The 143030-nt window shown below is 33.7% G+C and overlaps 12 protein-coding genes across 33 annotated transcripts; 7 read left to right on the top strand and 5 right to left on the bottom strand.

Annotated features, from left to right (window-relative positions):
- Positions 1–14779: 14779 nt before the first annotated feature.
- Positions 14780–16100, bottom strand: LOC112288777 (large ribosomal subunit protein eL34). Its single transcript, XM_024533326.3, has 4 exons — positions 15981–16100; positions 15680–15759; positions 15288–15397; positions 14780–14925 (listed from the first exon to the last, which is right to left on the bottom strand). The coding sequence occupies exons 1-4, from the start codon at positions 16057–16059 to the stop codon at positions 14826–14828; spliced, it is 369 nt and encodes a 122-aa protein (XP_024389094.1). The 5' UTR covers positions 16060–16100; the 3' UTR covers positions 14780–14825.
- Positions 16101–48079: 31979 nt separating this feature from the next.
- On the bottom strand, positions 48080–51728 carry LOC112288691 (uncharacterized protein At4g37920). 4 transcript variants are annotated; one of them, XM_090254038.1, is made up of 6 exons: positions 51446–51728; positions 49907–50246; positions 49617–49785; positions 49140–49384; positions 48644–48831; positions 48080–48428 (listed from the first exon to the last, which is right to left on the bottom strand). In XM_090254038.1, exons 1-6 carry the CDS (start codon positions 51538–51540, stop codon positions 48269–48271), a joined length of 1197 nt encoding a protein of 398 aa, XP_090110164.1. In that variant the 5' UTR covers positions 51541–51728; the 3' UTR covers positions 48080–48268. The 4 variants fall into 4 exon arrangements, with proteins under 4 accessions (XP_090110164.1, XP_090110163.1, XP_024388931.2 ...); XM_090254037.1 differs by having other exon boundaries at positions 48080–48459; positions 49907–50230; XM_024533163.3 differs by having other exon boundaries at positions 49907–50230.
- Positions 51729–52335: 607 nt separating this feature from the next.
- LOC112288775 (vacuolar-sorting receptor 3) lies at positions 52336–58326 on the top strand. Of its 2 annotated transcripts, XM_090254035.1 has the most exons (14): positions 52336–52781; positions 52929–53278; positions 54230–54654; positions 54834–55101; positions 55273–55361; positions 55564–55633; positions 55872–56026; positions 56211–56292; positions 56487–56569; positions 56889–56961; positions 57170–57298; positions 57553–57662; positions 57774–57874; positions 57982–58326. In XM_090254035.1, exons 2-13 carry the CDS (start codon positions 52975–52977, stop codon positions 57867–57869), a joined length of 1884 nt encoding a protein of 627 aa, XP_090110161.1. In that variant the 5' UTR covers positions 52336–52781; positions 52929–52974; the 3' UTR covers positions 57870–57874; positions 57982–58326. The 2 variants fall into 2 exon arrangements, with proteins under 2 accessions (XP_090110161.1, XP_024389091.1); XM_024533323.3 differs by having other exon boundaries at positions 52532–53278.
- A 4572-nt stretch (positions 58327–62898) lies between these two features.
- LOC112288776 (uncharacterized) lies at positions 62899–65227 on the bottom strand. 3 transcript variants are annotated; one of them, XM_090254040.1, is made up of 5 exons: positions 64985–65227; positions 64726–64843; positions 64267–64468; positions 63935–63989; positions 62899–63645 (listed from the first exon to the last, which is right to left on the bottom strand). In XM_090254040.1, the coding sequence occupies exons 2-5, from the start codon at positions 64831–64833 to the stop codon at positions 63489–63491; spliced, it is 522 nt and encodes a 173-aa protein (XP_090110166.1). In that variant the 5' UTR covers positions 64834–64843; positions 64985–65227; the 3' UTR covers positions 62899–63488. The 3 variants fall into 3 exon arrangements, with proteins under 3 accessions (XP_090110166.1, XP_090110167.1, XP_024389093.1); XM_090254041.1 differs by having other exon boundaries at positions 65107–65227; XM_024533325.3 differs by having other exon boundaries at positions 65118–65227.
- Positions 65228–67088: 1861 nt separating this feature from the next.
- LOC112288415 (phosphatidate phosphatase PAH1) lies at positions 67089–73677 on the bottom strand. 8 transcript variants are annotated; one of them, XM_090254034.1, is made up of 13 exons: positions 72849–73629; positions 72486–72736; positions 72202–72251; positions 70356–71753; positions 69959–70032; positions 69539–69623; positions 69237–69323; positions 68993–69065; positions 68790–68833; positions 68518–68646; positions 68024–68122; positions 67748–67818; positions 67089–67581 (listed from the first exon to the last, which is right to left on the bottom strand). In XM_090254034.1, the coding sequence occupies exons 3-13, from the start codon at positions 72235–72237 to the stop codon at positions 67554–67556; spliced, it is 2124 nt and encodes a 707-aa protein (XP_090110160.1). In that variant the 5' UTR covers positions 72238–72251; positions 72486–72736; positions 72849–73629; the 3' UTR covers positions 67089–67553. The 8 variants fall into 8 exon arrangements, with proteins under 8 accessions (XP_090110160.1, XP_024388318.1, XP_024388319.1 ...); XM_024532550.2 differs by lacking the exon at positions 72202–72251 and adding an exon at positions 72172–72201 and having other exon boundaries at positions 72849–73270; XM_024532551.3 differs by lacking the exon at positions 72202–72251 and having other exon boundaries at positions 72849–73677.
- Positions 73678–73886: 209 nt separating this feature from the next.
- LOC112288417 (phosphopantothenate--cysteine ligase 1) lies at positions 73887–78029 on the top strand. 8 transcript variants are annotated; one of them, XM_024532558.3, is made up of 10 exons: positions 73887–74043; positions 74757–74992; positions 75280–75406; positions 75713–75757; positions 76060–76145; positions 76416–76468; positions 76659–76718; positions 76929–77030; positions 77222–77341; positions 77618–78029. In XM_024532558.3, exons 2-10 carry the CDS (start codon positions 74875–74877, stop codon positions 77864–77866), a joined length of 960 nt encoding a protein of 319 aa, XP_024388326.1. In that variant the 5' UTR covers positions 73887–74043; positions 74757–74874; the 3' UTR covers positions 77867–78029. The 8 variants fall into 8 exon arrangements, with proteins under 8 accessions (XP_024388326.1, XP_024388334.1, XP_024388335.1 ...); XM_024532566.3 differs by having other exon boundaries at positions 73978–74083; XM_024532567.3 differs by having other exon boundaries at positions 74032–74144; positions 74757–75120.
- Positions 78030–81455: 3426 nt separating this feature from the next.
- LOC112288360 (chalcone synthase) lies at positions 81456–83260 on the top strand. Its single transcript, XM_024532475.3, has one exon. It carries the CDS (start codon positions 81808–81810, stop codon positions 83014–83016), a length of 1209 nt encoding a protein of 402 aa, XP_024388243.1. The 5' UTR covers positions 81456–81807; the 3' UTR covers positions 83017–83260.
- A 31097-nt stretch (positions 83261–114357) lies between these two features.
- On the top strand, positions 114358–117249 carry LOC112288939 (proteasome subunit beta type-5-B). The gene is made up of 7 exons (XM_024533704.3): positions 114358–114578; positions 115175–115304; positions 115579–115685; positions 115968–116102; positions 116465–116568; positions 116737–116837; positions 116956–117249. Exons 1-7 carry the CDS (start codon positions 114471–114473, stop codon positions 117078–117080), a joined length of 810 nt encoding a protein of 269 aa, XP_024389472.1. The 5' UTR covers positions 114358–114470; the 3' UTR covers positions 117081–117249.
- Positions 117250–118249: 1000 nt separating this feature from the next.
- LOC112288938 (uncharacterized) lies at positions 118250–121139 on the top strand. The gene is made up of 6 exons (XM_024533702.3): positions 118250–119069; positions 119248–119390; positions 119530–119668; positions 119808–119967; positions 120077–120259; positions 120351–121139. The coding sequence occupies exons 1-6, from the start codon at positions 118814–118816 to the stop codon at positions 120427–120429; spliced, it is 960 nt and encodes a 319-aa protein (XP_024389470.1). The 5' UTR covers positions 118250–118813; the 3' UTR covers positions 120430–121139.
- A 4578-nt stretch (positions 121140–125717) lies between these two features.
- Positions 125718–128838, top strand: LOC112288176 (cinnamoyl-CoA reductase 1). The gene is made up of 6 exons (XM_024532083.3): positions 125718–126320; positions 126730–126887; positions 127067–127252; positions 127392–127542; positions 127875–128064; positions 128229–128838. Exons 1-6 carry the CDS (start codon positions 126149–126151, stop codon positions 128317–128319), a joined length of 948 nt encoding a protein of 315 aa, XP_024387851.1. The 5' UTR covers positions 125718–126148; the 3' UTR covers positions 128320–128838.
- A 1232-nt stretch (positions 128839–130070) lies between these two features.
- LOC112288306 (large ribosomal subunit protein eL34) lies at positions 130071–131783 on the bottom strand. Its single transcript, XM_024532374.3, has 4 exons — positions 131622–131783; positions 131359–131438; positions 130649–130758; positions 130071–130291 (listed from the first exon to the last, which is right to left on the bottom strand). Exons 1-4 carry the CDS (start codon positions 131698–131700, stop codon positions 130192–130194), a joined length of 369 nt encoding a protein of 122 aa, XP_024388142.1. The 5' UTR covers positions 131701–131783; the 3' UTR covers positions 130071–130191.
- A 1526-nt stretch (positions 131784–133309) lies between these two features.
- Positions 133310–139655, top strand: LOC112288130 (pentatricopeptide repeat-containing protein At1g76280). Of its 2 annotated transcripts, none has more exons than XM_090254033.1 (14): positions 133310–133458; positions 134225–134448; positions 134746–134930; positions 135221–135285; positions 135496–135678; positions 135864–136173; positions 136341–136477; positions 136602–136697; positions 137035–137223; positions 137386–137613; positions 137760–137906; positions 138113–138301; positions 138458–138577; positions 138852–139655. In XM_090254033.1, exons 5-14 carry the CDS (start codon positions 135553–135555, stop codon positions 139260–139262), a joined length of 1953 nt encoding a protein of 650 aa, XP_090110159.1. In that variant the 5' UTR covers positions 133310–133458; positions 134225–134448; positions 134746–134930; positions 135221–135285; positions 135496–135552; the 3' UTR covers positions 139263–139655. The 2 variants fall into 2 exon arrangements, with proteins under 2 accessions (XP_090110159.1, XP_024387748.1); XM_024531980.3 differs by having other exon boundaries at positions 133319–133458; positions 135221–135328.
- The last annotated feature ends 3375 nt before the right edge of the window (positions 139656–143030 follow it).

The following is a 143030-nucleotide window of genomic DNA, read 5'->3' as shown; positions in this document are numbered from 1 at the left end:
TCGTTATCCATTATTCTTGATATCAGGTCTTGTAGAGCAACTTGGGCATACAAGGATCTTTACAAAGATTGATCTAAGGAGAACTTACAATCTCATGCAAATCAAAAAAAGAGATGAATGGAAGACAACTTTTCGTAACAAGTATGGCCATTTTGAATATAATGTCATGCCTTTCGGTCTTACTAATGCTCCGCGGGTCTTTCAACACATGATGAATGACATCTTTTGAGAGCACCTTGACGATTTTGTTGTCATCTATCAAGATGATATTTTGATATTTTCCAAGAACGTAGAAGAGCATGAGAAACATATTCGTCTGGTCCTTAAAAAACTCTGCGAGCAAGGACTTTATACCAAGTTGGAGAAGTGCTTGTTTAACCAAACTGAGATGGAATTATTGAAATTCATTGCAACTACGAAAGATTTGAAAATGGATCCTAAGAAGGTGGAAGCAATCATATCATGGAAAGTTCTAAAGACGATTAGAGATTTACAATGCTTTCTTGGCTTTGCTAACTTTTATGAGATCTTCATCAAGAATTATTTTCGATTTGCTGCTCTGTTCATTCGGTTGACATGTAAAGACAAGCTCAAATGGAGATCTCTAGCGAAAAAAGTATTTCAAGATCTTAAGACAGTATTTATTATGGCTCCAATCTTGGCACATCCGGACTTTGCAGAGGCCTTCTATTTGGAGACTAATGCTTCAGATTTGCTATAGGGGCTGTACTTTTGTAGATAGGTACAGATAAGAAACTTCATCCGATTACATTCTACTCTCAAAAGTTTTCTGTTGTCGAGATCAATTATGAGATCCACGATAATGAACTTCCTACGATAGTAGATTCTTTTCAAGAATGGTGTCATTTTTTCAAAGGAACTACGCATCCGGTGTCCGTATATACAGATCACAAGGATTTAGAATACTTCATGTCGACTTGAATTTTGATCCGTCATCAAGCTCGATAGAATATGTTGCTATCTAGATTTGACTTTGTTATTACTTATCGACTTGGGAAGCAACAAAGACTATCCAATGTATTATCAAGGAAATTTTATCTAGCGCCAAAGGCTAAAGAAGGAACGTTTGATCAACAGTGTGTAATATTGTTGAAGTTAGAATAATTTAGGCTTTGCTCTATTATAATGCCAATTGATGTTGACTTCCTCAACTACATACGTATTGCGACTATTGGAGATTTTGTAGTCCTCGATATCACGTAACTTGTCAATAATGACAAGTTCAAGGTGGAAGGAGTTCTTTCATACTTTGAGGAGTGATTGTATATTTCAAAGGGACTTGTACGATTTCAAGTTCTCCAATCTCGACATGACTTTCCAATTGCGAGATATTTTGGATTCAATAAGACCTTGGAACTTATTTCTCGAGATTTTTGGTGGATCCAGATGTAGAAGGATGTCAAGGATTTTTTACTCTCTTGTGACATTTGTTCAAGATTCAAGACCCATCGGCATCATCCTTATGGTCTTCTTCAGCCATTACCTATTCCACGTTGGCCATGGTCTTCTGTTTCCATGGACTTCATTATGGACCTGCCACCATTAAATTCATTTGACGACATCTCTATTGTGGTAGATCGGCTTACAAAGATGGCACACTTTGTCTCTTGTAAGAAAACATTGTCAAACAAAGACATAACAAGACTCTTCATTGATAGTGTATATTCATATCATGGTTTATCAGATGATATCATGTCGGATCAAAGAACCCAATTCGTATCAAAATTATGGAGATCTCTTTTTGAGATATTGAAGGTAGATGTCAAGCTTTCTTCAGCTTTTCTTCCTCAAACTGATGGCCAAATGGAACGGATGAATCAAACTTTGGAGCAGTATTTACGATGCAGCATCAACTATCAACAAGATGATTAGACTACATATCTATCGTTAGCTGAGTTTGCATATAACAACACCCTTCATGCATCGACTCAACAAACACCATTCTTTTCCAACTATGGATATCATCCAAAGCTTGATTTGTTGAGTCCGTCAAGTAATAACAATCCGGCAGCTGAAGGATTTGTAGAACAACTATCGAAGCTTCAAACTACATTGAAGCTTCAATTGTAAACCGCCCAAGAAGCTTACAACGCATCTGTAGACAAATTTCGAAATCAGACACCTACTTTCAAAATTGGAGATAAAGTATGGCTGCTTGGATAGAATATCAAAACCAAGCAGTCATGTCATAAGTTGGACTACCGGAGATTGGGACCATTTGTCATCCAGAAGCAAATCAATCTAGTGGCATACCGTCTGGGATTACTGGTTGCTATAAAGATACACCCAGTCTTTCATGTTTCTTTTTAGGAACCTTATTGAGAGTCGACTTTTCCTAAAAGAGTGCAATGTCCACTATCTAGTATTGAAATTGAGAACCATGAGGAATACGAGGTGGAAAAGATATTAGATTTGCAACGTAAGTAGGAAAAATTAGAATACCTAGTGCATTGGAGTGGCTATGATATTAATGAGCGCACATGGGAACCAACAAAAAATCTTATCAATGCATCGCAAAAGATACAGGAGGTTTATTGACGCTATCCTCAGAAACCTAAGCTCTTTCAATGAAAGTTTTTCATTGAAATTCCTTCTCCATGAAGTCTCTTAATCCTCGGCCTTACAAAGAAGGAGGAGAAGGAACCTCTAAAAGACATAGTTAGAGACTATAAATCTGTAACCTGAGCCCATTCTTCCATGTTTAGTGCTTATATTTTTTGGTCTGATATGGATAGCCAAGAGATAGATACCATACCAGTCATATCCACTCAACCGAGTATCTCACGAAGATGACCTAAAGTTGAAGAACTGCTTGTACCATGAAGACGACGGAGGATACCTAGTAATAGGTCGCTAGTGATTGTGTTTGAGGTAGAACCTGCCTATGGTGATTTTTCCGAAGGAGTGTTTGTAGGGCATTATCACAATGAAGATATGGAAGTTCATGTCTGATTGGAAATCGAAGGTGTAGGGCATTACCGTTGATTACAAGGACCAATGAACTACTTGCTATGCAAACAACAATTGGAGTATATTGTAGATACTATGTGACAAATTTTCAATTTCTTATATTGGTACTGACTTGCAATAGGAGTGTTTCTCGAAGACCTTGAAGCTATAGAGGGGGTGATATCAACGACATACATTAAGAAGTTGTAGAAGATTCTAAAAGGTTCTAGAGAAGCTTTGTAGTTTGTTGAAGCTACTTGAGAAGTTTTCAAGCTCAAGGAAGCTGCTTGAGAAGCTTCTTAATTCATAGTAACTGCTTGAGAAGCTTCCTAGCTTGTAGTATATATAGGAGCCGAGACTGAGGGGATCCTCAGTCTCGACAACACACCTCTTGGAGCTCTAGCTCACCTCTCTAGTGTTATTTTTGTACTCATCTAATTAATCTAATTCTTGTCAATTCTTCTTGAGCTTCTTGTTTAGATTTCAAGTTAGTATTCTAAATTCATGATATTTACATTAAAAAGTGAATATTATCCTCACAATATACTATTAAATATTAACAAGATAATTAGATCTTATATTTATTTTTCATAGAATTTGCTTATAATAATATTCTTCATACTTGGATTCAACAAACACCATTTTATTTCAATTATGGTTATCATTCAAAACTTGATTTATTAGATATATCAAAGGATGAAAGTTCAAAAGCTAAAGTTCTTACAAAATAATTGTCATAGCTCTAAACAACTTTGAAGCTTTATTTACAATCACCTGAAGATTCTTACAAAGTATCTTTAGAAAAATTTAGAATTGGAGATAAAGTATGGCTTTTATGACAAAATATCAAAATTATCCTTGCAATAAGTTGGATTATCAACAATTAGAGCCATTTTGTATTCAAAAGTAAATCAATCCAATGGCTTATCAGTTGAAATTACCTACATCTATTAAAGTACATCTAAACTTTTATATATATATTTTTAGAAGTTTATTCAAAACCAATTATTTCAAAAAGTTTATAACCATCATTGCTTTACATTGAAATAGATAATCATAAAAAAATATGATGTGGAAAAGATCCTTGATTCTCAAAAAAGAAGAAGCAAGTTGGAGTATTTTATTCAGTGGCACAACTACAATATCAATGAACATATATAGAAACTAGCAAAAAATATAGTTAATGCATTAGAAAAGGTACATGAGTTTCATTGATGCTATCTTCAAAAACCTAAACTTATTTTAGAATGACTTTTCTAAGAAGCTATTATTAGAATGTTATATATAACAAAAAAAGAAAAAAAAATTTACTCCTTGTAGAACTTGGAGTTAAAAGGAGAGATGATATTATAGACATTCAAAAAAAAGATTATAAAAATATTTTTAGAGTATTATATTGAATTTTATAAGATTTTGATAGATTTTTAGAAGATTCTAAAAGGTCCTTAAAATATTTTGGCAAGTTTTAGAAAGTTCTAAGATGATTAAAGAAGTTGCTTGAGAAGCTTCTTAGAATTGTTTCATCTTCAAGGAATATGAGAACGTCTTGAGTAGCTTCCTAAGGTTGCTTCATCTTAAAACAATATGGAAATTTTTTGAGAAGCTTCTTACTACCTAATATATATTAGAGTTGAGGTTGAGGATATCCTCAATCTCAACAATACATCTCTTTGAGCTTTAGTTCACTTCTCTTGGTATTGTTAGGGACATAGTCCTTAGACCTTTCTAGATTTAAGTTTCTAGAACCTTCTAGAAAGAAGTCTATAGAAACTTCCAGAAGATTTCTTGAATATTTTCTTAGAATATTCTCCAAAGATCCCTTAAAGATTCTTTTAAGATTCCCTAAAGATTCCCTTAGAAGACTCTAGAAGATTCTTAGAATATTCTAGTAGATTCTAGGAAGTTACTTGAGAAGCTTCCTAGCTCTTGGGTAGTTGCTCGAGAAGCTTCATAGTTCTTGGGAAGCTTCTTGATGCGCTTCCTTAGAACCATAGGCCAGTAGTATATATAGGAGTCGAGGCTGAAGAGTTCTTCAGTCTCGACAATACATCTCTTGGAGTTCTAGCTCACCTTTCTAGTGTTGTTCTTGTACTCATCTGTTTAATCTAGTTCTGCCACTTCTTCTTGAACTTCTTGTTTAGATTTCTTGTTTGTATTTTTGGTCCGTGACAGTTTGTCGAGACTACCTTTATCTTAATATCAAAGCTGAATCCTTCTTGTTTGAGAGCGGATTACCCCTCTTCTTGAAGGTATTCTAGCGCTTTAGGGGTTGCGAATTACCTTCCTCTAAACTGATATTTTCTCAATCACAATATAAGAGCTTAGTTCTTTGAGGCAGAGAGTGGACTACCCCTTTCCTTGGAGATACTTGAGCGTTCTAAGGGTTGCGGATTACCCTCTCTTGGACTGATATTAATTCCTTCTTTTTGTTTAGCATAGCTAGTAAAAAAGACTGTTAACATCGATTTCAGAGCTTTGCCTTCTTGATAGAGTGTGGATTACCCCTCTTCTCGAAAGCATTGAGGCATTTTTAGAGGTTGCGGATTACCCTCCTTTAAAACTGAAATCGTTTAGTATTTTTTTTCTTTTCTCCGAGTAGGTTTTAGTGACAGGTAGTGCTACAATTTTCTCCAAGATACTTAGTAATTTCTTCTTCTCTCAAAATTTTAATCCATCTATTCTCTAAATATGGAAGTAGACCAGGTCATAGACAGTGCATCTCCACAAGTAGACAATAGAGTGGCAACTCTTGCAGATCTTCAAGCTCTTATGAATAGTGTACGAAAGGAGATTACATTTCTTCGCAATCCAAGTAAAGAACCTCAAATTGATCTAGTGACCGAAGAAGCTAGACGCGAAATTCATAGCCTACAACAAGAGATTATTCGACTGAGAGAAGCAAGACATGTGTCACATACGACCCCTATGGATACTTCAAGGATTAGTACGAAAGAACCAAAAGCGAGTATACCAGACAAGTTTGACGGAACAAGAGCCAACTTCCGAGGTTTTGTGCAACAAGTACGGCTTTACCTACGCCTATACCCTTCTCGTTATCCGAATGGATTTACCCAGGTTGCTTTCATAGATACTCTTCTATCAGGAAATGCTCGCTCTTGGTTTGCTCCACTATTGGAGAAGGATTCTCCAATATTGTATGACCTAGAGGCTTTCATAGAGAGACTTACTGTTGCGTTTGGAGATAGCGATCGAGAAAGAGTGGCTGAAAGAAAGATACAAAATCTGCGACAAGGATCACGTTCTGCTGCAATCTATGCTGCAGAATTTCAACAGCTTACATGTGATCTTGATTGGAATGATAAGGCGTTCATGACACGATTTCAATATGGACTAAGAGATGATGTCAAGAACTTATTGATCACCATGCCTAAGGCGGATACTTTAGAAGAACTTATATCTCAGGCAATTATTTGTGACAACCGCCTCTTTGAATTACGACAAGAAAGACGATCAGGCTGGAGAAATGATGGAGCATTTGCTACATTTTCAAAAGGTCTAGAGAATCACTCCACAGATCCTGAACCCATGCAAATTGATGCGGTACGTTTCAAACCCCTCACAGCTGAGGAAAGGAAGCGACGGTTTGAACAAAACTTGTGTTTATATTGCGGAGAAGCGGGCCATAAAGCTGTAGATTGTTGGAAGAAACAGAAGCCTCAAACAACAAGACTCAGGAGTACAAGCATGCAGGAAAACAAGGACGCCCAGCCACAATAGGGACCGTGTGGCTGGACATCTCAACATCCAAAATTAATCAAGGTCCCTTTCTCTCAGCTCAACCTTCAGATTGTTTTATGGTACCTTTACATCTGGGTATTCAAGAACTACAAGTCGATGCTTTATTAGACTCGGGTGCATCTGCTTGCTTTATAGATGAAGAGTTTGCCAAGCTTCACAATATTTCTCTTGTAAAGAAACTTAAGCCTGTCCATGTAGAAGTCATAGACGGACGACCATTGTCTTCGGGCAATGTTATCCATGAAACTAAACCATTGAAGGTACGTCTTGAAAACCATGAGAGTAATATTGTGTTTAATGTTATCAAGACTCCTTCATGTCCTATCATTTTGGGACTATCTTCGCTTGATAGATATAATCCATTGATAGATTGGAAGTTGCGGAAAGTGACATTTCCAACAAACTCCTTGAAGGTGGAATCTGCCAAGACAATGTCTAGAAACAAATCCTTGTTTATAGGTGCAAGGGCTTTCATGAAGGAAGCCAAGCAAAATACACCTCTTGTCATCTTCGCAACTCCGACTCGATAAGATGCAACTCCGACTTTGGTTATTCCAAAGCAGTATGAAGAATTCAAAGATGTCTTTGAAAAGAAGAATGCTGATATGCTGCCAGAGCATCGACCCTATGATTGTGCCATTGAATTGCAAGAAGGAGCACAACCACCTTTTGGACCAATCTACAATTTGTCGCAGACGGAGTTGACTGAGTTGCGGAAGTACATTGACGAGAATCTAGCCAAGAACTTCATTCGTCATTCTAAGTCGCCAGCTGGGGCACCAATCTTATTTGTGAAGAAGAAAGATGGCTCACTACGGATGTGCGTGGACTATCGAGGTCTCAACAAGGTGACAAAAAAGAATCGCTATCCACTGCCTTTGATCTCTGGTCTTCTAGAACAACTTGGGCGTGCAAGGATCTTTACAAAGATTGACCTAAGGGGAGCTTACAACCTTGTGCGAATCAAGGAAGGAGATGAATGGAAGACAGCTTTCCGAACAAGGTATGGCCATTTTGAATACAATGTCATGCCATTTGGTCTTACTAATGCTCCAGCGGTCTTTCAACACATGATGAATGACATCTTTCGAGAGCATCTAGACGATTTTGTTGTCATCTATCTAGATGATATTTTGATATTTTCTAAGAACGAGGAAGAACATGAGAAGCACATTCGTCTGGTACTCAAAAAACTACGGGAGCGAGGACTCTATGCCAAATTGGAGAAGTGCTTATTTCACCAAACTGAAATAGAGTTTTTGGGATTCATCGCGACTACGGAAGGATTGAAGATGGATCCAAAGAAGGTGGAAGCAATCATGTCTTGGGAAGTTCCAAAGACGGTTAGGGACATACAATGTTTTCTCGGATTTGCTAACTACTATCAGATCTTCATCAAGAATTATTCTCAAGTTGCTGCCTCCCTCACTCGGTTAACGTGTAAGGACAAGCTCGAATGGAGACCTATCCCAAAAAAAGCATTTCAAGATTTGAAGATGGTATTTATTACAGCTCCAATCTTGGTACATCTGGACTTTACAAAGGCCTTTTATTTGGAGACAGATGCTTCGGATTTTGCTTTGGGAGCTATACTTTCACAGATGGGCGTAGATGAGAAGCTCCATCCAGTTGCATTCTATTCTCGAAAATTCTCTGCTGCTGAGATCAACTATGAGATCCACGATAAGGAACTCCTTGCTATAGTAGATTCTTTCCAAGAGTGGCGCCACTTTCTCAAAGGAACTGCACATCCAGTGACCGTATATACGGATCACAAGAATTTGGAGTATTTTATGTCGGCTCGGGTTTTGAATCGGCGTCAAGCTCGGTGGAGTATGTCGCTATCCAGGTTCGACTTTGTTATTACTTATCGGCCTGGGAAGCAACAAGGGTTGTCCGATGCATTATCAAGGAGATCATATCTCGCGCCAAAGACTGGAGATGCAGCATTTGATCAACAGTGCACGACATTGTTGAAGCCAGAGAAATTTCGGCTCAACCCAGCTATTGTATCAATTGATGCTGACTTCCTCGACCAGGTACGGGCCGCAACCATTGAAGATTCTCTAGCCCTTGATATCAAGCAACATGCTAGTGATGATAAATTCAAGATGGAAGGAGATCTGGTATATTTCGAAGAGCGGTTGTATATCCCAAAAGGGCCAACACGACTCCGAGTTCTTCAATCTCGTCATGACTTTCCAGCTGCGGGACATTTTGGATTCAATAAGATCTTGGAACTTATTTCCCGCGATTTCTGGTGGCCTCAAATGTGGAAGGATGTGAAAGATTTTGTTGTATCTTGTGACATTTGTTCAAGAACCAAAAACCCTCGACATCGACCTTATGGACTTCTACAGCCATTGCCTATTCCGCGCCGACCATGGTCTTCGGTTTCCATGGACTTTATTACGGATCTACCACCATCGAATTCATTTGACAGCATTTTTGTTGTCGTAGACCGGCTTACAAAGATGGCACATTTTGTCCTTTGCAAGAAGACATCGTCAAGCAAAGACAGAGCAAGACTCTTTCTTGATAATGTGTATCGATATCATAGTCTACCAGATGATATCGTATCAGATCGAGGAACCCAGTTTGTGTCAAAGTTTTGGAAATCTCTTTTTGAAATATTGAAGGTGAATATCAAGCTTTCTTCGGCATTTCATCCTCAAACGGACGACCAAACAGAACGGGTGAATCAAGTTTTAGAGCAATATTTACGTTGTACCATCAACTATCAACAAGATGATTGGATCGAATATCTACCGCTAGTCGAGTTCGCATATAACAACACCCTTCATGCGTCAACTCAACAAACGCCATTCTTTACCAATTATGGATACCATCCGAAGCTTGACTTATGGAGTTCGTCAACGATTAACAATTTGGCAGCTGAAGGATTGGTGAAGGAGCTTTCGCAGCTTCAAACTACATTGAAGCTTCAATTGCAAACTGCCCAAGAATCTTACAAGGCGTCCGCGGATAAATTTCGGAATCAGGCACCTAAATTCACGATTGGAGACAAAGTTTGGCTGCTTCGACGAAATATTAAGACCAAGCGGCCATGTGACAAATTGGACTATCAGAGATTGGGACCATTTGTTATCCAGAAGCAGATCAATCCTGTAGCGTATCGTCTGGAGTTACCAACTACTATGAAGGTACATCCTATCTTTCATGTTTCTTTGTTGGAGCCTTATCGAGAATCGTCTTTTCCTGGAAGAGTACAATGTCCACCACCTAGCATAGAAATAGAGAACCACGAAGAATACGAGGTAGAAAAGGTCCTGGATTCACGGCAAAGACGGGGTAAATTAGAATACTTTGTGCATTGGAGCGGTTACGATATTAATGAACGAACATGGGAGCCGGCTGAAAATCTCGCGAATGCGCTGCAAAAGGTACAGGAGTTTCATCGACGATATTCTGAGAAACCCAAGCCGGTTCGACGATAGCTTCTTACTGAAGCTTGCTCATCCAGAAAACAGAAAAGAGGAGAGAGCACCACCAAAATCCATAGTTGATGTAGTCATTCTCTCCAAGATAGCGTAGAACTTTGTTAATAGCCCAAGTTTATTCTTATTGTTTTAGCCTTTGAATATGGATAGCCAAGATACTACACTTGTCATGTCATCTCAAGCAACTAGCTCACGAAGACGACCGCGAGATGAAGAACCGCCTGCACCACGACGACGTCGAAGGATTCCGAGCAACAGATCGCTGGTGATTGTATTTGAGGTCGAGCTTGCCTACAATGGTCAGCCAGAAAGAGTGTTTGCAGGACAATTTCACAATGAAGATACGGAGGTTCATACTTGGTCGGAAGTTGAAGGCGTGGGCCACTACCGTTGGCTTCAAGGACCATTGAATCACTTGCCTCGTGAACAACAATTGGAGTTCATAGCAGAGGTTATGCGACAGATCTTCATTTTCTTCCGTTGGTATTGACTGACGATAACATTGCTTCTCGGAGACCTCGAAGCTAAAGAAGGAGGTGATGTTGGGGACATAGTCCTTAGACCTTTCTAGATACAAGTTTCTAGAACCTTCTAGAAAGAAGTCTATAGAAACTTCCAGAAGATTTCTTGAATATTCTCTTAGAATATTCTCCAAAGATCCCCTAAAGATTCTTTTAAGATTCCCTAAGAAGACTCTAGAAGATTCTTAGAATATTCTAGTAGATTCTAGGAAGTTACTTGAGAAGCTTCCTAGCTCTTGGGTAGTTGCTCGAGAAGCTTCATAGTTCTTGGGAAGCTTCTTGATGCGCTTCCTTAGAACCATAGGCCAGTAGTATATATAAGAGTCGAGGCTGAAGAGTTCTTCGGTCTCGATAACACATCTCTTGGAGTTCTAGCTCACCTTTCTGGTGTTGTTCTTGTACTCATCTGTTTAATCTAGTTCTGCCACTTCTTCTTGAACTTCTTGTTTAGATTTCTTGTTTGTATTTTTGGTCCGTGACACGTATTGATCTTGTATTCTTTAGATTTAATCAAGTTGTCGTTAACTTTCTTATTGAAACTCTTCTATTCAACTTCTTGTTTAGTCTCTTATATAGTATATTTATGATACTTATGTATAAGAAAGAGCATAATAGATTTTGTCATACTTTTACATTTTAATTCCTAATTTTGATATTATTTTGATTGTATTATTAGCCAATGCACACATTAGCAAGATTTTGGTTTCTTTATTATAGATCTAAGATGCTTCTTGGATAATATTCAAGATTATTTTAATAATGACTTTATTAAGAATAAATATTATCAATGAACTCACTATAATTTTTAAACAAAATAAAAGATTTATAGGAAAAAATTGCCTTCACAACAACACTAATAATGCACTAGTTTATTATAAATAATATGTATTTAAGGCAACTAAGAATTTATTAGGTCTACCATTAGTATTGAAGTTTCTAAATTTTCTTCAATATATACCTTGGTTCTAAAAGTAATATCTTATATTATTTACAATCTCACTTAGACCATTGGTTAGAGCTTGATAAATAAGTAAAGTTAATACTAACATGTTTTCAATTGAAAAAAATAATAAATAGATAAACAAATAAGACACTTTATTCAACTATCTCTCTATTATGTAGCATTTGCTATAGATCTATCATTAGTTGGCCATGAGTCCATGACTCCATTCAATACTCAACTTATATATTATGCACATACATCAAGATGACAAAATTTATTCAATATTTTGAATTAAAAATTCATAATATTTTTATTTTTTTATTATAAAATTAATATTTGTAAATTACCAATATAAAAATTCTATTGTAAATATATGAATTCTAATTTTATTATTATTATCTACTTTTATTTTTTTATAAATATTTGATATTATAAGGATTTAATACTTTTAAAATTTCTACAATAATAGAACATTCTTAAAAAATCAATATTATAAAATTATAATAATAAAAATAATAATCATAAATTTTATAAAATTAGATACGGTTCTATGAAGTTTAGAACCATATACAAACTTTATGAAAATAATTTTAAATTATCTAATAAAACTTAACTATCTCAGTAGAAACATCATAATTTTAAATAATGAACATGAAGATTTAGGTTTTTAGAATAAAAAGAAGGTCTTATCATTATGATGAATAATACTTTTATGCTTTTGACATTTTGATTTTCAAAGGAAACCTTTTTTCTTTTAAATAGTAATAAAATAGTAATTAAAAATCCGACTTTCACTTCCATTATGAAAAAAATCTAAATTACATAGACCAATCTACCCAAATAAAACAAATTTTATTTGATCCAATATTTAAAATGAGTTTCAAATTGTTAACTGACCATCCTACAAATATAAAATTACATTTTGGATTAATCATATTAGTATAAACAATTAAATTGAACAATTGAGGTGTACTTGTGAATGTTTACATCCTTTATAAATTATGTTAATACTCTGTTTAAAGTCCAATGTTGTATTTGTTTCAAGGATGCTTTCATTTTTTAACATATTTGGGATGCAATGAAAAATTAAAGATTTACAACTCTTAGGATCTATAAATGCTTAGTGAAGAATTTTTTTAATTAAATTCAGTAATAATAAGCAGTTAACATGATTACAGTTGATGTTATACAATCAAAGTTCTATGAGTGTTTTCTGTTTTTTTAATGATATATATATATATATATATATATATATAGATAACAGTTTAAATTTTAGTATTTATTATCATATATATATATATATATATATATATATATAATTCTTAAGTAAAAAATGTAAAAATAAATTTATATTTCATAAAATATTGGATTATGGATATCTTTTAATATGATTGATTTCTTCAAAATTATACAAGTTTTTGTGAAATCTCTCGATGATTATTGAATTGACTTAGTTTTAATATATTCATGTGGGCATCTTGATTTTCATATGTACATATAAACTTATATTTTCATAAATATTCCATTTTTTTATCAAGTTGCTTTTTGAAATTATAGTATCTCTTTATTTATTGGTAATCTAAAGTTGTAGTTATTACATCTATCCAACATATACTTACAAATATGTCTATCCACCCTTGATGAAGAATATAGTAATCATGATGAATGTGATTGGTTTTTATTGGTTGCAGTTCCAATTGTAGAAAAATGAATGTAGATTTCATTTATTTTGTTTTGTTTTATTTTTTTCATGATGGTTTAGATGGGTGGGTTGATTTAGTAAAAACTTGGGTCTATTTAACATTTCCCTTTAAAAAATATATAAGTAACAAGCTAAGTGATAATTGAGTTCTAAATAAATTTGATTAGAAAGTAGAAGTATTTACCATAAATAAACTATAATATCAAAATATCATAGAAAATATTGCAAAATTTTTATATATGATTAGTTAAAGTTTTTAATTTTTTTTTAATGATTTTTTCAAATATTTCAAAATATTGTGCCATAATCATTGTTAAACATTTCAAAAAAATATCAAAAAATATCAACCTATCATACATCATTTAATACTTATTCAATTAAGAAATTAACTAAAATTAATGGTTATTTAAAAAAATATAGAAAATAGATACACATAATCAAATTCTAATGGAAATTATAGTAATTATGTCTATGATTAGATATTTTTATAGGTAATTTTCCTAATTATCTTTTATTCCAAGTGACTAAAAACTTGAACTACAAGTACATTTGTGCAAGTGTAATTATTTAAGTATTTATATTTGTTTTTATGTCTTGATATTTTTTGCAATTTATATGTAAAAATCAATTTGTGCCTTGATCAATTTTATTCTTGTAATTCAAATACATCTTCATGAGTTTTAGCACTTTTCATAATCAACAAATTATCTATTTGTTAGAATAAAAAACATAAAAACTTATTGTGTTCTATAACTTTCTATTTGTTTTCATACTCTACAACAATAGAAAGAATTGAAATTGAGATAACTTTAAAAATTCTTTTACAAGTATTAGTGATAAAACAATAGTACTAAAAAAATATATATATATATTTGAATGTGGTGTTCGTAAATTAGTAATAAAACAATAGTACTAAAATATATATATATACATATATATATATATATATATATTTGAATGTGGTTTTCGAAAATTAGTGATAAAACAATAGTACTAAAAAATATATATATATTTGAATGTGGTTTTCGAAAATCCAAATTGTGCATACCGACACATAAAAAAAATAGTTGCATTTCCCTGCCTTCCTTACAAAATACATTTAAAATTTTCTTCGTACCGTGAAGAATGCTCCATTTTTCTCATCACCACTGAGAAAAGGGACACAGACCCATAGGACTATTGGACTGTGAAATGGTGAAACACTATCTCATGCAATATTATAAAACCAATGAAAGTGAGAAGAAGGTCGGGGAGAACAAAAAGTGATATCTCAAAGTTTTAAGGCATACTAATGAATGCTGCACCACTATTACAAATTTATGCTGCTGCAAATCTACCATCCAAGAAAATACACAGAAGGGGAATCTACATTCAGATTTAAGACAACAATCGTGTGCAGAATTGGACTCCACAAACTCAGAAGTCTAAGGAATTGAATAATTCTCATTAATGTATAACACAATTACAGCCTAAGATTGAGTCTTGGCAGCCACTTTCTCCTTGGACTTCTGGATCTTGAGAACCTTCTTAACAATTTTCTGCTCCTCCACCAGAAAAGCCCGGATAATGCTGAATCACACAATGATTGGAAAATTAAGCAATAACTAAACATCACATGTTAAGTGTAGACTAAAGAAATTGCAACAACGCATTATGTCTATAAATCATGAAAACTTCAAAGAATAATCCTGTCCCAGCATCTCTTGCCTAAAATTACCACTAGCAAATGCGTCGCCAGGTTCAAGAACTATACCAGGGAAAATCAACAAAAGAAAGTAAAGTGAAGGCGTGTAACTATTGCGAGGCTATCCTCACCAAAAAAACTCACTTATCTCAACCACGTTCTAAATGTACACGAATGAGCTTCAGGAAAAGAAAAAAAAAAAAAAAAGGGAAAGATAAAACTAAAGGGAGTGTTCGAAAGAGCATACCGCTCACGAACTGCAGAACCAGACATGTTGCCTCCGTAAGCCCGGTTAACAGTTTTTCTGTGCCTGTGAAGGCGAGATGTCTTATACTCCGTGGGCCTCAAGTGAGGAATCTGTCAGTTAAAGCAAAATTTAGGGTATGCAAGGAGGTGATAAATATTACAACAGACTCAACAATACTCCGTTCGATAATAGGAGAAGTTGGACAAGCAATACTTCACAAGGAAAAACATAAAAGCCAACCCCATTTTCTATTTCAAACGACTAGAGCTTTCCAAGGAGCGGGCGACACAGATACGCATTCCCAACCACCATTGAACTTGACTAAACCCTAAACTTACACATCAAAGTCCGCCCGACCTAGACAAGCAAAGCCAATAAGAGATGGTACTAACCCCAGCAATGCGCTTTCCGGTAACTGGACATTTCGGGCCCCTCGCCCTCTTTATGGCTGTCTGGAAGACATTCTTACCACCTACACCCCGAAACAGGCGAACAATTCAGTCCATTCATTGCAATCCCAAATTCCTCTAGTCGGAAATCCTCCGCTACTTCAAGCGCACCAATGAACACAGAATTTCCAATGATTCGAAATACCATATCCTCAACAAGTTCTAACAGCAATGCCGACCATTAGAAAAGCTGATAATACTTGTTTGACCTGAAAATCACACGGAAATGAAGCAAAAAACTAACCAGGGGTTTTGACCACGCGGGTCTGATTGGACTTGGAGGCGTAGCAGTGACGACGACGGTAGGTCAATCGCTGAACCATGATGGAAGACCTCGGCGAAGGCTGCTTCTGCAGAGATGGCGATGGCGGGACGCAAAGAGGGCAAGCAATGTCTTTGCTCTCCTACTGCACGCCGCCCGAACCCTAACTTCATTCACCCATTTCTCACCTAAAACTCTCCCATGACACATCCATGTACCTGTTCCTCTCATTCCATTAAAAACTGTTTGGATTTATTCTACTTCTTCTCTCTCTTTTTCTCAAGGTTACATTACAGATCAAGTATCAATGTTATGAAAACAAATAATAATAATAATAATATAATGATGATAATTAATGTATTTTTCTTAGGGAAATGTTAAATAGACCTAAGTTTTTACGAAATTGATTCACTCATCCAAACCATTATGGAAAAAGTTAATAAATAAAAAAATAAATAAAAATTGAATTTAGATTTATTTCTTCGCTATTGGATCTACAACCAATAAAAACCAACCACATTCATCATGATTACCATAATCTTCATTAAAGATGGATCTATTTAGTATAAGCATGGATCTATTTAACATTCATTTTTTATTATTGCTAAAATAAGAAAAATAATAAACTTACAATAACATAAGAATATTTTTCTTTCTAATTAACTAGATAGAAATTAAAATTCAATTTCGGTTTAATATTTTCATTGGATAGTTCATAAAAAATAAAAATAAAATACAAACTACATAAAACTATGTTTTTTAGACCAATAATATAAAATGAATGTTAATATAAAAACTACATTTGAAAAGTGAATCCAAAGGTTCACTAAACCTTGTGTAGGTAAGAAAAGAAAAAAAAATATCATTTAAATGCACTTTATTATTTTACGTTTAATTAAGGACAACTTGGAACTATGCAATAATGATTAGAATAAATAAAAAAATAAAATCTTAATATAACCAAAACATTCTATAAAACATATAATAATCAAAGAAATATTGTCAAGTTTTAAAATCAATTTCATCACAAAATAAAAACAAACATGTATGATCTAAATGACATAATTTATTAGAATATGGAAATTCAAAAAATGTTTATACCAAGGAACGACTATGTTAACTTATTTACTACAATAATAAATAAAAATAATTTTCAATCTCATAACTACAAAAAAATAAAATCTTCTAAAAAAAATAAAGAAAAAATACTCAAAATTTTTAATAAGAAAATATAAAAAAAATAATAAATAAAAAAAGTACATAGAGTATTTGGAATTGCAAAGTGGTGGGATAAGAGCACTGAAAGCTCCAACTACTTTCAATACCAATTGCTTTTAGTTTTGTGGCCATATCTCTAATTTCCATACTTGAAACATCTTAATTGAACAGAAAGTTTGGCATGCAATCTAGTGTTGTGCCATAAACATCTTAAGTAGTAATTTGGATAAGATTATATTCATGTTTTTTCTTTTCTAGGAAAGAAAATAAACCATGTCTCCAATAATACAACCTTTTTTTTTAAGCTTTTAGGATATATATATATATATATATATATATATATATATATATATATATATAATACAATAGAAAAACCATTAGTTCATTGCAATGAAATATAAGTTATCCATACCTATCAATATCCATGAAGCACAAAGATATGAACTCAACCTCAACCCTATTCATTTATACATGCATCTCCTACCTTGCCTTCAAACTTCCAAGTTTAATTGCAATGTTAATATAATCTATGAAATGTAATTAATTATCATTTCTATTTTTGAATAAGAAAAAAGACAATTCTTATATTTTCTTAAAGTACTCCTTATAAGAGTGTTGTTTTTTATTCAATATCAAAGTTTTTTACAAGTTTTTGCAAAAACAATTGCAATATGTGTTGAAGATGAAACTTTGGAGGAGCAAAAAATAATATGTCAAATGCTTAAATACTTGTAGTAAGAAATAAGATTAATAGTGCAAAGCCTTAACACTAGTCACATTTGTATTTTGTTTAATCATTGCAGCTGCATATATTCTTAGAATTTTGGTTCTTATAGATATATCTATAAGTTTTTACAAAGTATCTATTAAATCTTTTGCTACTCTATTACAATGTTACAACATATAATGATTGCATAGATAAAGAATCACATGCAAGGACTACCAAATAGAATGATTAGATTAGTACAAGAATACAAAATTCTTTAAATGCTTTGTGACCTTACCAAATATTATTTGTTAGTATTAAAGTTTATGTTAGGACTTCCCTACATATTTCAAATAATATAAAGCATTACTATAATCTATCTAATTATTTATATTGGAAAAAATATATCATATTGTAATTAAAAATATATGCTATTTTTTTGGACAAACTAAAATTTGAAGTAGTGGAGTTCTTTTTTCCTATGGACTCTATTGTCAAAGCACCCATGCATGTAGAAAGCAATGGATCTATCTTAAGTAGAATCATAGTCATTATTGTAGTGTATCTATGGTGCATACTTATATCTCAGACATTATTTTTGTATTGTTTTGTAGAACATAGAATGTAATGCAAATGGCAACAAGATTGATTATAATATAGTATTTTGCATCAAAGTAGATCATTTTATTTTCTAAAGATGTAATTGGCTATATGACTTCTGATCCAAATCAATCATACTCTATAAAATAGATATACTCAAAATAAATCAAATGAAAGAATAGTATCATAATGATGCTATAGTTTCTGTCATTGATCTCATTGTGATACATGTGTAAGAACTTTCATGTTGTAAATGAGATATTGTCATGAAATAAGAATTATTTCAGAAATTAAACTTTAATATTTTATAAGACATTTATTTGATGAAGTTATTATTTTATACATGGTTTATTATACTTATATTTGATTGCTAATAAAAAATATTTTATATGATAGCAATTATATGATACATTAAACTTTGATAATCAATAGCTTTTAAGTTTGAATTAGAATGAATTATTTTCTTTATTTTAAAAAAGATTAAATAAAGATTAAATAAAAAAGAGAGATGCTTAAATTTAAATTGTGCTTTATGAAGAGGCCATAACAAAGGTTTGTATTGAAATGTAGAATATAATAATTAAATTCATGTAATTTTTATAGAACATGGTAGAGATATTATAAATGTAAAATTAAAAAAATAATAAAAGGAAGAAGAAATGTGAGAAACTTGTCTAAAAAGACAAACATTTGAAAGAAGAAATGAACATGATAAATTAAAAAATATATATTAATAATAATAATAAAATAAAAATAATTAAAAATAGACCTTATTTATACTATTTTAATATTATTTTTTAGTATCAAGGTTTTAGGTTGTATTATGACTTTTAATAGGGCCTCTTTAAAACATATGTTTTTATTCATCTATAGTAGATGAAATTCTAATTTGTATATAAAAATAAAATAAAAAAGAGCCATATCTTTCTATAATAAAAACTTATAATCGACTTACTTATCATACTAAATTAATATTAATTATACTAATCATAAGTCATAATCTATTCATAATTTTAATTCCACTATAGTACATAATCACATCTTTTAAATTTTGCTCTGTACAGTCTTAAGATTAAGGTTGGACTTGTCCATTGTTAATTTAGACTTCATAAAAGATAGAAGGTGGTTCTAAACCAAGTAGTGATATTGTAAATATAACCATCTTTCACGATCCTATGCAATGCCTAGTTGAAACTTTGGACCATTGTGAATTTGATATTGGATGTTTTCAAGTCAACATCTATGATGTGTTTGAAACAATAGTAGCTATCAAAAAAAATACTCAGGTTGCATCTCTTGATAACTACTTGGATAATATTTTGGTAGGTGTCGATCATCTGCTTGATTTCATTGAGGTGGCTATATTCCTTTTTTTGGGCAATTTTGGCCCAGTTTAGGAGATCCAAGCTATGAAGTGTTGTAGCTATGGACTTGGCAGTGCATCAGAGCAGAAGATCATGGTTAAGTATTATGTCTAAAAATAATGTAATAAGATACTTACTATATTTGGTAATATCAAGCTACCTAATTTGTGGTACCATTATTGGAGTCAAAGTGGTGTATTTTAAGTTAGATAAATTATCTAGCTATGTATATTGTTGGCTTTCAATTTTTACTTTGAAATTTTTATCAATAATTTGTAGCATGGCATTCAATTATAAATATAAAAATCAACCAATATTTTTTTTCATGTTTAAGAAAAATCTAAATATAATAATTATTCCAACTTATTAGCTTTAATAAAGACTAAAATGTTAAAATATTCAATTATATTGAGATATTTCTAAATTTTAGATTTTTTTGAGGTTGTATAAATAATCATATAAAAATAATAATAATAAATTATAGGACTATATATAAATAAATAAATAAATAAAAATAAAATAAAATAAAAGTTAAAAAATTAAAAAATTAAAAATAAGATAAAGAAACCATAGATAATATGTAGCAACATAAGCATGTAATGTACTTATAAAAATTGCAATAATTTATTAAACTTTACAATGGTATTTCTATCACACATAAAAGATTGTATTATAAACCTTGATGTCTTAAGAATCCTAGATTTTATTACAATGGCAAAATAATATGAAAAAAAATATTAGGTAAATTCAATGCAACATCAATAAGTTAGTGCAATAGGTGATACAAAAAGAGCATGTCAAATTGATATTAGTAATACTAAGAAAATTATATTAAAAAATTAAAAATTAAAAAATAAAAAATAAAAAAACAAATGTGTCAAAATTTCAACTAAATGGTATAGTATATGAAGTCACAAAAATATGATAGGCCAATAATGTAACAAAACTATCATTTCTATTTTTTTATATGTTTGATCCAAACAACATTAATAATTAATTTATTTAAAAAATATATCAAAATAAAATAAAAAGCTACATCTTTCTATGATATTGATATATTTAATAAAGATTAGTTTTTTGAATGGAAGTTTCTTTTATTTGAGCTAAAAATATCTTTGATAATATTTCAATAGATGATAGAAATAAATCTAGTATTTTTTTTTATTGTAATATATAATCTTAATACCAATATTAATTCATATCAAAGCTCCATTCCTTGCTATAATAGTAGTATAGTGATTCAATTTGTAGCATTAGTAATTTAAGAATTAAACTTTGATACCATGTGAACAGATAATAACATAAATACATCAATACTTTCTTACAAAAAAATAGTTTGATAGTATATTACACTGAAACACTTCAAAAATATATAAGAAAATTAAGATACAACTTCTTGATATTTTCAAATCTATAATTTCTTGTTTTGATATAAAGAGGTAGGTAAACATATTTATTTAACTTTAAATTGACTTCTATCTATAATAATAAATCACATAGGCATATATTTGATCTTCAAAAAAAATCCTCAACCAAATTGTATCACTAATGGTATCTATAATCATATTGCATAAATACTATGATAAGCAATTCATCTCTTTTTGCATCAATCACTTGTATATGTCTAATTTTTAATACTTAAACTTTTGTTGTTTCTTTAATTTATCTTTACAAAAAAAAAGATACTCCTTTTTATATTTCTAAAATTTAAAGTAATCAATTTTTGGTGTATTAGAAAACCTTTAGCTTAAGCTTGTAACAAAGATCAGCTCTAATCTCTTGCACTAATTGATCCTTGAATAAAAATATAATAGAACCAACACATACAAACCTCGAAATCATGTAAATTGCAATCTCTGATGTGTTATATTAAATGAGTCCAATTGGTTTTCATTAAAGAATATGAGATCAATGTAACTTTTAATAGAATTATATATATACAAATATAGGCTATAAATGAATACATCTAAATTCATGGCAATGGCACATAATTCAAGGGTCACATTAACTAATATTTTAAGCCATGTAATTCATTTTTGTTAATAAAGAAGGTGCCTTAAATTCAAGTATTTACATCGTGAATATCCAATATATCAACAACTTGGCTAAAATCCTATTCTTTATTCTAGAAAATACTTGTGATTGAATGAATCATTTTTATTCTTTTAATGTTACTTTCAACAAAAGAAATTGGAAAAAAAAAAATTACCAATATACATCTTGTAATTAATTATAAAATACAAGTAATGCATAATATACACCAATATCATAAGCAATGAGCTCTTTCAAAATTGACATGAATTTGAGTACTCTACTCTTGCATTAAATACATTCTAGTAGACAAGCCACCAATTTTTTTTCTAAGATGGCATTGAACACCTTCTTAATACCTTGCCTTGTAAACATAATCTTCAATCCTAATAACAACTAGGTTCTCAACTCTCTATGCACCAACTTCTACAGCAAATATATTTGACAATCTCAAATTTTGTTGAATATCAAAGATGTTCTTTTTGTGTCATACGCTTCCAAAACCAATAATACTATTTGATTCAATTTTTGCTTTAGTTTTGCTTCAAAGATAAAGATATAACTAAATACCAAAAGAATAATCTGTTTGTTTATGCTCTTGAAAACTCTACTAAGTAGCACTTGTTGTAATTTCTCCATGAGGGGATATCTACTACTTGTAGTATTATTAATATATGAAAAAATTTATTCTTGTTCCACTATCATCCATAAATCCTTCTTGTAGAAGCATAATGGCAAAAGATAATCATCACTTTTCATAAAATATATATTTTTGGCTATTTATGCTACTACTTTCTTTATGGTTATATGCATTATTTTTTCAACATGATGTAAGTCTATAACTTGGTATAAGACCATTAAAAAGATAGTACTCATAAGCTTGAGGATTTATATAGCCTCATGTGTCTCGCACACAAATGTTAATTTAGACAAGTTCAAGTTTTGATTGAATTGCTATACACTCTCTATATGAATGATAATGGAGCTAGCAAGATAGTTTATATCTAATAAGTAAGATGCCATAGAAATATCTATACATGTCATATTATAATCTAGGCTAGGATTTAATTTTCTACTTAGATTTGATGACAAGCTGTTGTTTTAATTATTGATAAACTTTAAAAATTGAACAAATATGAATTTGTTAATAGTAGCTAATGTAAATTATATGTTATTTATAGATGCATCAATGAAAGTGCATTAAAATTTATTTTTGTGGAGAGTGATGCTTTTAACAATGTGAAATAGGACCAATCTATTTAGAAAAACTAAAACCTTTCTAATCCACAACAACATAAAACTTCATCACAAAGTAAGATAAAATAGATCAGAATAAAATCAAATAAAACTAAAAAAAATAGGACACGAAAGATAAAATTGAGCAAATGAAAATAGAACACAATATAATTGAGTAAGAAGATGCAAAATTAAACTTTAATAAGAGAAAAGGTCCAAAGTCATACTTGACCAAATGTCCAAAAGACCTTAGTCAATCCTATTTATATTTTATTCAACAAACTTAGAACTTTTTGGAATATTTTTAATAATGGATCCCACTTAGATAACCACTGTAAATTCTTTTTAGAAGGTTTTATCATAGATTCTACCTAAATAACTATCTTAAGCCCTTTTAAAAATATTCCATGGTGGACTCTATCTAAATATCTATCTTAAGCTCTTTCTAAAATATTCCATAATTGATTCTATATAATTCACTAATCTAGCCTCACTTCTAGAAACTTCTATAATTTTTCAAATATGATTCTAACTATCTATTCCTATGTCTCAACAATACAAATATCTTATCTATACTTCATTATAGTTATTCTCCCTCCACTAATGTAGAACATTCTTCTTTTGCTTCGATAGTATTTTCAAATTATTTCTTCACGATGGATGAGCTTTAATGTAGGTTCTTATATTGTATAGTAGATGGAATAATTTTTTCAAAGAATTTTGCATTGAAATTGTAGATGTCTACTGCCATGGCAAAGATAGCAATGCTCCAAAATGTTGTCCACTTCATACTCTTGTTGGTCATCAACTACAACTACTAGTAGTAGTGGTTGGTATCAATCTAGAAAGTCCTTTGGCTCAATATGAAATTCCTTGAGTTACAAAACATAGAAGATTAAATGGACCTAAGTATGTAGCAAAAGCTCAAGGCGATATGCAACATCAAAAATCAGTACAGAAATGTAGAAAGGTCTAAGCCACCAAGGTATCAGTTTATCACATTTGGATAGCAAGTAGCAAGTTAGTATTAGAGAGTAACACATGATTATCCTTTTTGAAGATCTTGTATTATTAATAATTATCCACATACTACTTTTGTCAATTTTGTATAACAAATTGGCAATACCATGCCTCTTGTAATGATGATGTAAGTCATTGTATAAACTCATCTATTATCAGATTGTTGGTGTTGATGGGACAATGGAGAGTTGTTGGCATAATTGGATGTTGACCAATGTTAAAAAAAAATGGTGAATGACTAAAACTTATTTGAATACTATTATTGTAAGAAAATTCTAAAGGCATCAAATATTCATCTTAGTCATTATGATGAACTACTACAAATGATTGCATCATATATTTTAAGATCTAATTTGTATGCTTTATTTGTTTATCTGTTTGGAGATGGAAGGTTATAGACATGACAAGTAATGTCTGTAGGAGCTTGAACAAGGCTTGCCATAAACTTCTTGTGAAGCGTGGATCCCAATTTGAAATAATAATATGAGGTAATCCATGATGACAAAAGACAATATTGAAAATGACTTATGTAAGTGTTGAGGCATCAATATCCAAGTGCACTATTGCCAAGTAAAGTTGCTTCAAGAATTAGCCTATAAATTAGGCAATCATGGTGTGATTATGAGATATTTGTGGCAAACATGTAATGAGATCCATAGTCACTTACTTCTAATGTATTGTAGGTAGTAAAATTGGCTGTAATAGTCCAAGAGATACTGCATTGCATACTTTATTATATTGACAAGACTTGCAAGAATATATAAAAGCTAAAACATCACAATCCAAACTTGCCTAAAATCATGTCTTTGACATCTATTCTAAAATCTTTTCTCATCCTAGATGTCGAAATATTGGGATGTCATATCCTTCTTGAAGTATATACATTTAGAATATATCATTATTATGTACATAAATTTGCTTTTTGAAATAGAGGAAGCCATCACTAAGATTATAATCTTGATACTATATATTACCCACCTTCAACCAATCACTAACCATCTTGAAATAAGCATCCTAATATATAGTATCCTTCTATTATGTCTCTTTCATTAGATTTGAAATGATATTATTAATAATAGTAATTTTTTCATCATTTTTTAATTTGGCCTTGAAGTCTAGTATCCATGATAAGTTGTTTGGCACAATATATTGTCATCCTTACTTGTACTTAAGCTAGATATCAAAAAGTTGTAATTATTCTTCTTAACAATGATGTTATAATTTTATGTTTTTCAGATGCAAATTGTGTAGTAAGGATCAATGGTCAGTCCAAAAAACCATTGTCTTTTCCAACAAATAGTGTTGCCACATCTTTGTCGTATATACAATTTCTAATTGCTCTCAATTTTATACAAAATAATTGCACTCTGTTCCTTTGAGCTTGCGTGATTCATACGCCATGAATTGAAGGCTCCTATCAAAGTCTTGTTGAAGGACCAGTCCAATAATAAAGTTAGAAGTATTAGTCAGAAGCATTAATGTTAAGTGTATAAGGAAGGTTGAAATCATATGGTTGTTATATTGAAGCAGTAATAAGTGCCTCCTTTAATCTATCAAAGGTGCTTTAATGCTCTAGTTTCCATTCAAAATAGGGCACTCTTTTCCAATAGGCTTGTCAATGAGGCACCAATGTGTCCAAATTACCAAATAAAATAGTAATAATATCTAGCGAGGCTTAAAAATGATCGGACTTCAAAAGCATTCTTGGAAGTTGGCCAATCCTCTACTATTTTTACCTAATCTTATTCCATATGCGTATCTTTGGATGACACCACATACTTCAAAAAAGTAACCTCTGACTTCCAAAGTTCACACTTTGATTGCTTGCAATAGAAGTGACTATCTTACAGTCGACATAATATTTTTTGTAGGTATTACTCATGCGCTTCAAAGATTTTATTATATACTAGGATATCATTAATGAAAATAATTACATACTACTTCAAAAGATTTCAAAATAATCTATTCATGTGACCTATAAAAGAGGCTAGATTGTTCATAAGACCAAAAGATAAAAACAAGCCATTCAAAATATCCATAGTACATACAAAATGCCATCTTTTTTATATCACCTTTCTTGTGATAGGTATCTACCAATAGCCACTCTAAAGGTCCAATTTACTAAAGGTGGTTCCACCTCAAAGTTGGTCAAAAAGATTTTCTACGTATAAAAATAGATATGCATTTTTAATAATCTACTTATTGAGGCATTGATAGTCAATGCAAAGTCAATGTCTACCATCTTTCTTAAGTGTAAAGAATATAGGTATTCGACATGGTGATATACTTTCTCAAATGAGGTCCTTTTCTAATAGTTCGTCCAATATCTTTTGGAGCTGTTTAAGTTCATTTGGTACTAAGCAATAAATTAGCTAATTTATCAGTTTGGCTCCAGATAATAGTTCAATTTGGAAGGAGGTACCTCAATCAAGAAGAAAGCGACTAGGTAGGTTGGTTGAAAAGACATCTTGATATTTTTGTATGAGTTTTTTTGTCCATTCTATTCCTTAGGCTCTCTTTTCTATCACTAATACAAGATTTAGAACCACCATATATACCATTGCTTCTGTTGTATTTGCTTCTTCATAAAGGTCATTGTCATAAGTAAGTCTTTAGCTGTAGATTATTTTTCTTTCCTACTCAATACAAAGGTACAAAGAGTCACTTTGCATCCACCATCTTTGAAAGAAATTGTCCTTGTTAGCCAATTAACTTGCTTATTTTTTACCTCTAGCCATGAGATAACAATGATAACATCATATCTTAGCTTTGTTACTTTGAACTTCTTTCTCAAGATGTAAGTATTATTCAACTTCAAGGTTTCTTCTTTACATGTCTCATTCAATACATTTTTTCAATCATTTTCAAGGTTTACATTCTTTCTTTTGATTATCTTAATTTTAATTTCAACTTAATGAGGAATTTCAATTGAGATACAATTTTTTGTAGAGCTACAACTCATAAGTACTTAATATCGCTATCCTATTAATTGTCCCGTTAGAGACACTAATTAATTTTTTTTATAGTTATCTGAGGCTATGCCATTTGTTTCTAAGAGGCATCAACTACTCCTAATATTGTCCTTAGCAACTTTATTGGAAAGCTCCGTTTCTCTAATACATCTTATTATCAACTTAATGAGTCTTAAGACTCTGAACTTACTTTGATTTTTTGGTACTTAAATTTAGACATTTTAGACAATCTTCAATCTGATAGCATGGCTCTCAATAATAGAAATATAATCCCTCTCATACTAATATTTGTTGTTTTTGTGAAGTCAATGATCTTTATAGTACATTAATCTCTATTGGCGTTAATTATTATGCCATAGTATTAAATAGTAGCATTAAACTTCATGCTATAGCTTATGCTCCATAATTTTTGAAATCTATAGCATTGACCTTTTTTGCAATCCTAATTTTTTCTTCAAATATTTGTAGATCCTTTAGTTCCATTTCTTATTAGATCCCAAATTTTAACTCTTGTAGAAACTAATGTATCATCTTTGCCTTTGAAACATTGTCAATTTGGAAACATAAGAACTTGAATCGAAAGATATAATCTTGCATTGACCTAGATTATGTAAGATTTATCAATTAATTGTGTGCTATCTTTTACGTATTGATGGGTCGAAATTAATTTTTAAACTTGGTCTCAAACTCCTCTCAATCACAAAATCCATCTTGAGCTCTATAGCTTTGAATTTGATGTTGCAACCAAATGGCTAGTGCATCTCTCTAATAATTGACTATATACATAATTCTTTTGGTGGTATTTGCCCTAGATAGTTGGAAATATTGTTACATATTAAAAAATCATTAATATACATCTTATTGCTATGAAGTCCCAGAGTATGTACTAGACTTACTCAATTTCAACCTAGCAAATGCTAATTTTTTTATCCTAGAGACTTCTATTTGCCCTTGTAGAGTAGTTATCTAGCTTAAGAGATGTTATATCTAAGCTTCCATTAAGGATTGCTTCATCGTATCTTCCATACTATAATTTCCATGCTGGACTCCACTATTGTAATGTATTCTTTCTTTCTAACTGACTTTTTAAGAATAGCTCATGGTAGCGTCAACTCAGTACCAATGTGACCACAACAACTGACCTTAAACTAGACAATGACTATTGACATGCTATCAAAGAATAGTCTAACATTCACTTTAATACTAATGAAATAAGAGTGGATTATTTCAAAAATCTAAAAGCCTTCTAATCCATAGCAATATAAATTCCATCACAATGTAGGACATAACAAACTATAATAAAAAATAAATAAAACATAATTAAATAAAAAAATACAAAACCAAACTTTATTTAAAAAAAAGGGTTCAAAGCTATATTTGACCAGATGCCTAAATGGTCCAAATTAATCCTATCTATACTTTATCCAACCATCTTGAAATTTTCTAGAATGTTCCTAATGATAGATCCTACATAGATAACTACCTTAAGTTCTTTTTAAAAGGTTCTATGGTAGATTCTACTTACATAACTATCATAAGCTCTTCTACAATATTTCATGATGGATCCTATATAATCTGCTAATCCAGCTCTAATTCTAGAAAATTTTATAAACTTTTCAAACATAGCTCCAATTATCTATCTCTATGCATCAACAATAGAAATATCTTATGTATATTCTATTATACTAATTAGTCACAAGTAATAATGATACCTCGCAGTGATAGCTTTGGAATGACTTAGAAGTTGAAAAGACTTTCAATTATGTAGAAGATCTTCCATTGAATGGCAAAGTAGCCTTGCATTAGCATATTGGTTTATACCAATATGGCCATACAACTAATTTCTATGGATAGAGAGTTGTCCTTGCCAATAACACTTGCATTAAAAAATCAGTGTTGTATAATAATATGGCCATTACATGAAAGAAGAAAGAAAATATTTTATTATGAAAGAGTTTAATTAAGAAGATTTAATAAAAAAAATATAAATAAAAGATAGGCAGTTAATAAAATCTTGTAGTGTTAGAATTTCTTTTTATGAAAATAAAATCTATTTACTTTGTATGGCCATAAATAAAGCAAAATAAGCTAGATTTGAAAGATCTTTAATAATTTACCAATTAGATTGAAGTAAAAATTATTTTATAAATAATAGACTTAATTTAAATATTTTTATGAATTTCAAGAGGAATTTAACGATTTGAAAAGGAAATATTAGTACTTGGAATTTGGCATCAAGGTTGAAGAAAGAGACTGCCTAATATTTAAATTTATTATCTTATATTTTTTTAATTAGTATGTGCAATTGATTTCATTGTTCTTATGCTTGATTCCAACTAAATTGTTGAAAAGTATGAAAATTTTGAATTGATACCAATGGTTCAATCATGAATTATTGAAGTTTTAATTTGTAATAGGATTTATTAAAAGTTTGTTTAAGATTTAGGATTTGATTAGGATTTAATTCAAAATTTAGGATTTGATTTAAGATTTAGAATTTGATTAGAGTCAATCTAAAATTTAGGATTTTATTAGGATTTAGTATAGAATTAGGATCTTGGATTTGGTTAGGATTTACAATTTGATTATAATTTGATTAAAGTTTTATTAGAGTTTGGTTTAGGATTTGGTTAAAATTAGTTTAGAATTTTATTAGGATTTATTGAGGATCACATTAAGATTTAATTAAGATTCAATTAAGTTTTTTAAATATTTTTTTAATATTTTTTATTATATATACTTCTTTAAGATTAATTTATAATTTCTTATGTTTCTTTTGTAAATTCTTAAGATTTTTTTAGAATTTGATTAAAAATTAATTAATATTATTATAATTTAATTAAAATTTGTTTAAGATTCTATTAGAGTTGCTGAAGTCATCTTATTGTAAGTTCTATTTTACCTTCTATAGCCAAGTGCCAAATGTATTCTCAAGCAAACTTCACAAAATATGATAGCAAATGAGATCACGTTAGAGTTCCACTTCCTATAGAGTGGTATAATACAACGTAGCACAAAATTCAATAGTTATACTATAGATATTACTTCTATTGATAATCTTATTAAGCATCTAGTTGAAGCTTTCATCCACTCTTCATTTGTTATTTCCAACATCAAGTTCTACCTACTCTTAAAGTTTGTGAATAGTAGTCACCTCTTAAGAAATACTAAACTTGGCTCTTTTGATTACCATCTCAGAATTATTCTCAAAAATATCCACCATTTGCACTACTTCTTTAACATGAATGTATTCTACAGCCTTGGCAATCTTCACCTAGTTAAGAAAATCATTACCATAAATTTCATTCATATCAATTCTATCATTGCAGTAATAAGCAATAGTATTGTCATGCACCACATGTAGAGACAACAATACACTGCTTTATTCATCTAATTCTATATCACCAATCTTTTGAGCTTGAAGAACCATTACTCTAAAAAATCCAATCTTTCATAAAATAATATTTAATGATCTAAGATAAAAATCTCTACAAAATTAAATTAAATAATTTTAGTGATAGAAAAGTAAAATCAAAACTAAACAAGTTTAGTATTAGGTAAAGAAATAAAAGATGCATCAAAGATATATTATAGAATGATGAAAGTAAAGGGCCTTATCAGGCAACCACTATCTAAATTGGCTTAAGAGAGAAGTGAAGACTAATGGGATTTAGGACTAATTTTTATCATACAACTTAAAAGTGGCACAAAGGTGTTTGCAGTAAGTACATTTATATAGAATGTGGAATTCATTATAGAATAGAATAGAAGTGGTTCAAAATTGATAGAAAAATTAGGTGTGTTATTTAAATGATAGTCTGAGGTGGCATTGAAGCATTAAAAGTTGTACACTTTCATAAGACTTTCTAGTACTTCTTAAAGTAATATAGTCAATGTGAGATTTATTGGTTAACTAGTAGCAAAATATTTTAGAAGTCAATAAAATTTGATTTAAACTACTGTTGTATTTTAATATTTTATTGCTTTGTGTATGAATTTTGTTGGTGAGATTGCTATAAGCATTAAGAGTTAAGTAAGATGGATTATTTGTTGATGTATAAATTTGAAAGAGCATATAATATTAACTCTATAGCTATTTGTAATGAAAGTTGTAAGATTCTTTCGAATTGATTCAAATCTTTTCAAATCCATTTAAATCTTTTTAAATTTATAAAAAAAAAATTTATACTTATAAAAAGTCAAATTTGATTTTTTTTATTATTACCACATTTCATAGAATGTAATAGAAAGGTAGAATAATATGATTCTTTTTCCATCTTTTAGCATTATAGAATGAAAGTGTGAAATTTTTGAGTGAAGTTGCTTGAGGTGGACTTTTCTTTCTTTGAAAAAAAGATGGATATGCCTTTTTGAATGAAAAGATAAAGATACAACAATTCTTTGTATCTTGTATTTAATTTATCTTAATACTCAAAGTCCAAGGATTATAATAGATTGTTTAACTTATATCAAAAGCAATAAAAATATAATGCATCTATAATGTCAAAAGGATTGAGTTGGTACCATGTTTGTTGTTGTGCATGTACATCGAGTCATATACAACTTGGCTCCTAAGCATCATGTATTAACTTGTGATCTCAAAGTAATGGAGTAGAAGTACAAAAATCTTCAATAACTTTTAATAGCAACAACTCTATATAAAAATAAAAAAAGAGAATATGATTCAATGTAGTCAACGTCTTTTTTTGTTGTTGTATACATTGAATTGTAGTTAAAATAAACATAATTTGGTCAAGGACCAATCGTTGATCCTACTAAAAGTGGCATTTCTCTTCAATGATGTAAATTGTGGATATAAGAGTTGATTAGAAATAGAAGTCAATACTCAAGCATACAATCTATGAATTCTATAGCCATATTTCTAATTATTTTGCTAAATTCAATTTTAAATGTAGAGTAGCTCTTATTGCAAATAAGAAGAGTTAAGTGCATGCATAGATTTCAACTAATAGCATTATAGAATTGGCATGTAAGAGGCATAAATCAATGTGTTGTAGAATTAAAAAAGAGATAAAGTAAAAGTACAAATTATACTATACATATTGAAAATAATTAGGTGAAGTAATTAAACAAAGTTATCGAATGGCTCCAATAAGAGAAGTAGAGGCTGAGGTTTGTGCCACATGAGTTATACCTCCTAGACATCAACTCTACATAGAAGTTTCAATATGTATGTTGAAAATTCACATTGCTATTCTTTCAACTGAGTTTTTATAGAAAAATTACTTGGACTATTTTTTTAATATTACTAACACTAGCAATAATGAAGCCTTCAAGATCAAATTCAATGATATTTGCAATAAATCTAGCATCTAAAAGCAATACATATTTCTCATTAAGGAAGTGCTTAAGGCCAATCTCAGCATCAATACTTACATGGAATCCTTACTAAACATTTGTCATAACATCATAGTCATACAAATTCCTAAGCTTGCCACTGAGATTGTACTAAAAGCCATCAAGGACTGAAGTGGCTGCAAGTTTGACATCACCCATATTGCTCACTATTGCCATAATTAAAGCTTGTATTTTATTTTTTAAATTAAAATGGATATGAACCTCTTTTATTTTGGCATTAGAAGGATATAATTGTAGTTGCAAAAAAGAAATGGTTTTGAATTATCCATATGAAAATAAAAAAAATAAAAATTAATATGAAATTTTTATACTGGAAGTCCATCAAAATTTGCATACATACTTATTTTGAATAGGCTCATTTCATTTATGTTGGTCAAGAATAACATTGAAATTTTAGTATTACTAGAAGATTTGAAGCAAAAAGAAGATTGAGTATATAAAGTGGTATAGACATAGTTTAATCTTGTATGTTACAAACATAATTTTTGATAATATTATTTACATGTACTTTTTATTCATATAAGATATCTTTAATATTTTATTTACTTCAAATACTTGCCATCTTGATGATGGATAGAACTAGAATTATACAAATGGCTTAAGTTTTTAATACTATTACTTCATTCCATGACCAAACCAAATATGGTTTCATTATCACCTAATTATTTATGTGTCGTAATTATATGTTGTAGGGTTGTACTTTTTACTTTGAAATTCTTAACAATAATTTATAATATGGAACTCAATTATAGATATAACAATTAACCAAAATTTATTATTTTCTTCATGTTTAAGACAAATTTAGATATCATAGCATATTTAATTTGTTAGCTTTATTGAAGTCTAAAATATTAAAAATATTTATTATAATGAGGTTTTTCTAAATTTTTTGTCTTTTGGTTGGAACTATATGTAAAACAAATTCAGACATTATAAGAAGAAATTGAAGGATACTATATTAAAAAAAATTAAAGAAAAAATTAAATAAAATAAGAAGAAAAATTATTAAATATAATAAAACAAAATAAAAAAATAAAAATAAAAGACAAAAATTTAGATATATCCAGAAATATTTTTATTAGAATTTTTTAAATAAATATCCAAATATACTTTATATTTTAAAAAAAATTCATTTTTGACCTAAATTTTTAAGAATGTATTTAATAGTAGAATTAATACTACTAACTACCAATTACGATAAAAGCTCAAAATTTATAATTTATTAAAAATTTATATGATATAAATAAAAATAACTTAGATAAAAAAAAATAAAAAAATAAAAAATAAAAAAAATGCTTTAAATTTTTTGTATTAGTTTTTTTAAAAATAAATTTATGAAAATCTCTATAATTTCTAAATATATAAATTTATATATTAAAGACATAAACCTCAAAGAATTAAAATATCAATACACTCTTTATCACGAATTTAGAATATTGACTAGAAAACTTAACAAGAAGCTCAAGAAGAATCGGCAAGAATTAGATTAATCAAATGAATACAAGAATAACACTAGAGAGGTGAGCTAGAGCTCCAAGAGATGTATTGTTGAGACTGAGGATCTCCTCAGTCTCGGTTCTTATATATACTACAAGCTAGGAAGCTTTTCAAATAGCTTCTACAAATTAGGAAGCTTCTCAAGTAGCTTCTATGAGTTAGGAAGCTTATCAAGCAACTTCTACGAGTTAGGAAGCTTTTCAAGCACCTTCCACAATCTAAGAAGCTTCTCAAGCAGCTTCCATGAGCTTGAAAACTTCTCAAGTAGCTTCTACAAACTACAAAGCTTCTCTAGAACCTTCTAGAATCTTCTACAACTTCTTAGTGTATGTCCTTGACATCACCTCCCCTTTCAGCTTCGAGGTCTTCAAGAAGCACTCCTATTGCGAGTCAGTACCAATATAAGAAGTTGAAAATTTGTCACATAGTGTCTGCAATATACTCCAATTGTTGTTCGTGCGGCAAGTAGTTCATTGGTCCTTGTAACCAACAATAGTATCCTATGCCTTTGATTTCTGACCAAACATGAATTTTCGTGTCTTCATTGTGAAAATGCCCTATAAACAGTCCTTTGGCAAGATCACCATAGGCAGGTTCTACCTCAAACACAATCACTAGCGACCTGTTATTAGATATCCTCCGTCATCTTTGTAGTACAAGTGGTTCTTCATCTTAGGATCATCTTCGTGAGATATTCGGTTGAGAAGACATGACTGGTATGGTATCTATCTCTTGACTATCCATATTAGACAAAAAAAAACAAGCATTCAACATGGAAGAATGGCCTCAGATTACAGATTTATAGTCTCTAACTATGTCTTATAAAGGTATCATCTCTCCCTTCTTTGTAAGTTTGAGGATTAAGAGGCTTCAAGGAGAAGGAACTTCATTGAAAAATTTTCATCGAAAGGACTTAGGTTTTTGAGGATAGCGTCGATGAAACTCTTGTACCTTTTGCGATGCATTGATAAGATTTTTTGCTAGTTCCCATGTGCGCTCATTAATATCATAGCCACTCCAATGCACTAGGTACTCCAATTTCTCCCACTTACGTCATAAATCTAGTACTTTTTCTACCTCGTATTCCTTGTGGTTCTTAATTACAATACTAGATGGTGGACATTGCACTCTTCCAGGAAAAGTCGACTCTCGATAAAGTTCCAACAAATAAACATAAAAAACTAGGTGTATCTTCATAGTAGTCAATAATCCCAGACGTTATGCCACAGGATTGATTTGCTTCTAGATGACAAATGGTTCCAATCTCCGGTAGTCCAACTTATCACATGACTGCTTGGTTTTGATATTCCATCCAAGCAGCCGTACTTTATCCCTAATTTAAAAAGTAGATGTCTGATTTCTAAATTTGTCTACGGACGTCTTGTAAGTTTTTGGAGCAGTTTGCAATTGAAGCTTCAAAGTATTTTGAAGCTTTGATAGTTGTTTCACAAATCCTTCAGCTGCCGAGTTGTTATTACTTGACGGACTCAACAAATCAAGCTATGGATGATACCCACAGTTGGAAAAGAATGGTGTTTGTTGAATCGATGCATGAAGGGTGTTGTTATATGCAAACTCAGCTAACGATAGATATGTAGTCCAATCATCTTGCTGATAGTTGATGTTGCATCGTAAATACTATTCCAAAGTTTAATTCATCTATTCTATTTGGCCATCAGTTTGAGGAAGAAAAGCCGAAGAAAGCTTGATATCCACCTTCAATATCTCAAAAAGAGATCTCCATAACTTTGATACGAATTGGGTTCTTCGATCCGACATGATATCATCTGGTAAATCATGATATCAATACACATTATCAAGGAAGAGCCTTGTTGTATCTTTGTTTGACGATGTTTTCTTACAAGAAACAAAGTGTGCCATCTTTGTAAGCCGATCTACCACAACAAAGATGTTGTCAAATGAATTTGATGGTGGCAGGTCCATAATGAAGTCCATGGAAATAGAAGACAATGTCCAACGTGGAATAGGTAATGGCTGAAGAAGACCATAAGGACGATGCCGAGGATTCTAGGATCTTGAAAAAATGTCATAAGAGAGTACAAAATCTTTGACATTTTTTTATATTTGGGGCCACCAAAAATCTCAAGAAATAAGTTCCAAAGTCTTATTGAATCCAAAATGTCCCGTAGTTGGAAAGTCATGTCAAGATTTGAGAACTTGAAATTATACAGGTCCCTTTAGAATATACAATCACTCCTCAAAGTATAAAAGATCTCCTTGCACCTTGAACTTGTTATTATTTATACGTTGCATGATATCGAGGGCTACAAAATCTCTAATAATCACAATATGTACATCATTGAGGAAGTCAGCATCAATTAGTATTATAATAGAGCAAAGCTTGAATTGTTTCGACTTCAACAATATTGTACACTATTAATTAAAGCTGCTTCTCGAGCCTTTGGCGTTAGATATGATTTCCTTAATAATGCATCGGATAGTCCTTATTGCTTTCTAGGCCAATAAATAATAACAAAGTCAAATCTGAATAGCAACATATTCCATCGACCTTGACGACAATTCAGAACCTGAGTCGATATGAAGTACTCCAAATTCTTATGATCTGTGTATACAGTCATTGAATGCGCAGCTCCTTTGAGAAAGTGACGCCACTCTTGGAAAGAATCCACTATCACAAGAAGCTCTTTATCGTAGATCTCATAGTTGATCTCGACAGCAGAAAACTTTTCAGAGTAGAACATAACCAAATGAAGCTTCTGGCTACGCCTATCTGCAAATGTACAGCTTCCATAGCAAAATCTGAAGTATTGGTCTCTAAATAGAAGGCTTTTACAAAGTTTGGATGTACCAAGATTGGAGCCGTAGTAAATGCCGTCTTAAGATCTTGAAATGCTTTTTTCGCTAGAGGTCCCCATTCGAGCTTGTCTTTACATGTCAATCGAGTGAGCAGAGCAACAATTTGAGAATAATTCTTGATGAAGATCCGATAGAAATTCGCAAAGCTAAGAAATCATTGTATATGTCTAATCATCTTTCGAACTTCTCATGATACAATTGCTTCCACCTTCTTAGGGTCCATCTTCAAACCTTCTATAGTTGCAATGAATCCGAAAAATTCCATCTCAAATTAGTTAAACAAGCACTTCTCCAATTTGGCATAAAGTCCTTGCTCATAGAGTTTTTCAAGGACCAGACGAATATATTTCTCATGTTCTTTTATGTTCTTGGAAAATATCAAAATATCATCTAGATAAATGACAACAAAATCGTCAAGGTGTTCTCGAAAGATGTCATTTATCATGTATTGAAAGATCGCCGGAGCATTAATAAGACCGAAAGGCATGACATTATATTCAAAATAGCCATATCTTGTATGGAAAGCTGTCTTCCATTCGTCTCTTTCCTTGATTCGCACGAGGTTGTAAGCTCCTCTTAGATTAATCTTTGTAAAGATCCTTGCATACCCAAGGTTATTCTAGAAGACTTGATATCAAAGACAATAGATAATAATTCTTCTTTGTTACCTTGTTGAGACCTCGATAATTTAGGCATATCGTTAGTGAGCCATCTTTCTTCTTCACAAATAAGATTGGTGCCATAGTTGGCAACTTCGAATGATGAATGAAGTTCTTCGCTAGATTTTCATGAATGTACTTTCGCAACTCCACTAACTTCATTTGCGACAAATTGTAGATTGGGCCAAAAGGTGGTTTAATTCTTTCTTACAAGTCTATGGCACAATCGTATGGTCAATGCTCCAATAGGATGTTGGCATTCTTCTTTTGAAACACGTCTTTAAAATTATTATATTGCTTTGGTATATTTATTGTTGAAATCTTCTCTCCGCTTCTTGGAGTTGCATAAATGACAAACAGTGTGCCTTTCGTAAATGATGTTACAAATGCTCTTACTCCAATAAATAAGGATTTTTTGATTTAAGATCTTTTAATAGGCTTACTCTTGAAATATTTTATAGGAAATCTCATCCTTTGTAACTTCCAATCTATAGATGGATTATGCATTTCTAACCAAGAAAGACCAAAAATAATAGGATTCTTAGCAAATTCTTTATCTAAAATGTAAGTAGATGCTCTTGAATCTAATAATACTAATGTTTTTAATTTCTGAGGGCCAAAAGATAGAAGAATGGTAAAGCAATGGACAAGTTGAGTGGAAAGAGAGGAACCTGATTGTTGTTGTGGTATTAAATTGTCCAACCGCACGGTCCTTATTGTGGCTGGGCATCTTCGTTTTTCTGAACAAATACACCTCTGGTCTTGACAATGCGTCGATTTTGTTTCTTGGGACATTTTCCAACTCTATGGCCTTCTTCACCACAATAAATGCATAGTCCTTCCTCCATACGTCGCTTTTTTTCTTCTTGAATTAGGGATTTGATACGTACCGTATCAATTTGCATGACTTACACCTCTAGATGTGAATTCAGGCTGCTTGCTGACATAGTTGGAGCATAGTGAGCCATATATTGTCTAGAGCATTGGTCTTGGTGGATTGAAATAGGTGATTATCGCACTTCACAGCATGGCTAATGGCTTTGTTGAGTGTTCATAGATTGGGAAGAGATAATAACAAATCCTTCATATTATCATATGACATGATTTGCTATCTGAGAATACACTAGGTATCTAGCTATAGAGAGTGTAGCTTAAACCTTTATATGAATCTTGTGTTAGCCTCCAAAAACTCTTTTATTTTGCATAAAACTCAAAATATAACAAAACCCCTTCAAAACATATTTTTTCGGTAAAGGGTTTTCTTGTCCCAAACTTTAGAAAATCATAATTCTTGATCTGACTATTCAGTTTGTGTCAAATTTATAGAATAGGTAGAATTCATTCTTAAATTTTATTATAAAAAAAAAAAAAAACTAAAAATTCACTCTCGATATTTTGGTATCTAAGAAACCCTAGTAGATGCTCTAAATCCTAATTTACAAGCACCCGAATACTATTTTCTTAATATCTCAAGAATCCAATAATCAAATATTATAAAACTTATGCACAAAGTTTACTAACATAAAATTACATATTTCCTGAAATTTTGAGCCAAAATCTTGTCAAATTGCTCAAGATATAGCTCAAGAGACAACCACTAGCAAATCAGGTTACTTACTACACTTAGATTGCATGTGCAGACTTCAAAATCCAATAACTCCTTCACTTCAATTTGGAATCTAGTAAGCAATATGTAAAAAGTATAGCTGCAAAAGTTTTCTCTTTAGTTGCGGTCACCGATTCTCAATTGCTATCTATACGCGTGCGTTATACCAAAAAGACTGACAGTAGCTCCCAAATCAACACCTTAACTTTGAGCCAAAAACCTAAACCTTCTAATCCTAGCCTTCAAAATTCGAATCGCCTCAAGAAACTAATCCTAATCCCTAATATGGCCTCGAGCAGCCTCCTCAAAGTCCATTGGTCATAATTTTTGACCAATAAGAATAGAGATTTTTATTATTCATCTCTATTCATCTGTATTGGTGCCCTAATTACTCCCTTTGCTACCAAAATCCTTCTTCAATCTTTTTTCTTATAAGATTTACATAATTTATGCTCTAAACAGTAAATTAAAGAATCAAAAAAAAATTTCAAAGATCACCAATATCTAACAAAGGTGATTCTAAATATTTAGAAGTTACTATCAACCAAAACCAATCTTAAAAGCCACTATCAAAAGAAAATAAAAATAATACAAATTCTATAGTAATCTTTTTAAACAACCTCTTCTCAAGGTAATAATCAAATTATATCCTACAACCAACTAAAATCTACTAATATGGCTCTCACGATGTTACTAAATGAATTATATATTAAGTACATAATTACATTATTTTCATATAGTAGCCGAACCAGAACACGACAATGTTGTCCTTCAAGTCCCAATAAAATTGACTCATCAATGCTTCCTCGTCCCAGTTGATGTCGCATACTAATTATCTGAAATCTGATGTGTAGACTAACGTGGAGCATCTTGTTTGTCATAGTGACCAAATCTTTGTTGTAACCCATTGTGCCTTGTCATGTTTGCCAAATGCTTCCGCAAATGCCTCCAAAAAAATTTCAAAGTTGTTCAAAATTGACGATCTTTTCTCAAACAAATGAGCAAACCATGATAGAGCTTGCCTCGTGAGCAAAGTTCCAACCAGTCCAAAACGTGACTCCTTCGTTGGATAGCGTTTGAGCTGTAAAATTGTTAACAATCTAATTAGATTGACAAAACTTCAAAACTTAGAACGCGTACCATCGAACTTGTTTAGAAGGCTAATTTGGAGCTCCTTTCATTGTAAAACCAATGGTCCTTGTTGAACTCGAGGCAAAGTTGCTTCTCTTGGTAGTGAAGCTTGAGGCTGGTGAATCTTCGATTGTGCCATCTTGGATGCTCTATCATTATGAAGTCCTGCAATGACTCTTTCAATCTCTATAGTTCTCTGTGATAACATAATAAGAACATTCATAATGGCATCCAACTTAGACTCCAAACTTTTAGTCATACTAATATCTTAACCTCCGACCATTTTAAGAGAAGGAAAGAAATGATTCTATAAGAAGACAGTATTGATTTAGAAGAGGGTACTCCACAACCTCTAAAATGCCTTAAAATCTTCAAGAAGAGGGGTAATCTACTCTCTCTAAGAAAGATAAGACTCTAATATTATAATAGAAGAATTATCAATTTAGAAGAGGGTAATCTGCAACCTCTAAAATGCCAGCACCTTCAAGTAGAGGGATAATCCACACTCTAACAAGAAGGAACCAACTCTAATATGAAAGATGAGTGCAGTCTCGACAAACTGTCACAAATTTAGAATACTAACTAAAAATCTAAATAAGAAGATCAAGAAGAATAGATAAGAACTAGATTAATCAGATGAGTACAAGAACAACACTAGAGATGTGAGCTAGAACTCCAAGAGATGTGTTGTTGAGACTGAGGATCCCTCAGTCTCGGCTCTTATATATTCTACAAGCTAAGAAGCTTTTCAAGTAGCTTCCACAAATTAGAAAGCTTCTCAAGCACCTTCTATGAGTTATGAAGCTTCTCAAGCAACTTCTACGAGTTAGGAAGCTTTTCAAGCACCTTCCACAATCTAAGAAGCTTCTCAAGCAACTTCCACGAGCTTGAAAACTTCTCAAGTAGCTTCTACAAACTACAAAGCTTCTCTAGAACCTTCTAGAATCTTCTACAACTTCCTAACGTATGTCCTTGACACTCTTGTGTTGCTCAAAAAGACTAAAAAATTACTCAAAGATGATTTTGTATTAAACTAGAATGGCTATTGCCAAAGACAAGAAGGCTAAGAAGTTTTAAAACAAGACTAAGAGCTAGAAAGGCATTGACCAAAGTGAAGAAGGCTTCATTCTTGCCTTCATATATATTCTTAACTAGGAGCTATGTGGCAATGTCCTATAGGACCTTTAAAACATGTTAACTTTGCTAGATAATTATTTTAACTTATAAGGAAAGTTTTTTATATGTGTGCTACGTAATTAGCTTATTTTGCAAGTTATCAACATGTAATTAACTTGTTGACCAAATTTCTAAGCTACTAATCAATTAGAAATACGTGTAAAATCAAAGCAGTATCTATGAAGCTTTTCTAAAAAATATTATGAAATAAATTTATTTTTACTCAATTCTACTTAATTATATAGATAAATATTAGAATAAATATGTATCTATGACAATATGATGATTGAAAATTATAGATCTTTGAATATTTAAATAAAAGATGAAATTTAAATAATTTAATAAAATATACCTAGTTTGATACAAACATATGCCATAATAGAGTACTAATGACATTTTTAATAAAGAATAATACCTTGAATTCCAAATAATCTATTGTTTGCATCCAAAATGTCGTCATGTTGTAATTTTTTTTAAATAAATTATGTCTTATATAATATAGATGCATATACTATAAACTCTTAAAATATAATAAGTATTTTTTTGATGTGACGTTTTATATTTTTGTACTAGATTTTTTTAAAATTTAATTTAAAAGCTTTAAATTGATAACTTTTTTTAAACTATTATTATATTTTATTTAATTGGCATCATATGTAATTATTTTTATAGCATAATTTCTATTTTTATTTTTTTAAAATTAATATAGTAGATTTTGAATAATTTTTAAAGATATTCAAATATACAAAGATATAAAAAAATATATATTATATGTAATTTTTCATTAATTCAAAATTTAAGTATAAATCATTTTCAAATATTTAAAATTAAATTATATTAGTCATTATATTAATATTTTTTAAAATTTCTTTTATACAATATTTTTAAAAAATTATTTTAATAATTAAAATAATTATAATTAAATCATGTTGTAAGTTAAAATAATTAGAATTAAATAATATTATAGTTTAAAATAATTAAACAACTTCCAATATTTAGGTTAATATATTTTATTTTTATTAAAAAATAAAAATATAGAAATCAAATATAAATAAAAATAAGATAATGAAACCAATTATCAACTTGATATTAAAAATAAATTAAGACTAAGATAAACTAAAATTATTTTTAAATAAAAGGACTTTATTAAAGTTATAATTTTTTTTAAAAAATAACAAAATATCAATGTACATATCCATTGCAAGAAACAACTTCAATTCCATGTTGGCAAAAAAATATGATTACTTTGTTGTAGTTGCTCAAGACTATTTATCTTTGCTATAAGACTATACATGTAATTGTTTATATTGTCTTGAATAACTAAGCAATCTTTAATAGATCAGATGCTTCAAACTTTGTCTTCAATGCAATAATGTCACAAATAGAAGTAAATGACATAATTTGCCTTTTTATGTTTTATTCAAAAGTTTATTTTAGTAGTCAATATTACTTATAATATCAACATCAAAGAACTTATAATTTTGGATATATATTAAGAATCACTTTATTTTTTAGAAGGTGCTTGTAGTCCAATGATAATTTATATCAAATACAAGAATTTTAAGTAATTTATGTCAATACATATTTTACATTGCTGTGAAGCTTGTTGGAACTTTTTCTTTTTAAGATTTTTATATAATATTAATTTTTAATTTATGAAATTATTTATCTAAATGCTTTTATCTTATATTGAAAGAAGATGAATCAATTTTAAATCAAAACCAAAAAATTCTTTTGAAACTAAAATATTTCTCATCTTTGAGCTATAAAGTACAAAATGCCAGTTGATTCAATATTTCTTAATTAAATTTACTCAAAATTTTCATAATACCTTTTTATACATGAAATTAAGAAAAATTCTTATAAGTCTTATAATACTTCTAAATTTGAATTTAAGAATAGTCATTACTTTCTCAAAAAACTCTTATATGTTTTTAGAAAGTGAAGTACAATTACACAATCTTTAAGCTCATCATAATTTTCTTGTAGCAAGATATTTTAAACATAATAAGATTTTAGAATTAATCTCAAAAAATAATTGGTTGCTTCAACTATAAAAGGTAGTGAAAGATTTTATACAATCATGTGATATTTTTTTAAGATCTAAGATTTCTTGTTCTTAATCTTAAAAATTTCTTTAACCTTTACCTTCACTAGATTAACCATGGTATTTTTTATCTATGTCTTTAGCTATAAATTTATTAATTTTAATCTTTTATAATTCTATTTTTATCATAGTAGATTGCATAATCAAGATAGCATATTTTGTAACGTATCAAAACTATCATAGGTGAAGTAACAACAATGGCTTTTTCTTAATAACATGTATTGCTATTGTATGCTATTAAAAAATATTATATAAGTCAAAAGGACTCAGTTTGTTAGCTTATATCAATTTTATTTCTATTAAAAAATTGATAATTTAGAAATTATTAAAATAAAATTTATATTTTATGTATAAATTATAAATAAATAAATAAATAATTAATTAATTTTTTATTATAATAAATAGATAATTTAAATAAATGTAGGCAAAAAAAGCTTGTGTTACTTAGTCAAATACAACAAATATATTCTTGCATATATAATTAAAATAAATATATTAAAAATTGATAGTAAAATAAAACTATATGTTTTTTAAAAAATAAAGATTTATCTAATCAGGATAAAAAATTTATTTTTTTTAATAATAAAATAGTAGTTAGAGTAATATATGATGTAATAAACATCTATATATATATATATATATATATATATATATATATATGAATCCATTGTATTATAAAAAAATTAATTAAAATATCTAAAATTTTGCCTATATTTATTTAAATATATAAAATAAATTTAAAAATTAAAAGTTAAAAATATCAGGTTTTACAATATAAGATGAAGAATTTTAAAAAATTAGGGTCTAAAGTTTAGAAATTTAGAAAACTTAGATTAGTGGATAGGACAAGTGTAGATTAGATATGATCTTATATTTCATAAGTTAAAAGATAGAAGATGTTGTTGTATATATAAAGATTATTATATACAAAATATCCATCATAAACTATGAAATTTAAAAAAAATCAAATACACAATCAATACATTTTAAAGTGTCTTCTTTAGTTGATTAAAAGTCCTTTGATTCAACTAGGATAATAAAACACACATGATTTTAGATGAATGCCACAATAATGTTATTGCAAAATTATATTTATTCCATCCAATATTGTATTAAGTAGACCACCAAAATGTGTGGCAAACATAAAAGGATGAATCTTCAATCTTTGTCAACAGATGATGCATGGCTAAATCACCTTTGAAAAATCTCTACAATTGAAATCAATAATCTTGACTATAAATGCAAGTAAATCTTAAAGTATTCCTATATTGAGCAATAGATAAGTTCTTTATAGCTATAGGCATAGCCCTCTATCACAAATATACTTAATTATGTAAATAAAAAGTATAAGAGAGAAGATATATATAAGTAAATTTGATAATATCTTGTGGTGAAGCTTTATAGATATGGATTTCATTTTATATGTGTTTGTAGTTGATTGATAGGTTAGATACTTGGCCAACAAGTTAGTCATGTGTCGTACATGTTCGTGGCTTATAATATAAGTTTATCATGTAGTACACATGTAAAAAACTTATTTTGTAAGTCAAACATATGACTCACAAATTGGACAAGTATTTGAATTCCTATAAAATATTGTTACTTAGCTCTTAGTTAGATGTATACATGGAGGCAAGAGTAAAGACTTCTTTACTCTTGTCAATATCTTTCTTATTCTTAGTTTAATTTGAAGAGTCTTTAGTTTTTAGTTTTTAATTTTGTTTTATTTTTTTTAATCAATAACCACTCTAGTTCTAATACTATACTACTTTTGAGTTAATATCTGCTCTTTTTGAGTGACAAAAGAGTATATTGAGGTTTTTATTGATTAAGATTTATTACCTTGATAGCTTGATAAAAGTACTTATTTATTATTCTTGTTTTATTTAAGAATTAAGTGGATTAATCTAATTTATTTGGTAGGCTTTGTGTATTTATTTTTAATATTAATATTATAAATAATAAAATTTAATAACTAATTATATATAAATATATTTAAATTATATTTAATTTTGATAAATTCTTCAAGTAAAAGGTCTTTCACATTTTCATCTATATTAATAGATAAAAAGTTCTTATAGAAATAATCTTCAAATAACTATTTGTAATTTTTTAATCTAATTTTAGATTTTTATACTAATTAATATTGATTTTCAATTCTAAAATTAGTAAATTATTCTTATACTGATTTTTATAAGAATCTAATCTCTTTATAATAATATCATTTCATACTATCAAATTTTGGTTTAATTAGTTTAAATTTTATTTTATAAAAATGATTTTAATTTTTTTGATATTTTTGAAAAAAATATAACCAATAAAATTTTATAAATTTATATTTAAGAATTTAATACCTATAAAACAATTAAGAACAAAAAAATTTTAGACTTTTCTTTTCTTTTTCTTTTTTTTTTTTTACATATTTAAGAGTTTAAAAATGTAGAAAATTTCTATTTTTTTCAAAAAAATTATTCAAAACTATTGTCATTTATATACTTAAAAGATAAAAGAATGCATCAAAGAACATCTATAAATATTTGTAGTTGTATAAAAATATTCTTTTCTTTTATAAAAAATGCAAGATTAAGATGTATCTTCATATTGCAATTTGTAGCATGATAAAAGTGTTGCATTGTTTCTTATTCTTGTGATCATTATAATACCAGTTTAGTGTTCAATTTTAAAATTATAGATATTTACTAATTTAATTTTTATTGTTAGATTCAAATTTATTTTATAATATATTAATAAAATAGAAATAAATAAGCATAAATTAGTTTGTGGTGTTTCTATAATTAAAATTTTTATTTTTAATAATTCAAAATATATGTATGATAAGATAATATCATATTATTATTTTTTACTAAATAAATATTTTTATATCAAAATTATTAAAAATTGTTCCAAATAATAATTATGTTTATATTTATATTTAAATACCAAAGTATATTAAAAAAAAGAATTGCATTTCAAATTTCTAATTGTTTCATATTACTTTTGGTTTGTATTGAATAAATAATTTTAGTGCATGGACATCCTTTAATGCTACATCAACAATATACTACTGCTACAATTGTTTTAACAAACTAGATAGTAACAAGATTTCAAAGTATAAAAAAAACAACAATAAAAACAACATCAATCCACAACATAGAAACATTAGCAATACATAAGCTAAACATAGCAAATTAATAAATGGAGGTATCTACATAGTTGATCTCCTAAGTAGACATCTCTCTTGTATTGTTTGTTTTATTTGCTTTGATTAACTTTTGTATTACTAATGCTTATGTGTTGTAGTTAAATTATAAAATAATACGGTTTATATATATATATATATTGATTTTACACCTCTTAGCTTCATTAGTATCAAACTTGTTGAAAATGTAGTAGCAATGGTGTATTGTTGGTGTGGCATTGAGAGGTGTCTACATGAGAAAAAGGAGGTATCCACCTAGTGGTTCCCTATTATTGTTACTCTGATACTATCATACTATAACACTTAGTAATCTTTTCAAATTATATTTAAAAGAAAAAACTTTAAAATTTACAAAAAATACCAAATATTTCATAAAAAATTACATCTAATTCTTTTCATGTCTTAGTCCAAGAAAATTTTTTACGAGCTAAATATACACATTATATAAAGATTTTTTTTGTTGTTGTTTATTTTTATTTTTTATTTTTTTTCTAAATGGACATTTATAATACTTCAAATTTAAAATTATCTCAAAATAAATCTTTATAAAAGAATTCAAATATACTTTTGAGGTCGATGTAGAGGAATGTTAAATAGACCCAAGTTTTTACTAAATCAACCTACCCATGATATAAAAATATGATAATCATGATGAATGTGGTTGATTTTCATTGGTTTTAGATCCAATAGTAGAGAAATGAATCAAGATGTCAATTTTTTTTTTCATGATGGTTAAGATGGGTGGATCAATTTAATAAAAACTTGGGTCTATTTAACATTCCCTTTACTTTATTATTTGTCAAATGAAATGTGTTTTGGCTTGAACAAGTTACAATCTGCATAAATATGCTCCATTTAGAAATACAAGTACTCTTACAACAGTTTGTTGTACAGGTTTAGATTTAATGACACATAGTGAAACCAACTAAAAACACACATACACAGACAGATATATATATTTATATATATATATATATATATATCTATTAAGACATTGGTAATATTCAAATTAATAAATAGACAAAAATACAGTTTTTTTTTTTTTTGTTAGGTCAAAAGATCTATTTCGTGTTTAATAAATTTAAATAACAAAACCCAATAAATCTACTTGAGTTTAAGAAGAAATCTACTTAATTTCTTCAAAAATTCTCAGATCTAACTAATCAATATCATTATTATGGAATGGCTTCATAACAGGTGTCATCCTTGTACATGAAAATGGCTATAACTTTGCATGCAGTATTTAGGAATCTAATAAATTAATTAACTCTTACATAAAAACATTAAAAGGAATAGAAATAATTTCATCATGCTTTTGTGTAAAATCTCGAGTAATTAGATATGTTTGAATAATCTCATAATTTACCAGACTTCAATCACAATTTGTTGCTTTTCTACGCATCTGAAAAATCAACTCTAGAAACATCCACACTGAAAATAATGGACGCATACTGAGAGGGATTGGCAGAAACCTTTTTTTTTCAGATGGGTCTCTTTTTGCGATCCCTTGCACGATGTTCACTTAAATATCTTACATGTATTGGGACTCCAGCTCCTGTTTTATGGCTCTCAGCCGACCTAAAACACTCGGTTGGATCAGCTTCCGAGCTTCTTTCAATAAAGCACCTTTTCTGTTCGTATCGACAGCATCAAGAAGATTCTGAATAGTCATAAGCAATGCCTCCGGGGTCCTGCAGCCCAACGATGTATTTTTTCAAATTCCTGCATAGGATTTGATCAAAGACGAGCAGACAACAAGCATTACTATCCAATTGGAATCTACTTCGTTTACGAGGACGATAACAACTATATGAACAAATGATGGAACCACGTAATTCAGAAAAGGTCAAATGAGAAAAGGACCATGGCACATTGTAAGAGATGAGTTTAGTGAAGGGATTCTCACGTGTAAAGTTGGTCAACATCTTTTCCTTCCATTTCAAGGCCAGGAATAAAGGCATTTCTCATTTCTGCAGATCTTTCAGCAAGATCATTGATGCTAAGGAGGTAACGCAATATTCGAACTTCTTTGGGCACTAAGCGGGACATGTTACCTCTAGCAGCATTATAAAGTTGGAGCATGACGTCCTTAGCCTGCCAGGTAGCGCAGAAGTATATATTTATCAGCGCTCAGTGAGTAAAAGACCTTGAAATGAATAACATTCAAAGAAAAGTACCACAGGATTTGGTTTTGAAGAACAGATATGAAACCACTTTACAATTATCCCAACTAAATCACAGTAACTGATTAGAGCATAATTAAGTTGCCAATCAACGGATCAAGTTTCACCACCACAATATTTACACAATCTAAAAAGAGTCATTCAACCAGGCATCCAGCAAGACAATTCGTGAAATGACTCGGGCTTAGTGAGATAGCTAGTAGAGAAGGTATGTTCCACCTCCTCTTTCATGAGAGTAGATTCCTTTGATGCAGCATAGGCCTTTGACAAGAGAAGCATAAGCGAAGAATCCAGCTCGCCTTTTTTAGCAAGATTCTCTATTTTCTTAGTTGCTATTTCTATAGAAGGTGATTTTACGATGTCATCAAATTTCATTTGTGCTGCACTTAATGACATGAAGTCCTTGGAATTCTTGTCGTACTCTTGAACAGTTGCCACGCACTTCTTCGCGATAGCGGACAGTTCTGTGATAGACAAGATATACTATCATTGACAGATGTTGATCTCCTAACATTAAAGATGACGAAAGACTGACGAGCAGGTCTAAACTATAAAAATCATATGAATAGAAAGGAGATAATCCAGTATTTATAGAGGATAAAACCAGAATGGCGTATTGCACATGTAAACTATCATCAAATGCATAACCATGAAACCTGATAGCTAATAAAAATTAAACACATGATAATATCGTACCTTCCCTACGATTCTGATCATCAAAGCTTGAATGAATGAGTATTCGAAGGTGCTCGAAGAAATGATCAGTGAAATCTTTTCTTTGGCGAGCTACAATGGCATCTAATTTCGTAGGAGACTCCTCAATTAAAGCAAGAAGTTTATTGTGCTGCTGCATATCTTCATCCAACTGCACGCGAGGCACCATCATCCTTCAAGTTATTTCACATGATAGACAGCAGAAAATGAACGAATTTCTTAATCAATGCGAAGATAGAGAATCAGAGACCATTGTGGCATAAATGACATACATCCTTCAAACGCCTCGTAAGTTTGAGCAGGTTAGTCCTTCTCTGAGGATCTTCTGTCTGAGCAGCCTGGACTTTGCAGCGGCTGAAAAAATGAGGTCTAATATTCGGCCATTCTTTACTTACAGCTAGATAAATATGCCACTCTTCCGGATTGTTCTTCTCCACTAGAAAAACATCTATTAATTTATCACAAATACGATTTATTCTACTGGACTCAGCCTCTTCTTGAGCTTCACGAGAGGCTAGGCCGTCCATGCCCTCGTTGGAGCTCCTTGTGTGCGTGAAGTCAGCTTCACTTTTGTAGCTATTCTCATCTACTGTCACCTGAATCACCACATCACTAAAAAGTCAAAAATATCAGAAAAGATCAGGAAAACCCCCTCTCAAATTTAACACAGTTGAAATCAATTGATCAAATGACAATACATCCCAACACACAAGTGCTTACAGCAGACACTCTGCTGTTTACCAGTTTAAATAAATGTCCCAAAAACACTAGTTGAGATTGAATCCTAGTAAAAATACTAGGGGTTATCTCCTCCTGTACACCCAGAGCATCTTCATGAGATAATTCTGCCACGTTACCGATCCGTTCATACGATCAACGACTACAGCTTAAAGATCATATGAATCCAAACTCACTCAACAGGTTGTCTGAAATTTCGAAAGCAGCACGTAATATATGCGACCTGAGTTGTTCAGTTGCCTTGCATCCCAAGGCATTTTACAGATAAGAGCTCCTTTAAAGACAACTTCTCAAGGCTTCGAAATGTACGAAAAAACGCTGCTCAAGGGTCCCAGGCAAAAAATACAGTAAGGAAGCGGAAAATGGGTCGACCTAGGGTTTATCCACCAAAACATTGACTTTCGAACCTACTCATTTCGCCTGAAATCAAAGACCACTTTCAAGAACAAGCTTGCAAGAAGCTCGTCTTGACCTGACACACTCCTAACAATACCTGAATTTCAAAATAAGGCTCCAAGACTACATGCCCCTCTAAACGACAACAATTTAGATTGGCATTAAGCCCCCAGCGCGACAGAAAACGCCTGTTTCGAATGACGCGGAAGTGAAGCTCGAAAAAATCGATCGGCGTAAAATGAACAACATGTAGGATATAATTTGTCAACGAAATATTTCCCGAATCTATAACAAGGATAAATATGGGCATCAAAATCAATGATGGGTATCTAACAGGATACTCTGAGGAGCATAAAAAAGCCAGCTTCACTTTCAATTCCAGCTTTCGCAGAGCCATTTCAGACACCGTGCTTGGTTATTTGAACACGACACCCGAATACCACTCTACGAACCTAAAAATAAACAAAACCCATTGCACCGCTACTGGTTAAATAAGGGGGCCAAGATAGAAATTTGAGAGTACACTGAACGTTTTTGGCGTCCTAAATTTGCAACATGCTACTCATTCGTTGAAATACCAAGTTAACCACCGCTCCTGCAAAACAGACAAGACGATGCACGAGTTTTCAATAAGAGACTACACACGTGAAAGGAGAAAGCGATCAACACGCACGAACCTGTGTTGTGCGAGCTTGCTGACCACTTCTCGATTTCCTTCCGCTTCCAGTAAATCCAACCGCAACGACCACCACGTCTCTTCTTCGAGCTGCATTCATCCTCAAGCCTGCTGGAGCCCCACGCGCACTCCAAGCCATCCGACAAAAATCATTGAAGCTCCCGAGTCTCCCCGAATTCACGAGCTCCGGAACCAACCCTGCCCTCACAGCGGGCGCACTCGCTACAGCCATGGACGGCACACGGATTGCCATAGCTCTTCCTCGACCCCAAACCCCGCCACTCAGTCTCAAAACCTCCGCTCCCTCTCTCCCCTCAGCATATCCAGAGCCTGTGACAACAAGTTTCAGCTCAAGCTCACTTCCCAGGGTATGTGCCTACTTTCCGGGACATATATATCTCAGGAAGGTACATACCCCTTCACATATCCAGGTATCAAGTCGTTGGATTGCTTGTTTATTTGTACACTGTGAATGTTTTCAATATCGTCAAATTAAAAGACACAAATATTTGAAAACATAAGTATAAAAACGAATAGTAACAAGTACCCACAAAATACCATGCTAAATTTTTGTAGTAAAAAAATTCAATTTGCAATTAAAAATTAAAGGCAGATTATGTGTGATGACAATACAGACCGAACACAATACAAGGAACAAAATAAATCTTGAATATATAATCGAATTTGTTCAAAAAATATCGCAGATTGAACATTTCAATATCACCTAAGTATCACAATGGCCAGCAACTCTTTTTGAAACTGATGCTCCTATCATGCAGAAATTGCTCAGTTTTTCCAATAGGAATTAAATCCTTCAAGGGAGAATGTGGACACGGAGAAGAATATAAAGGAACGAATTTGACAGAAAGATGTTGAGAGCATGGAGTTTCATGGCTTGCGATCTAGCCAACCCCCCCTCATCATCATCACCATGCCACACCGATCGCATGGCTTGCGAGCACAACGCTGGTTGCGAGCACAACGCCCGAGTCATGCATCGTGTAGCACAGCCAGGGACTGAGACCGACAAGGCGGAATCCAGAAAGAGAGATCTAGCCACTCCCCCCCCCCCCCCCCCCCCCCCGGGTAAGATTGCCCCACCCCCGGTCCAGCATCGCTGCTCTTCAACAATCTCCACGCGCTCACGGAATCGCATACCTGCAGCCCCTCCCCGCCGTCCCACGCCGGATAACTCGCGCTATACCTCCCTTCCGTGCCCAAAAATGCTACCTGTTTACCGAGCATTTCCCTTCGAGTTGCGGTTAGATCGTGAGAAAGTTTGTTGTTGTGTTTCGAGGAGTTGACGATCCGCGGAGAAAAGGAGATGCTACGTTAGGGTAAGCAGAAGTGCGAAGTTGGGTTAAAGACGACAGGGAAAGATAGCGCGTTAAAAAGAAATCTATGATGGTTACTACCGCTGAGTGGGAAGGGTTTTGAAATTGGGCGTTGGCAGCTTTGAGAACGTTGTGTCGTGAATTGTGTAGGATTGATTTGAAGGTTGTGAATAGAGCAGGCCGGGTGAGGGGCAAGATGTGGACCATGGGACGGTGCGGGTGCCGAGCGGTGGCCATGGTGGTGTTGCTGCTGCTGGCCGTGCCCGCGTGGAGTACGTTTGTTGTGGAGGAGTCGGCTTTGATGGTCACTTCGCCGGAGAGTTTGAAGGGGAAGCATCAGAGCGCTATCGGCAACTTCGGAGTGCCGCAATATGGCGGCACCCTCAGCGGCACCGTGTCGTACCCGAGCGTGAATTCGAAGGCGTGCGAAGCATTTCCGACGGATCAGTTCAAGTCCGTGCCTGGGCAGCGGCCCGTCTTTGCGCTGGTTGATCGCGGAGGTAAAGTCGCTATCTTTACTCTTACTCTTGTGAGATTTGCAAATTATGTCCTTCTGATCATCCGCCCGAGGAATCGAGCAACGTGATAGGAATGTCTTCCCAGACCTTCTAGGCGTGTCTGGTTCGGCAGTGGGTGGCATTGGTTCGATTTGGTTTGCGCACTCGTGGCGTCCGGGCGTGAAGTTGGGATGAAATCGAAGCCCAGTGAGTGCGTAGTATGAGTCGAAGTCCGCTGTGTTTGGGCGTGTGGTCCATTTGAATCATCGTGAGGGAAGTGTCGATTGGGTGGTGATTGGGGGATTCCGCCTTCCACTGTGGAAATATTTCCAGCGGGAATGTCCGCAAGATGGTCAGTAGCGCGGCGTGTGTGGGATGACACGCGCTGTCCGATTCTGGTAGGCCATGCAAAGGCCAACGCACGCGGCGAGGAGGATGCGATCTGTTTTAGATACTTGGCGCCCCCTTGAGATTTGGCGGCCTGTGTCGTAGAGTGGATGGGAATTTGAGGTTTTGACGGGATGCTGAGGACGTTCGTGGAGTGCGGGCAGAGGTGAAGACACAACGTGGGTGCACTTTGTCGCATTGGTATAGGCGTGCAAGAGGTGGCAGGGGTTGTAGATTTGAGTAGCCGGCGTGGATCGGCGAGGAGTGGGGAATCATCGGAAACAGTGTTGCCGAGGGCACGGCAAGGTCTGTAGAAGAGTTCGGTTATAGGTAGTTTGGGGTCGGCGTCGCAAATGGATTGCAGCCGGTGCCGCGGAGCTGCAGAGAATGTGAATGCGGCGTGGTGGAGGCACACAATGAGTGAAAGGCGCGTGGTTCACTTTACGTATCCCCCATCTTGAGGTGGCGGGTTTCCGTGGAAATGGTGCAGATGCGTGATAATAGTTGAGTCGTTGATTTGGATGGCATAGTTTACTCAGGCGAGAGATGGAATCTGGGTGGGTGCAGATTGTTACTTCGCGACGAAAGTGTGGTACGCGCAGCAGGCGGGAGCGGCGGCGGTGCTGGTGGCAGACAACAAGCAGGAGAAGCTGATAACGATGGATTCTCCGGAGGAGGATCCCGCAGCATCGCAGTTCATCCAGAACATCACGATCCCGTCGGCTCTGATCACGAAGGACCTAGGGGACAGCTTGAAGAAGGCGCTGAGCGACAAGGAGATGGTGTCGATCAAACTCGACTGGCGTGAGTCACTTCCCCACCCGGACAAGCGCGTGGAGTACGAGTTCTGGACGAACAGCAACGACGAGTGCGGGCCGAAATGCGATGCGCAGGTGGAGTTCGTGCGGAATTACAAGGGAGTCGCTCAGATGCTGGAGCAGGGCGGCTACACGCAGTTCACCCCTCACTACATCACGTGGTACTGCCCGCAGGTAAGGCTGGTGTGTTTCCAGGTTTGTGGTGCGAAGTGGAGGAAGTGTGACGTGGGTGGGGTGGTCGATCGCAAGCCAGTGGTGCATAGGATGTGGAGCGGCGATGTGTGGGGGGACTGCGATCGTGGTATGATGAAACGTTGGGGAGCTAAGCATTGTGGGCGGTGGTCTGTGGTCAGGCTTTTATCGAGAGCAAGCAGTGCAAGTCGCAATGCATCAACAACGGGCGGTACTGTGCCCCGGATCCGGAACAGGATTTTTCGGTGGGGTACGATGGGAAGCAAGTGGTGATCGAGAACCTGCGACAGCTGTGCGTGTTCAAGGTGACGAACGACACCGGGAAGCCGTGGAAGTGGTGGGACTTTGTGACAGACTTCCAGATCCGGTGTCCGATGAAGGAGAAGAAGTATGGTCCGGAGTGCGCGGAAGAAGTGATCAAGTCTTTATGTAAAGTGTCTGGACCCGTTGTTTGTGGGCGGCGTGGGCTGCGGCCACGATGGGGAATGTGGGGGTGGCGCATTGTAGAGCTGAATAGGTTGGATGGGGTTTGTTGCTGCTGCAGCTTGGGTGGGTAGAAGTGGATATGGTGGACGCTTACCTGTGGTTTGTGGGATGCAGCCATTGACGTGGGTGCGGTGCAGAAGTGCATGGGCGACCCGAATGCAGACCAAGACCATCCGATTCTGAAGCACGAGCAAGATGCACAGGTTGTAGTGTGACCAGTTTTAGTGGGAGTTGGATGGCGGAGAGAGTGGAGAATGTGATGTGGCAGGATTGATGTAGTGTTATGTAGCGGTTATGTAGTGGCCCATGTTGGAGCGGAAACGTATAGAGTTAGAGCATTGATACGTGTTATTCGAATCTGGGTATGTTGTTGAAGATGTGTTGGATGGGTTGTGTGGCGGGCAGGTTGGGCAGGGCGATCGGGGTGACGTTACTATCCTGCCAACTCTGATAATCAACAACAGGCAATATCGAGGTAGGTGTTCCATCGAGTGTCGTTTAGCTATCGCTCTTGGCTGCTGTGGCTCTTGCTGCCATGTCGGGTGGTCGCATAGTGGTGTGAGGGGGTTTGTGGTATAGTGGAGTGGAAAGGTGGATCCATGTTTGTGGATGAGGATGATGGAGGTGGTAATGCGTGAGGTAGAAAGGCAGAAAGTGGGATGGGAAGATAGTGGTGCGGTGAATGAGCGAGAGGTTGGATGGTGGTGCCGCAGGGAAGTTGGACAAGTCGGCGGTGTTGAAGGCCATCTGCAGCGGTTTCGAAGAGGCTTCAGACCCGCCAGCTTGTTTGAGCGATACATTGCAAACAAACGAGTGCTTGGAGAACAACGGTGGATGCTGGAGCAGTGGCGACCTAACGGCATGCCAGGTAATGCGGTAGATAGGTGTAAGGCGTATCGTGGTGCATTTGGTGCGTGGGCGTGGGCGTGCAGGTTTGAGCGGGGCAGGGGAGCAGGCGCGTTGGAATGTGGAGGGATGTGATGTATAGTGTTGGAGAATGGGAGTCGGAAAGCAGGTTGTGCTGACGGGCTATGTACGCGTTGATTGTGCAGGACACGTTCCGTGGTCGGGTTTGTCAGTGTCCGTTGGTGAAGGGCGTGCAGTTTGAGGGTGACGGTTACACGCACTGTGAAGGTAGGAGGCATGTGCTGTGTAGGGTGGTAGCTGAATGAGTTGCGGATGATTTGGGTTTTGGGGTTTTAGTCGCTGTTAGGATGGGTGGCAGGAGATGATGTTGTGTAGGTTTGGAGCGTGTATGTTGAAGCAGAATGGATGCTTGTGGTGTTTGTGGCGTGAATTGATTGTGACATGGTTGTGGGGTGAAGCAGCCAAGGGACCTGGTCGGTGCAAGATCGGCAACGGAGAGTGCTGGCAGGAAAATCGAGATGGGGTCACAAAATCAGCTTGCCAGGTATCGGTTTCGGCAGGTTTCGTGGTGTAGGAGGTTTTTAAGTTTTCCGTTTGATGAGGCAGTCGTCCTCGCAGTTGGGTAGGCGGTGAGCGTGCTCGCAGGGCAATATCTGTTGCTGGACGTCACGGTGTGATGAAGCAGGATTTGCAAATTAGGAGGGTGGAGGTATGTGCAGATGCGGAGGTTGTAGAACTGCAGCGGAGGTATTGACCCAGTGTCGGTGTTGAGTGCACGCAGTATGTATGCGGAGGTGTGGGGTCCGGTAGTCGTGGGCGTGTGTCTGGGTTCGCGTAGTGACTGGGGCTGTGGTTGGTGGCAGGATGATAACGCAGGGTGCAAATGCCCGGTGGGTTTTGAGGGTGACGGCAAGAACACCACAAACGGCTGCGTAGGTATGGGACTGTGTTCTGGTTACGGGTGATGGTTCTCGTGCGCGGAGTCGCAGGAGACGCGCACACTCAACAGTGATTAACCACGAGAGATGTTTGCGATGGGATGGTTTATGAAGAGTATGGGGAGACAGGTTGCGGGGAGCGGATGGGAGGGAGGGAAGTTGTGGTGAGTGTAGAGAATGACGTGTGGTGTTGGTGTGCGGTGCAGACATTAACGAATGTACGAGGAGGACCAAGTGCCAGTGTCCAGACTGCACGTGTACGAACACATGGGGTGGGTACGACTGTCAGTGTGGTGGCGATCTGCTGTACATCGGCGAGCACGACACATGCATCAGTAAGTGTGTTGAGAGTCGCAGAGATGTGAAGAGGGAGCATTGTGGTCGTGATGGTTTGTTGGGGACGTCGGTGGTGGTGGGGTGCGAGAGGGGAGTATGAGGTGGAATGAGGCTGGAGGTGCGAAGTGCGGTGGATGGATTTGGTGAAGTGGGGGAGTGTGTTGATGCGGGTGCCGTTGGCAGCGGTGCGGCGATGGTAGGCGGGGTGGGAAAGGGTACTGACTTGGGCGTATGTTGGCCGGTGTGCGTGCAGGCAAGCAGAGCCAGCCATCGAAACTGGGGTGGTTCGTCACGCTGATCGTGTTGGCTGGGTTGGCCGTGCTCGGAGTTGGCGCGTACGTCGTGTACAAGTACCGTCTTCGGGTAAGGGCGGGATGGTCGTGGTCAGTGGGTGGCTTTGCAGGATAACGAGTTGTTTTGTCGTGTTGTGTGGCGAGTGCGGGGGATGACATGGTGTGTTGCATGAATGTGCAGTCATACATGGACTCGGAGATTCGGGCAATCATGGCCCAGTATATGCCGTTGGACAGCCAGAACGAATCGCAAAACCACATGGCTGACGAGATATGATCGTGGTAAGTCGTTTGACTGATGGCGAGTGACACTTTGGCGGTCGTCAAGGTGTTGGTATTGGACGAGTGCCATTGTTGTGTGTATGTGAACATGGTTTCCGTGCGTGCAGATGCCGGGAGCACGGAGGTGGTGGCGAGCGAAACCGGCGAAGGCTTGTTTTGTGCGTATTGAGAGGAGCGCAGCATCCGTGGTAGATGAGTGAACGGCGAGCGATTGGAGACGGAAGGCTGCGTGTCTCGAGCGTAGCATTGTTAGAGGTAGTGGTAGGAAGTTGTGTAAATTGGAGAGGGGAGGAACAGGAGGATGGGCATTTGGATAGTTGATAAAGTGGGAGATCATGGAGGGGTGGATGTGTGAGGTGAGTTTGTGGAGCGGAATCGACATTGGGTAGGACCCTTGCTGTGCACCATTTGCAAAAGTAATGGAGTCTGATTGACACCCTTTTGGCGTGAAAGTCCCTTGGTGTGCAAGAGGGGAACTGTGGTTAGGGCTGAAGGGGAAGTAATCTGTGGTTTGGGGAGATTTGGGACTCGGGCAACGAGTGGTGTCGTTGCGAGTGACTTTGGTGGACGAATGCCTTGGAACATGAGAGGTTCAGGATATCATTTATGGCAATTAAAATGAACACAATGGAGAGTGCGTTGCACAACGCCGGTAGAAACTTGTGATAAATGCACTCGTAGTCGGAAGGGATTACGTCGGCAACCTTGAGCGAATCCTGTTGTGAGAGGGCGCGTCCAGTAGTACGTTGTAGCTCATCACGTAAGGTGCTTTGCATGTATCACATCGATTAATGGTTCGGCCCGTCGTACATGGCGATTCTGGTTTTGAAAGTGAGTACAAGCGATTTTATTGTGATGTGTAGAATATGAATGTGCTTTTGTTAGAAAGTTGTTTCATAAATTTAGATCTTCGTCAGAAAGGTTGTCATTGCGAATATTTTTTCAGGTGCATACAGATCCATGTCTGTTACTTAACGTTGTAGTTTGGCAGTTTTAATTTTGTGGCTTTTTGGGAATTTGTAGATGATTTGCTTCTTTGTGCCTGGGTTTAGATTTTGTATTCCCATAGTTTGTTGTTACCTTGCTTTTTCAAACACAATCGTAGGGTTTGTCTGTGAAGCATTTCAGATATTAAGAGCTCTTATTCATTACAATCTTCACATGTTTTTCATGTGTCTTATGAAAGGCATCGTACATACTTTGAGGTGTTAAAGTCGGGGTGTGATTTGTCGACTTGTGTTTCTAGGTAACTGAAAAGATCTTTCCTTTACCAATAAAATAATAGAGTTGACTCAAATTAAACTACATTCATGATGAGTAAAAATTAGGGCTCGTGAGAATGGATGGAATTTCGAACCAATGATAATTTTGATTTTACATTTCAGGTTTGGCATTTCCTTACAAAATTAAAACAATGGAAGCTTCAAAGCTTTTTAATAGGTTTTAATTGTAGATTTGAATGTTTTAATTGCCATTTTGGGTGATTGTAAGTTGCAGAATTTGATTGCATTCAAAAATATTTGGAACGTATTTCAATTTAGCAATATACACACATTTATAGAACACTATGATGTTGACTTGATCAATGCACTGGTGAATGATGTTCTGTAGTTATGAACACAATTATTGAAATGTCTAATATTTGTTTACTAAGAATTTTGGGTAACAAAAGGTATAGTGGTTTAAGCACCAAGCTTAAGAAATGTACATTTGGATGTTGACCAGCCATTTAAATAGACAACACTTATGGGCACTTTATATTTAGAAGTCCATTTTGAAAGGACATTGTTTAAAAACTTTACCAAGGATCTCCAATTGGTGAAGAAAAGCCCTCTTCTAGAAGCTTTGTTCTTTAGATTTAGTATAAAGTGAGAAGAGGCCATGAAATATACCAAAACATTCTTATATTACAAACTCTAAATATGTTAGCTCACATCTTGATTTGAACAATTATGAGAAGTTTGAAAAAATGTTAATTTCGTATTTTTAATTGTAGTTTTAAGCATTTTTTACATTGCTTCTTGAATTTGTTTTATAACCCACTTCTTTGAGATGGATCCAACAAATGTTTTGTGAGACAATACTATGTATGCCATGTAGGATATAAGCACATTCCACCTCATTTGTTTCTCTTAAAGCTTTTGGACTTATTTTTCTAAGTGTAAAGCTGACTCAAAGAGATTTCTCAATTTCAACCAATCAAAATGTTTAAAAGTTGTAGTCTCTCACTTTTGGACTTATTTTTCTAAGTGTAAAGTGCCACTTTAAACAAATTTTTATTTTTTTGGATATTTTGCTAAGAGCATCATGTTATGTCAAGCAAGGTTGTACTTTTCTTTACATTAAATATTGAAAAACTAATAAAATATTGTCATTTTTATTACATGAGGCATTTAAGCTACTCCTATCTTATCAAAGATGTCTATATTGTACATAAGAAAATCATTAATTGAAAAATGATGAAATATTTTAGAATATATGAAATTTGAATTTTTTAAAACTCAAGCAGTGTGGAGATTTAAAATTTATATATTACTTTTATTTAGTTATTGCCTTAAAAATCAGAAATAAAAAGAACCAATGAATAAGTCTTATAATTCTTATAATTTTAACTTCATTGTATTTTCTATTTTATATATAAATTTTATTTTGGAATATATTACAGTTCTAATATTTTTTTACACAATGTACAAATGATAGCGCGTAGAAAGCAAATAATTATGTTAGATCCTATAACTGCATGAATGCATTTTACTTTGTAAAATATCAACATTGTGGATAAAATGTATGAATAATTTTTTACTTGATTTTATGATAATTACATACACATTTCTGTGTAAAAAACATTGATGCATTGAAATAATAATAACAAAAAGCCACCACAATCTAAATGTTAGTAATAAATTACAATTACAAATTTCTATTTTGATACAAAAATAAAATAAAGAAAAATAAACATTCTCATGGTCTTTATATAAACATATAGAATTATTTTGTCAATAATTGAATATTATTGTCTTGATCAAGAATTAAATATTTGTTTCTGAAAGGACGAAAATATATTTGGAATGGAATAATGTTCTGTATACTTTTTATAAATTAAAAATAACATCATTATGATTCTAAATATTGCTATCAAAGTGACAAATATTACATACCAACAATGATAGTACAAATTATTATGATAAAATGCATTGCAAAAAAATTCACATTTAAAGTTTTTAGAAAACTCCACAATGATCAAATATTTTAGAAGCGTATTTAATAAAATCATTGTTATATCGTAAATTCAATAATACACTTTTGTGGATATATGTTACATAGTAAAATTATGGTTGTAGATCTATTCAAGAGACATATACCAATATAAATGCCTCATTGGCACTATTATATTATATATGATGTAAGAAAGTAGAAACAAAGAAAATAATTATTATTAAATTAGGATAATGTTATTTTTAATATCAATATAAAAATAGAAGAATGATAAATTAACCCAAATTTTTACTAAAGCAACCCACTCTATCTTAACCATCATTGCACTCTTGCAGCCCCCATCCTTGTCTCCAACCGTTCTCCATTTCCAACCATTGCTAAGAATAGGGCAAGGGACTCTCAAAAATTATTGAGAGAATTTTTTGTATTATTATAAAATTTAAATTTTTAATTTTTTTATTGATGCTCTTTGCTACTTCTGCATACCTTCTCATTCATCTTTCTATTTCCTTCTCTCCTTTTTCTGTCTTGCTGCAAATGGCCTTAGAAAGGCAACTATATTGACACAAAGATATGATTTAATCCATTCAAATGCGAAAATTGTTCTGTCCCTCTAATATCTCAGATTGTCCAAATAAATATCAAACACTCATTTAAGTTTTTTTGTTTGTTTGTTTGTATAGTGTTATTTTATTTTGAATTTTTCAGACATGGTCAGGAGAGGTTTGTGGCGTTGATTAATAAGCTGGAAGTAAAAAAAACCCACCTTATGCTTTAATACCCTTGAACGGGCCTAAGGTGACCTTACTAGAACAACTTTTTATATAACTTGCCCATTTATCATATCTCCATTCAGCAAGAGAATAATTAGGCTGCTACATGGGACTATGTATTGCCACCTAGTTCTTGTTCTCTCTTTTTCGTGTGATGCTTTTGACTCATGCAAGAACTATCCCACCTTCTAAAGAATATGATTTTGGTGGCCAAGATTTTTCTTGATTTTTAGTTTCCTCGCATGAAATTCTCCAACAGTGATTTCAATACGTTTCAGATGTTGCTGTGATGCAATTATTGGAAACCAAATAGTTGCTCTCTACACGTAAATCTATGTGAAGAATAGGGGAGAATGCGTTGTTCAATTGTGCTATGAAATGATATCACCTTTATCTAATTAATGAATAATTTGCCTGTTGGTGGGGATTTTGAAAAACATGCTGTGAGGTGGAAATAGGTTGAGAGACTGAGAGTTTCGTGTGAAATTCGGATCATGGGAAGCAGGTTGCCCCATGCTGCACCCAAAACTAATGCCCTACCGCAGCCTTCGAGCTGCTTGCCAGATCCCACCGAGTTTCTTAGTACTGACACTGGACTTTGAGAGTCCGGCACAAATGCGACCTTCAGTTTAACACCAGCTAACTTGGGTGCTTAGAATGGGCACGGTGGTTCTGGCCGCAACTTCTGCTGCTTCCATGTGCACAGAAAGAAGTAACGTGAACTTTTAAAACCTTTTCAAGTGACTTCTTAATTTTTGCAAGATTACATCTCGTCTTTAGATAGGCTCTTCATTAACACGCCCAATGAGAGGTCTTTTGAAGATCTAAAAAGCAAAGGATAGACCTATTCCTTAAGCAATCTCTTTCCAGCCTGCAAAATAGTTGCCAACACACCCAACACACAATTCCAACCCTCGAATGTAGACTCCTGAGAAGTTCATTTGCTCGACCCCAAAACCATGGACTAGATCAAAGTTCAGGGGTTGGAAGTACTTGTGTACATTTAACAGTGAGGAACAATTTATGAACAGGAGATGAAGTAGCAGCCACGCCGTGCGTTGCTGGTATCAGAAGTAAACGTGTTCTTTTCTTTTTTTAATGTGAAGAACATATCAAAGTATTTGCTTCGTAATAACAAAAAGGGGGAAAGTTCTTTAACTTGGTTGTTACTGACCCTCTATTTAAAACTCAGAAATCAGTACCCTGTTTGGGGATTTTTCTCTGGTCTTTCCAACCTAGAGACATAAATCCATTAAGATACACTTGCGCCCTGTATCTAAGACCTTTTCTGTACACTGCTAAAATGTACCAGTGGAAACGTGAACTCCTATTCTGGTTCATCTGTCCGCACTTGCCACGTTACAATACTATCTAAATAGATTACTCAGGGACATAACACCTGAAGCCCGCATCTTGAAAGCCATAACTTGGAAACCCCAGAACAAATAACCTTCAGCATAATCTTCAACTTGAACTTTCATAAGGCTGCTTCACAACTTTGCATCATAACTATTTGAAAACCATGGAATTGCTACAATACGGAGTTTTTAAACATCAAGCCATGACAAGTTGTGTTGCCGTGGTTAGACTTGTCATTTAATTTGAAAAGACGCAGACGGTGTCATCTATGCTGATGCAGCAATAGGCTCGCTGTGGGATGGTTCAGTCCCTTCTTTGGCTTTTTTAGCCTTGTAGTCCTTCACAGCCGCTTTAATAGCATCCTCAGCAAGCATGCTGCAGTGCAACTTCACAGGTGGCAAAGACAAATGTTTGGCAATATCACTGCAAAAAAAAAATACCCACACCACATGCTTTAATCTTTCAAGCATAATGGAAAATAGGTCAACACCCATAAAGTACTCACACATAATGCCTTGTACACGACACATCTGCGGAGACGCGCTTTACATCTAAAATGTCACAGCGCGGCTTTGACCTCTTTCTCATAACAAATCCAATTGTGTCGATTTTGGGGCAGTGAAAAACAACTACTAAAATCTCCATACAAAGGAGACACTATTTAAAGTTACAACCAGAACAAAATAAGTTCTACAGAAGAGAAGTTGCTGACCTGTTTCTGATACTCACGGCTTCCTCCATAGGCTTCCCCTTGATCCACTCAGAAGCTACAACCACAAACGTTCATTAAAAAAAAAAATTAACAATCACGATATTGAGCAACAAATTTTCACTAAAAGGATGTTGCCCACAACACCAATCACCACAACCACTAGAATACGTAAAAATAAGGTCTCCTGTGACTATGTTACCACCAGGCGGAGAAAATTATCCTCCAACGCCCCAAAACGATCGGTAATAAACCTCCAATTAAGCAGATTCAGGACCTCACCGTGTGGGTACAACACACCTTAACAATCAGAAAATATGGCTTAATGAACATACCCACAGATGATGAAGCTATGGCAGAACCACAACCGAAGGTCTTAAAACAAGCGTCAACTATTTCCCCAGTCTTATCGTCCACCTTAATCTGCAGCTTCATAACATCTCCACATGCTGGGGCACCAACCAAGCCAGTCCCAACATTAGGATCGTTCTTGTCGAAAGATCCAACATTGCGAGGGTTGTCGTAATGATCTACAACCTGCAGTTTCAGTAATTCATGTGGCTTAAGGAAGACGAAGACAATTGTTCCTAATTGTGTCCATTTCCAAAAAAACAAATTCAACCTACACGAACTACCTTTTATTAGCACTGGAAAACAAGCGAGTTTTCATGCAAATCAAGACAATGATCACCAAAGCCAAAAATTGAACTAAAAGTTGGCCCAAAATCACCAAAAATTCGTAAAACAACTTCCAGAAATAAGTCCGATCCAACTCCATCAAAGCCAATACACACCTTCTCATGATAACTCCTCACTCCAGGCACAAGAGCTCCCCGAGCAGCGTGCGGGGCACCGGCGGAACCCGCCGCCCTGGCAATTCCCTTGGCGAAATGAGCCAACATGATTCCAAATCTGCCAAGCTCCTTTCAGTCAGCCACCGAATTTAAACAATTCAAACCAAAAAAAACACAAAAAATAAAATAAAATAAAATAAAAAATAAAAAATAAAACTCCTAACCATTCACAGAAACATCAACAAAAACATCCCAATACCTGTAGCAAACGGAGCTAAGATGACACAAGCGCGGCGACACACAAAACACGAAACAAAGATGCTGAAAGAGCACACACTAATGAGATAGTTCCACAAACTCAAAACCCCTCAAGACACCCACCAACTGATTACCCAGTCAGAGAGATAACGTAAAGCCTCAAAACTCTGCCAAGCTGATGATGATCGATGTGACCCAGCTGATGGATACGCAAATCAAAGCGATTGGAAAACCAAAATCTGAAGACGAAATGGGCGGAAACCTCGAAAAGGGGGACCGCCTTAAAGGAAGGAAGAAGGGTGAAGTATCTAGTATCACACGTGTTGAATTCCGTATTTTTTTCATCTCATATACGTATACTTCCGACCGGTGAGTTTTGGTGTGACAAGTTTTCTATGTTTCTGGGCAGCCACGTGTCATGCCACGTCGGCGAAATGAATCTCTGACCGTAATGGAGATTCTATCTGGACATGAAAATTAGAATTTGTAATTCTAATTCTAGGTGCTCATGAAATACTTCAATTTTTATTCTTCTTTTGCTTGACAACAATAAAATAATTAAAAAAACATTTTGATTTACAATTTTTTTTATTATTATTATTGTAAAAATAAGGGTTGTGATAAAAACAAAAAACGAATTGATGTCAGTATCATCTGTCTCGATTGTTGCGTCATGAAACAGAGACTTGACCCTTGAACATTAAAGGGAGGTGGTGAATATTCTATTGTTTTAAAAGATGCCTAATGATCCAATCAAGCATAGTTCACCACAAAGACTCATGCAATGAACTCTTGATTCTTCTTATTTGGACAATACACGTCTTCTTTGGGAATATTTTGGAGAAATCCATTTCAAGCATGCCATAAGATGGAAGAATAAAAGTTGCTGTAGTGCTCATGATTGATAACGTTCAAATGTGTAAATCGAATTTTGTTTGTCAGACTTAAGTCAAAATGGGTTTCACCAAAATAATGATTTTGCAACTAAAAAAAATGTGTAAATTTTTATAGAATATATTTTTAATTTCATAGTCTTTTCATGTTTTTGTTGCAACAAACACTTCTTTCTATTGAAGACAATAGTAGGGTTTTATCACAATTGGACACAATGTCTTTCAACGGGCTTTATTGAATTTTTGGTGAAAAAATTTGAACATGCTGGATTTAAGAAACATCATTCATTTTATTTTAATAAATTACCTTCAATTGCTCAGAATCAAATTATACAATTCTTTGCAATTACAGTTTGGCAAAACCTTCACAATCACCATTTTAAACATAATTGTTTTCCTGAAATCAATAAAGTTACATATGAAGTACAAACAATCTAATTTGAACATTCAGAAGTTTTAATTTTTTTAATTAAATGCATACATTGAGATGTAATAATAAGACTGTCTATATAATACGATTGTTTGCTAGTAAACAAATGGAGAGGTGGTGTGTTACCAACCATTGCAAGGTCATAATAAATAATAAATAACCATGGCATGACATCACATATATACCACATGTCCATCAATGTAATCGAGCTTCTAATGTGATGCAAATTCTAATGCAGTTTTATGAGTGCCAATATGAACAGGTGGTACGTGTGATTCAACTGAGGCTGGCAGGAACATAAAACTTGACTAGACTAAATGTAAAACTCCAGTCAATTCCAGAAAAAAAGCAGAAAACTTTCCTCTCAACCTACCACCACAATCGATTTGATCTCCAGGGAATAGATCTGTTCACCATTCTACGAGAGCACACCATTTAGAGAAGAATTACCAGACTTAATTCATCCTTGATTCTGCTCACAACCCACAAGCATTTCACACCACCAAGTACATCAAACTCAGGATCGACAACCATGGTCAATTAGACCTCAACCAGATGTGACCACTTAGTTTTTTTGATGTATACATCTGGTTGAGGTCTAATTGAAGACAATTTGACATTTGACATTTGAAAGACTTGGGCAACATCTTCATCATGTTTAATCACATACTTGGAAACTATCAAGTAAACTAGAAAATGGTAGGCATTGTCTGTCAACTTTTTTGTTCTGATGCTTGAAAACGATCGACCCACATACTCCACACAAAACGTGACACACCTAATCATGGGCAATCAACAAATAATATATGAAAATAATTACGTCTAAAATCTTACATATTAATTGTAGTAAAAGGAAGCTTGCCAAAAATTAGGCAACGATCATTATGATATTGAACAATCTAAACCGACAATTATCAGTATAAAAGGTATGGGACAAGTGAATCAATTGTTTTGTGAGATTTTCTATAAAAATCAAAGGAAACTTTATATCCTCTTCTGCTCATGCTCCTTAGTCTCCTTCCACCTTACTCCCGAACAAATTTTCTGATCTTGAAAGCTACTCAAGAAATCATCACAAGCATTTGGCCAAAGCTTTGCAGAAATTGGCCATACCTGCTGTACAAAATCTTTCAGGGACCTTGACACAATCTGAAAGATCACAAAGGCTAAGTCACTGCATGACAGTGGTCCCAAGGTTGATCCAGACCATTTGAGCGCTTGCTGCTCTCATGATCAACTTCCTCTAATCACTTCGTCTTTTTCGGCTTCGAACCACTACACACACAAATTCAACAAGAGCACGCCGCTTCAATTTTTACACAATAAAAATATCTCGTTCCCAGTTAATAAGCAGAAATTTGAAAAAAATGCAATTTCGAATTCGGACCATTTGTTTGTCCAGACCAAGGTCCTAACAGAAAAATAGGAAAAAGTTATCAACCTTTTGACACTTAATTCATCTTCAATATCTGGAAGAGGCATTTTCCAGTAATTCCAAGAATTAAAATCCTCCTGCCATTCCAAATATTTCGTTATGATGGAATAAAACAAATTAGGTGCAGAGATGAAAAACAAGCTGCAATTTTTTTCAACTGTAAAGCAATAACCTCACTCAATCTTCGTCCAAACTACCACATGAACACCCCTAAAGGAAAACGACAGTATTCGACAACAAAACATGGCACCCAGGAAAAAACAGAAGAGTTGAGGAAAAAACCTGCTCTGTGTAAGTCTGAGGTGGGAACATGTCATCGACTAGTTTGTGCAGAGAAGTATATGATTTTACGTCCACTCTATTGTTTACAGCCACTTCTCCCTGAACAATACAACTTTAAAGTTATGACAAGTTACACATAAAAATTCTAGAAGTGAAACAGATGAACCTACCAGAAGAATTGGACAACAAAAACTACATTCATGCGCACCTGAAACTAGAAATCCAGAAATCCCTTAACAGCAGCAGAGGAAAATATACTATATATGATAACTCCTACAATGAGACCTCATGAAAAAAAAAAGGAAATTTTCAAAATAAAGATATATAATTTCCACATAGATATCTATACGCCTCACCCGAAACATGGCACAACACCAAGAATGTCGAGAACTTTCAAGAATAAAATAAGATAAGCACATAACCCCTTATATACGATCTATTCGGAATATAAACCACCTACATTCAACTAATTGAGGACAGATGGCAAGAAATACCTTGGGATTGATAATAAAAACTTTGCCTTTGGGAATACCGACTTTAAGATAACTGATTTCATCAGTCTCACGATTCCCAAATCCAGCGTAGAAGGGATTACAGTCTTTAGGAAAGAGATCCCGTATATCCTGCATGCATGTACATATCGAGAGAAAGATAGTCCACAAGTAAGAATATAAATAAAAGTATCTTCCAGGTCTCTCAGAAAGATGACTAAATATTTAGAATACTACGGATATATGGCAGGTATTTCGTTGTTTAGAAGATATACCTGAAGACAAGCAATCTTAAATTCGTGAGGGGCCCTTCGTATAACTGCAAAACCACTCACACACTAATCAATCCAAGCTCTGAGCATTCAATCAAATAAAAGAGTAGATAAGTTCTGCAAGGATGTCAAAAGAATGATCATGCAATCTTAAGTAAGTAACCGATACAAACCCAACAGCATTTCAAAATAGGGCACATAATCACCTTCGCGATAGAGGGAGGGAAAGAGTCCATCAGGAGAAATGACAACTGGTCCATCTGGTAGTGCTTCACCGTCCTGCAATGATAGAATTTGTGATGGAAAAACTTTACTCTTGACATCTTTCCGGCAAGAAGGTATTAACATGTTTCGCCATATACTAAAACAAGAAAGTTCTTATCAGTTTAAAATTAGGCTAACTTGAATGTTTTCATTTAATAATAAAGATTCAGTAATGAACTCACGAACCTGTTTGAGGTTTAACAGAAACTGACGGGTCAAGTAAGCCTGAGAAATTGCTCGTGCGCTCAAAAACATCACTTCGTAGCCATTTTCCTAATGACAACCACCACACGGTTGGCTTTAGTACCTGCCTTATCGTTCAGGAAACAAAAGCCAGAAAGCTGAACCTATTACTTAAACCAACGCAGAGGTTAGAATTTTTGAAGTAGGAAAGACGAATCTGCAGGCAAGGCTAAGTTCTGGTGATAGTACGCAGACTTAATGATACACTTTAAGATGCAAAACACGACTTAGTGATGAGAAAGCACCTTAATAGCAGAAAAAAGGCGGGTTACTCCTGATTGCGTCCAGTCCCTTCCTACTAAAGGCATCACCTGTCCCAGAACATCTGACCTAAAACACAACCACAAATTTATATTTCCCAGCTTCCATTGAAAAAATAACGGGCGAAACGAGGACCAAATTAAGCAATCTAAGAATAAATGACAAATTTGTTAGATCTCCATTGCGCATGATTTCGCCGACTTGCCAGCATGCTTCTGTTGCATCAAGACATGGTAACAGTTCTGAGCGATTTCAAGACAACCTACAAACCACAAATATAGATCTCTTCAACAATAGACCAACACTCTAGTCAAGAAGCATGTTTAACTCTACACACGGACACGTACTCGTGTAAGTTTGTAACGATAGAGATTATGAAAGCCATTATCGAGATATAAACGTACTTCGTGATTGTGCCATCCACATCGGAAATAACAACACGTGTATTCCACTTCCACAAATAAATACGAGCATCAACCTGTACAACATTAAACAACGCCAAAATTTCCAGTTCAGTCACGTCTATCACGCACTGTCGGATAATACAATACCTCAAGAGAGCGTCAAAACAGAGACATAAATAACAGACTGACCGTATCCAAAACCCAACCTTTGAGGACTATGACGGAGAAGAATTTCAAGATGATAAGTACCATGGTTGTGCCTTTCATCGGCCTAGATACCCGCTCAATGTCAACCCTTGTGAAAGTCTTAGCAATTAATTTTGCTACAGCAACCGTTATATGCTAATTAAGGGTGACGATACTTTTCACTGAACACAATGAAATGAATGCGCCAAACCTGCTGTGAGCCGAGCACTCTTGTCAAGAAAGTGAACGTGATGCGGTTACTCCCTTCCTTGAGATTCATTTCAGCAAGCATTTGTGAAGTTGGCAGAAAAGAGCGCACTTTATTCTTCCTTGAGCGATAGTAGTCTTTATCTGGGATCAGGTTATTCACAATCGCAGTGTTCACTGCAGCATTCTGAGCTACCAGCAATGCTTGCGAAGAAATTATTGGCCTGGATCCGTTCGTTTCAGGTGTTCTAGGACGTCGCAATGGAAACGGCCAGAGTTTCCATCCACTACCTGCTGTAGAAATCAATGCATTTACCTCCTTTTTAACCGGAGAAGGATCAGTTTTTTCTACTTGATTATCGCCTTGTGCCTCATCTGAGACAACATTATCGAAGGACAGCATGCCCAAGACCAAGGGTTTCTCAAATCCATCTGCTTCGTACATAATAGGCTGTTGTTGAATTTGATCATCTTGTGAAGGCAATGGTGGTGGACTGCCGCGTCTAGGAGTGTGAAGAACAACAACTCCATCTGCACTAGCGATCGTAAGAGTTGAAAGCTCGGGGGAGTTGTCCTCAATGTTATTAGGACCCAGTCCAGATTCACCTTTCATTCTTCTGCCATCAGTATTGAGAAGCCTCAAATCTGATTCGCTTTTTACTCGTCTGACACGTACCGGTTCATCGGCACTCGATCTTGAACCCATATTCAAAGACTTCGATTTTCTCATGCGAAAGCCTTCAGCAACAACCTCCCCCCTATTATTAAAAACCTCGAACGAATCCCTGGCTCCAGTTCCAAGGCTATTGGATAAACCTTCACCACCTGACTCCCAGGCAGCCTTAGCGACTGAAGCAAGAGCAGCCTGCGCAACAAGTGAAGTAGAAGGACGCCCTGCTTGCTGCGAAACCTCAAGCCCCACGGCCTGCTTCAGAAATGCATTAACAACAGATCCACCTGTTGCATTTTCTAATTCTTCAATAGAAGTTTCAAAATTGCTTCTCAACTTCAAAGTTGCTAATGAGGAGAGTAAAACATCCGAAGGCTCCCCTATTGTTCTGGATTCCTCCTTAAATGCGTTACTGTCCAGCGTTTCAGTATCAACTATAAAGTCTACACTATCTTCCTTCAGTGAAATACTCTCAGAAAACTCAGCATCCCCTAAAGCTTCTGTATCCTTCTTCAATGTACTAATCTCCAGATATTCGATGGCCCCTGCGACGTCTAAATCGTGCGTTAGTGTACTACTCTCGGGAATCTCATCTTTCCCTGTAATATGCGCGTCTCCCTCCGATGTACTTTTCTCCAAAAGCTCATTTTTCCTAGTAATGTCTGTGTCCTCCTTGAATGAACTGCTCTCCGAAGGTTCCGTGAATTGTTTGGCTTCTTCCGCAGCTCGAGACTGCCAATATAGCATAACAAAGAGGCGTTACAAACGAAATCATGACGTCTTGTAAAGTACACAGTGAAATACAAGTTTCTTTTCTTTGAAAAAGTCGCATAGAGGCACAATGAACCAGAATTTGGGATTATCAAAATCTCTCGACCAAACGATAAAAAGGAGCCGGCGCCATTTTTAAGCGAGCTCTTCTATCTAATGACATTCCTCGAGCACAGAGCTAGCCTGCACACTCCCATAATCTAACACACAAAACCAATATCCTGATATGTTGTAGCATGCGGGCATGTCGAGTAGAAAAAACGAAGAGACGAAACTAAAGGGCACCCGGTTAATTCTGCTATATATTTGTGTTCCACGAACTCTACAGATTCAGATGATGAATCGTCTAATCAGCTAGTTCCGTGTTCAAGAAACGTACACATGCTAAAGATAATGTCCTCATTCCAACCTGCAAGAAGTGGGACTTGTTTCTCAGTCCTTTCATTCATTACGTTGATCCTGCAGTAAATTATCTTCACTTCAATATGAAGGTCTTCACAAAATGGTTGCTTCTCTGTTACTACTCACAGACATATCAACAGCATTTAGGTCATGTATACTTGTTGAGCTGAAGCCTACAACAATCCGTGCCAAATTTATTGAAGACTGTTAAGACAATGACCTCGAGGATTGCTACAACCACTCTCAGCAAAGCCCAATTTTCTCACTGACAGCAGGTGAGCAACCACACACCTGCTGCACAAGTAGATAAGATGCTTTTCTCCCTTCAAACCTCAGCTCCAGATTGCTGTCCTTCTCGTCGCTGCTCTCGGCTTCTTCCGCTTCTTCCTTCGCATCCGCAAATTCTTCTTTACTTTCCGACCCATCCTCCAACTTGCTGGGGGCGTCTTCAATTGCCAGCACTTCATCACCGGCAGTAATTGCGAGTTGCGACGGCGAGGGCTCCTTCTCTGGCTCCGCATCTTTCAAAAAATAAGCTTCCCCTATTCAATGATCACAAAGTCAATTAATCCACGTTGTCAAGCAATCAAAACGCAATCAATTGCAGTGCACGCCGAAGCTGCAAGACCCAATCAGAGGGAATAGAGAATCTACCTGTGGAGTCCAAATACATATGAAATTTGACATTTACATCGTTTACGGCGATATTCACAACTTTCTCGCTCCGCTTCAGAACGCCCTGAAATTTCCCAAACTTGACGTACCAGGGAGAACTCTTATACGAGCCATCCTGCTGCTGTACAACTATAATATCAACAGCGCCTCCGAAGGGGTGGAATGGGCCCGCAACGGTGTACACTCCCTGCGAGATGAGCCTGCCCACTGTATTATACATATTGGACCTTCTCGCCAAAGATAACCTAAACATCCCACCACAATCCCCCCCCTCGACTTCTTCCCATCATTAGCTCCTATCTTGTGGTACACTCCTTTTCCAGGTTATCCTCGTGATTCCCGTCCTGAGTACAACGAAAATATAAATCTATCCCAATGTGATTGTTCGACTTGAATGAATCTTCTAGACCTCCCAGAACACAGACACCTTCACTTTACACACCCTCCACAATACCCAATCGCAAGAATAAGTCGCAACATAATCTAACGTAGCGGAAACCTACGTTAATACAACGTCCCACACTGCTCCTGGAAACTAAACTCAGAATCCTTGGTCATGATCTAACGTCCCCGACTTCCCCAAAACCTAACTATTCAACAACACATTATTGCCCAAAACATCCAAACTAGCAGACAACGAAATATTGCATCGCAGGGATCACGCCAAGCGTGAACCATCTCCCTCAAAGTCCCGGCGAAAACAATCCACCGTTATGGCAACAGAAACAATCCCTGAGAACCGTGCGCAGCAAAGCGCATCCGTGGGAGCGAAATTGAGAATTAATCGGCCTGCCGTTGCCAAAGATCCGATGTACACTACAATTAGGAGTGCCCGACACCAACCATTTACAATACGTCTGATGAAGGCCTACGATGCCCTAAGTCAGTGTTTTCGCCGGAAGAGCCTGATTGGTATTGACACCCGAATGAATGCTTCCGCATCTGTCCGGGTATCTCCGTCACAGCTTCCGATGCAACCCCGGGTATTTGTAATCCTGGCATTCGCTCAAGCCTTTTGGGTGAACATTTCTTTTCCAACCATACTTGACTTGTGAAGAATCAAGCTCCCAGGATTCCTGCCTGCGTGAATTGGTCGCAGCTTTAGAAACGACGCTCAAGCACATTTTCGCAGCGCTCCGGAGTTACAACCAGGTTTTGCCTTGCACAGCTGGCGGTAAGGTTTCATTGGCCGCTTAAGGTCATTTCTACAATTGGTTAGTCACGTCTTACTTAATGGGTGCCGACAAAATTGAGCAGTCAGTGCCGATTTTTGAGGTCTGATTGCATCAACCGTGTCCTGAATATGATTACTCTAACATTTTTTAGGTCGAATTTTTTTCTGTCGATGTTCAAGGAATTTTTGTTCAATTGCGTCTTCAGGAAACTGGAGACAACTGTTTGCTACACAGCCATTTGTCTTGTGTGGAGTGAGAGTTTTGGCGGAGTAGGCAAAAGGTTATCGACGTTGAAGGTTCTTGAAAAGGATTTCGATGCGAATCACTCTGATAATCTCTCCAGAGCGTTTATTTTCCGCTTTTGAATTGTGAATTGGGTTAAGTTGTGCATTGAGAGGTAGCTCTCTTTTGTGCAACATTCCATGTAAGACTTGCGGATGGTGCTGTAATTATTAATAGTGGACACACTTGGGCTCTGGTGTAGCACCTATACTATCCACCTGTCTTCTTCGTGTGCTTCGTAATCGATTGCTTTATATCATTTACTAGTCTCTCTTCTAATTACCAACCCTTCAATTATTGTATTGGCATATATTTGTGAGTCTGGGATGTTCCATTTTCATTCAGATACAATGTCGTGTGGTTGGTGATGCAAGTCAGTTGTGGGCAAGCAAGCTGCGAGGGTTAAAATTTTCTGGCCTTTGTTGTTCAGGTGATGAATTTATGCTATAAACTGTGAAGAGGACAAATAGCGCTCAGTGTTTCCAAAAAGTGAGCTCAGAAGCAGGGGAACATTACTCTTTTCAACTTTGGCAAATAGGTCGGAAGAAATGGACGCAGTTGAAGTACGGAACGCTGAGACCTTCTTCGCATCGGCGCCCCCTCTGAGGGATCGAGATGCTATTGTTGCTAAAGTGGAAGAATTCGTCCAGCGCAGATTGCCAACCGGTTTTCCACCATCTTCCCTTGTTTACTCTCAAGTTGAAGTGGTTTTTTGCGCTGTCTGTTGTCAGTAGCAAAATTATGTTAATTTTGGCCACGACATATTGCATTGAATGTAAAGACGGGGCTAAACGGTAACGCCTCCATCTTTCTGCAATCTCCAATTACACTCGCTGTAGAAAATATTCATATTTCTATGAAGTTTCAAACTCATGTATCAGTTGTGATTCCGACAGCTTATGAAATTTTTAGTGTTTCTTTTGTGGTAACTGTTTTCAATCCGGACTTTGTAGCAAGTGGCAATCGAGCTTCGAGGATGGTTTGTATAACATCAGGCGGGACCACAGTTCCTCTTGAGAGGAAGTGTGTTCGTTTCATCGACAATTTCAGCTCTGGACATCGTGGGGCTGCCTCGACAGAGTAAGTCTCTTGAATTTTCCGTTCGTGATGCATCTAGTTGCTCGGGTTCCTCGCAATATCAGTGCATAGCGTGCATTTCAGCCACTATGTAATATAGTGTTCATTTTCTCAGATGTAGATCATATGGTTTGTTCATTTTTGGCTTTGATTGGGTTAGTAGTCATTAAAACAGATGTGGTTTTGTGTGTGTAACATGCATTTGGCGAAAGTGCGAAGGGTTTTTTGTTTCATCTTTAGCACGTTACATTCCTTGCATGCGGGGTATAGTTCAGGACTAGTGCTGGTTATCTGACGTGCTTGATGCAGATGTTTTATGAAGGCTGGCTATTCCGTGATATTCATTAATCGAAGGTGAGCCATTTTTTTAATGACGATGTGAGCAGGTAGTTTTCAGTCGCATCTGTTTGTTCTGTGTAAATTTGCATCTTCAGTTTAGCAATATCTCTACCTCTGGTCTTCCACACTGTAGTACCCTGTTTTTTGGATCTATCGACATCTGCCATAGAGTTCGATAGATACTCTCATTGGATAGCTCATTTTCAATTTACGGTTAAGAAAGAAACAGACGTCCCATCTTCCCGAGTGTGATTGTTTAAAATAAGTGATGTGAGGGATCTGCTGTGACATCTTGGTTGAATTATTCACTTCTTCAGAGGAACAGCACAGCCTTTTTGCCGGTTTTTGCCTGAGGATCCGCTTCTGACATGTTTTGAACCGGCTGGCGACAACCTCATACAACGTAAGCAGGCACTGTCTGTGTTTGATTATGTTCGCAAAAATTGAGACAATTTACTCCTCCTTAAGTTTGACCATGTTTAAGTTTTTGATCTGAAAACTGCTGTTCACATGTATATTATTTAGCTCAAATGAGGTGTTATAAAACTAGTATATCCCTACTATAGGGTTCAGCATTACACAAACATGTGTTTGTTTGACATCAATCCACTATGTCTAGAATTTGTATAAAACCCATCAACCTTTGATAATATTTTTATCAAACTGTTTGCAGTCATTCCAAGTCATGCAGTCGCAGTGCAAAAAGCTGTAACAGAGTATCACTCGGTTAGTTTTACTCAATTTCTGGAGAGATATAGATGGCAAGTGATGTTATAGTGCTGATATACTTGTTTGTGATGTTGAGATTGGACAGAATTGATGTCAATTATTGCGGGATAGTTGATCATAATTTCGTCTTGCTTGGAAAAGTTTTTTTACGATTATTCATTTACCGCACTTATGCGCAAACCTGCAGGCTTTAAACAGCGGACATCTTCTGAATTTGCCATACACAACACTCTTTGAATATCTGGAGGTAAAGATCCTGTCAAGGTTAATGATCATTGAGCTGGATTTTCATTTGAATTCATAATTATTGGCGTTCACTTCACTTGCTTAAACAGGTAATCAAATTGTATGGCTTGTAGCAAGATTAGAAGAGTTGATTACTTCACTGACAAAGCTTTCTACAAATTTTGTCTTGTAATGTCCCGTGAAAATCGTATGTAACCAGTGCTGAATGCAGATACTTAAAATTGTCTCTCTTAGCCTGAGGCAGCTGCAGCGGAATTGTATGTTCTATCTTGCTGCTGCAGTATCTGATTTTTACGTGCCTTGGCAATCAATGGTAAGATTAACCCACTTATATTTTTACCTTAATCAACAAGGTCAAGGATCCTTCTAGTGTTGCCTGAGCTTTAGACTCTTTATCCCCTTCCTCTGTAAACATTGTAACTGTTTCTTGAAGCGCATCAGGGGTTAAGGCCCGTGGTTTTTCGGTGCACATTGCATCTAAGTGACTTTATTTTTTTGATTTAGGTGGAGCATAAAATTCAGTCTGGTGTAGGGCCCATGGCGATGGAGCTGGCACAAGTTCCAAAGATGTTAATGCTGCTTCGTCACCTTTGGGCTCCCGAAGCATTCTGTGTCTCTTTCAAGGTTATGTTGCCTTGAATAAACCCAAATATCTTCAAGGGGGGAGAAAGTACAACTGTGCAGAACTTCGTTTTTTCAAAGTTGGTTGCTGGGGAACGAAATTTGCTCTTTCAATCCTTTGCGTGATCTCAGTCCGTTGTCTTCATGTGAATATTGGAGGTTGATTTGATCTTCTGCAATGCAATGGTTGTATGTGAATGGGACTTGGAAACTTCCAGCCCAGTCGAAAGATTTGTGGAAGTATGTTTATTTCTCATATGGTTAATGGGATGAATACAGTTGGAAACCGACGTAAAGATATTGATCAAGAAGGCCCAGGCAGCACGGGAGAAGTATGGGATGCATGCAGTTGTGGCAAATGAATTGGAGACGAGGAAACAGAAGGTTATTGTAGTGACAAATGAGGGGCAGGTATTGGTTGAGAAGGATGCCTCTCAAGCAGATGTAGAGATACCTCTGGTTGATTTTTTGATCGCACAACAAACCTCCTACATCGAAGCAGGTGGAGCGAATGTATTAGTAGTTTGAAGAATGTCGGAACCTCTTTTCTTTTGAGGTTTTGATGATGCAACATAATTATCATTTGCTCAAGATGCAGTAATACATGTTCGATCCAGACTGAGCTCCAACCTCATGTTACAAAATATTTCATTTCTACGATGTGTATATGAAATTCATCTCTTTGACCGTTCTCTTGTGAAATCGCTATTTCAAGTTGGAGTGAAGCATCTGTTCATGACAAGGTCCTTTAGAATAAAGCATTGCAAGATGGTGATCATATGCTGATATGTTTGTCAGATAATTAAGGTGTTGAATTCTAAGCAGGTAACCCAAGCAATTAGATATTTATCTGTCTTCATCAAAATGCTGTTGAACAACAGTATTGCAGTCAGGTAGTGGAATTTTCTCGACTAATTATTCTTCTTTTTATAATGATTTGTTTTGTCTTTTGAAAGATTCTTCAAGATAGATTTCTTCAACACAACTTTTAGTATTGAACTCACACTAATAGTTTTAAAACAATGTAGAGTTGTCTGTTAATATAGAATACGAATCCAACCATAATAGTAGCGGAAGTACTTTATAAAATTTGTTTGACTAGAACATATTCTGTTTTTCTCTTATGTTTGTTATTTTTAGAAATGAAAAAAATATAATTATAATTTAAAATAATCTCTTTCATATTAAAAACCAATAAAACTTTAAAAAAATTAAATGTTGATTTCTTAAGTTTAACAAAATTGGTCTACAAACAGCAAGATTATACTCAATTTTTTTAAATAAATAAAATTATTACATATATATTTTAAAGCTAAAAGAATTTTACTAAAGAACTTCGGTATAAAAATAAGGTTTACAGAAGCATATACATATATATATATATATATATATAGGTATATGCTTCTGTATATATATGAAAAACATGAATTTGAGAAAATAAAAGTTTATTAAATTTTATTGGTACAATATTCAAGATTAACTAGATAGTTATGTAAAATTATATGGAGGTTGAAATAAAATTTCATGCAACCAAAAAATGTATTACGACAAAGATAGAAGTTTACAAATTTATAAATGAAAATAAGACACTATATGCTATAAAAAAATAAAAATAAAAAATAAAAAATAAATCTTAATAATATTTTTATGTGTCATTCAATCTTTGAATAAACGTTATTGAGTATAAATTATTTTTTGTAATAACATGTATCTTCATAATGCTATAACTATTTTAATAAAAAACATTACACGAAATTTGAAGAATCTAATAAAAAATCTCAAACTCAAAAAAAACATATAAAACATTTTTTAGAAATCAGAGGATCTTTATAAAATCTCAATAATTTCTAAATTTGTTTTGAAGGATCCAAAAAAAAACTTACAAAAATAATTCTAGAATATATATATATACATATATATACACACATATATATTAGTCTTGCTTCGTATCATAAAATCAATTTTACATAATTTTTACTTTTGTGCATCAAATATTTAAGGCCATTTTTTATTTTCATTATAAACATTTAGAATAAGAAAGTAGAGTTTTAAAAAATAAAATACTAAATAAGTATGATTTTTAGATGTATTAAAATATGTAAATATTAATATTTTTTTCATTGTATTAATAAAAAATCAAACAATATCAAAAATTAAAATTTCATTCAATTATAATAAATTTATTGTAAATCATATTATTTAAAATTTTATATAATTTATTTTTAAAAAGTGATATATTGAAAATAAAGTTAAAAAGATAAAATAGACTTAATAAAATCTATTATAGTAAAAGTGTTAAAAAAGCAGCACAAGCACAATGCACATAATTTAAGTCTTAACATTAAGCTAATATATACTTTTGAAATTTTAATATAATTTTTTAAATTAGATTTTTGTTTTAGTTTTCTATAATCTAAATATTATTGAATATTGTGCAAGTCTTAGTTTATAGTTTATGATTCTTTATATCTTAACAACCTCTTTAGTCTTAATTAAAATAAAATAAAAAATACTAATAATTTTAATTTCTACTATACTCACAATACTAACTAATATCTTTTCTTAGTTTATTTTTTTCTATTCAAACAATTCTACTAATAAAAGATATTATGTAACTATTTGTAAAGAAATCAAATATTGAATTTAATTTTTAAGAAATATGACTTGCAAGTAATTTTTATGAGAATAAAATTGATAAATAGAGCTTTATTTTTAAAAAATAATAATAAATACATTTGTAAGCATGTCTATTATGATTTTATGTTTTATACAAAATTGGTTTGTAATCTTTTTTCATAAATATTTCATTTTTGTAAGAAAACCTAATTTTTAATCAAATCATATCAGATTCAAATATGAACATATTTCTTTCAAATTTGTAGTAAATTTTAAGCTAATATTTATTATTTGAAATTGAGATGTAGTTGTCTCTTTCATAATTGATCTTTCAAAAACTAATAACTTCTAATAATAAATGAAAATTTTAGAAACCAACTCTAGATATTTAGGTTCTAGGTATCTAGTGTAGTTTATTGTGCTAATAATTAATATCTTCTGATAATTAGTATTTTTTGCAACAAATAATATTAAATAATAGAGAAAAATCTATAAATATGTAATAAATTCATAAATAGTATCTTAAAATAGAAAAATAATTGAATCAAAGAGTATTTAAATTGAATAGCTTTAACTTGTAACAATAAAATCATATCTTTAGAATAATTGCTTTAAAAGTATTTAATAAAAAATACAGAAAATTAATCTAAAGTGAAAATGAAAATACATATCTATGTTTAAATGTGATACTAAGAAGCCGGTTTATACTTTTATTATTGAATCTCTCAAAAATACCGTTATAAATAAGAACTCTAGAATTTAATTTTCTAATAGAAAATAGAAATAAAAATACCTTGATGAGACAAACATCATGGGTATTATTATCAGACATATACCTACGAAAAATGATAGCAACCACATGGGCGCAGCATTAATACAACCGATGCAATAAAGTATACTCTTGAAATTATTATGAGAATTCAAGTGAATTACAATGGTATCAAATTAAATATTGACACAAAATTGGACGGTAAGTGGAAAAACACGACAAAAAATAAATAAATAAAACTAAAAAATTCGATAAGCAAAGGGAGAAGCATCTTACACATGAGGCACTCTCTCATTCCACCCTCACGGAATTTCAACAGGCATAAAGACTGTGAACTTTGATTCAACGGTAGTCAGATCTTACAGACGCTGTCATCAAAGAGGCTTGACTATCTCATGACCTTTAAGTGCACTTTCAACCTCAAACTCTGCTAAAATCTTCTCATAACCTGACGATTTCCAAAACAGAACAAACGACACCGAACAGTGACGCAACTTTGATAATATATGACCAGACCCAGTTGAAAACAAGCTTCATAGTAATATTTGTATTTGACTAGTACCATAACAGTCAACTTCCTATACTCCGAATAATATTTGCAGTTCAACAAGGCTACAGAAGGAGATCGAATACAAGTTCAACCCTGCCGGATTGGATAAACAACAGTTAGCTATCCCGTGCGGAAATCTATTAATCAGAAACTCATCGTCGTTGAAATCTGCTGGAATGCGAAGTGGTAATGTTCAAAGGTGATTAGAATAATGCGATCATGGATAAGATGGCGGATCAAACCACCAAATTCGGATGAGAGGAATGTTGATCATCACGGTCAATGTGACTTGCAGATCGACTCATGAGCACCCGACCCAGAATTGCGTGACTTGGTGCAAAATCGATGCATAAATGGGTGCAGATTTAAAAATCACTACTAGAAACGTTCGTCATACATACGTAGCGAGTTCCAGAAAACCAGAGCAAGAGGCACTAGATTCGACTGAACCACTGGGAACCGCATTCTGCTGCATTTTAGAGAATGCAATAGCGCTGACACAACAGGTATTTGAGTTTAGAACTTTTAAAAGAAATGGCTCCTGCAGGGGAGGTGGAGGCTGAGGTTCGTGCCACAAGGGCCGTGCTTCCCAGGGGTCAGCCCCGCGCAGAGGGCCCGGCGTGTGTGTTGGGAATCGGCACTGCCGTTCCCCCGACCGAGTTCCTGCAGAGCGATTACCCAGACTTCTTCTTCAACATCACCAACACCAGCGACCAGGAGGCCCTCAAGGCGAAATTCAAGCGCATCTGCGACAAGTCCGGCATCCGCAAGCGCCACATGTTCCTCACCGAGGAGGTGCTCAAGGCCAACCCCGGCATCTGCACTTACATGGAACCCTCGCTGAACGTCCGCCACGACATCGTGGTGGTGCAGGTGCCCAAGCTCGCCGCCGAGGCCGCACAGAAAGCCATCAAGGAGTGGGGTGGCCGCAAGTCCGACATCACCCACATCGTGTTCGCCACCACCAGCGGCGTCAACATGCCTGGAGCTGATCACGCACTGGCCAAGCTGCTAGGGCTGAAGCCCACTGTGAAGCGGGTGATGATGTATCAGACCGGGTGCTTCGGGGGGGCGTCGGTGCTCAGGGTGGCCAAGGACCTGGCAGAGAACAACAAGGGCGCCAGGGTGTTGGCGGTGTGCAGCGAAGTCACTGCCGTGACGTACCGCGCCCCAAGCGAGAACCACTTAGACGGGCTTGTGGGCTCAGCTCTATTTGGCGACGGTGCGGGCGTGTACGTTGTGGGATCCGACCCCAAGCCACAGGCAGAGAAAGCATTGTTTGAGGTGCACTGGGCAGGAGAGTCCATCCTGCCAGAGAGCGATGGCGCCATTGATGGGCACCTCACGGAAGCAGGGCTCATCTTCCACCTCATGAAGGACGTGCCCGGGCTGATTTCCAAGAACATCGAGAAGTTTTTGAATGAGGCCAGGAAGTGCGTGGGCTCGCCACAGTGGAACGACATGTTCTGGGCGGTGCACCCGGGAGGCCCGGCCATTCTGGATCAAGTGGAGGCGAAGTTGAAGCTGAGCAAGGACAAGATGCAGGGCAGCCGGGACGTATTGTCGGAGTTCGGCAACATGTCCAGCTCATCGGTGCTATTTGTGTTGGACCAGATTCGCCACAGGTCGCTGGAGATGAGGTCATCGACGTTGGGAGAGGGAAGTGAGTTCGGGTTCTTCATCGGGTTCGGCCCTGGGCTGACGCTGGAGGTGTTGGTGCTTCGCGCCGCCGTCAATGTCTGAACTCACGCACGATTCCGACTGGTATCATACAACACCATTGAATATCTCAGGCCATTGCCCACCACTGCCATCATGGCCAACGTCTACACATCATTAGTAGACCTTCTGATACACTTAGGAAACTAATCTTATTAAGTGATATGGACATGAGTAAATGTTGGTTGATTTACCAGAAATCTTCAGTTTCTTTATCGGACAGTCCAACTTAATTTAAGCATTAAGCGACTTTCTTTTTTAAGTTAAATTGCTGACATATACATTAAGACCTACAAAATTGCACTTATATCAAGGTATTTCTATCGCATTTTGATAATCTATGACCAAATAAAAGTTAGTCTTATATTAGGCCTACTTTAATGAAACTTGTTCTCATTTGATATTATGAATAACACCATGTAAATGAAACACAAGTTGCTTCCTAAGAACTTAAAGAAAATCAACTGAAGGACTTGTAATGAGGTATTCTTCTAGATTTGATTTAAAACAACCACAGAAGAATGATGCCCAGAATATCAAAAAAGCTGTGGCTGGGTACAATGATGAACATATGCTGTAGTACAAGACCATACATGAATATCGAAACATGTTCTGTAAACAATCTTCTGATATATATATATATATATATATATATTTTTTAAACTATACCAAATACTAAAACACTGAAAACTACTTACTCCAACCATTAGTTGCAATTCTTTTGTAACAAATACTTAAGTAGTACTGCGTGACATATTACATATTTATGCAAATTTCAAAGACAAATAAAACTAACCAGCTTCTCTATAAAAATCCCAACCAAAATGAACAATTATTACACAAAACACCAAATCATAGCCTACTCAAGGTATGTTAGCATAGAAAAACATGATTTCAACTTGTTCTAAATAAGAATATAAACACACTCTACATTGGATGATATCAATATTAGTAAAAGACCCATTAAACCAAAGCTCATGAATAACAAGAATCTCAAAATCAAGCTATGCAAAGTGAATGATTCTAAAATTTGCATAACTTGCATTCTTGCAAACAATATGGCACTACCATCTTTCTTCTTATAAAAAGTAGGTCTAATCTATCCATATTAACTTCCATGTGGTATAATTCTATCATGCTTAAAAGATGATGAGAAATCAAAACAAATTTACTTTTCTTTCTACTTCTCAAGGACAAGAATTCAATAAAGGCAAATAAACATATTGAAGAACAAGTACTTTGAAGTCACAACACTTAGCATCAACAAGGTTGCATACAAAAGGGAGTATGGAGTAAGATAGCTCTTACTTCCAACACTTATTACTTATAGGTCATGGTTGCCAACTAACAAGGCAACTTCCATCGACGTTACATCTATTTCTACCTCATCCAACTAAATCCTAGGTTCTTTCTTAACCTAGCCGCCACCTACAAATCCTACAAGCCACCATAGTAACTTCTTTATATTCTTTGTTGCCTTTTAACCCCTAACAACTTACCTAAGGTAATACCTTTTACTAAGTGACTTACTTCAACACTCCCACTTTGCTATTGGACAAAGGGCTTTCGATTCTAAAGCCTCTGTCAATATAAGATATCTATCCTTTACTAATGCCTTTATCAATAAATCAGCAAGCATGTCTTCTATTGCACAATACTTCATATCAATCACTCCCATTTCAATCTTCTCTCTTATGAAGTGATGTTGAATGTAAATATCTTTTGTCCTTGAATGATGCTTGGAATTCTTTGCAAATGCAAGACATCCTTGATTGTCACACTCCATTGGAGTTGCTTCCATTTGCACATCTCCAATGTCCTCCAAAAGTTGTCTTAGCCATATTGCTTCTATTGCACCATGGCTTGTTGCCATGTACTATGCCTCCATTATTGACCTTGCAATTGTTGGTTGACTCTTGCAATTCCATGATATAGCTCCCATTCCAACAAAGAACACACATTCGATTGTTGATCTTCTATCATTTGCATCTCTAGTCCAATCCACATCACAATAACCATGTAAAGTAATGTTATGAGATCTAAGACACAATTTGAAGTTCAAAGTACCTTTTAAGTGCGTCATGATCCTTTTGATGGTTGTCCAATAGATTGGTCCAACCTTTGACATGTGTTGGCTCATAACACTCACCACATATGCAAGATCCACCCTTGTATCAACCATTGCATACATTAGTGAGCCCACTACTACCTTGTATGGAATTCCTTGCATTTGACCTTTAATTTTAGCAAATTCTTCATCTATGAGCTTTATCAACTTCAAATTAGCCTCCAAAGATGTTTTAATAGGCTTACATTTTTCCATGTTGAATCATTTCAACACCTCTTCAATATACTTGCTTTAGCTCATTGTAATGGTCTTCTTAGCACAATCTCTTATAAACTCCACTCCTAAACAATAGTGAAGCTCTCCCAAATTAATCATCTCATACTCTCTTTCTAACTTTTTCTTCAACCAATCCATCATCTTCATAGTATTGATTAAGATAATTACTTCATCAACATATAAGATGACAATCAATATGAACTCATTTGATTGCATCACATATAATGAATGATCAACCTCACTCCTTAGAAATCCTTCAGTCACAAAGAAAGTATCAATGTGTTGGTACCATGCCCTTCAAGATTACTTTAGTCCATACAAAGGTTTTTTCAACTTACAAACAAGAAGTTGATTGCCTTCTTGTACAAATTCTTGAAGTTGATCCATGTAGATGTCTTCTTTCAAGCTTCCATTCAAGAATGTCGTCTTCACATCCATTTGATGCATCTCCAAGTCCATTGTTGCCTCAATTGACACAATAATTCTAATGGTGGTGAATTTGGCCACATGAGCAAATGCCTCATTAAAATCAACACAAGAAACTTGTGAATAGCCTTTGGCAACCAATCTAGCCTTGTATCTCATAATATTGTCCATTGCATCCCTTTTTGTTCTAAACAACCACTTACAACCAATTGAAGATTGATTTGGTGGAAGTTAAGTCAATTCCCATGTTCCATTGTCCATGAATGATTTGTATTCTTTTTCCACAGCATTCTTCCACTTCATAGCATCCGTGGACTTCATTGCATCACACAAACTTAATAGATCAGCAAGAAGAACAACATTGGCATGCTCTTCACTTACTTGAGGAAATATGTGGTCCTTCCACCATTCACCATGTGGTTTTCTTTCTCTCAAAGGATATCTTCTTTCATTTGGAGAGGCTTCATCTTCTTGCACTTCATGTTGTCTTCTAAGCTTCTTCTTCCTTAAAGCTTGTCTTTTCTCACTTAAAGGTTGATACTCTTCATGATCATCATTATCATCAATATCTTCATTGTATTCATTGTTGGTTCTAATAATTGAAGGCACACTATGTTCTACCTTCTTTGGTACTTCACCTTGATTTGCATTTCTTCCATCTTCATTGTCACCATCATCTTTTTCTTTTTTCTTTGCTAAAATTGATGATGTGTCCATAAACATACCATTGCTCCCACTTGGACACATCTCTAAGTGCTCAAAAGCACTCTTATGCTCCAAAAACTCAATAGCACAACTTTTGATGATCTTCTTGGTTTTTAAATATATTAGCCTATATGCCTTTGTACCTTTACAATATCTAAAAAATACACATTTTTTACTCTTTGCATCAAGTTTGGATCTCATGAAATTTGGTACCTTTGCATAAGCAATCCATCCAAAGATCCTTATGTGTGAAACACAAGGTTTCTTGCCACTCCAAGCTTCTTGTAGAGTCATTGATGTGAGTCCACTTATAGGTCACCTATTCCTTGTATACACTGAAGTAACCATGACTTCAGCCTAATACTCATGCCCAAGGTGTTGTGCATAAAGCATACTCCTTACCATCTCCATAATGGTACAATTTCTTCTTTCAACAATTCTATTTTGTTGTGGAATGTAAGGAGTAGAGGTTTGTCTTGTAACACCTTGATCTTTTAAGAATTCATCAAAATGCTTTGATATATATTCACCTCTATTGTTTATGCACAATACTTTGATCTTGCATTCACATTATTTCTTTACAAGAGCTTTAAACTCCTTAAACTTTGGAAAACATTCACTGTTAGTTTTAATGATGTAAATTCATACTTTTCTTTAAAAATCATCAATGAATGTGACAAAGTACCTTGCTCCTCCAATTGATGGTATTTTCATTGGTCCTTAAACATCAAAATGCACAATCTCTAATAAATTGGTTGAACGTGTTGCAATTCCATTTGGAAATGAACTCCTTTATTGTTTGCCTTATATACAACCTTCACAAGCAAGTATCATGGCATTGTCACTAAAATAACCAAGATCCAAGCCACTTACCATGGATTAAAGTTCTTTCATGCATTTGATATTTAAATGACCAAGTCGTTGATGCTAAATTCCAAACTTATCTTGGTCTTATGGAAAATCAGCAAATACAGCCACTTCAACTCCATTCACCTTCTTATAATTGTTGAAGTAGAGATTTCCATTACTAAGGCCTTTGGCAATATGTTGTCCATCCATTGTCTTCACGAAGCATCCATTCATATCAAATTGAATGTTACAACCATATAATACAAGTTTGCTGACCGAAAGAAGGCTCTTTTTCATCTTTGGCACATGTAAGACTTCTTTTAATTTGATCATATTGATTTGGTGTCAAAGACAAGAACATAATAAAGAAAAATAAACAAATGAGACTTCTTTCAAAGAAGGATGACAAAATAGAAATAACTTGATATATATATTAAAAAAGAAACTGGAATGGCTATTGCCAAAAGACAAGAAAACTAGAGACCCTTGAAATTAGATTGGAAGCAAGAAAGGAGTTGACAAGAGTAAAGAGGGCTTCACTCTTGTCTCTATATATACTATCTAACTAGATGCTACGTGGTGACGTTCTATAGGACCTCCAATATGTGTTGACTTTGTAAGATACATACCTTAACTTACAAGGCAAGTTTTTCTACGTGTCGGCCACATAGTTAGCTTGGTCTTCAAGCTAACAACATGTGTGGCACATGGCCAACTTGTTGACCACGTTTCTAATCCAAAAAGTCAATTAAAGACACCTATAAAATCAAAGCAACATCTATGAAGCTTCCAAGAAGCTTCTGTATCAAATATTATAGAATTAACTTACTTTTATATATTTTTATTTACTTCTACCTATTTATACATGTAATTATTGGCTTACATGTATATGTCCGTGACATTACTCCCCCTTCTAGGGACGAGTTCCATAAGGAGTGGTTATCATATGTTGAGGAAATCTATGATGCGACAAATTATATTCGCCACATATTGTGATCTTTGTTCTCTTCGAAGATGATTGATAGGGCCTCTAAACCATTGGTAGTGTCCTATACCAGGGCGAGAAGACGACCTAGTTATTTGATCATTGTTGAGGCCTTTATAACTTCCTTCGAATAAAACATTTGAAACACCATCGGAAGTTGTTCCTACCTCTAGTAAAATCACCAAACATTGGGAGTCTCTTCCAAGGTCGTGATATCAAACGCGTTGTATTTTGTAATCTATTCGAGGAAGAACATGTCGTTCTTAAAGATCTTCATCTCGATTACGTCGTCTTGAAGGTTGAGACAATCATAATGTGTCATCTTGCAGGTCAGCAAACGAAGGCTCTTTAGTCGAATCCACTGGTTCTTGGTTCTCCATCTCCTCAGCATCACAACTACAAAGAAGCTACAAACAAGGATTGAAAGTAGAATGATATCTTGCCTAGATCTTGTTTCTTTTATAAAAAAGGTTTTCATCTTGATTTTGATAGATGTCGTCGATGAAAAGCCTCCACCGCCTTTGCTGCATTTGTAAGATTCTTTACTAGCTCCGATGTGCGTTCACTAATATCACATCCACACCAACAAATAAGATATTCTAATTTATTTCAGCGCCGCCTTGAATCTAAGACTTCTTCCACTTTAAACTCTTCATTATTGTCCACTTCTATAGGAAGAAGTGGAGCTTCTCTTCTTCTTGGTATGTCCATTGTCTTGTATGGTTCAAGAAGAGACACGTGGAATACAGGATGGATTTTCATTGACTCCGATAGATGTAAACAATATGCAACTGGATTGATTTGTATAGAAATAGAAAATGATCAAAGCCTTTGATAGTTCAATTTGTCACAAGGACGAATGGTCTTCATATTGTGATGAAGTAACCATACCTTATCACCCATGTGGAATGGTAGTTGTTCCTTTCAATAGACATCCGCATTGACCTTTTATTGTTCTTGAGCTTCTTTTAACTCCACCTTCATCGTTGCATGTAGCTTTGACAAATGAATTGCCAAATCTTTCGCAGCAAGATTATCAACTTTTCAAAAGTCAAACATAACAAGTCGTAGATGATAACCATAATTAGTAAAAAAAGGTATTTGTTTTATAGAAGAATGTACTGTGTTATTGTAAGTAAACTCTGCCAATGGCAAAAGAGTTGTCCAATCAACTTGTTGGTAGTTAATGATACATCTTAAATACTACTCCAAAACTTAATTAACACGCTCCGTTTATCCATCAGTTTGAAGATGGAATGTCGAAGATAGTTTTATATCCACTTTTAGAATCTTGAAAAGAGTCCGCCAAAATCTTGATACAAATTAAGTTCCCCTATCTGATATAATATCCTTAGGTAATCCATGATAGCGATAGATATTGTCAAGAAAGAGCTTAGCTATTTCTTCACTTATGATAGATTTTGTACATGGTACAAAATGTGCCATCTTGGTAAAACAATCTACTATCACGAATATAGAGTCATAAGAACCTGAGATTGAAAGGTCCGTGATGAAATCCATAGAAATAAAAGACCATGGTTGTTCTGAAATGGATAATGGCTAAAAAAGTCCGTAAGGTCGATGACGAGGAGTTTTTGATCTCGAGCAAACATCACAAGATTATATAAAATCTTTAACTACCTTCTACATTTGGGGCCACCTAAAGTCTCTGGATATTAGTTCCAAAGTTTTATTGTACCCAAAATATCTTACAGTTGGAAACTCATGACGAACTTGAAGAACATGAAATCGAGCTTCACCTTCTACAACATATAGGCATTCCTCAAAATATAGTAGATTCTTCTTGAATTCAAATTTGGAAGTATTATGAGACTTGAAGGATTTTCTTTAATATCACGAATAAGAGGATCAGAAGACATACTTGACTGAACTTCTTTAATAAAAGTTTAATCAACAGTTAGTGTTGATTTCATTGCTCAAAGATGAAGATGCTTTGGCTTCAAGAGAATTGTCCGTTGTTGATCAAAAGCAATATTTCCTTCCTTTGGTGCAAGATAAGATCGTCTAGACAGTGCATCTGACAAACCTTGTTATTTTCCTGGTTGATAAGTGATCTTGAATTCAAATCTTGACAAAGACATACTCCAACGGACTTGGTGATGATTCAAAACACGTGCTGACATAAAATATTCAAGGTTCTTGTCATCCATATACACTGTGACTAGGCTAGAAGCACCTTCTAGATAATGGACCATTCTTGAAACAAATCCATAATTACAAGAAGTTCTTTGTCATGGATCTCATAGTTGATCTCGACTGCTGAAAATTTTTTGGAATGAAAAGCTATGTGGTGAAGTTTATCATCTGTTCCCATTTGTGACAATACGGCATCCAAAGCAAAATCTAATGCGTCTATTTCCATAAAAAAATGGCTTAGAAAAATCAACACAATACAAGATTGGTGTAGAAACAAAGGTTGTCTTCAAAGCTTCAAATGCTACTTCTGCTTCTTAATTCCATTGAAGTTTGCCTTTGCAAGTCAAACGTGTAAGTAGAGCTGCAACTTGAGAGAAGTCTTTGATGAAGATCCAATAGTAGTTGACAAATCCCAAAAAGTATTGAACATGTCTTACCATTTTTGGGATCTTCTAATATATAAAAGCTTGAACTTTCTTAAGATCCATCATAAGTCCATCATTTGAAATAATATATCCTAAGAAGTCAACTTGAGTAGTGTGAAATACACACTTTTCTAGCTTGGCATAGAGTCTTGCATCTTTTAGTTTTTGTAATACTTGGCAAACATGAACTTCATGTTTTTCTGGGTTCTTAGAATAGATTAAGATGTTGTCTAGATAACAAACAACAAAATCATCTAAAAACTCCCCGAAAGACATCATTCATTAAATATTATAATGTTGCTGGTGCATTTGTAAGTCCAAAAGGCATGACGTTATATTCGAAATGTCCATACCTTGTTCGAAATGTAATCTTCGATTCATCTTCTTCTTTGATGCGTACCAAATTGTATACTTCCCGTAGATCTATTTTTATATAGATCTTAGCTTGATTCAACTGATCAAGAAGTCTAGATATCAAAGGTAGTGGGTACTTGTTTTTCATAGTGATTTTGTTGAGTCCTTGATAATCAACACACATCTGCAATGATCCATCTTTTTTCTTCACAAATAAAATAAAAACTCCTCCTGGAGATTTGGAATGGCGTATGAAGTTCTTGGCCAAATTCTCTTCAATGTATTCCTTGAATTCAGCCAACTCATTTTGAGATAAATTGTAGATTGGTCCAAATGGTGGTTGTGCTCCTTTTCGAAGGTCAATTGAGCAATCATAGGAACGATGTTCTGGAAGAGTATCCGCATTCTTTTTTATCAAATACATCTTTAAAAACTTGATGTTCACTTAGAATGCCACTTGAAGTCTTTCCACCAGTAGAAACAAGTGTGGCATAAATGACACAAGATGATCCTTCTTTTGTAACATGCAAGAAAGCACTTGCACCTACAAATATATGTTTAATTATACTAGACTTATGACTTTCTACTTGATTAACTACACTCTTAATTATACTTTCAGAAAAGTCAAGACTACGAGAAGTCCAATCTATTTTAGGATTGTATTTTTCTAGCCATGATAAACCTTAAATGATTGGATTAGAAGGAGATGTAATGATATTAAATATTATAAAGCTACTATGATGATTAGTTGTTATTTCTATAGGAATAATTTCAAGAGTAACAACTCCTGAAGACAACGGACAACCATCTATGACTTCTACATGAACACGTTTAGTTTTCTTTATTAAAAATATGCTATGTCTTTTAGCAAATTTTTCATCTAAGAAACATGCTAAGGCTCTTGAATCTAGCAAGACAAAGGCTTTGAGATATTTAGGTCCTAGAATAATATTTATCATAAAACATGGAGAGGGTTCTAAGGAGAGGATAGGACCTTCACTAGGCGTTGTACAAGGTTTCAAATGCACTGTTCCTATTGTAGCTAGACAAATTCGTTTTTCAACATGCTATCTTCTTTGATCGTCGTACTCCTCATTTTATGGTTGCGTCGCTTCTTTGAGCAATATTGAGCAGTGTACTTAGGTTCTCCACAATATAAGCACAATCCTTTTTTACGACGACAAGTCTTTTCTTGCTCAGTAAGAGGTTTGAAACGTACCACATCAATTTACATATCTTCTACTTCCGAATGTATGTATTGAAGAGATGTTGGTATTGCTATTGAATTATAGTTACGTTGAGGTCCACTTGTAAGGTTCTCAGATTAGAATTCAAAAAGGCAATTGTCGCACTTCACAGCAAAGTCAATTGCTTGACTCAATGTTTGAAGATCAGATAAGTTGAGCATTAATTTTTTTACCTCATATCGTAATCTATAGAGAAATTGGCTAATAAGTGCAGCATCATCCAACTTAGTATCAGTTGCAAGTTGTCGAAGTTATGAAGCATACATCGTTATTAATCAATTACTTTGTCGTAAAATACAGATCTTATTGGTTGCAACACGAATTGCATCATGTTCTTCATATAGGATCAAAAATCAGCCAAAAAAGCCTCTAAATTATCCAATATTGGATCTAGTCATTCAAGAAAAGATGAAAATCATGATAATGCTGAACCTGAAAGAAGTGTATCAATGAATCTAACTTGCGATCCTGTAGTTAGATAGCTTTGGAGTTGAAGTTCAATCACAAGTTGTACTTGATTGATAAATCTTCTAAATTTTGATCTAATGCCATCAAACTTCTTGGGTAGGGCAATTCTTGGTTCTCTAACACTGGAAGGACATTGTCGTAATGTGTGAAGTCTTGCTTGAGAATGCTCCGGACACTTGGTTGTGGAAGGAAGAATAGAAATTGCGATAATAAAATCCTAATTCTAATAGAATACTAATAATGCTCTAATTAGACTATAATAATGGTAAAAAAATGTAATCAAATTCAAAACAACTCAAAGAAATTTCAAACAAACAATAAAATTCTTAAAGATATATTAGAATGAACACAAATATTACTCAAATATATGTCAATTCAATCTTAATTTAATTCTAGTTAAAACCCTATTGAATTTCACTCAAACTTTAGACCAAACCTAATTAAATCTTAAACCCTAATAAATTCTAAATCCTAAGTCAAATCCTAAACAAACCTTAAATTAAACCCTAAATCAAACCCTATTTCAAACCCTAAATCCTAAACCAAATCCTAAATCAAACCCTAAACCAAATCCTAAACCCTAATCCAAACCCTAACCAAATCCTAACCAAATCCTAATCAAACCCTAACCAAATCCTAATCCAAATCTTAAACTCTAAATCAAACTTTAAATCGAACCTTAACCAAACCCTAATCCAAACTCTAAATCAAACCCTAACTAAACCCTAATCCAAACCTTAATCTAAACCCTAAATCAAATCCTAACCAAATCCTAATCCAAACCCTAAACTCTAAATCAAACCCTAAATCGAACCTTAGCCAAATCCTAATCCAAATCCTAGTAATTCCTATGACAGATTTAAACCTCAATATCTAATGAATAAACCGTTGATCTCAATTCAAAATTTGCATACTTCTTAAAAATCAAGTTTAAAATAAGTAAAAAAAATTTTTGAAAAAGATCGGAGTTACCAAATTGACGAAAACCTCAAAAATGTGTTCGGGTGTTAGCCAGCCTCCTTCTCCAATCTTGATGCCAACCTTCCAGAGCCAATTTCTCTTCTTTGCGCCATTCGATTGGTTTCAAATTTCTCATGGACATAGAAAAACAAGTCTAATACTCTTTCACATAAGTTTTACTCCAATCCAACCAGTAGATTGCATGAAATCTTAAAAATCCTCACTAGACCTAAAATTCTACTTTTTGAGACCTTGACCCACTTAAACCTCAATATCTCTCATTGTAACCGTTAGATCGAGCTCAAATTCACAACATGTATTTAACACAACTACAATCATGAACCCAAAAAATTTCACCCGTAGATCTACAACAAAACTCTCGAAATCACTCAAAACATAAACCCTATTTTATTTCATAAAACCCAAGTCTGTGAAACAAACCTCTCTTTTGCAAAGCTCTTACAAAGTCATATCAACTCCAAATTACCCAAAATCAACGCCCATCGAAACTTTATCCAATCTTCTATCAAAGCCCACTCTCCAACTTGCCAAAGAGTCCTAGAGTCGTCGTTGAAACTCGGTTTTGTGTCTCAGGGTCTGATTTCGATCCTGGTTCATAACCGGCCCTCTCTGGGTATCAACTTTCGTCTTCTTGAGGTAATTTTTACTAATTTTCACTCCTTACTCTTCCCTTCATATGTCTATATCCTTTATTTTTTTAATCTACTTTGTTTTGCCTTATTTATGGCCTTACAAAGTAAATAGAAGCATAATTTGTAAAAAGGCAGCATTAGCACCTTTAATTTTTCTACCCTTTTACTAATATCTATTTTTCCAAGATAATTTGCTAAAATATTTTTGAAGTGAGATCCTCAAAACATGATATATTTCTTCACCCTTTCACCTACTAGTCATATTACATCATGACAGCATTCCACCATTGGATGAGGGATATGATTTGGTACAGATGTTGAAGTAGCTCCAATAATTTCTATATCTTCACTTCCTACTAATCTTGTTGCTCCTTGTGTTGGTAAATTGAGTTGATGCATCACAAGCATTAATTTCCTCAGTTGCTCTTCCATTTGTACCATTGCATTCTTCATTTCAACAAGTTCTGCTATAATAATACTTAAAAAAGAGTAGATGTCTAATATTGCTTAAGACAAATAGAAGAGAGGACTTGAGAACAAAGAATATACTAAGGACAATATCAGTTTAGAAGAGGATAATCTGTAACTTCTAATATGCTTATGTCTTATCAAAAAGAAGGAGTAATCTACTCTTAATCAAGATTAGACAAAGCTCTGATATTATAAGTATATTCTTCTCAATCTGTCAAGGACAAGAATATAATAAAGACAAATAAATAAGTGAGACTTCTTTTCAAGAAGGATGACAAAATAGAAATAACTTGATATGTATATTAAAAAAAAAAAAACTAGAATGGCTAAAAGATATGAAAACTAGAGACCCTTGAAACTAGATTGGAAGCAAGAAAGGAGCTGACAAGAGTGAAGAGGGCTTCACTCTTGTCTCTATATATACTATCTAACTAGAAGCTACGTGGCAACGTTCTGTAGGATCTCCAATATGTATTGACTTTGTAGGACACATGCCTTGACTTATAAGGCAAGTTTTTCTATGTATGGGCCACATAGTTAGCTTAGTCTTCAAGCTAATAACATGTGTGGCACATGGCCAACTTGTTGACTATATTTCTAATCCCAAAAAATCAATTAAAGACACCTATGAAGTCAAAGCAGCATCTATGAAGCTTTTAGGAAGCTTCTATACTAAATACTATAGTATTAACTTACTTTTATCTATTTTTACTTAATTCTACCTATTTATACATGTAATTATTGGCTTACATGTGTATGTTCGTGACATTTGGTCCTTCACAATAATCTACACAACAATTGAGCCAATTCCAATGGCTTGTACTATGCCATTGTCTCCCAACAAAATTTTGATTGCCGAAATTTTTTCATAAGTATCAAATGAATACTTATATGGTATCATGTGCTTAGTAGCATGTGAATCTATAATCCACTTAGACATTGTAGCCATAGAGGATCTTTCACTTGCCATGAAAGCATAGTCATTTTCACCAAAGTTATCACAAGTATTGTTTGTATTTTCTCTATCTTCTTTCTTGGCTTTGTAGTAATTCTTAGTAAAGTGACATGATTTTTTATAAATATAGAAATTTTTCATATTACTCTTTAAACTATCATATTGGTAAGAATAGCTACTTTTACCTTATCTTGAGAATAGAGTCGAATCCTCACTTCGATGCTCTTTTTTTTTTCTCTTGGTTATTTCATGAGCATAGTAAGCTCTTTCATGTTGATGGACTACAATGCCACAATGATGCACTTGCAGGACTTGGAAAGGCTCATAAATCATGTAAACACAACTTCTCTATCATCAATTGGTGTGTCAACAACTGCTAGTTGGTTTGCAAGTGTTTTTATCTTATTGACATGAGCCATGAGGTCATCTCCTTCTTCTACTTAATTGTTAAGAACTTCTTTCTTGTTCATAGAATGTTAGCAAGGTTTCTACTCTCATAGATGTTGCAAAAAGTCTTCCATCCTTTTGTTGGTCTAGTACAAGTAATTACATGTGAAAAGTTGGCATCATCAAGATTTATTGCAATCTTGCCAAAAGCCTTCCTTTCACGTCATTTGTACTCCTTCTTTACCTTCACATCAACATCGTCACTTGGAGGGTTTTCATTTTCATCAATAATGTTTCAAATGTCTAATGAAGCCAACAAGAACTCCATTTTTTTCTTCCAACTGTAGAAGTTGTCACCGCTAAACTTTTCAATTACTCTCAAACCCTCATCTTTACTTGTAGTCATATCTAAGGAATAGGTATATCGAAGAAAATCAAAAAAAGCAAAGAATGAACTTTTAAAATCCAGAAAAAGATGTTACTATCTTAGAAATCCAAAATACCTTCTTAATGAATAAACTATTGCTTACACTCTTCAATCACTTTCAACTTTATTTATAAGACTTTTCACAAGTCTGATAACCCTTGAATAAGCTTTGCTTCTCTTTAATCACCTCTCTTCTTTCACAAAACACTTCTAACCTCACAAAAGACCTCTAATCACAATAAGTAGATTTCTTAAGGAGATTAATACATAAAAGCACAAAGTTAGAGCACCGATGATGAAACTCAGCATGAAAATATAATACAAGTGTCCTTAATCATCAATCTAAGGTATCTAACAACCTCTCAGTTTATGAATACACTTAATAACAAGTAAGAGCATAACTACATCAACAACTAGATGCAAAAAGAGATTTAAAAAATACCAAACCCTAACATCAGCAACAACCATAAGATCTACTCTTAACACCAACAAAGACTTCAAAGAACTTCAAAAATCACAACTAAAGATGTGTGGGCTCATAATCTATTGAAGAACAAGTACTTTGAAGTCACAACACTTAGCATCAACAAGATTGCACACAAAAGGGAGTATGGAGTAAGATAGTTCTTACTTCCAATACTTTTTACTTATATGTGGTGGTTGCCAACCAACAAGGCAACTTCCATCGATGTTACCTCTATTTCTGCCTTATCCAACTAAACCTTAGATTCTTTCTTAACCTAGCCGCCACCTACAAATCTTACGAGCCACCATAATAACTTTCTTATACTCTTTGCTACCTTTTGACCACTAATAACTTACCTAAAATAATATCTTTTACTAAGTGACTTCAACAAAATAAGTGAGTTTTTTTTCAAAGTAAGATGACAAAATAAAAATAAGAAAGTATGTATATTAAAAAAAAACTATAATGGCTATTCCTAAAAGACGAAAAAACTAGAAATCCTTGAAACTAGACTAAAAGCAAGAAAAGAATTAACAAGAGTGAAGAAGGCTTCATTCTTGTCTCCATATATACTATCTAATTAAGAGATATATGGAGACTTTCTATAAGACCTTCAACATGTGTCTAATTTGTGAGACATATGTGGTAACTAATAAGATAAGTTTCTTATACATGCACTACATGATTAGTTTATACCACAAGCTATTAATATATTGTTGTATTATGTCAAGTCTTGCTTGAAAATGCACTAGGTACCTTGTCGTAGAAGATAGAAGGAAAATTATAACAATAAGAACCTAACAACTCTAATAGAAACTTAAAGAAATATTAGAAAAATCTTAAATAAATATTAAATAAATTCTAACCAAATTTTATTTTAGCCCTAAATTAAATCCTAATAGACCTTAACTAAATCTTAGATCAAATCCTAAATAAATCCTAAACCAAATCCTAGACAAATTCTAAATCCTAAATCAAATCTTAGAAAAATTAATATAATTCTAAGATAATTTAGAACCTCAATATCTATCAATTATACTATTGATCTTGCTTAAGATTTTACATGCCTTCCAAAAACTAAGTTGACAACAAGCATACAAAATTTGAAGAAGTTTAAAATTAACAAATAGAAGATCAACCCTAAATTCTCCTTGAGAATTAGCCGGCCTCCTATTCCAATCAAAATGTTGAACTTCTAGCACCAATATATCCTTCTCAAACTATTGAATTGTTTCTAAAATTCATCTTAAATATTTGAAATCAAGTATAGTCTCCATATAAAAAAAATTTACTTCAATCCAATTGATAGATTGCTAAAGATCTTAAAAATACTCACTAACTATCAAACTCTAATTTTTGAGACCTCTACCCACAAAAATCTTCAAAATTTTTGATCTAACTATTCAATTGACTTCAAAATTTGCATACATATTTACAACTAGCACACCAACACTATGTCCAAAATTTACCCATACACATACTACAAAACTCAAGAAATCCTCAATTTTGTAAATATAACTTTATTTTTTAAAATCTAATCAAACCAAAAACATTATTAAGTTTGAAAATTCTCCAAATTTTGAATATAAGTTTTATTATCATAAAACCAATGCTCAAAAATCTCTTTGCAAGTTTGTTCTCAAATTATATTCTTCAATCTACCAAAGTATCCTAGAATTACCATAGGTGCATGGTTTTGTGCCATAGGATTTGATTTCGACCTAGGTTGAGAATTGGTCCTCTCTGGATATCAATATTTGATAATTTTAGGTAATTTTTGCTTGAATCTATTGAATTTTTTTTTTTTAAGTATGTCTATATCAATTATTCATCTCATTTACTTTGATTTGAGGTATTTATGTCTCTATAAAGAAAATAGAAGCCTCTTCTTTAAAGAGCAGCATTAAGATTAAACCTTTTATTACCTTCTTATCATTTATCCTTGTTTTTTACTACATCTTTCTATAAATCTCTTTTATAACAACATCCATATTTTAATTTTTTATCATATAATTGTGTTACTACATGACAACATACAACACATGGCTAACTTGTTGTCCAAGTGTTTAACATACCAATCATCTTTAAGCACGTGTAAAAGTAAAACTGTATTTATGAAACTTCTAGGAAGCTTTTCTATAAGATATTATTAAACTAATTTAATTTTATCTACTTCTACCTATTTATATTATCTACATAATTATTCGAGTAAATATGTGAGTCTATGATACTACCACATTGTATAATATTTATAGATACATATTCAAACTTTGCTTCTCTAATAGGATTACATAACCTCCCATCAAACAATACTACAAAGAATACATTGCATAAACATACATGTTATAATAATTAATGCACAGTCATCCATATATAATCCACAATATTAAAGCAAATCCTATTGAAGATTATTAGTATGTACTAAAAGAGATGCTATATAAAAGATTAAAGTAAACAATGAACAAACTATACTTTAACATCCAGAATATCTTTAAACATTGGTTGATGTAAAAGAGTCTAAGTCTTTATTCTACACATGAGAGCCTTAGAAGACTAAAAAAAACTCACCTTTTATTGCTTCATTGCTACCTTAAACTATGATTTCAATAGTATATCCATCTTTTCAATCCATGATAGATTGCTACTATTCCATTCTAATGTGAATTCTATGCTTTCTACAAATGCGCTTGCTATAATTCTCTTTGCATTTCTTTTAGTTTTTGTTAAAAAAATAAGCCTCAAATTCCATAAATATTTACTCCTTTCCCAATTTTATTCATATAGTAGCAATCTAATAGTTCCTCTATCTCTAATCTTTAATAATATGTTTTTTCCATCTTTCTTTCTATTTCTTGACCTAACACCACACTTAGATGCTTTTAATTCTACTTCATCATTTCTTCCTTTTTTTCATCTTGCTTATAATTCACTCCTAAATTACATGTCTATGCAACACTTCAAATTCTCAGAGTTTCAACTAAATATTAGACAAAATTGTGAAAGACAATCACATCTTTGGTATTACCACCAGATTTGGAGCCACCTTCCATTGCTGTACACAATAAGAAGATGAGCTTCAATATGTATTAGTAATACTATTGAGATCACATGTTATAATCAAAGAACATTCTAAGTTTATTTCTATCATCCATTATAATATTTCCAAAATAATTTTTAGCCCAAGAAACTTCTATTTAAAAAAAAAATCTTTACTAAATCCATCAATATTGTGAAATAATATAGTTTTTTATTTTTTAATTTAATTTATTTTATTTTCTAAATATATGAATAATTGATATTATTTGAATTAAACATATAAAAAATGGCATTATAGTTTTTATTACAATATTGACATATCATATATGTGTGACTTAGTATGCTAAGTCGTTTAATCAAAATCTTAATATGTTTGTTTTTTATTTATTTTTATTTTTATCATTATTTATATTTATTTTTAATTTTTTATGTAATTTTCTTATTAGTATTACTTAGATCAATATGACTTACTCTTTTTGTATCACCTACTATATCAACTTGTTGATATAGTAATGATTTTACTTAATATTCTTTGCAATATTATTTTGTCATTGTAATAAAACCTTGAGTTCTTTGAACATCAAGGTTTACAATGCAATCATTCATGTATGATAGAAATACTATTGTAAAGTTTAATAAATGATTGTAATTTCTATAAGCACATTGCATGTTTAAGTTGGTGCATATTATCTTAGATTTTTTTATCTTATCTTTGAACTTTTAATTTTTTGACTTTCATATTTTGTTTTTGTTTTTGTTTTTGTTTTTTGTTTTTTGTTTTTTTGTTTTTTTTAAAAAAATTACTTATATATAATTCTTCAAATTCTTTTTTTATATTGAAATTTTTTTTTGTACAACTTCAAATAAAAAACCAAAAATTTAGAAATACCTCAACATAATTGAATATTTTAACATTTTAACATTTTAAACTTCAATAAAGTCAAAAAATTGGTAAAATTTATGATATCTAGATTTTTATTAGATATAAAGAATACAATAAGTTTTGATAAATTATTATATCTATAATTAAGTACCACAATACAAATTATTATTAAAATTTTCAAAATAAAAATCACAAGCCTACAATATATAGTCATTACAAATAAATAATAGAGTGATAATGAAACCAAGTTTGATTTGGTTATAGGATGAAGCAATGTCATCAAAGACCTAAGCTATTTTTATAATTTTAATCCTATTTATGATCAAAATGGCAAATTTTTGAAGCAAGTAAGAATCTTAAGATGTCTAATATGAATAAAAGGGTACATGTGAATATTATGCACAAAGATTGTGCTTGTAACATACAAGGTGAGACCATGTCTATACTATTCTATATGCTCAATTTTTCCCTTGCTCCAAATATTCTACTAGTATTAAAATATCTACATTCTTCTTGATTCATATAAATAAATCTACCTAAAATGTATGTAAATATAATATTTAATGGACCTCTTTTGTAAAAATTCTCTATTATTTATGTTTATTTTCAGTAATAATTTTTTACATTGCAATAAATGAAATGCAAGTACTTGTTGACAATAGTGGTAGATAATAACTTAACTTATTTAATGGTATTATTATATGATATAAGTCAAAATTTTACATTCAAGCATTGATAGAGAATCAAAGCATGAACACGTCTAAGGTTAATTCAAGTCCAAATCAGATAAAGAACCTGAATTCACTTCTTTCTTTTAGTATTGATGACTTCATTTTTAGTGACATGTGACAAATCTAGTCTAGCTCAAATATTGTTGATGAATTGAACATGTTGCCATACCTTGATAATATGCTACAGTTGCTCTGCATCTTATCTTTGCTCAACTTCAATTTCACCTCGATCTGGTCTAAAATAATAAAGTCTCTCAGATGCATTGCCCAAAATATGAAATTTTATTATTGTGAGCTCACATGTTCTTGTCTTTATTCAAAAACTTCTTAATGTTTTTGGAAATCAACCTAGGCATGTTCTTCATGAGTTAGAAGATAAAAACCTACTTCCATGAAGTGCCCATAAATGGCTTTGGTGGAAATGCTCTTGAAACAATGATACTTTATTCACTATGTAACCAATATCAAGTCTAAAATTGATAGTGGCATATATTGAAGAACTTATTATTTAATGATATGGAACCAATATCTTGGAATCAATATAATCATTATTCTTTCAAAGCTTTGCATATATGTCTATTGGTGTCAAGACCTCATATGCATCTTAAAGGCCAAAATATAATATCATATTATTAATATATTATTATTAATAGAAAAATATGGAACCAATGGTAGAAAAATATTCTAGTTAGAAGTCTAAAAAGTAATTGATATTATCAATTATTACTTGAAAAGTGATTTGCAAATATTAGAAAATATCTTTGATAAATGTAAAAAGAACCAAAATAATAATGCCATTGTTGACATAGATTCTAATGATAGTATATAAATCTTTATAGTTATAGTAGATATAAGAGTCAACTTTACTTGCTATTAGTCAAAATTGCTTGAGAATGTTTGAAATATAAATATTCTATTAGGAAATTGATTAGTATAAAGAATAGAGATTCTTTTTCAATCAAGAATAATTCATAAGTTTTATTGGATCTTTGTAGCCTTGAAGTTAATACATATAGAATTCTTCAATAAATCACCATTAAAAAATACAATGCTAATATCAAATTATTTAAGGTGCATTCTCTTAGTAGTGGTAATTACAAAAATTGCTTTAACAAAATCATAATAGATGATTGATAAATATGTCTCTATAAAATCCATTCTTGATTTTTGAATAAATCTTTTTGCAACCAAGTAAGTTTTGAATTTTTTGGTATTGTTTTTTATTTTATATATCTATTTATTGCAAATAAGTTTGTATTGTAGTGATTTAGATATTAATTTCTAAGTATTATTTTCAATTAATAATTAATACTCATAGTCTATTATCTTTTGCCATGATATAGAATGTGTAAAAGACAAAGCCTCTTTGTATATTTGCAGTTTATGAATGAAGGCTCTAATAGATGCTAAAAAAGTATGAAATTAAGAAACAATCTCTTGTAATAATGATTACAGATGTGAGGTTTTAGTGTTAACTATATCTTCTAATGATGTTGAAAAATCAAGGAAGTTATATGTAATTGAAGTATTATTTATAAGTTCTTATATAGATTTGTAGCAAGGTCAAAAAGTATCTTTGTTAAGTAGATTTGGTAATAAAATTCAGAATAAAATATACTTTCTTACACAAGGTGGATCTCCCATTGATTGAAAATAAGATAGGTTTTTTTGCTCACAATGAAGGATATTTTGATTTTAAAAATTTTAATTTTGATTTATTGAGGAATCTCTTATTGCTAAATTAGAATTTGGTTAAGAATTAAGAAAGGACTAGCCATTGATTTTTGAAGCTCTCAATAGTATATTTAGTTGAGTTGGTGTCACAAAAATATATATTTATTTGAATAATTACCAAATTAATTAAATAGAAGTAAATAAATATAAATTAATTTTATGATATTTTTTACAGAAGCTTCTTAGAAACTTTATAAATATTGCTTTGATTTTATATATATTTATAGTTAATTGGTAGGCTAAAAACTTGGTCAACAAATTAGCCACATGTCACATGCATTAGTAACTTGTAGAATAAGCTAACTATGTGGCATACAAATAGATAATTTGCCTTGCAAATTAAGACATGTGTCTAGCAAAGTCAATATGTATTGGAGGTTCTATAGAATATTGTTATGTAGCTCTTAGCTAGAGAGTATATATGGAGGCAAAAGTAAAGCATTGTTTAGTCTTGTCTATGCTTTTTAAATTTTTAGTCTTCTTTTAAGACTTTTTAGTCTTTTTATCTTTAGCAATAATCATTGTAGTTTAATATATTACTATCTTTGAGTGATTTTTTAGTTTCCTTCAAATGATATAAAAGTATATTAAATTTTTTATTCTTTAAGATTCATATCCTTGACAGTCAAATTAATATAACATGGTGTTGGATTAATTGATAAATATACATAGTCATTGCAACCAAAATCAAGTAAATAATCAATAGTGTATTTCCTTGATTCTTCATCAATGGTATAGTTTGAATTCTTGAAGATTTTGTTTTTAAGTGGATTCTAAAAATAATAAATATATCTTATAACAAAGTATTTGATAAAGTAAATCCATATGCTTTTAAAATCCATTTTTATTTGAATTTGATTATTAGAAAAGATCCATAATAATCATCTAAAAATATGATAGTATTGCACTACAAGTTTTTTTATTTCAAATTAGAGTTTATAAGGTATAATATTATAAATTTAATAATTAATAGTGTGATTAAGTAAATACACTATTATATCAATAATTTTAGCCTATAGTTTGAGAAAGAAGACTTGGCTTGAAATAAAAAATGGACTATTTCAAAAATGATTCAATTGTCACGTTTCATATAACTATTTTGTTGTGGCATGTAAGCTTTATTGATTTGACATTCAATATAATTTTCATTAAGAAAAAAATTGAAAGCTATTTTGTAAGATTCTTATCCATGATTAATACAAAAAAAATAAGTATAATATGTCTAGTATCACATTTAACAAGTTTAATGATATGTTTAAAGAAAAAATAGGATTTAAACTTCTATTTAGAAAAATATACAAAATGATATATAGTTGCATTATCATTTTATAATATATAATATAATAAAGTATTTAAAGAGGAAATTTATTTTTTCTTTCTTAAAATATTACTATGAATTAATTAACCTAGAATGGTTGAATATTACTTGGCAAGGTTGTGCTTATGCACCAATTTGTATTGCTTGCCCTTCATACATCTTTCACAAAGATAAAAATAGAGAATCATTTTGATATAGTTTGAAATCTAATAAATTACTTTGATTATTTATTTAATAGAATTTTGGAATATTAATATGGTCCATGCATTCATGTCAAAAATGGATATCATAAACAAAAGTAGTCTTGGTAGAAAAGGTAATAGTATCTAAACTTTGATTATTTGTAGATTTTAGATGATAATAATAAATAAAATTTAAAAAATTATTATATAATTTGGTGAAATTACCTATGCAAGAAAGTAAATAGGCAAGTTCTTTCTAATACCTTTTTGCTACTTAGAATTTTGAATTTGCAACAACTAGATATGTAATAAATGGGAGATTACATTTGGAAACAAGGCCTACATAAAAGAGGTTGCATTTCAATTATAGAATGTACAATATATTGTAAATAATATAATTTTGGTACTAGTCATCAATGAAATCTTTAATTTAAATATTTCTATGTCTCTAGATCCATAATTTTATATCATTTGTAATTTGAATAGTATGTACTTATTTAGGTATGTAGTCAATTTTAAAAAACTATTTATTATAATTGATCATATGTTCACTTACTTCATTATTTGTAGACCATGTGTCAACTAAAGATTTTTCTATATATACATGGCTAGTTATTATAGTAGTTACTACAAAGATAAAATTAATATCCGATTCAAATATAGATTTGTAACTAGTAATGCTAAAAAGATAAAGACTTTTGGCTATATTTGCACGACTTATTCGACCATCAATCTTGCAAAGATCTTTGGATTTTTTTTCTTTTTTTTCTTTTTTTTCTATAGCTTTAAGAAATTGGCCAATTAGTATCCAAATTCCTAGCAATAATAATACTTGGTACATGATTTAAGATTGCATATATAATTATTATCTCTTTACTTTTGATCTTTTTTGTTAAGAGATTTATTGAAAAGAATATGAGAGCAAATCAAGAAGACTTAGTTAGCTTTAAAACTCTTTTTTTTAGTACTATAGTAGGCTTTGATATCGCAAAGGATATTCTTGAGATTATCCCTTATTTGATTAATTTCCAATCTATTTGACCATACAACTATGATGTTATTATAATTAGAAAAAAAATTATAAATAATTATTAAAATGATTATCTTTTTAGATATAATATGTCCAAAATCTATTAGTATTATGGTCATATTAGTAATATTTTGTATGTGAGTTGAAATATTATCAATTATTTGTAACTTGTAGCGGAATTGTTTTTGAAAGAAGAAAAATAATATTAAGTATTTTTTCATATAAAAAATAAATAAAGCTTTTGCAACATTGTAGGTATCATACGACAACTAGTTAATTTACCAAGTATTTTGTGTATGATGGATTTAATAATGAACATACATGCATTGGTATTTTCTTTGTTCCAAATATCTATCAAAACTTGTTTGTCAAAAATAATAAAAATTGATGCAAATTTAGGCTGCTTTTCATGACTATAGACAACTTAAAATATTTTCTTAGCTTCAAAAATTATTTCCATTTAATACGTCTACATGGACAGTTAATTATATTTAAACATTTCTATAAGTATCTTATTTAACTTATTTATGTTAAAAAATTATTGTGAGATAAAAAAAAGAATATACAATATGAATAATATTCAAAAACATAGTAATAAGAAGCTATTTTTAATTCTAAAGATGAGTTGCTTATTTTTGTCTATGTCACAAACAAAAAACTAAGAAGATAAGTATTAAATAATAGATTTTGACAAAAAGAGTATTAAAAAAGAAAGAATTTATAATGGATTATAAAATATTTATATGAATATGTTTATAAACTAAAAAAATTACTATATTCATATACAAATATATTTTAATATATTAATCAGATTTTTATTTATTTATATATAAAAACTTATGAATTTTAAAAAAATCTCTAATAACTAATATTTGAGCTGAAAAATATATTTTCTTCTCTCATATTTATAAATACTTTCTAATTATTTTTTTCTTAAAATAACTTTAAATATCTAGTGAATCTCAAGAAATAGTAGTTGGAATAATTTTCAATGGATGTAGAATGTGAATGAATATTCATGAAACACTTTTTATTCCACCATACCATAAAGATGACAAAAGAATCATAACATTTTATATTTTTACTACATTCCTTGAAATGCAACACACCTAAAAGAAAGAAGACTTTGATTCTTATAAGTCTAGAAAGATTCTTTTGAGTTTATTAAGATTTATATCAATTTCAAAAGATTCTTACAACTCTTGTTACAAGCAGCTACAAAGCTAACATTATAGATTCTTCTAAATTCATATATCTATGATATATTCCATCTTTCTTAATTGACAATGCTTGCTCAAGACCCACCATCAAAATTTACATACAAAGTAAAAAAAATTAAATTATAATTATAATTTAAACCAAATTTTAATCAATCCATAAAATATTCTATCATTAATTAAATAGCAGGTCTCACATTGACCTTGCAGCGTCATGAAGCACTAAAAAGTTTCATAAAAATATACTACTTTCAATCCTTTAATACTACCTTAGAATATCTTCTCAAGAACATGTCTACTTTTTTAGCCTAATTAAAATGATGCATCAAATTGGCTACTAAGACTATAGAGTATATCCATCTTGAGGAAGTTGTACAAATAATAGGTGTGAAATAAAATAAACTTCTATTAATTAGAAGTCGATTCTAATTCATAATTATTTATTATCTTATAATATAATTGTATAAATATACTATTTTTAATTCTTATTATAAGATCCTTTTAAGTTTTTTGAATTACTCTCATATTTACTAAATAACTTATAATTAGCTATGCATGTAGTGTAAAGAAATCATAGATTTCAATTCCTCAATATATATATATATATATATATATATATATATATTTGTATTTTTTAGTAATTTTTATCAATTAAAAATTATCATTTATGAATAAATTTTTATCTATAAATGAATTTTCATCTACAAGTAAGAATCTATCTATATCAATTATTCATTCAAATTCAATTAATCAAAATATTGAATTATAAACTAGTTTTTTTACATGCAATTGTTTATTTGGATTTTTTCATAAAGAGTAGTATGCAATAAAGAAGAAGTTTTAGTCATAGGTGTAGTAGCATCAAAGAAAAGAACTAATATTGCACTGCTTCATGTAGCTTTGGAATTAGAATTATTAGCAATTATAACTACTAGCTATTCTTCAAAGTCAAATTAGAGGCATCAATCAAAGTCTACCAGCAACAAGGATTGGCAACATTATACTACTATACTACTTGCCTAAAAGCTCTTAATACTCTAATCCTAATCTAAATTAAGATAGCCATCTATACATGAAATTAACTTCTGTCATTGGTTTTGTAGTACATTGCAATAATGATGTTGATGATGATGCGACTCCAATCTTGAGATTACCACCTTCAATGGAAGTTTTAGAAAAAATTGACTATAATACAGCAATGTTTAGGAGGACTAAAAACAAAATTGACTTTCAAAAGAATATTGTATCAATGCCATAGATCAAGAGCTCGAAGTTATAGTAAGTCAATGATGATGAAAAAAGTATAGATTGTAGTTTGATTACAACTCACTCTTTAGATAATAAGCTTTTTAATCAAAGTATGCATACAATAATATATCTTAAAATTACTGCAAACCTTGTAACATCTTTTTCTTTTGATTTATTCTTACTAAACTTTGTCCATTTTCTTGTGAGTCTTCTCAAGAAGTAATGGATGTCAAAAATGTATAAATTGAAAATTCTATCTATCAAACATGAATTCCTTATCAACTATTGAAGTTCAATTCATCCATCTAGCAATAAATTGTTCTATATCAATAGAGTTGGCTTGTTGTAATCATACCAACATGACCATACATCTATAGAGATTTATTGAATCTTCAATAGTCCATACATCTATAGATTTTTTATTTTTTTTATAAATATGATATGAACTCTTGTTAGAGATTTAGAATAGCATATAAAGTTTTTAGCCAAATTCTTGTCAATATATTCTTTGAGTGCAGCTAATTTCTTCTACAATAAGCTATAGATTGGTTTGAATGGTAGTTGAGCTCCTTCTTAAAGATTGATGGAATAATTATAAGAACAATGCTTTGTAAAAATATTTATATTTTTTTTCTTAAAAACATCTTAATAATCTTGATACTAGCTTAGAATACCACTTGAAGTCTTTTCTTTATCAAAATTAAGTGTGGCATATATAGAAAAAGTTGATATCTCTTTTAACATGCATGAAAGCTCTTATATATACTAATAAGGATCTGGTTGTATTGGACTTATGGATTTCTACTTGACTAGCAAAATCTTGGACTAAACTTCAAGAAAAATTAAGGCTACAAGAAATCTAATCTATTTTAAGATTATACTTCTCTAAGCACAAGAATTTTAAAAAAGAATTCTAAGAATGAATTCAAATTGTACAATAGTTGTGATCATTTTTCATCAAACATGCAAACTAAAAAAGAATATTCCTAAATAAAAGCACATTTATGAATCCGACTTAAGTAAATCCATCAAGATATTGAAAAAGATGCAATCTTATATAGAGCTTTATTTATTGTAGAAACTCTCAAAAATTTAATCTTATTCCATCAAACTTCTCCAACATACTTATTTTTTTCTCCATCTTATTTATAAGTGCAAGGATTTTTAGATTTGATCATGAACTTAATCTACTTAATTTTATCAATTGCACAACTACTTGGCATAGTCTTTGAACTTTATTATTAAACTTTTCTTAGACATAGATATAGGTACTCCCATGATTCATGTTGTAAATATGTGAGATTTCTAACCTAAGAGTATTGATAAGCTTATGAAGATTTGCAATAATTAAAAATCTACTCTCACTTCTACTAAGAGTAGCATCTATAATTTTTCTATCTAAAGACAATTCAAAAAAATCTATAAGTCAAATTAGAAGAAAGTAATCCATAATTTCTAATAGTAAATAAAAAATTCTACAAAGAAAAATAATTTTTTTTCTTTAAAGGAAAAAATTAATGTTAAACAATTAAATATTAATTTCAAAGTAAGTAATCTATAATCTTTAAAATAAATTAATAAAAGTGAGATAATTCATTCACTTTTAAAAATAAAAAAGAACAATAAGTTAGCACTCTTGCCAAATTATTAAGGATATAAATCTCAGAGAACTAAAAATTCAATTTACTCTTGTGTCACTCAAAAAGACTAGATAAGAAGACAAAAAAGCTTTGAAACAAGACTAAGGATTAGTAGGGTGTTGGCAAGAGTGAAGAAGGCTTCACTCTTATCTCTTTATATATTATCTAATTAAGAGATCCATGGCAATGTTCTATAGGACCTCTAATATGTGTTCAATTTGCAAGACATCTATCTTAACTTGCAAAATAAGTTTCTTATATGTGCGCCATATTATTAACTTATACCACAAACTATCTACATGTGCAATACATGGCTATTTTATTGATCAAGTTTTTAACCTATCAATCAAATATATACATGTATAAAATCAGATACAAGTCTATGAAGCTTTTAAAAAGCTTTAACACAAGTTAATATCAAATCTATCTATATTTATCTTCTACCTAGCACTTTTTATCTTGATAAATATGTATATCCATAATACTTATTAGTTTTACTTTGTGAGTTATTAAATTGACTTACTAGTTGTTTTAGATTAAAAATATATATTTAAAGTACTTAAAACCATAATATATGTTGAGTAGTATATAAATCCTTAAACAAATAGAAATTAGAATATTAGTTGTAAAAATAGAATCTTAATAAGTCTTGAAATCAAATATCTTAATTGGTTTAGTATTTTTACTTATTATTGAATATTAAAGGTTATTTATTAAGATCAATATTTAAATTGGCCTTATATCTGTATGTATTAGTTATAAAATAAAAAAAACTATGTATTTTAATTAGTAGTTAGAAGAAGCATGAGAAAGAACCTCATATCTTTTTAGTTAGTTATTTCAAAAGTAGGATTTATAATATATTTAAATTGATTTTATTACTATAAAAAATTATCAAGATAGAAAAATATAGCTTTAAATTGATATTAATATTATAATAATATTATAATAATTTTTAGATTTTTTTAGAATTTATTAAGAATTTTTAAGAATTCTTAGAGCAATTTCAAAGACTTTGGTAAAAATGAGTTTTATCACTTTGGAAACCATTATGAAGAAATGGAAGAAGATTTGAAGGCCATACAAGGCTCCTAGGCTAATTAGGTATTTTTAAACACTATGGTGAAGTCAAAAATATAAAAATATTGGTTTTATTAATAGAAAATAGGAGGACCAATAGCTAGTATAGTCCTTGTAAAAAGGGAGATGCACAAGTCTCATATAGGTTGTAGCACCTTGAAAGTAGTTTAGAAGATAAGATTAAGGCCTTGTATCTTTCCTTAGACACCCACATATACTACTTTTGAGCCTTGGTGAGGCTCGAACTCTTGATCTCTTAAACAAGTTATCATTAAGGTAAAAATTATTTACTTGACTTTTCATTTATTTACTTATTATTTTTAAACCTTTGTAATGTATTCATAGTAATTCGGATTTACATGAATCTTATACCATTGAAAAGATAAAAATAATTATCTTTTTAAATATATATTTTTTAAATTTAAAATTTAATTTTTTATTGGATGAAACTCAATGAACAGATTGTAACTAGTTTTGTAGTGTATAATTGCTTGATTGCACTTATTTCAATTGTTTTTGTATTGTACTTCTTTTTTTCTTGTTCTTATTACTTCCACTTCATACCACCAATTACAAGCAACTCTTAATTGAGGCCATCTTGTAATTTGGATTGAAGGGTAGAATTTACCTTTACATATTCTTTCTTTGATTGTTATCTATATTTCTAAAGTAATTTACTATAATATTTTTTATTGAGCTCATTTTTAATATAATATAATATATATATATATATTGTATTTAATAATTATATTACAACATGATAATATCTAGTCCTGGTCATTATTTCCAAATTCATATTTTTGTAGATCTCCAAACTCATCAACAACTACCACAACAATGGCTCATCGTCCAATTTGAGTGGCAAATCTAATCTCAATTTTAATTATGGCATAAAAGAGGCAAAAATTACCTTTGTATCTTTCTTGTGAAGATCAACTATCTTTGCAATCTTGTCATTATTGATATTTATTATGCAAAAAAATATATCAAGACATCAACTCCTTAGAATTAATATTTGTTTGCAAGATGAATAAGACTTTATATGATGCAAAGATGTATAATATGTTAATGTATAAGATGGATTCTTTTTGATTTGGTCTTGTATGTAATTAGTATATAAATTCATTTACTAATTCAAATGATTTTATAAATCTAAAAGTAAATTTTATAAAACATATAAATTTATTGATATATTAAATGGTCTAAGTATTCAAGTTGGTTGCAAAAGAACTTGCAATTGTTTGGATGGGGCTTTAATCTTTGTTTTTTCAATCTTTGCAAAAGTCCTTACAAGTATTTCTTATGCCTATTTGTGGCCTTTCTTGAAGTTAATAATGTTATTAAAGTCACACCTTACAAATAAAAGACATCTAGATTTATTTTGATTATCCATTAAAATACTTTTTAAAACAATTTGTGGCTCAAATAAAAAAAAATCCATTTATAAAGCCAATGAATACCAAATCCATCACTATCCTAAAAGGATGTTTTTTATTTTATTCTATTGTGATTTATTTTCCAAATACATAAATAATTTGTGGTATTTGAATCAAAGATCTAATATAACTTTGTATAAAGAATAGCATCGAAGGATTTATTTTAGTAGTGACATATTATATTTGTCTAAATTTGTATGCTAGATCATTTAGTAGAAACCTTGGCACATTTATTATTTTATTTTTTCTTATAATTTTTAGTATTTTTTTGTAATTTTCTTATTAGTATTACTAATATCATTATGAGTGGCTCTTTATGTATTGTCTTCTACACCAACTTCTTGATATTGCAATAAATTCACCTAATAGTCTTTGCAATATTATTTACACATTGCAATAAGACCTAGGATTCTTTAGGCATCAAGATTTATAATGCAATTCTTCATATGTGGTAGTAATACTATTGTAAAGTTCATTAAATGATTGCAATTTCTATAAGTACATTGCATATTTAAGTTTTTGAACATTATTTTTTGCTTCTTCTTCTTATTTTTTATTATTATTCTTAATTTATTGATTATTGATTACTTATTATTTATTATTCATTATTTATTTATATATATGGTCTTTTAATTCCTTCTTGTTATATTTGAATGGTTTTTTTAAATAAAACTTCAAAAAAAAACCAAAAATTTCAAAACACCTCAATGCAATTGAACATTTTAACATTTTAGTCTTAAACAAAACCAATAAGTTGGAATAGTTATGATATCTAGATTTGTTTAAAACATGAAAAAAAAAAAAAAAATGTTTTTTATTTTTATTTTTTATGTCTGAAATTAAGTGCCATATCACAAATTATTGTTAAGAATTTCAAAGTAAAAATTGCAAGCCTACAATATATAATCACAATACATAAATAACAGGGTGATGATGAAACCAAGTTTGGTTTGGTCATGGGATGAAGCAAAGTTGTTTTTAAAATTCTGTTTTAGAAAATTTTATTTTGGAATTTACTAAAAAAGTTGTTTTTAAAATTTTTAGTGCAATTGGCTCTATGTCCATTGAAGCGTAAGTATTATTTTAAAAAATCCTTGATTACGTTATTTCCTATGGTTTTTTTTGTTTTTAGTTTATAAATATGCATATATATATATATATATATATATATGATCATTAATTTAATTATGGTCAAGTGTTTTTGTGAAGATTCAACTATGTACTGATCGAAGTTGAGCTAGTTTATGAAGAAAAATGTAAATGAAATTGGTGTGTTCAAATTATGAGTATTCCAAACACACGTTTTGTTACAATATTTTGTTGTGATTTTTTTGTGATTTTTTATTTACATGTGAACGAATAACCCACAGGTAAATAAAAATCAAGCACAGCACTTCATCAATAATTGTTACAGCAAATAAGAGAACGAATATCATCCATTTTGTCGATGTGCCTTGGTGAGCACTTCTTCATCCATTCATCCATCCATGTCTCCCGCTTGACTCTGAAAGCCCCTGGTCCCCGGCGATCACCCCCACACAGTTGCCTCCTTCTCTGCCCCGCGTTAGGGTTTCAATCACCAAGCTTTGCGATTATCCTCAATTGATCCGTCGCGCGCTGATCCTTCGCGTCGCCCAATCGATTTCTCGCAGAGCTTGTGAAACATGTTGGATCTGAGCGCATTGGAGCCGCCCACGCTCCACAGCTTGCCTCATGGCGTGGAGCCTTTGTTGCACGCGGCTCCGAGCTTCGAGTTGCCCGCTGTTGCTGATGTAAGTTTTTTCACATCTCGTGTTTGGCTTATTGGTGGGTGATTTTCAGTTGTGGGGGAGTAACAATTGGGGAGGCCGGGAGTCATGAATTGATCTTAGGGTTTTGGAATGTTTGTGTAAGTAGTGGTTTCTCCTATGGTTTTTTGTAGTGGTTGTGGGCATGATGGTGCATCGTTTCGTTGGATGCGCGAGTCGCACAGGGTTTCAGACCCGATCGTACCCTCATCGGTAGCAGATTGAGTTTATATGGTTTGGAGTATTTTAGCTACAGTGTGGATTTTATGGCATGATTAATTCGTCGCAGGATTTGGGAAAAGAACCCAGCAGGGTTCTTTTGTCAATTTAGGTCAATTTCGAGGGGAAGATTAGAAAAAATGTTCTAAAAACTGTGATTCTGGTTGATTCGATGTGTTGCGTAATTCGACCTAGATTATTGCTGTTGGAGGAATATATTGGGATTCTTTTCGTGTCCATTTGCAGGGGTGCTACTCTGGATTTTACTTCAACTCTAATTTTGCGTCCTGTGAGGCAGGTGGATATTGGGTTAATCCAACCAGATGTTCTAACGCAGTATGATTTTGTATCTGGTGACGCAGCTGGATGGTTTCCAAAAAGCAGCGGTTCAGATGGTAAAGCCAGCAAAGGGTACAACTACTTTGGCTTTCGTTTTCAAGCATGGCGTCATCGTGGCTGCTGACTCGCGTGCCAGCATGGGCAACTACATTTGTATGTCCGCTTGCTGAATGCTTCTAATAAGTGAATTAGAAACCTGTTGTATCTGTCATATTGATTCTTATGTTTTTTCATTTAAGTCATCGCTGAAGAGTAGTCCTCTATCTTTCGATAGAATAATGGAAACATATTTCTGATTGGTCCCTTTGAGCGATGGCTTGCGGGTTTGTCAGGATTTCCAAGTATGTACTATTCAATGGTATGAGATGCGAATTTGTAGATTAGGTGGTACATGTTATTGATAAGGGTATCGATATATTCATGGCAGCCTCGCAATCGGTGAAGAAAATTCTGGAGATCAACCCCTACTTGTTGGGCACTATGGCGGGAGGTGCCGCTGATTGTCAGTTTTGGCAACGGAATCTTGGCACTCGGGTACTTCAACCTACTTTCATTGCTTTGGTTCTTCATTTTTGGGACGGTACGCAGTGAATTGTGGATCTTGATTTTTTGTGCAGGATTCTCGCATGTGCTACGTGCAGTCCACCTGATCCTCAATTTTTGTTTATTTTTACAAATACTTTTTACTCAGATCATTGACTTAGCTCTGAGAAGCTTGTGAAACAAACAATTGCTTAGCAGTTCTTTCACGTGAGTCAATGTTCAAGTATAGGATATTAGCGCTAACTGGTTTGTTTCATTTCGTGACCTCGATAGTGCCGGCTGCATGAGTTAGCGAACAAGAGGCGCATTTCAGTGACTGGAGCTTCAAAGTTGCTTGCAAATACCCTTTACTCATATAGAGGAATGGGTCTATCTATGGGCACTATGATTGCTGGCTGGGACGAAACGGTATTTTTTTCTTAAATAGTAATTTACGCAATCGACTTGCTATATACAATGAATTTTTTAAAAAGCTTTAGAGCTAAGCTTACGACTTTCTACAAGAAAGTCCATGACTTCTGATAATCACTGAATCAGCTGTATCATTTTTGAACTTCGCTCTCGTGGACTCTCTTGTTATGGAATACAGTTCACCTCAAATTCTACGAACAAGTTCTTTGAAAGTGGTGTTTGGCTAGTTTGATGTTCGATGTAAAGAAAGGACCTCATGCACTCCGTTGCAGTCGTCTAATTATACCAATTTTAAAATTTGGAGAAATTCAGCCTTTGTACCTACTTTGCCTGTGGACTTACCCTAAATTTGATTGCAGGGTCCAGGCTTATACTATGTGGACAGTGAAGGTGGCAGGGTGAAGGGCACACGTTTCTCCGTTGGATCTGGCTCTACTTATGCATATGGTGTACTCGATACAGGGTAATTACACTTAAAATCCAGATCAAGGATCTGTGAACATGGTGGACGGTTATTATCTTGATTTTTTTTCATTTGATTTTCTTGATTTTGTATCTTAGATGGCCATTCTTTGCATCAACTCATTTCTGTACTTGTTGACTATGTTTGTTTGTTGCTCATTTTTTACAGCTTTAACTGGGATATGTCTATCGACGAAGCAGTAGAGCTTGCTCGTCGTTCTATTTACCATGCGACTTTCCGTGATGGAGCTAGTGGTGGTGTAGTTAGTGGTAAGCAATGAATGCTTTTCCTTTCTCAACAGATCGTTCAGATGCCTTTTGCCTTGTCTTTCTGTGCAGTCAGTCTCTGTTGTCAAGAATTCTCTCTTAAGTCTTTGTTGGTCTGCAGTTTATTATGTCGGACCGGGTGGGTGGAAGAAAATGTCAGGTGACGATGTCGGTGAACTTCATTATAGTTATTATCCAGTTCAAGAGGTACCAGCCGAGGCGGAGATGGGTGAGGCTTCCGCGTAAGTGTTGTTAATACACGGCCAATCATCCTTGAGATTATCCGCAGTGCAAGTTGGTTATGTTGTAGATGTACACCAACCTCTTTGAAGTGATCAGAATCAATCGTCGAGGTTTCCAGGATTATGTTGATTTCCAACTTTTCGGTGTTATCAATCTACCATACTATTCTGTATATTGTAGTGCGTTTGTTTCTTTTTCTTTTTCTTTTTCTCTCTCTCTTTTTAAATTTTTTTTAAATTTTTTGTGCTTTGTTTTGTTGTTGATAACTTGTGTTTCCTTTCGACTGGTTTCTTGATGTTTTAACTCTTCGTGAATATGGATTTTATATCTGTTTACGTGCATGACTAGTGCAGGCTTTGAGAGGAAGTCATTGTGTAGTGCTTCTTCAAACAGGTGTATTGCTGGCAGAATTTGATTATGAACTCTGTACGTGTGTACAAAATTTCCACTTACCCGTGGTGGACGTGCACCTTAGTTTGTAAGTCGTGTTTGCTAATACTTTGGCGAGAACCAAATCAGGATTTCACTGTTTCAAAGCTTCTTTTCATGTGATTGCTTCGTCCACTAACTCTGCATAATCTCCTTGCACCCTCCCCACGTTGATTTTTGACCATTCGTGGAATGTGTGATGGTGACTGGCTATGTATCCATCATTTGCTTGCAAACTTCACAACTGCCGCAGATCCTAGCACTGTTTCTCAAGTTGAGCCCAGACTGACCACTTTCTACCCTCGTGCCTCCATGAACGATGGGTACAGCCTCTTCCTAGAAACTAAGTGAAGGGAAAGCATTCACCAGGAGTGTGCGTTCAAGGGAAATGGTGAAGGAGAAAATTCCCCGAAGAACGTAAATGTCCCAATTCATTTCTGATGTAACCCTTTTATAAACCAGAATTTTGAGGTACACTTAAGCCACCAATGTATGTTGCGATTTGAAAGAGAATTAATGAAGCAATTAACTAAGAATGTAGAACCGCTTCTCTTGTTTGTACGCGTCATCGATGCGTAGCCGTCATTCCAACCGTCTCTCAATCGTTCCAATTGATATCATAGTCTGCAGAGACGATGGAGGAGAACTACGGCGGGTTCTTCTCACTAATTTTTGGGTTCAAACTTGACTGTAAGGGATGTAGAAGAGCCCACGTACAGGATCGACATACATCAATCGATTGCAAACCATCCCCAAGCTCAGCTACGAAGTAGCGAGAGAAGCCATTTAATTCTCCAGTCTACGCAACGAGGCGAAGCCCACGGTTTCATCTCTCGATTGTCGCATGAACAGTTCCAGTTTGAATTGTGACGCAAGCGCACACACTCACTACACTCACATCCTCATTGATCCCCGACTCTCTACATCATCAAAGTTTGACTGAGTAGAATTTGTGCTCGAGTCAACCAGAGACTATGGCTGGACTATGACAGTGCTTCAAACGTAGCATTTCGTCGGAATCATTCTCGGGACGCCACACAGGAGCTAACTTAACAGCTGCTATCCTCGATTATTGCCCAAATACGCTGCACCAATCAACGTGAATAATCCTTTCTTAAGCATATGCTAAACCATCCCGTATGCCAATGTCCCACCGCTAGTACACTGTGCGGAAGTTGAGATGCAGTAGTAGTTGGGTCGCTGCAAACGGCATCTGAATTTCATGTTCTTAGTTTGGAGCTCTGGGTGTTTTTGATTCTTGTGTCGGTAAGTTGTTGAGGTTTTTTGAAGAGTGCGCATTCAGGAGTATGGCCTCGGCCAACAATGGAGCAGGGTTCACAATCAGAGAGATGCGACCTGAAGATGTGCAGGATGCAGGGGATGTGTTGTACAGGGCCTTCTACGTAGACAGCCTTGCGACGGGTGTGCCGACCTCCTTCAATGTTGCCTCTCCAGAGGTGGCAAGCAGAATGCTCGGATCTTTCGTCTCGCAGCCATCTTGCTACAAGCTTGTGGCAATTGACTCTGAAGGAAAAGTGGTTGGTGGTGTGCTAATCCAACATGGTCAGCACTATGCTCCTGTTGCTGAATGTCCAATTCTGTTGTTTTATTTACCGAAATTTTTTAGGTGTGCGTAGGGCAACGCTGGAGTACTCTTTTATCTCGTTATCTCTCTCAAGCAATCAAGCAGATCTTCCCCATCGAGAATTTTCTGATTGTGAATTCCTTGAGAATGGTGCAGGGTCAGGGGATAATTCTGCACACGGCGTGGGGCCGGTTTTCGTGAGTCTTGATGCAGCAGATAGAGGAATAGGGAAAACTGTTACAAAAGCAGTGGTAGAGCATGCGCAGAGCTTGAACGCGCCGTCCATCCGCCTCAACACGGTACACAATTGCCCCGATCCAGCACATTTAATAAGGATTTCAACATGTATAGACTCCTTTCCTAAAAAATTGGGTGAGCATTTTTCCATGTCGTTGCTTTCTTACTTTCAAGTGATTGTTTCTATGTTGAACGATGTAGTCTGCATCGAACCGCAAGAGTTTTTGTCTTTACGCAAGCCTGGGATTCATGCCCGTTGAGTGCACCACCTCCTTCTTCGGCACAGTCAACCCAGATGATGGTGTAATTGCTGCTTCTGCCCTTGAGATTTCCACTGAAGGTAAGAAACTGAATTCTCCCATTGTACGGTGTTTTCAAATCCTGCAACTCTCAGCGATGATAAGGTAGCGCTACAGGAATAAAGTTGCTAAAAATTGGCCATCCTTGGTTACTTCTGATTTGAACGCATCTTTGAACAGTTGTTCGCACCCGAAAGATGGAGGCAGCCGACATCAAGGCGTGCGGAGATATGTACAGCAAAGCCATGGGGTACGACCGCGAGGACGAAATCAGAGACATGCACTCCAAATTCTCTGAAAAATGTTGGGTGGCCACAACAAAAGACAATAGCACTATTCTGTAAGCTTCACATCATCAACTAAGTCGATGTCTATTGATTTATTTCCAGGGTTTCATAAATCATCTTCTTCACTTCGCAATTTGAGCTTCATTGCGGTTTGAGGTGCAGGGGTTACACGACCGGTCTGTTCCTGCTTGGCCACACAATGGGATCAAGTGAGGCTGCGTGGGTGGCAGTCATCACCAGGGCTATTCGAGAGAACAATGGCAATGTCTCAAGCCTAACAATCCCTGGTGCTTACTACCCCCGCCTCATTAAGTGGGCTCTAGCTACGAAGCTCATCCTTACTAGGTAAACGTCGATCTTCAAATATGCTCTGAATTTTCTTATACAATGAGCAATCCTTGGTGGCTGTTCTCACTATTGCGTTGCTTGTCCACAGGCACAACTGGTACATGGTGATCGGGATGTACCAGAAGCCAAACGATGGATTCTTCTGGAGCCCCAGCATTACGCACTAGAGAACCAAACAATCCATGCTTGGGTAGGGTCAAGTGCCCCAGATTTCTTGTTGCTGAAACTGCAATCCTCACCAACGCAACGCTGGTAGCTTTTGAGGAGTGGCGACATCTTGTGCTTGAAGTGTTCCAGTGGCATTTTACAATGAATTGATTTTGGAATTGATAAGTGGATTCTTAAGTTCCTCCAATCCACAATACATTGTCATGACCTGGGATTGGATCCAGTCGTGAGCCGAGATGTATTAGAACAAAATGAACTCTGCTTGTGATGTGTGGAGTTCATTAATGTCTTCTTTCTGCATCAAGGTCGACTCGTTGAACTCCGCAGTTGATTTTGAGCTTCTGCATGCAACCTGATGAACCAGTTTAATATTCTGGAGTGAACCACTATCGAGAATAACAACAGCATGGACACATCTGCGACTAGCACAGCAAATAGTCTGGCGGTATTCAAACACCTCGACAATTCAGGGAGATGAAACTAGGTATGAAAGGAAATGAAAACTGCCAACTTTATCCTCTGTGAACGAAGGTTTAGGGACAGAAAAACATATGTGTGTGATGTTCAAGCCACTACTAGGAAGCCTGTCCAGTAGACTCTTTTCATATTGAATAAATGGATTTGCTAATAACTGTAGATAGGGTGGTTTTCACTGTCATATTTTTTCTGTATTTGTTTCAACAGAATACAAGTTTTTTATTTTATTTTATTTAAATTTTAAAGTATGGCTTTCAATATCTCTTTTAAACCCTCGTGCACTAGCCTGCAATTCTAATGCATGCAGCGTTTTTCTTTGTTGTAGACAAGAAAGGCAATGAGCTTTGGATGTACATCAATTAATGGGCCCTGAACAAGATCAAAGAAAATAAGTATTGTTATCTCAAATCAATGATTTCTTAGAAATTTAGTAGATATTTCATATGTTAATTGTGTTGGTTTATAATCAAATTATTATTATTCTTTTATAGAGAATAGAGATACAAAGATGATTGTTTGTCATAAGGATTTCATTGTAGACAAAATTTTAGTAATTTTAATTAAATTGTGTGATGTTTCATCAATATTTACAACAAGCTACAATTGCAAGCATTTGCTAAAACATTCTAAAGATTTTTAGAATGCTATGAAAATTTGTTCCATTTTATTTTATTTTACTTATTTCTGTAAATTTTAGAAGTGTTTAGAAAATTTCATAAAATTTTAGAACCTTTGGTTGTTATCTAGAAGTTTTTAAGAACCTTTGGTTGTTGTTTATATTTTTTTACAAATTCCTATAATTTTATATAATTATGTAAAAAAATCCCTAGTCTTTTAGAAATTTTCATAAAAAATTCTTTAGATATTTGAAAAATTATACAACTTGTACTTCCTTAAAAACTACTATAGAACCTCAATGCTATCATAGAATTGATATGGCAAGCCAAGAGCCACCTTAGTCTAACCAATATAAATTTTAGAGCCTTTTAAATGTTGTTTTGTACCTACTTAATATCTAGTCTTGTTTTTAATGTAATATTATACTTTTATTTATCTTTTGAACTTCTAGGATTCATAGTCTCTTATCTTTGCACCTTTAAAGATGACATGAATTTTAAAAGACTACAAAAATTTGCTATAGTCTAAGCATTTTTTTAAAAACTGTTTATTTTTAGGATGATATTCAAAAAGATAATTTTATTTTAATTTTTACTCTTATATAATATTTTCTATATTTTTATAATATTTTCTTAATACTTACAAGTGTTATTGGTACAACTTGAATTTGTTTTTGTATGTCTTTGTATATAATTTATACTAATTTTATTATCATTTTGTAAATGATTAGAATATATCATATTTATAATTTGTTTAAATATTATAATTATTTGAAGATATTCAATTTAAACCTGAATTTTTAAAAAATTAAATAAAATTTTGAAGTTTAAAGTTAATGATTTAAATCATATATACCAAATACTTTTCTACAAAGCCTATTCATATTTATTTTTTTCAAATAAAAATTTAAATTAAAAATTTAAACATAATATCAAATTTTCAGAAAGTAATGAGATAAAGTAAGTTACATATTTAAAATTTGTAATATGAGATAGTTCTTTATTATGATATATTTATGAAAGTTGTAGATTTCAAAATATGACTACAATTTAAACAATAAAATGAGGTGACTCTTCTAAGAACGTCAATTTTTTTGGAAAATCATATATTTTTATTTCAAACTAGTATAAGGCACACATGTATGAAATTTATATGTTAACAAAATACAACTAGTTATTGGCATTAGTATTATTAAAAGTTACATCACACAATGTTTGAACAAGATTCTTATATTTTTTAGTAATTTCAAGGAATTTATTTGATAAATAGATAAATAAAGTTAAATATAAAATATTTTTAGCATTTTACTATAGTATAAATTAACATAATAAAAAAAGTAATTAATTTCTATAAAAATTACTTCATTTTTATTCTGGAATAAAGATAAAGTTAAGTAAATAGTTAGTTTTTGAAAGAAATTCATAAATATAAAAATTATATAAATTATTCATTTAATAAGTTATTAATAATAAATTATATCAAATTATATGATATAATAGTAAAATAAAAATAAAAATATTTAATTTAATTTATTTTTATTCAAGCATTTATAACAAAGAATTAAATGAAATTGAAAGGTCTATAATTTTTTGGAATAAGCTATATTATATTCTATGAAGTGTGTACTAAAGATTTCTACTATTGAGTAAATTGAAAAAAAAACAAAAAAACAAGATGTATAAGCATACTCAATGTTGAATACATACATTGAGTATGCTTATACATCTTGTTTTTTTGTATACTTACAATAATAATTCAAAAATATTGTAAGTATACTCAATGTATGTATTAATATTGAGTTGTGAATATTTTGTTCATGTTTGAATTGTTTTACAGAGGCATGATAGAAAGTATAGAATCTCAAAGCAATTTTTAGATACAAGGTTTAAAAACAGTTATTTTTTTTGGAGGTGTTATATCTTTCATAAAAAAAATAACTTATTTGAGATGTTGGGTTTTTTAACTCAATGAAAATTAAAATTATGTAAAACAAATCGGTCATATTTTAAAGTTAGAATTTGAATAGAACCAGAAGACTTGTTAAATTTTATTTTTACGTAAGTAATAAGTTTCGGCGTTTTCTTTTTTTGACTATTACCAAGATGAAATATTGTTAATTTTGGAAAGATACAACAGTAATTGTAAGCAAAATCATAAAGCCCTACAACATAAAACTGGAGATTAGGTGTTTAAAAAATCCCAAAAATGTTTGTTTCGAAAAAACAGTGTTACGTATTTAGTGATGACTAGCTATAAATAAATAAATAAATAAATAAAACTATTCACAATATTCCAATTTTGCTTGTAGCCACGAGGTTATTGGTGTGAGTACAAAAATGAACTCTGAAGACCATTTCTACACACTTTTATTTTGCAATTTGAATTTTTATATTTTGTAACTTTTCATCTAAAAAACAAAAACTTTAAATCTTAATTCATTGTTTGTTTCTAATACAATCAATTACATTAATATTTTGATTGAATGATTTATATAAATATGTACATGATTACTGACTATTATTTTGTAAAAGTAAAATTTAATTTTGTAACCTCTTTAAATTTTTTTGTGAAACAGTTATTTGTTAGAATATAATTGAATTCTCTTTTGTAAAGGATTTTACAGAAAAAAAAAAAAAAACAAACAAACAAACAAACAAAAAAAACAAAAAAAAACAAACAAACAAACAACAACAACATTAACAACAACTTTCTAATACTATTTTTATGTACAAGCAATAATAGTTATGCTGAAATGGAGTATTAAAGTATCTTAAAATACAATATTAGGCCTTGAAAATAATTTAAGGCACATTCAAAACTTTAAACATCAAAACTCATGTTAATTTTACAACTTTGAAATTTTCTACAACCAAAAAAATAACAATATACAGATATATACTGACTATCAAACGTTGAGCAGATTATTACTATTTTAACTGTAAAATGCTTCAAAATTGTTGTATTATCACATCATTCAAATACAATGTTTTGGATTGTAAAGAATATAAGATGGTCCACTCAAAAGAAAACAAAACTTCCGCTGTACATTTATTTAAAAGCAAGAGAATCAGTACAGTGCTTTTGTTACATGTTGAATATGAGCAAACTTTCTCTGAAAGAATCCACATTCCTTCAGGGTTTAGGACTGCAAATAGTGCCCAGAACTTGACCATTGGATTGGCCTTTTGTGCCTGTAGAAAAAAAGGTAGTCAACAGGTTTTGACCTTTTGAGGTTGAGGCTACAGAGTTCACAACACTTGCTAAGAAACTTTGCATATCATTTAAAGTATGGCTCAATCTATGACTCAAAGTAAGGCTCCAAGGTTGAGATTTAGCATGGGAGAAGTATTCATGCCCAACTTTGGATTTTAGTTTTCAACTTATGAACTCATGGGTCCTAAGTTTTAGTACCCAAAAACTCAATAAATGATGTCATACAATGTATTCTTCAAGAAGCATGTTAAGTGTAAAATGGTGCCATTGTGAGGATTTTTTTTCTATATTCATAAAATAAAAATCAGTCACAGGCATGATATTTTGAAATATCATGGGATAGTTCAAGCTTGCATCACAAGTGAAATATCACTCAAAAAGGCCAAGTTTGAAATCCTCTATTGAAACCAATCATGTATATATATATATATATATATAACACATTGTTATTACCATAAATCCACCTGAACAAACATCAAACCCACAACACAACAGCCACATTTCCTAATTTAACTCCTCACGACCAGTCTAAAAACCTCGACATTAACACATACTTATTTAAGTATATATGTTTATTTACACACAAACGTGATGAGAGTGAGATGAACAGAAGTATGCAAAAAGGTACAGTCAAATGTCAGTTTTCAATGACGCAAGAATCAATGACAAACGTGGAAGTGGGAAACTCAGACTTTCCTGTAGAAAAGGAGCCAAACGCGACGTTGTGACACGCTCCGAGTCTTCGACGTTGTGCTCAAAGCTACTACGCCGACGACGACAAGGCCGTTTGGTCAACTTGGAGACCAGGGAATGAATGCCCCCAGGAGATACTTGGAAACACCATGACGACAAATCTCACTCGGCGCTTCAATGAGACCCACCTGCTCAATTCAATTCCTTTCTTCAAGCGCGGCCGCCTTCGCTTTCCGAATCCAGTTATAAACCCCCCTCGCATGCCCTTTGTTTTACCATCTGAGTCTCGTCGATCCTCTCGCTTACAATCCCCTTCACGTCCTCGTCGCAGTTCGTTGTGATCTCTCAGTGCCCCCTTGGAAGCTACGATTGATTATTGCGCAAGTTTGGACCGATTCGGTGAACCAGAGAGGTGTGACTCTTGTGGCTTTCGAAGGGTTCGCCAACAAAAAACGTGCTCACCACTTGCAGGAGATCGAGAATTAGGAAAACGAAAAAGAGAGAGAGAGAGAGAGAGAGAGAGAGAGAATTGGTCGCTAGATTGTTTCTTGCGCATCTCGACTTGGTGGAGAAGGAATTTTTGAGGTTTTGGTTGGAGTAACTGAAGCGACGTTTTGGACGTTGAGCGTTCTCGTTCGTTACAGGAGTGTTTGAATTGGGACCAAGCGTATCTACCGAGAGGGTGTGTGCTTTTTTGAGCATCGGAAAAGCTTGAAAATGGGTGTGTGGGAATCTCTGAGGATTGAAGTACCGGCGAAAGAAGTGGCATCAACCGGGGGACGGAAACATGTGTGCGTGACAGGGAACTGGAGTTTGTTGGGGTCTTGGTTGGTGCGCAACCTTTTGGAGAAGGGCTACAACGTGCGCTGCACCTTTCGCACCACCGTTGGTGTGTAACCAGCTCCATTCATATCCCCTCGTAGTCTCTCGATGCAGTTGGCTCTCAAAGGTTCAGTCCTCATCTGAGGAAGTTGTTAATGCACTTGTGTATCACATCAGAGTGGATTTGCTGCGTACTCTGTGCTCAGGGTTGCGCTAACCGTGACAGTGCGAAGATTCTACCTCGTTTTGAGTTGTACCGCGCTTTTGAGGGATGCTGTGTGCTTGACCTGCGAGAATCTGGGTCTGCAACGATTTGAAAGTAATAGAGAAAACAAAACAAGTATCTTAGCAGGGTAGTAAAGCGTAGGTGTACAATGAGAGCCGATTGGAGAATATGCGAGTGGAATCTGTGAATTGATTTCTCTGAAGTTGGTTGCAATTCGGTGATGGTTTTTGACGGGAATTTGGATTTGCAGATGAGGCAGCAGCTTTGATGGCGTTGCCTGGAGCTGAGCAACGGCTTGAGCTGACTCAAGCTGACTTGCTGGACTATGGAAGTCTGGTGGAAGCATTCATGGGATGTGATGGAGTATTCCACACATCCTCCCCCAGCGATGTCATTTCGAACTACTCAGTAAGTCGCCCACGACATCACTACTTCGTCAACTGCAGTATCAAACTTCAGGATTTCTTTGAAAGGGTCCTGTTTTCAAGGATCTCAGCCACCGGAATGAAGAATTCTAGGGTGAGTGTTCCTTAGCCATGTCCAAGGCTTTAATGTTTGTTTCTGTCAATTGTGTGTGTGTTGTGCAGCCCGAGATGGCCGACTTCGAGGTACGCGGTACCCTGAACATTGTGGAGGCATGCGCAAATTCCTCCGTGAAGAGACTCGTGCTAACGTCATCGCTTGCTGCCATGGTTTGGGACCAACAACGGCACGCTGAGAAGGTCATCGATGAGAAATGCTGGAGCAACTTGGAGTTGTGCCGCTCTAAGAAGGTACAGCTATTCGCTTCCTTCGTCTTCTTTTAACCGATTCATTCGATCCCCTGCGGTAAAGCATACACGCATATATCTCAAAATGATCATATATATAGAGAGAGAGAGAGAGAGCTAACACCGGTTTGTTGCTTCACAGCTTTGGGGCCCACTGACGAAGACGATGACAGAGAAAGCAGCGTGGTCCTTGGCACGAGACAAAGAGTTGGATATGGTCGTCATCAACCCTGCCATCGTGCTGGGTCCCAGAGTGTTCGGCACCACCCAAAACATTTTCACGTATTTGAAAGGTTTGTTTACAACATCCAATATGTCAATTCTAAAAGTCATTAGGCTATCTCTTGAGTAGCTTTCCACTTGAGAAAATTACAACACAAAAACCTTGACCCGAACATATTTTGTTGGTCATTTCCCTGTCCCATCTGTGAACCTCATGCTATGAACTAGAAACTACACAGTTAGTCTTGCTTCGACATAGTGATTCTCATTGTTTCCATGCTTTTTTCAAATTGGTCATCAACTCATCCTCGTGCAGTTTTCTAACAATTTGTTGGATATTATAAATGACGTTTTTCAGTAACTAATGTATCACTTTCTAATTTACTTATTTATTTTCTTGCAGGTGTGACGGAGCTGCCTCAAAGTGGTTTATTTGCGTACGCCCATGTCGAGGACGTTGCAGAGGCTCACGTCCGAGCTCTCGAAGCCACCGAAGCAACCGGCCGCTACATCTGCTACGAGACCGTTGTAAGTGAAGAGAAGCTGGTGGAACTCATCCGCAAGCTCTACCCAGACAGCAAAATCCCCTCAAGGTACTCACTCCTCCATCACTGAACAACCTCAATTATGTTTCTAGTGTGTTTTTTTTTTTTTTGCTTTCCCGGCGCAACAGCTTCTCCCTCTTCAACTAAGGTTTTGGTACACTGCAAGACCACATCTCAACTCTACTGATAAACTGGTGATCTGTGTTGTGTAGATTCTCAAAGAATGGAGTCCCCCACGTACTGTCGAATGAGAAGATTAAGAAACTGGGCATGGTGTTCCCTGCTCAGCAGAAGCTGCATTGAGAAACTTGCTTGAAAATTAAACTGGCTGGTATTTATGAACTTTGATTCATCACCCATATTTTTGTTTTCAGTCATGGGGAAGAAGAAAGAGGAAAAAAACAGAGGTAGCTGCATGTAATTCTTCTTGTCAAGCCACAACAATCTGATCCCAACAGGAGCTCTTCGTTTGTGAAGCCTGTAAATTAATGTCACTACTAGCGGAAGAAAATTGTTTTCAAATAAGTTAACAAAAGCGAAGGGTGATGTGGCAAGTGAAGGTTATTTTATTCATAGGAAAGGAAGAACAAAAGAGCGTTTCTGTCGTTTCTTTTGAGGTATCAAGTTAGAAGTTATGTTTCAAACGTGTTACATGAAACTGCTCATTTGTCAGTGTAATTGGAGTAATCTTTTAGGTTGCTAGGGACAGATTACAACCTCTTGGAGCATTGGGTTCTTGACAATTGTGTACAAAAATTTATTCTTTGTCAATAATTTTTTGACAAAGATTTTATAAAAGTTATGGTTTTAAAAACCAGATGATATCTTTGTGAGCTTTGATGGATGATGTTAATTTTTATTTTTACAAAATGAATAGCTTCTTTCGTAGACATATGATATTGAAAAATAATTTAAATTCGGCTTTTATTTTAGTTTTATTTATTATTAATCAGTATAGTATCGAAATTTTTAATATAAAATTATGATTTTTTGTTCGATTTTATTAGTAGGGTTCAAAAAATCAAATAAGAAATCTGATTTGGAGCATTTTTTCTCAGGTGTTTCATTCTTTATTAGTTTTAGAATATATTCATATAAACATCAAATTTATCGATTACATCCACGTAACCTCTATTTTTAGATGTGAAATGTTTTACATGTTAGTAATGTTGAACATAATGAAGTGTAAAAAAATTATCAGTGCTTTATGCATTTAAAATTAATAACATTATTTTTTCACTATTTACAGCTTTGACATTATAAATTCATACTAGATGTCATATGCATTGATATTACATTTTAAAAAAACTGTCTAAAAGTGTTTAAGAGAATATTGAAACTAATCTTCAAGAACCTCTAATATCAAGCAGATTTTTTATTTTTTATTTTTTTTTAAGCTTTATGGCTTATCTTTTTTTGAAAACCTCAAAGATTTAGTGTCTGCAACAGTAACTACAAAAAAAAAAAAAATCAAATCAAACCAAAAAACACTTCTATGAATTTGATTTACACACATCTACTTGTGCTTTAAAATACCATTTAGAAATAATTCAAATGATATTTATTTATTTATTTACGTATTTGTAATTTTTCTTACAATGTAAATGAATATTCATCTGTAAATGAGAGATTTTAGAACCTTGATGCAAAACTTCAGTCGATTCAATCTAACTAAGCAGCACTAAATGTAAGTTGTTGTAAATATGAATCCATCATTATTATTTTTAATATTTTTATATTTAAGAACCAAAGGACTCTAACATTTGCTCACTTATGTAGCTAGTTCATACAGCATATTGTAATCAATGATTTCTTCATAGAATTATCTATAAGAATATTGAATTTGAGATTTTTTGTGGTTCCCGCTACTAGATATATGTATTTACATATATAAGTAAAATTTGAATGGTTCCTTAATTTTTTAATTTAGGATTTTAAATAATTGTAATAATTATAATAATAAACCAAGGACACAGGCAAACTTTAAATGAACAATAAAAGCGTTCGACCAACAGTCATTCAAAGCAGAACTTAACCTGGTAAAACATACTAAAGAGGATTAAAATGCCAGGTAGCTTTCAATTGATCATAAGAAAAGGGATGGAAAGTCCTCTATCCGACAAAATGTCATTCGCCAAGTGCTCATTGAATAGTACAAAACTCTAATCTCACCACTTAAGACTGAGTTTTAGCAGCCAATTTCTCCTTTGACTTCTGGATCTTCAGTACTTTCTTCACAATCTTCTGCTCCTCGACAAGGAAAGCGCGAATGATGCTGCAAAATTTACTTGGTTCAGAAATGCAAAACATGATCCAAGCATGCCCAGAAGGCCAACACAACAGAACTGTTAAAAAGAAATCAGACAATGACTAATCCAGAAGCAAGACTGCTTGTGTTGGGCAACTGTACTAGCACCATAGATGGAATACAGTTCAAGAGGCACATCAGTGCTGTACACGATACTAATTTGTAACATATCTCCACTCTCACTTAAACTTGCTAATTTTGTTCATTACGAATGGAATATATCCACAAGATAATACATTTCTAACTTAATTATCAGTGTTGTCCAAGAAGGTTTTTGGAAAAAATGAGAAATTATAAAGAATTGAAAACAAGTGATTCACATACCGCTCCCGCACTGCAGAACCAGCCAGGTTGCCACCATAGGCCCGGTTCACAGTCTTCTTGTGCCTGTGAAGACGGGATGTCCTATATTCCGTAGGTCTCAAATGAGGAATCTGCAAAACCTCCTCTACGTAAATGTACCGTATATCTCAATTGATAAAGAATAAGGACTTATCGTCGGAATAAACCCTAACTTCCCCGTAATTCCTCCGGTTCAAAATCTGTGTATCGCGGTAAGTGACATTTAATCTACGAACATTTTGAAATCTCAAGTGAGACGTATGACCAAAACCCCTCCAAGGTTTCTTCCTACTGAGAAAGAAGAATCTACACGGAAGCATTAAACACCCATATCCAAAAGACCCAACTTCTCCAACAATGATGACCCACATTAGTAACGATAAAAGCTAATTACGCATAATGCCATCTATGAATAAAGAAAAAGAGCTACATTTAAGCCCGTGGAAAAACCCTCCGGGCAAGTTATCTCAGCTAGCCCTCCACAACACACTGTGAATCACCGGGAGGAAAGAGAGGCAAGTAGACCATCACTTGTTGGCGTCGCAGAGAGTGGCAAGGACGTCTAAGAACTCTTTCTGAACAACATCCTGCGTAGCAACATCGGTTTTTCTCTTACACCCTACGCTGAAGCACCTAAACCCTACATTGAGACGAACTAGTTCGCAGTTCCTAATCAATAAAGCAACACTTACCCCAGCGATGCGCTTTCCAGTGACTGGGCACTTGGGCCCCCTAGCCCTCTTAGTAGCGGTCTGGAATACATTCTTGCCACCTACATTCCAAAACACGCTCGCCCTTCAGTACATTCACTTCAATCAGACATTCCACTTCTCATGAACTCTCAGATACTTCAAGTACCACAACGACAAAGGAAACCTTTTTATTTTGTGTGTGTGATCCTCGTGATTCGAATCATACGCCATACTGTACACAAGCTCTAACAATTTTCACGAACCTGGAGTTTTGACAACGCGAGTCTGATTAGACTTAGTGGCGTAGCAGTGGCGGCGGCGGTAAGTCAATCGCTGAACCATGGTGACGAAGCTTCGGTTGAACTTGAACTTGAACTGAGTTCAAGTAAAAGAGAGGTGATGGCGGTGGAGCGCAGACAGAATGAGCGCAAAAAGAGAGCTTCGGCGATGGCTTCTCCCATCCTCTATGGGGCTACACTTCCTGCCCTAACTTCGTTCGTCTCCCAACTTCGTTCGTTCATAAACTTCGTTCGTCCCCAAGCTTCGTGCGTTCATAAACTTCGTTCGTCCCCAAGCTTCGTGCGTTCATAAACTTCGTTCGTCCCCAAGCTTCGTGCGTTCATAAACTTCGTTCGTCCACTCTCACGAACCCATTCACACAGTATCCCTGAAGGATAGTTCTGAACTAAACAAAATGACTCTAGCGTTCTTAAAAATATGAAAATAAATAATAACTAAATAAATTGATGTTTGAAACTTCAAAATTTATCATGTTATTTTTAGATGTTTTTTTAGTATCCCATTTTTTATTATCTATTCGAACCTTTTCAAATACAGTTGACATTCATCTTTATATGCATTTAGATATAGATTTTTATACATATTTTGTGATAAATAGCTTATTGTTTGAATATGTTTTCGTTTTTTTAATACAATTTTCTGAACAAGACTTATCACCAAGTTTTTTTGAATAAATAAGTAAAACATGCTCATTTTAATGTTTCTTTCGTTTCTCTGTCAATTGTCTTGATTTCTAGTTTAATTTCTGTTCTATTGCAAATATTTTTGTCATTATAGTTAAAAAAAATTGGCCTTTTCTCTAATTTTCTTCATTGTTTCCTTTTTCCCATCGATGTAGGAATAGGTCACAAAAATCAATTTGATATTGGGTATTTTAATTTTGGAAGTTTAAATACATATTTACTATTTATTTTCAAAATAGTTTCTATGTATTACAGTATTTATTAATTGAAAGTTCGACTATTGTTATATTATTTTTCACGTGATATTTTGATTTTATTCGTTATCCCATTGGAAGCCTCACTACACTCATGAAGTGTATTCAATATTAATCAAACATTAATTTTATTTTTATGTCATATTTTTTTTTGTTCTTGTGAACGGTTACAATAGACTTTGATGAAGTTACCACCTCATATTTTGTTTGGTATTCTTCTTATGAAGAACTTCAGTAACTTTTATTGTTGAGGTAAACTTGGTATCAACGTGGATAAATTTCGTGATCAAGGTCAAACAAAACTGATTATTACTAATCTGGGAAACAAAACGTGATATAGTCTCAAAATTTATTTCAATTATACAAAATCAAATAAAAAAATCTGAAGATATTTTTGAATTTATAACTTTATTACTGAAAATTTTGGTTAAAAAAATAAATAAATCAAAGTGACGAATTCATTAAATTTAATACTATTCTTAAATTTCAATTAAAAAATAAATGCTTTTGAACCATCTTCAATTTCATTATCAGTGCAAGGAATAAATTTTTACCCTTCACTTCAGTTTTATTTAAAATTATTTCATTTATTTTGGGCAAAAGGCATGCATCGGCCCCGTTCACACCCAAACCAACCTCCGCGACTGTTTTTCGTCAGAATTCGACTACGAGGTGCAGCGAAGAGTGACAGATTCCAAGCATAACTGTCGTCGTTCCCGCACTCGACGCAGGACCCCCTGCCGCTGTGGCTTCAGATTTCCTAGAGCTCGTGCGCGACCGATTGCAACTGAATTTGCGCTATGGGAAGCCGTCCCTCTTTGCGCCGAGGAGCCACAGAAGCTCAGTGCCTTCAGCAGCAGCAGGTGCATTTTCCCTTCTCATACTTGGGATTTTTCTCCGATTGAAGCTGAGAGTTTTAGTCCGAAGATCATCGAGTTTTAGCTTTCGATGCATTTGTAGTGTGTCTTTAGTCTGTTGCAGAATGCAGGCGGAGATTGCAGTTGGATCAAGGGTTTGAAAAGAGAAAACCAAAACACACCCAGTTCATTATATAATAAACGGCAGTTCATATGACTATTTCGTTGTGTCGGAACAGAAATAAACGGACTTGTGAATTAGGTTCGTTAATATGTCTATTGGGAGTTTAATACATGGTTAGAAATTTTTCCATTGTGGTTGGAGAAGAGAAGGAATGGTGTAGCAGGAAGACAGGGAAGAGAAGGCCGTTTGCCATCCAGGGGTTAGGGTTTAGTAAATCTCGACGTCAAAACTCTCGCTGGAGCTCTTTGGCGGCCGACAGAGAATATTGCAGCCGTTTTCTCTGCTTGCAGGAGTCACGTTTGCTTTCATTGATGATGTCATTGTCAGGGTTGTGAACTTCGAAGAATTTGAGTGTTAATTTGTCTTGAGTGGTTTGAAAATGTACGTGGCAGGTAGTCTTTGGAGGAAGTGAGGAGCTTTATGAGTATGTTGTCGAGGGCTTTCTGCTGTCCAATTTGTTGCTGAGATTTCTACGTATTGCTGAACATGATTTGAGGGTTTTAGAAATGAGGGGTTTGGTTGATCGTGATACAATCGCCATTTCAGCTAGATCTCGAGTGAATTGAGATGTTTTTATTTGGTTTTCAGGTGGAGGTGTGGGTTCTAGACATCATTTCTCTGTGAGTGGATGGGAATCGAGGAGTGATTCTTGCACACCATGTACAAGTCGCTGAGAGCTGTGCCTTTTCGGCGAAGCCTCTCTGCAACGAAAAGAGTGTTGGCCCCTCAGTCAGTTGCTGCAATAACCGAGGACGCCCATAAATCACAGAATTCGTCCACGGTAGGACAAGAAGCTACCGAAAGTGCCCTCGGTGGGTCGCTATTTTCATACCTCCCTTTTTTTTTGTTTTTGTTTTTGTTTTGTTTTGTTTTGTTTTTTTTTGAAATTTTTGTTATAACTTGGTGTCAACGTCCTACACAAGCTTTTGCAGTCCTTTTCTTCCTAAGGGGTCTCCTCTCGTAGAAGTCTGGTTCTAATTTTTGCTTGCATGGTAATACATACACGTTTTTCAAGAGATTTCTGATAGTCTTTGTCTTCTCTAGTTCATGCTTGTTAATAGACGTTCCAAGATTTTTCAAATAGTGAACAGAAATATGCCGTTTTGCAGGATTGACACAAACAGGTGTTCAAAGGATAGATAATTTAACCCGCCGAGTTTCTCGAGATATAAAATTAGGGAGGGATGAGGTTGCCACGAGACTGCTACCTCGGATGGGATCACAAGACAGACCCGCCACAGTGGTCTATTGTAATTATCTACTCAACAGTTGCGCACGTGCCAGGAACTTAAACGTGAGTATTGTTTCTCTAATAATCCCTGACTAGGCTCATTGCATATCTGTACAGAAAATATATAAAATATTTCAGTAGCGAAATGTGTAAAGGGCTATGAATTTTCAGATTTACAGTACTCAAAATGTTTGGTGAATGAAGTAGCATCATTCGTATGTTCAGAGGCACTCAAACTTTATCGGTTACATATTTGTGGCATGTGCTGTGCTTGTACTCCTACATGAACTATTTGCTGAAACTGCTTAAGCGGTACGTTCTGAACTTCCTTTGATTTTATAATGATGGAGCAGATGGCAAAGGAGGTTTACAGGTTTATGGAAAGAAATGGGTTGAGAATGAACGAGATTTCATATGGGTGCTTCCTGCGCACCCTCTGCCGGACTGGGCAATTGGATGAAGTATGATCTGCAGTATGCTTGGAAACATGCTGTATTTTCTTTTCGCTGCAAGTACTTAGCTTTAAGAATGACGCCAGATAGAAAGTTGCATTATTAATTCGTTGTCATTTGCAATTAATCTTGATCCAGCACTTCATCATCTCAATGGTTTTCAACTGATCCTGCAGGCCTTGGAATTGTTGTCCGTACTTTCTAGAAGCAAAGGAGTTAAGGCAAACCTTGTTATGTATAATACAGTCCTTAACGGTTGCAGTCTAGCCAAGAGCAAAGTTCATGCCGATAAGTGTTTGGCGTTGATGGACAGACAAGGGGTGGCTAAAGATGAGATGTCCTATGTTGAGCTCATCAAGGTATAGACATCTACACCTGGTTGAGACAGTGTGTTTTTCTGAACGCATTATGTAATGTATGTGGAAGTGTACTTTGTCTTGCTATTCTAAGGCTGTGATGTAGGGTAATTCGATCAAGCTTTAAATGCTAGTTTTGAATTCTGAGTCTCTCCCCTGCCTGATTCATTTCGGTTTCGGTGCATCAGCTCTCAGGACTATTGCAGGACACTTCGAGTGTGAAACGCTGGTGGGAGGAACTTGTCACGAAAGGGGAACTGAGTCCATCATCTCGCTGTACTGCCATCGTTGCGTTGTGTCGATCAAGAGCTCTTCCAGAAGCCCTTACAGCGCTAACGGAAATGTCTAACATCTTGTCAGCTAATTCTTCATTCCATCTTCTACCTGGAAAAAGAAGTCGTCCTCCTAGATCTGAAACAGAATCTGATACGAGAGAAGAGTTGTCTTCAAGTCAGAGTGAGCGACGTTCAGAACCACATACTGGTCATGATATACCAGGTATTGTTCACCTTTGTAGTGCTGGCATTGCTCTAGGTTTAGTATCTCTCATTGGTGAGAAGAAGGGTTGCATCGTATTTGCTCAGGAGAAATTGTTCCTGCTCTGCAGATACTAGGTTCTTGGTTTGCCCTCCTACGTCTTAAATTTGGAAACTTCTTGGAAACAGGTTCGAGCGAGGCTCAACCTTTGACTGGGTTTCATCACTGGGAAGTGCGGAAGGAACTTCAGGACGCCTTCAATGCTCTCATAAATGCTGCTGGTCAGGCCGGCCAACACAAACTAGCAGAATCATTATTCTCTGAGGTACTTAATAATTACCATGTAGAGGTCCATTGTTGTTAGGTTGCACGGCTCAAATTATGTTCTTGCACCTGTGATGTTCCAAGTGTAGTTAAATTATATGACTAAAGTTGACATGTTTTTACAGATGAGGAATTTGGGGTTGAGACTCAGCATATACACATTCAATGCGCTATTGAGGGCTGTTGTAGAAGGGCGGGGCGTCTCACATGCTCTTCGAGTGGTAAACTGCTGATTCTCTCTGAACTTTCTCTGCTTCTAATTCACTAAGAGTGCTTTCCTTGAGAGCTGTCTTCTGGTTATTTTCCAAGTTGTTTTCCACTTAATCCCCCGCTTCACCTTTTATTTTTTGAATCACTAAATACAGTTAGTTTCGATATTTCGTTGACCTTCACACTTGTTCTACATTTAAATAATAATTACTCAATAAGTTACAGGGAGGTCCTCAGATGAAAAGGTTGAGGACCTGCTGTAATCAAAGAATTGAAGGACACGTCATCTGATTTTATGGGTTGGAAGTGGATGACAACCATATGTTATGTTCTTGTTTTCTTTTGCAGGTCAGAAGTATGGAGGCAGTCGGAGTGCGCCCTGATACACACACATTTACCACTCTCTTGGATGGTTATAGCCGTAGTGGGAAATTAGATAAGGCTGAAGCATTACTTGCTAAAATGGAAGATAGTAAACCAAATCAAAGGCCTTCTATCTATACGTACAACATCCTCATTAAGGCTTGCGCTTCTAAGGTGAAACACGTCGTTCGTCTGCATTTGCTGAGTATTTGCTGGGAAGATTTGAAGAAAAAGTCGTGGTTGTTTTCTTTTCTTCGATTAATTGTTTTTATTTTCATCCTTTTTTTCCTAGATATAACATGCTACACTAATGTGTCGATCTGTGGTCATGTGCAGAATGATCCAGAGAGAGCACTGCGAGTATTCGCGAAAATGAAAGAGTCGGGAACGGCTCCCGATAGTCACACCTACTGTGCTCTGCTGAGTGCATGTGGAGCTGTGTCTGGAAGGCCAGATTTATCTGATGCGTGGTCTCGCAAGGAGGTTGCACAGAGAGTGATAGCTATAGAGAAAGATATGGCTCAATCAGGTGTACATCACACAGCAGCATCCGTTTCTGCCTTGGTAAGTTGTGCACGTTTTTGTTGTGTTTTAGGTTATGCACTACTGAAAAAAATCGTGCAATGGCATATTCAGTTTAGCAAATGTAAGCGATCTGTAAGTGTATTCTTCAAAATGGATTCCTGAGATTTCATGTACATTTTCTGCAGATGAGTGTACTTGGGTCAGAGGGCATAGTGGATGCAATGCTTCAGAACTTGCGTGCTTGCCAAGAGACGGATCTTACTACCAGGAAGAAATTGTTGGATACAACGGCTTACAACACTGCTATGAATGCTTTTGTACAATCAAAGAAGGTAAACTGCAGCATTTAAGAGGACGGGTTTTCTTTCTCGCTTTCTTTCTTCTTTCTTCCTTCTTCCATTTCCTCTTTTGTTTCAATATAGACTTGCTGGCCTGTGTGTGTCATAACCTTTATCCTTGTATACAAAAGGTTTCTAGATACTAACATTGGCGTACCTTTCATAATTCTTTTAACTTGAATAATTTACGTTCTATTCAGTTTGACGAAGCATGGGATATTTTCACGGAAATGAGGTCACTTGACGTAAGACCTGATATCTACACGTACAATATTCTCATTAATGCCTGCTCCCACAAGCAAAGTGTGTCGACTGCTCTTGAGCTGATGGATATCATGCGCAAAGCTAAGATTGCTCCTGATCTGATTACTTACAATTCACTTATCAAGGTGTGTTTCTTTCCATTATTAGTCTTTGAGACGATGCTTCACCTGCTTGTATTAGCAGTAAAACAGCGTTCACAATTAGATTACAGTATGTGTCTTCCTGGTAGTGCCCGAGACTGTAGCCACATGAGTGTTGACCTTGGATTGTTGTTCTTGCAGGTCATGTGTCATTGTGGAGAGTTAGATTCAGGGCTGCGAGTTTTAGGAGAGATGCAAGACGCAGGTGTGCAGCCTGATGTTACCACTTTCAACACCTTGCTTGCTTCTGCATCCTATCATGTAAGACACCTGTCCTCAATCTCAGGGATTTTAGAGTGGCATGGTCGATAACCTCTTGGAGGACGTTCTTTTGTATTATGCGACATATTTGAACTTTTATACCACTTTTCCTTGGCAAATGTGCACTTAGCTGTAGTAGGTAATATGAGTTACATTTTTCAGAAACATCTTGCGTGCCAAGAACTAGAGCGCACGGATCGGAGAGAATCTTTGAGATCAAAAGATTTGTTTCCGGTTTGGTGCTTAATCTTTCGAGTGATCTTCTGGTGTGCAGAAACGGAAGGGACTTGCCGAGTACCTTGTTGAGGAGATGAGACTTTGTAATGTTGCGCCAGATACACACACTTGTTCCCAAGTGATTTCCTTATACATGCGCTCTGGGAATTTGGCAGAGGCCTCTGAAGCTCTCTCTGTTCTAAGCTCGCGAATGCGAAAGCCAATGGGAACTCAGCAGGGAGTAACTGAAGAGGACGAGAATGCCAGTTCTGATAAAGATAGTGACGAAGAGTTGGAAGCAGCTTTGCTATCTCCTGAGCCTGAAGCGCATGCAGTCTACACATCTACTTTAGCAGGAGTGATTCAAGGGCCGCATGATGCTTCATACATAGAAAATTCAACTTGGGCAACGCGGCTGCGAGAGCAACATGAGCTATGGAATCGTGGACTCCAGAAAGGTACCACGTAGTCCAGATAGTGGCGATGAATCCTCTCTAGTTGCACTAGGTAGAGCAATTTTGAAGCTTTAGTCAGGATACGTTTCTAAGAGTGAATTACTTAAGGACCGTGGGTCATGTTCCTCATGGTCCTGGTGCGCTGTTATTAGATTTATTGCGAAGAGGGAGTCGTACTGCCATTATTGTAGTCCGTGATGTTACTACCGCATTGTTACGCTAGCACAAGTCCCCTTGGAAAGGCTCACCATGAATTTGTGGCAATATTCACCTGGGTACTGACGAAGTGAAGGATCTCGCATGCTTTTGATCAGTCTTGTCGAGGGAGGACGGTGACATGGATAAAAGCAGTAGTATTATAAAGGTGCTTACAATTAGAAAACAATTGAAGCTTTTGGTTTCTCCAAGGGTGTCTGCGTTTTATATTGTGTCGTGCAGAGTTGAGCAATTCAGGTCAGGTGGGACTGGGACTTTTTATTCTAGTTTTTCCATGGCGCTGGGTTGCAGGAGTTACTTCAACTGCTATCATAGGTCTCTGCTGCAGAAGGATGGGCTATGAGTGTTGGGTTTTGATGTTGGGACACACTGAACGAGATCAATCGTAACGAAGAGTTGTTTAAAGAAGGTAGTTTATTGATGCCAAACCTATGGTTGCACGGCACCACGAGGCACATTACCAGGCAGAGAATTGTCTACTGTATCTTATTTCTGCAACCATGTGCGCAATCTAAAGTAGTTGTTTCATTCAAATGGACGGGGTCCTAGAACTAGGTCCCTAAACCATTCACATATAGGTATCAAAGAAACATTAATTTGTACAACAATAATAAGAATAATATAATCATTATAAGATGTAATTTTGTGTATATATATATATATATATATATATATATATATTATTGTTTATAAAAGCAACAAAAAAATCATTTTAAAAATTTTACTAGATGTATTTAGATTATTTTTTGTGTCCAAAAGCCATATTTAAATAAAGATTTTTTAAGCATCTTCAATTTTTTGTTTTTGTTTTTGTTTTTTTTAACCATTATATATATATAATTGTGATAAAATGATTTGTCAAAATCATATTTTAATTTTAATTTTTCAAATTTGTTTTTTATAGTTTCTTTTATTAATTGTACAAATGATGTTTTGTTGAATTTTCATGAAAGTGTCTTTAGCCATTCTTTAATAGAAGTGTCTTTATTTTTATTTTTTTCATTTATTTTGATTTCTTCTTGATTGTGTATATTGTTCTTATCATTTACAGTATTATTAATTTTAAAGAGTAATATAAATTATTAAAGCTCCCAACTACCAATTTTTGTAATATAATATATATTCTACAATACTTTATTATGGTGCCTTTATGACAATTGGATAGATTTTTTTTGTAATCTGATACTTATACAAATTGTTTTATATGATATGTTTATAGAAATGAGTTTTAGTATTTTTATAAATATTAGAGATTTTATATAAAAATTTAAATTTTTTAAAAATTAAAAAATTCACCTTAATTTTTTTTCCCATTATAGTTAGATCCAAAATATCTTCTTTTCAATCATACATAATTTTTAATACAATTGATTGGATTATGAATTTTAATTTTTTTTGATTAAAATAAAAACTATTATATTTTGATCTTTTATGTGTGGGTATATAAAAATATATATATATATATATATATAAAGAATTTTGCTAATGCTACCACAATTTTTACTAATGCTACAAGTCTCCATCCACCACATGCCACCTTTATTCAATATCTTTTGAAGCAATAAAATTTTCTTCAGTCAAATCTTTTTAAACCATTTGATTGAATAATTATTTTGAATGGAAGTAACAAAAAATTAAAGAAATATGTCAAATAGATGGTAGAGTATAGTAGCATCAGCAATACGTTGTATGTAATAAAATAAAATAATTAATAATAGAAGTTTTTAAAATTCTACAAAAACTAATTAATACTTTTTTCTATAATGATTCAAAAAATTATTTCTATGTTTGCATTTATGCCACGTCTTATCTTATTGTAACCTCATTTATAATCTCAAATGGCCTACTACTCAAACAATGAACAAAATACTAACACTTTCATGTTTGATGTAAAAATTACAATAATTGGTTGCATCACCAAAGAGAAGTAAGACAATATACATATAGAGGATTTTGAAACAATTTTTTGATTGGTAAGTCAATACTTTGTTGGTCCTTATTCTGCCTTAAAAAATGCCTCTATACAACATGGATTGCTATTACAAGATTGAAATAACTTCTTAACTGATTTCTTTCTACTCATCTTCCAACTTCTCACACAATTCCAACATTCTAGATGATTTTGTGATTGAACATTCAAACAACATTTGAGATGCTCTAACAAATATTATATTGAATTAAGGTTAGGAGGCTACACTAACTATTATTAAGCAACATTCATAAAAGTGCTCTTTTGTTCTTTGGGAAGTATACTTTGGATAATTATTCTCTTTGAATACCACATCATTAATATCTAGATTGTAATAATCCAAGCTCTCTATGAGCTCTTTGTACAAAATCTTGTAGTAAAAGTTTGCATCTATCTTATCTTTAATCTTGGTGAGATAACTTATGCCTAAGACAATTATGCAGCATTAGACCTTATGCAAACCACCATTGTATTTGATAGTTACTCATCAATACTATTGAACAATGCTTCTTTCTATTTACAACGAATACCAAATCCGCCTATTTGATTTTAACTAATTTATCTTGGTTTTATCAAACTACACAACTTTTTGCTAGTCTTCAATAATCTAGTACTTACATAGATTAGCTAAGTGTAAACTTACTTGATGGTGATGGTGTAATAACAACAACTTTTTGGTCTTTGGTATTTTTGTCGAATTTTAATATAACTATTGGATAAAAAAGAATAATAAGGATTAAATTATAAAAGAGCTTAATAGAAAATCTAATAGAAAATTACTTTAAAAAATATAGGTAAAAATTAGAGAGATCATAATTTTTTTTTTTAATATTATATTCTTGTTTTAAAAAACTATTTATTTTATAAGGCCATAAAGAAGACAAAACAAATTAAGTTAGTCAAAATAATATTATAAGCATCTTTAGGTGAAACTAAAGAGTAGTTTTTAGCCAATATTTATTAAAAAAAACTTTAGATTGATACCTAAAAAGGATTGGTTGTAAATTAAGTCTAAAACCAAATTTTGAAATACAAAACTACATGCTTACAATAGAGGAGAAGGTTTGTATATTGATCAAAGGAGAGGACTAAAGAAAACACTTAATAAGGCTCATTTGAATTTTGGTTTCAAAGAATTTGAGTAAATAATGACTTTGTACAAATTTTTTAAAGTCAAGGTTGTTTTGTACGAGTTGTTTTTTATAGAATAAATAAGAAGTTATATTTTAAAATTTTTTAAGAGTATTCTTTAATAAAACTACAGATATTTTTTTTAGATTTGTAAATAAAAATGCATTATATATTTTTTAGAAATATAAAACTAAATATAAATTTTGATCAATGATTACTAAAATCCAAGTAGGTTAAGATCTTAGAAATTGGATTTTGAAGGTAAATCAGGATCTCTATGATTTTGAGCAGTCTGCAGGTTGGATTGAATTTTTTTGAGCTAATAGTTGACTTGGTTTTTAATATTTATAAAATTCTTTAGATCAAGTTGATTGTGAGAAAAAAATCTATCAATAATGAAAGATTGTTATTAAGATAAAAAAAACAAGACAATCTATATTGAAGCAAATTATGAGTTTTTTTTTCC

Source organism: Physcomitrium patens, chromosome 11 (assembly GCF_059467195.1).
Source record: "Physcomitrium patens ecotype Gransden chromosome 11, ASM5946719v1, whole genome shotgun sequence".
NCBI classification, from domain to species: domain Eukaryota; kingdom Viridiplantae; phylum Streptophyta; class Bryopsida; order Funariales; family Funariaceae; genus Physcomitrium; species Physcomitrium patens.
Note: the sequence above shows the minus strand (reverse complement) of the source record. Positions and strands in the feature narration are given on the sequence as shown.

Coding starts and splice junctions, on each gene's coding strand:
- LOC112288775 (XM_090254035.1), top strand. CDS start 52,975: ATGTGGACCATGGGACGGTGCGGGTGCCGAGCGGTGGCCATGGTGGTG. Junction 54,655..54,833: donor TCACGTGGTACTGCCCGCAG/GTAAGGCTGGTG, acceptor GTCTGTGGTCAG/GCTTTTATCGAGAGCAAGCA. Junction 56,570..56,888: donor TCACAAAATCAGCTTGCCAG/GTATCGGTTTCG, acceptor GGTTGGTGGCAG/GATGATAACGCAGGGTGCAA.
- LOC112288417 (XM_024532558.3), top strand. CDS start 74,875: ATGGACGCAGTTGAAGTACGGAACGCTGAGACCTTCTTCGCATCGGCG. Junction 75,407..75,712: donor CGTGGGGCTGCCTCGACAGA/GTAAGTCTCTTG, acceptor TGCTTGATGCAG/ATGTTTTATGAAGGCTGGCT. Junction 77,342..77,617: donor CATTCTGTGTCTCTTTCAAG/GTTATGTTGCCT, acceptor GGATGAATACAG/TTGGAAACCGACGTAAAGAT.
- LOC112288938 (XM_024533702.3), top strand. CDS start 118,814: ATGGCCTCGGCCAACAATGGAGCAGGGTTCACAATCAGAGAGATGCGA. Junction 119,070..119,247: donor TGGTGTGCTAATCCAACATG/GTCAGCACTATG, acceptor AGAATGGTGCAG/GGTCAGGGGATAATTCTGCA. Junction 120,260..120,350: donor ACGAAGCTCATCCTTACTAG/GTAAACGTCGAT, acceptor GCTTGTCCACAG/GCACAACTGGTACATGGTGA.
- LOC112288939 (XM_024533704.3), top strand. CDS start 114,471: ATGTTGGATCTGAGCGCATTGGAGCCGCCCACGCTCCACAGCTTGCCT. Junction 116,103..116,464: donor TTGCTGGCTGGGACGAAACG/GTATTTTTTTCT, acceptor ATTTGATTGCAG/GGTCCAGGCTTATACTATGT. Junction 116,569..116,736: donor TATGGTGTACTCGATACAGG/GTAATTACACTT, acceptor CATTTTTTACAG/CTTTAACTGGGATATGTCTA.
- LOC112288777 (XM_024533326.3), bottom strand. CDS start 16,059: ATGGTTCAGCGATTGACCTACCGTCGTCGTCACTGCTACGCCTCCAAG. Junction 15,760..15,980: donor CCGCGTGGTCAAAACCCCTG/GTTAGTTTTTTG, acceptor TTCGGGGTGTAG/GTGGTAAGAATGTCTTCCAG. Junction 15,398..15,679: donor CCGGAAAGCGCATTGCTGGG/GTTAGTACCATC, acceptor TTTAACTGACAG/ATTCCTCACTTGAGGCCCAC.
- LOC112288176 (XM_024532083.3), top strand. CDS start 126,149: ATGGGTGTGTGGGAATCTCTGAGGATTGAAGTACCGGCGAAAGAAGTG. Junction 126,321..126,729: donor CACCTTTCGCACCACCGTTG/GTGTGTAACCAG, acceptor TTGGATTTGCAG/ATGAGGCAGCAGCTTTGATG. Junction 127,253..127,391: donor AGTTGTGCCGCTCTAAGAAG/GTACAGCTATTC, acceptor GTTGCTTCACAG/CTTTGGGGCCCACTGACGAA.
- LOC112288691 (XM_024533163.3), bottom strand. CDS start 51,697: ATGGCAATCCGTGTGCCGTCCATGGCTGTAGCGAGTGCGCCCGCTGTG. Junction 48,832..49,139: donor CTACTCTCATGAAAGAGGAG/GTGGAACATACC, acceptor GCTACCTGGCAG/GCTAAGGACGTCATGCTCCA. Junction 48,429..48,643: donor GATGTTGACCAACTTTACAC/GTGAGAATCCCT, acceptor GTTGGGCTGCAG/GACCCCGGAGGCATTGCTTA.
- LOC112288360 (XM_024532475.3), top strand. CDS start 81,808: ATGGCTCCTGCAGGGGAGGTGGAGGCTGAGGTTCGTGCCACAAGGGCC.
- LOC112288306 (XM_024532374.3), bottom strand. CDS start 131,700: ATGGTTCAGCGATTGACTTACCGCCGCCGCCACTGCTACGCCACTAAG. Junction 131,439..131,621: donor TCGCGTTGTCAAAACTCCAG/GTTCGTGAAAAT, acceptor TTTGGAATGTAG/GTGGCAAGAATGTATTCCAG. Junction 130,292..130,648: donor GGTTCTGCAGTGCGGGAGCG/GTATGTGAATCA, acceptor TAAATTTTGCAG/CATCATTCGCGCTTTCCTTG.
- LOC112288130 (XM_024531980.3), top strand. CDS start 134,295: ATGTACAAGTCGCTGAGAGCTGTGCCTTTTCGGCGAAGCCTCTCTGCA. Junction 137,224..137,385: donor TTAAGGCTTGCGCTTCTAAG/GTGAAACACGTC, acceptor GGTCATGTGCAG/AATGATCCAGAGAGAGCACT. Junction 137,614..137,759: donor CAGCATCCGTTTCTGCCTTG/GTAAGTTGTGCA, acceptor CATTTTCTGCAG/ATGAGTGTACTTGGGTCAGA.
- LOC112288415 (XM_024532550.2), bottom strand. CDS start 73,122: ATGTTTAGGTTATCTTTGGCGAGAAGGTCCAATATGTATAATACAGTG. Junction 72,737..72,848: donor TATGTATTTGGACTCCACAG/GTAGATTCTCTA, acceptor ATCATTGAATAG/GGGAAGCTTATTTTTTGAAA. Junction 70,033..70,355: donor GAGTGCTCGGCTCACAGCAG/GTTTGGCGCATT, acceptor AATGTTGTACAG/GTTGATGCTCGTATTTATTT.
- LOC112288776 (XM_090254040.1), bottom strand. CDS start 64,833: ATGTTGGCTCATTTCGCCAAGGGAATTGCCAGGGCGGCGGGTTCCGCC. Junction 64,469..64,725: donor TGAGGAGTTATCATGAGAAG/GTGTGTATTGGC, acceptor CTGAAACTGCAG/GTTGTAGATCATTACGACAA. Junction 63,646..63,934: donor GCCGTGAGTATCAGAAACAG/GTCAGCAACTTC, acceptor TTTTTTTTGCAG/TGATATTGCCAAACATTTGT.